This window comes from Bos javanicus, chromosome 14, assembly GCF_032452875.1.
Source record: "Bos javanicus breed banteng chromosome 14, ARS-OSU_banteng_1.0, whole genome shotgun sequence".
Taxonomy (NCBI): Eukaryota; Metazoa; Chordata; class Mammalia; order Artiodactyla; family Bovidae; genus Bos; species Bos javanicus.
The window spans coordinates 66,583,702-66,727,880 of record NC_083881.1 but is presented as its reverse complement, the minus strand read 5'-3'; the positions used below and the strand labels follow the sequence as shown (position 1 = coordinate 66,727,880).

The 144,179-nt window shown below is 40.9% G+C and overlaps 1 protein-coding gene and 1 pseudogene across 3 annotated transcripts; both read left to right on the top strand.

Annotated features, from left to right (window-relative positions):
* The first annotated feature begins 41,079 nt into the window (after positions 1 to 41,079).
* On the top strand, positions 41,080 to 41,530 carry LOC133260690 (small ribosomal subunit protein uS11-like; annotated as a pseudogene).
* A 3,266-nt stretch (positions 41,531 to 44,796) lies between these two features.
* On the top strand, positions 44,797 to 99,388 carry MTDH (metadherin). 3 transcript variants are annotated; one of them, XM_061439302.1, is made up of 13 exons: positions 44,805 to 45,550; positions 60,733 to 60,834; positions 74,418 to 74,502; positions 75,212 to 75,388; positions 76,804 to 76,869; positions 78,401 to 78,637; positions 81,110 to 81,199; positions 83,156 to 83,254; positions 89,398 to 89,522; positions 92,518 to 92,625; positions 94,819 to 94,959; positions 96,813 to 96,969; positions 97,665 to 99,388. In XM_061439302.1, the coding sequence occupies exons 1-13, from the start codon at positions 45,167 to 45,169 to the stop codon at positions 97,733 to 97,735; spliced, it is 1,842 nt and encodes a 613-aa protein (XP_061295286.1). In that variant the 5' UTR covers positions 44,805 to 45,166; the 3' UTR covers positions 97,736 to 99,388. The 3 variants fall into 3 exon arrangements, with proteins under 3 accessions (XP_061295287.1, XP_061295286.1, XP_061295288.1); XM_061439303.1 differs by lacking the exon at positions 81,110 to 81,199 and having other exon boundaries at positions 44,797 to 45,550; XM_061439304.1 differs by lacking the exons at positions 81,110 to 81,199; positions 83,156 to 83,254 and having other exon boundaries at positions 44,806 to 45,550.
* The last annotated feature ends 44,791 nt before the right edge of the window (positions 99,389 to 144,179 follow it).

Sequence of the window (144,179 nt, the reverse complement as noted above, 5' to 3'; positions counted from 1 at the left end):
TATTTTTTTTCAATTTCTTATTTAATAACAAAAAAATACGTGGAGATCTGGAACTATATCTTCCACTCTGGTTTCCAGGAAAACATTTTTTTTCAATTTCTTATTTAATAACAACAACAACAAAAATCACAGTTTTAAAACAAAGTCTACAACATATCTAATAATTTTCCCTTTTACTTTCTTTTAAAATTTGATTCCACCTCTCACCACGCCAGAGCTTGTTCTGAACGTTTCTTTATATCCACCCTTAATTCCAACTTGTTGTCAGGCTCTTCCCCAGCCCTGGTTAGTCCAAAGCTGGGGTCAGCTCTGCTTTCTGCTCCCTCCTGGCTCAGCTGGCTTCCCCACCCCTGCTACAGCCAGCCAGTCCTCCAGGTGCGCTAAAAAGGGTTCCTTCCGTTCTAGTCCTACTTCCTCTTCCTCCCACTGGCCCCAAACCATTTCTTGTTAGAGAAAACTGCATTCTGCTCTTAGGTTCCCTCCAGTCACACTGTTTCTATGGGGCTTTTTTTTTTTTTTTTTTTCTTCTGTTTTTTGTTTGTTTTAAACACCATTTCCCAATTAGTTCCTTTGACCGATAGAGGATGAGATGGTTGGATGGCATCACTGACTCAATGGACATGAGTTTGTGCAAACTCAGGGAGATAGTAAAGGACAGGGAAGCCTGGCGTGCTGCAGTTTATGGGGTAGCAAAGAGTCGGACACGACTGAGCGATTGAACAACAAGATAAAAAGAGGAAGGGCTCTCCTCTTCCACTGGCCACCTTTCCCTCAAAACCCCTTCTTCCTTTTTGTCTGTTCCTCTGTATTCTTTGTCCCAGTGAAGAAACATTCCTCAGCTCCCTCCCCTTGGGTTTTCTCTTTACAACCTTGCCAGCTCCTCCAGAAACAAAGATTAACGTGTCAAAATCCTGACACGCATAGGGAATGTTTTGTTTAGAGAATTAACAGCAAATTAAACTGTTTTTCATGGCATTAGCTTTAACTGCACCCCACTCAAATGCCAACATAAACTTGCTACTGGTTATGGTGTTATCTCAATTAGCTTTTCTACCCATGACCTCATTCTCAATACTAAGAACAAATGAATGGCCTTCAAATAGTAAGCTCTACATTTGCACCTTTAGAAGTAGAAGTCAGTGAATTCTCAGCAAAACTGAAGTTGGCTCCCTCTGCTGATGTTGAGAGTATGACACAGATACTGGTTCTGGCATAAGGCAATCTTTTGCATTGCCTTAGTGATTAAAATGATGGAAGTAACTGTTAGTACAATTTTTTTTAAGTGAAGCAAATTTAATTCATATAAGTGTATATTACAGGCAAGATAATGGTACAATTTTGTAAGGATAAAATAAAGTAAATGAAAATAACTTCTACTTAAAGAATTCACAACTTGACACAACTTTTATAATGTTTAATGAGTTGTTCATATAATTTCATTGATAAAAATCCCAGAATGTAAATCATTAATAATAATAGCTTCTGATTTTATTCTAAATCAACCTTAGAAATTTAGATTTTAAAATAATTAAAATTAGTTTTTATAGTATTTTATGTTTAACTCAAAAATTTCTTTTTAATCAAAACAAAGATCACTCTGAGGATTTATTCATTTATCAAACATTAACTTGGAACTTATGACTAGCATAGTGTGCAGAGCAAAGTCAGGGAGGGGTGGACTACAAACACCGGAGACAGTTTCCACTTGCAAGGAGTTTGTCATCTACTTGGCAAAACACACACTTAAAGTAACTCATGGGAAATTTTTGAGAACAACAAAATAATCAAGTGTAACAATATTTGGAGCTTACTTGTTTTTTAAGACTTTGAGGTGCCAGATAAAGTGCAAGACCCCCAGTTAAAATTTTAATTTTATAAATAACAAAGAATTCTTAGTGTAAACATGTCCCATGTTAAAAGGAAGGGGGAAAAAGTATTCATTATTTATCTGAAATTCACGTTAACTGGGCACCCTGTTTTATTATTTTCTAAATCTGACAACTCTACATTTGAGGTTATGTGGGGAACAGAAAGGATCCTAACAGAGTGGAGGAGGTCAGACAAGCTTCCGGGAGAATGTGAGTTTTAAGCCAACTGCTGATGAAAGCAGTGGATGGAAACAGAAGACATTCCAAGTGTGGAAAGCAAGTGTCCATGGCACTGAAATCGAGATGAGCAAGTAATTCCTGGTTAGGATGGCAACCAGATTAGCTTAGCGGGAGGAAGATTTTCAGGAGGACAAGAGCGCTGAAAACTGCTGATGTAAGTTCAGTTCAATTCAGTTCAGTCGCTCAGTCGTGTCCGACTCTTCGAAACCCCATGAACTGCAGCACGCCAGGCCTCCCTGTCCATCACCAACTCCCAGAGCTCGCTCAAACTCATGTCCATTGAGTCAGTGATGCCATCCAACCATCTCATCCTCTGTCGTCCCCTTCTCCTCCTGTTTCAATCTTTCCCAGCATCAGGGTCTTTTTCAAGGAATCAGTTCTTCACATGAGGTGGCCCAAGTGTCGGAGCTTCAGCTTCAGCATCAGTCCTTCCAATGAATGTTCAGGACTGATTTCCTTTAGGATGGACTGGTTTGATCTCCTTGTAGTCCAAGGGACTCTGAAGAGTCTTCTCCATCACCACAGTTCAAAAGTGTCAATTCTTTGGCACTCAGCTTTCTTTATGGTCCAACTCTCACATCCATACATAACTATGGAAAAACCATAACTTTGACTAAACGGACTTTTATTGGCAAAGTATTGTCTCTGCTTTTTAATATGCTGTCTAGGTTTGTCATTGCTTTTCTTCCAAGGAGCAAGTGTCTTTTAATTCCATTGCTGCAGTCACCATCTGCAGCTATTTTTGAGCCCAAGAAAATAAAGTCTGTCACTGTTTCCATTGTTTCCCAGTCTATTTTCCATGAAGTGATGGGACTGGATACCATGATCTTAGTTTTTTTAGCTGATGTAAGTGATCACACTTAACTTGATTTCTTTCTATGGAGTTGGTTTAAAGGACAATAGTCCTACTTTCCAATCAATTAGACTCTTTTAAAAAATAATTTTTATCTATAAGCCAAAGCCACAGATTTCAATGGCTTAGATGCAGAAGATTTAAATTGTATAGGTGTTTATCGCCACTGGTTATTTACGTGGGCATTGCAATTTGAGTTTTTTTGTTACACGTCTTAAAGACCAAAAAATGTGTTTGAAATGTACAGTATATCCAGTTGAAATATATATTTGTTTGTTTTCTTACTTACTGATTTATTTTCCCAGTGGTTCTAATGACAGGGTCCTGATAGCTGAGTCTTTGCTTGTTGGGGGGAGGGGTCAGGAGTGTTAGAGGGAGGAGGGGGTGAGCTCTGCAGAGTAAAAAGAGCGGGGAGCCTGAATCCTGCGGAGCGCTCCTACTGGGGTAGAGAAAGTATCAAGAAGAGGATACTGAAGGGAATAATGAAACAAACCCTCTTTCTTTCTTCTGCCTTCAAATCTGCATTTCCTATATCTAGCAGCCCTATTTCTAGATGGCTATCATAAGCTCTGGGATCTATTGTTAAGTGAAGAATAGTATGCTAGACATATAGAAGAACACAGTATAAAAATATATGTGCTTATATTTTTAAAATATAAATGATTATATTTTAAAACAACAAAAAGATAATTATAAAATAAAAATAATAATACCTACTATGAGAGAAGTAGGAAATGAGGTAGAAAAGAAAAAAACACAAACTAGACTTCTTTAGATGTGCCTTGTTTAGTAGATTTAACTGAGATCATGTAAATATTTAAATAATTTATACTTAAAGAAAAAGCAGTACTTAACAAAAAATGAAAGGAAACAAAAGAACATAACTGTATATCCAGATGAGGGCATAACCACCAGAGAGGAACTATTCTAAATGATTTAAAAACATGCAATTTGACTGGCATCCCCTGTGGGATACACCCTATGGATAGAAGGGACTGTGAAAAGCAAAAACTAATAAAATCTTAAAGGTTTTGAAGTGTGAACTGTCAGTGTCTGAGCTATTGTGTCTATAACTTGGGAATAAGCAAATGAGTAATTATGTGATGCTCAAATTCTCTCATATCCAGCATTATTGAGAACTGGGATTCTTGGCATAGACAGAAAAAGGAAAATAAATGAATTAGAAGAGATTAAATAAAAATTCTATAGTCATGAATTTGAATATAAAGTATCAGTATGAACAAACGACTCATTTTTTCTTTAAAACAAACACTATATTTCCTAGCTCTGTCTGATGAAAGTTCTAGAAACAAGGACCCAAAAAAGTAGAAATAAGCACCCTAGTTCAGTTGTAGAAGTTCCAGTTGTAGAACTTAAACTATTATGCCCACTAAAAGAAATAAGGGCTCTTTAGAAAGGACTGGGTCTTCCCAGGTGGCTCAGTGGTAAAGAATCCAGTTGCAATGCAGCATTCACAGGAGATGCAGGTTCGATCCTTGTGCCGGAAACATCCCCTGGAGAAGGCATGGCAACCTGCTCCAGTATTCTTGCCTGGAGAATCCCAGAAACAGAGGGGCCTGGCAGGCTACAGTCCATGAGGTCTCAAAGAGTTGGACACAACTGAAGCCACTTAGCATGCATGCAAGTATGCAAAAAGCACTAATTCTAGGGACAGAGAAATAAAAGGTGAGCTTGGAACATCTCGTCAGACAAGGGAGAAGTTGTCAGTGACTACAGAGTCATGTCAATCGGGCTCAGGCATCAATTTGACCAAAGATGGAACCACTGAGCATCAATATGAATAATAATGGAAAAGAATTTAAATATATCAAATATGTTGATTTCATGAGTTTGTAAAGATAGTAATGCAAAATAAAATGTATTGGTCACTGCTGAAGGATACTAGTGAACTGGCTTATTATTCTGAACACTGATAAAGAGAATCAAATGTTTATCCTGACTTTCCTATGTAAACTGTACTACTTTGTAGCCAAATAGTATTCCAACTAAGAAAGGAAGAATGAATGACAGAATTAGAATACCACCAGTCTGAAACTCCAAGTGAATTAATGGATCTAGGCATTAACGATCAATGTCATCCCAAAAAGATAACATTGGTGGATAGAATATATTTAAACCAGATGTCAGGTACCTCCAGATAGAGGGACCATGTGATCTATGAAGGGATCCTGCAGAAAACTCCAATCTGAATCTAACAAAGCTTCAAAAATCTGATTACCACTGAGCCTCCCAGGCTGCTGCTGCTGCTGCTAAGTCGCTTCAGTCGTGTCCGACTCTATGCGACCCCATAGACGGCATCCCACCAGGCTCCGCCATCCCTGGGATTCTCCAGGCAAGAGCACTGGAGTGGGTTGCCATTGCCTTCTCCAATGCATGAAAGTGAAAAGTGAAAGTGAAGCCGCTCAGTCGTGTCCGACTCTTCGCGACCCCATGGACTGCAGCCCACCAGGCTCCTCCATCCATGGGATTTTCCAGGCAAGAGTACTGGAGTGGGGTGCCATGCCCAGGCCGCAATGCAATGAACCGGCCCCTCCCTCTAGCAGACTGGCACCAGCCCAAAGCTCCCTGAGCCCTGCAGAAAGCCATGCAGGAACCCAGGAACTTCCCAGCAAGCTAGGAGCACAATAAGACTTTCAACAAAGAGAAAATAAAAAGAAGAAACAAACAGAGCTAAAGAATACAATAACTGAAATTAAAAATACCCTACAAGGAATCAATAGTAGATTATATAATACAGAGGAAAGGAGCAGCAATCTGGAAGACAGAGTAGTGGAAATCACCCAAGCTGAACAGAAAAAAAAGAAAGGAAAAACAATTTTTAAATAACAAAGATAGCTTGAGACCTGTAAGATAATATCAAATGTACTAACATTCATATTATAGTAGGCCCAGAAGGAAGCAAGAAAGAGACAGAGACGTATGTCAAGAAATAATAGCTGAAAATTCCCTGACCTGGGAAAGAAAATAGACTTTTAAATCCAGGAAGCACAGTCACAAACAAGATGAACCCAACAAGATCCACATCAAGACATGCTGTAATTAAAATGTCAAAACTTAAAGATAACGAGAGAATTTTAAAAGTAGCAACAGAAAAGCAAATAGTTCTGTACAAGGGAATGCCCATAAGACTGTTAACTGACTTTTCAGTAGAAAATTTGCAGGCCAAAACAGAGTAGATGAAAGGAATAAAACCTACAACCAAGAATACTCCATCTGGAAAACTTATCATTCAGATTTGAGGAGGAGATGCAGAGTTTTACAGAAAAGCAAAAGCTAAAAGAGTTCACCACCACTAAGTCAGGTTTATAAGAAATGTTAAAGAGACTTCTCTACACAGAAAAGCCCAGAACTAGAAATAGGAAAGTCATAAAAAGTCACTAGTGGGACATCCCTGGTGGGACTTACCTGGTGGCCCAGTGGTTAAAACTCCACACTCCCAATGCAGGGGGCCCAGGTACAATTCCTGGTCAGGGAACTAGATCCCACATGCCCTAACTGAGAGTCTGCATGCTGCAACTGAGACCCAGCACAGTCAATTAAATAAATACATAAATAAATAATTTTCTAAAAGTCACCGGTAAAGACAAACATGCAGTAAAGGTAGAGGATCAACCACCTAAAAGCTAGAAGGAAGCTTAAAGACAAAGCAGTAAACTCATCCACAGTAAGTAGTCAAGGGATACACAAAAGGATATAAAATATGATGTCACAAAGGGTAAATATGTGTTGGTGGGAGTAAAAAGGTATGGTGGTTAGAATGTATTCAAACTTAATTATCAACTTAAAATATTGATGTGTTTACCTCATGGTAATCACCAACCAAAAACTTATAAACACATCCAGACAGAAAATCAACAGAAAAGTACTAACATTGAACAACACATTAGATCAGATGGACTTAATAGATATATAAAGAACATCCCATGCCAAAATAGCAGCCTGAACTCTTCAAGTATACATGAAACTCTCCAGGATAGATTACATGCTAGGCCACAAAAAAGTCTCAATAAATTTAGTAAGAGTAAAATCATATCAGGCATCTTTTCCAACTTCTGGTATGAAACTAGAAGTCAACTATAAGGGGGAAAAAACTGCAAATAAACAAATACATGAGTCTAAATAATATGTTATAAACAACCCATGGGTCACTGAAGAAATCAAAAAAGAAATCAAAAAGTACCTGGAGACAAAAGAACATGGAAACACAATGATCAATAATCTATGAGATGCAGCAAAAGCAGTTCTAAGAAGGAAGTTTATAGCAATACAAGTCTACCTCAGGAAATAAGAAAAGTCTCAAATAAATAGTTTAACCTTACACCTAAATGAGCTAGAAAAAGAAGAACAAAGAAAACCCAGTTACAAGGAAAGAAATCATAAAAATAAGAGTAGAAATTGATTAAATAAGTACTAAAATAAACACAGAAAAGATGAATGAAACTAAGAGCTGGTTGTTTGAAAAGATAAAATTGATAAATCTTTAGCCATTCTAATCAAGAAGAAAAGATAGAGGACCCATATAACTAAGATCAGAAATAAAAGAGAGGGCTTTCATGATGGCTCAGTGTTAAATAATCTGCCTGCCAATTCAGGAGACGTGAGTTCAGTTCCTGATCTGGGAAGACCCCACATACCATGAACCAACTAAGATCCCACATACCATGAAGCAGCTAAGATCCCACATGCCATGAAGCAACTAAGATCCCACGTACCATGAAGCAACTAAGATCCCACATGCCATGAAGCAGCTAAGATCCCACATGCCATGAAGCAGCTAAGCAATGTGCTTAGTTGCACCACAACTGTAGAGCCTGTGCTCTAGAGCCCAGAAGCTGCAACCGTTGAGCCCATGTGCCACAAACACTGAAGCCTGTGTGCCCTAGAGACTGTGCTCCACAATAGGAGAAGCCACCTCACTGAGAAGCACGCACCTCAACTGGAGACTAGCCCCATTCAATGCAGTGAGAGGAAAGCCTGCACAGCAGCAAAGACCCAGCACAGCCAAAAATAAATAAATAAATACTTAAAAAAAAAGAAATGAAACAAGTTACAACCGACACCACAGAAACACAAAGAATCGTAAGAGATTACTATGAACAATTATACACCAATAAAAATGGACAACCCAAAAGAAATGGGTAAATTCCTAGAAATATACAATCTTCCAAGAATGAATCAGGAATAAATAGAAAATATGAATAGGCCAATTACCAACAATTAAACTGAATCAGTAATTTTTTAAAAATCTAACAAAAATGGAGAAGGAAACGGCAACCCACTCCAGTAATCTTGCCTGGGAAATCCCATGGACAGAGGAACCTGGTGGGCAAAGAGTCAGACACTGAGGGAGGGGCAGGCGCTCGCTAGAGGCCCCAGAGCTTTTGATGGCAGAGCCAGCACTGTGGCTGAGGACTCCTGGCTCCCAGGCCTCTCTCACCAGATAGGAGCGTGGAAAACTAGTCTAAAATACGCCTGAGGGCTTTCCTAGCGGCTCAGTGGTAAAGAATCACCCCCCTGCCAAAGCAGGGGACGTGAGTTCCACCCCTGGTCTGGGAAGGCCACACGTGGCAGAGCAGCTGAGCCCATGCATCACAGCCACTGGGCCAGGGCTCTCGAGCCGGGAGCCGCAGAACTGAGGTCTGTGGGCACCAGATCCCATGCTCCGCAACAAGAGGAGCCACAGCTAGAGAAAAGCCCACGCAGCATGAAGACCGTGCACAACCATAAATAAAATCATTAAAAAACAAAAACAAACAAACAAAAAAAAAATCTAACAAAAAGCCCAGGACCAGATAGTTTCACAGCTGAATTATACAAAACATTTAAGAAGAGTTAACATTTACCCTTCTGAAGATACTCCAAAAAAATTAAAGAAGGAACCCTTCTGAACTCATTAGCCAAGGCCAGCATTACTCTAATACCAAAACCAGACCAAGATACCATACACAAGATACCATACGCATATACCATAGAAATTATAGGTCAATACTGCAGATAAACATAGATGCAAAAATCCTCAGCTAAATATTAGCAAATCAAATTCAGCAATACATTAAAAGGATCATACACCATGATCAAGTGGGATTTATCCCAGAAATGCAAGGTTGATTGAATACACATAAACCAATCAACAGTATACACCACATTAACAAAATAAAGAATAAAATTCATATTATCATCTGAACAGATGCAAAAACTATAAAACCACTAGAAGGAAACATAGGTAGATCATCTTTTAATGTCTTAGCAATGCTTTTTGTGATATGTCTTCTCAGGCAGAGGAAAAAACAAAAAATAATCAAACCACACTACATCAAACTTTTTCACTGTGAAGAAAACTATCAACAAAACAAAAACACAGCTGGAGAAGATATTGCATATTACATATCCAATAAGGGGTTATTATCAAAAATATACAACGAACTCATACAACTCAACATCAAAAAAACAAACAACCTGATTTAAAAATGGGTAGAAGACTAGACATTTTTCCAAAGAGGACAAGCAGATTGCCAACAGGCACACAAAAAGACGTTTAACATCACTCATCATGAGAGAAATGCAAAAATGAAAAACCACAATGAAATATCACCCCACACCTCTCAGAATGTGTATGTGTATGTGCCAAGTCGCTTCAGTCAGTCGCCTCAGTCTGACTCTGTGCCACCCTATGAACTGTAACCCACCAGGTTCCTCTGTCCAAAGGATTCTCCAGGCAAATTACTGGAGTGGGTTGCCATGCCCTCTACAAGGGGATCTTCCCCACCCAGGGACTGAACCCATGTCTCTTATGTCTCCTGCATTGGCAGATGGGTTCTTTACCACTAGTACCACCTGTCAGAATGGCTATTATCAAAAAGACAACTAATAACAAGTGTTGTCAAAGATATAGAGAAAAGGGTGTCTTTGCACACTGTTACTGCTGCTGCTGCTAAGTCGCTGCAGTCGTGTCCGACTCTGTTAATGGGACAGTAAATTAGCGCAGTCATTATGTAAACCAGTATGGAGTTTCCTCAAAAATTAAAAATGAAACTGCCACATGATCCAGCAAATTAAATTCTGGACATTTACTCAAAGCAAACCAAAACATATTCAAAAATATTTGTGCAATCCAACATTTATTGTAACATTGTTTATAATAGCCGTGATATGGAAGCAACCTAAGTATTTGTTAATAAACAGATAAAGATGATTATTACTTTATATAAAGGTATTTTCAATAAAGATAATTACTTTATATATTTGTATATAATAATATGCAATATTATTATTCAGTCATTTAAAAATGAAATCTTGCCATTTGTGACAACATGAAAAGATTAGAGGATATTATGCTAAAAGTGAAATAAGTCAGACAGAGAATGACAAATACCATATGATCTCACTTATATGTGAAATCTAAAAAACAAAAATTTGCAGCAACATGGATGAACCTAGAGATTATCATACTAGCAAAGTAAGTCAAAAAGAGGAAGACAAATATATGAAATCACTTATATATGAAATCAAAATATAATACAAATGACCTTGTTTGCAAACCGGAAACAGACTAATAGACTTAGAAAACAAATTTATGGTTACCAAAATGGAAAGAGGAGGAGAGATAAATTAGGAGTTTCGGATTAGCAGATACAGATTACTATATTAAAACTAGATAAACAACAAGATCCCAATGTATAGCACAGGGAACTGTATCCAATAACCTGCAAAAACCATAATGGAAAAGAATATGAATACATCATATATCATATGTATATATATATAATTGTCATACAGAAACTAATGCAAATTGTAAATCAACTATGTGTTTTTATTGTTTAGTTGCTAAGTTGTGTCCAACTCTTGTCACCCCATGGACTGTAGCCCACCAGCCTCCTCTGGTCATGGGATGTCCCAGGCAAGAATACTGGAGTGGGTTGCCATTTCCTTCTCCAGGGGATATTCCCAACCCAGTAATTGAACCTGCATCTCCTTCATTGGCTGGTGGACTTTTTACCACTAAGCCACCCGGGAAGCCCTTCAATTAAAATTTTTTTAATTAAAAAACTATTATTATACAAAAAATACAAGAAATTTTAATTAAAAACAGACAATAAATACAGAGAACAAACAGGTGGTTTCCACAGGGGAGGAGGTGGGAGTGGGGAGCAATAGGTAAAGGAGATTACAAGGTACAAGCTCTCAGTTATAAAATAAATAAGCCATGGGGATATAGCATATAGCATAAGGAATATGGCCAATAATATTGTAATAACCTTGTTTGTATGGGGACAGATTGCTACCAGACATACCATGGTGATCATTTCATAATGTATGCCAGTGTCAAATCACTACACCTGAAAGTAACATAATAAGGTATATAAACTCTATTTCAATTCAGAAAAAAAAGAAAAAAAAATGGTCTAACAACCAGTTAACAAGAACCATAGGAGAAAAAGGAACAGGCTACACACTATGGGTGAGCAATTAGCAAAGTTCAGATGACCAGTTTCTTCAACAATTAAACTGCAAGGAGAAAAGCAAAGAGAGGATAAAGAAATCTGTGGATTAAAAAGACTTAGAAGACATATCACCAATAATAACATGTAGACCTTAACTGGATCCAGATTCAAACAAGTAAACTGATTTTTTTTAAATTATGATTTCAGATTAGAAATTTGAACAGCGGATTGATAGTTGATGACATTAAAATTCTTAATAATCTTATTAATTCAATGGAGTCAAACCTAAAGGAAATCAGTCCTGAATATTCACTGGAAGGATTGATGCTGAAGCTGAAGCTCCAATACTTTGGCCACCTGATGTGAATAACTGACTCATTGGAAAAGACCCTGATGCTGGGAAAGATTGAAGGCTGGAGGAGAAGGGGACGACAGAGGATGAGGTGGTTGGATGGCATCACCGACTCAATGGACATGAGTTTGAGCAAGCACCGGGAGTTGGTGACGGACAGGGAGGCCTGGTGTGCTGCAGTCCATGAGGTCGCAAGGAGTCGGACACGACTGAGTGACTGAACTGATTAAAAATTTATAGTTATATTAATTTAATCAATATTAATAATAATATTATTACTTTATTTTACACAGAAAATAGATTTTCTATTTTATAAATTTTTCCACTGAACAGAATATGTCAATATTTTATATGCTATCAGAATAATAAATGTTAAATTCCTAAAAGAAAAAACTGTAGCTGCAAATCAAGCCCATCATCACTTTATGAGATTACTGATGACATTTAAAAACATGAGGCTTCTCTTTATCCTTGAGAAACATATATTAAAATATTTAGAAGTAAAAAATACATGATATCTGAAATCTGCTTCAAATGAATGCTAAGGAAAGAAATGGGAAATAAGAAGAAATCATATAAAAATAAATAAATAAAAATTTTAAAAAATAATCATCATTAAAACTTGGAAATGAGTACATGGGGTACATCATACTTTTCTCTCTACTTTTATACATTTCAAATTTTAATGAAACATTTGTAAACTTTATACTACCCACTAATAAACAGCTACCATCTATTGAACACTTCACGTGAATTTTTTCACTTGAAGTTGACAACAGCTTTGTGAGTTAGGTACTATTACCATCATCTTTATTTTAGCGATAAGGAAACTGAGGCTTAGCGAGGGTCATTAACATTTTGAAGGTCCCACAGCCAGAACAGATTCAGTTCACCCTATTAACCACCCTCCTATAGTGGATTTTCTAAAGACTATAATGCTGCTAAGTCGTGTGTCTAGTTCTGCATGAAATGAGAACAGAAGTAGTCCTTGGGGAAAGTAGGCATCTGGGTTTTAATCATTTAAAAAAATTTTAAATCTCCAAAATACATAACAAAAATAATCGGGTAAACAATAGCGTGTCCAACCCACGCCAAAGAGAATGTATCACTACTGTTATTTACAATAAAAAGCCTATTTGAACCAACACATTATCCCTCCCAAAAGTATTACTGAGCCTTTCAGGGAATGAAAAAGCAGGCATAATACTCGCAGACAGGCAAAAGGACATATGGTCCTTAAGGGAATATGAATTTGAATAGAAAAATTTAAACAATGGAGAACGGTCTGCTTCTTAGATCCCCTGATGTATGAAGTTTGGTTCACTTCCAATAGCAATCAGAAGATGCTGGCAGAGGCCCAGCTGGCCCGCTTGTGAGACCATCTGGAAGAAAGAAAAGTGTCAGCCACACACTGGTCAGGCTGACAAGAGCACTGGATTGCTTGTCCATTTTTACATTACCTGTGGAACTACTAGTAAGTTTAAAGAGAAGTGACATCAACTTCAAATCATCACCACTTCAAAATAATTAAAGAGTCTTGTCGAGATATTAAGGGAGGCTTTTCAGAAACAGAAGGAATCAAGCTTAGAATGATTTATTACCAAGTTTAAAAAAATTAGTCTGGAGTTTATCCCTGGTCTAATTTAGAGCCAAAATTACCTTCTTCCCTGAATGTAACTCAAGAAAGTTATCTTTATGATTCTGTTCCTATCTAACCACCCAGACATTATGCCCCTGATTTGAATATATAGCTTTGAGGTTGAAAACTGTTATCTGTCCTCAACATTCTGCTCTGGGAGAAAATAACTTTTTACACTGCAAGAAATCAGCCTAATTCTTTATTCTAAGAAACAAAGATACAATTTTCACAAGGATTTCTCAGACACCAGAGATAAAATACTTGATCATAAAAAGGTGATTTGTAAATCCTGTTCGATTCATGGAAAGAGCGTGTGCGGTATAGATTTCCAATTGTCCTTTCTCCATTGCAAAAGATATACAACCAGGGTTGCTTTATCACAGTTTTACTGAATTCCAAGTCTGTCACATGGTAATAAAAGGTAAAAAATTAAGAGAGTAAATTCAGAATCAATCAGTGTCTAATTCAAATAGTCTTTGTAAAAACCTTAATGAATTCCCTGCTGGTCCAGTGGTGAGGACTCGGCGCCTTCACTGCCTAGGGTGTGCATTCAATTCCTGGTTAGGGAACTAAGATCCCATAAGCCGGGTGGCCTGGCCAGAAACAATAATAATAATAATAATTTTTTAAATAATAAAATAAATTTTAAAACCCACGTAGATTATCTAATAGTGCCCAAAGGGGTTAAAAAAGAAAGAACAGTAAAAACTGAGAAAATATACAGTAGCATGCTGCTGCTGCTGCTAAGTCGCATCCTTCATGTCTGACTCTGTGCAACCCCATAGACGGCAGCCCACCAGGCTCCCCCGTCCCTGGGATTCTCCAGGCAAGAACACTGGAGTGGGTTGCCATTTCCTTTCCAATGCAGGAAAGTGAAAAGTGAAAGTGAAGTCGCTCAGTCGTGTCCGACTCTTAGCGACCCCATGGACTGCAGCCTACCAGGCTCCTCTGTCCATGGGATTTTCCAGGTAAGAGTACTGGAGTGGGGTGCCATCGCCTTTTCCGTACAGTAGCATGCTGCTGCTGCTGCTGCTAAGTCACTTCAGTCGTGTCCAACATGTAGGTAAATTAGGACAACTAAAATTATCATACCATATTTTCTACTTTATCAGTGTTTTCCACCAAAGAGCGAATGTCAATATTTTATATGCAACTGGAGGAATAATAGACATTGAATTGTTATTGTTAAAAAAAAAGAACTATAACAGCAAATCAAGTTCACCATCAGTTCAGTTCAGTGGCTCAGTCATGTCCGACTCTTTTCGACCCCATGAACCGCAGCATGCCAGGCCTCCCTGTCCATCATCAACTCCCAAAGTCCACCCAAACCCATGTCCATCGATGGTTAGATGGTTAGATGGTGGTGCCATCTAACCATCTCATCCTCTGTCATCCCCTTCTCCTCCTGCCCTCAATCTTTCCCAGCATCAGGGTCTTTTCAGATGAGTCAGCTCTTCGCATCAGGTGGCCAAAGTATTGGATTTTCAGCTTCAACATAAGTCCTTCGAATGAACACCCAGGACTGATCTCCTTTAGGATGGACTGGTTGGAGATCCTTGCAGTCCAGGGGACTCTCAAGAGTCTTCTCCAACACCACAGTTCAAAAGCATCAATTCTTCAGTGCTCAGCTATTTTTATAGTCCAACTCTCACATCCATACGTGACCACTGGAAAAACCATAGCTTTGACTAGACGGACCTTTGTTGGTAAAGTAATGTCTTTGCTTTTTAATATGCTGTTTGCTGCTACTGCTAAGTCGCTTCAGTCATGTCCAAATCTGTGCAACCCCAGAGATGGCAGCCCACCAGGCTCCCCTGTCCCTGGGATTCTCCAGGCAAGAACACTGGAGTGGGTTGCCATTTTCTTCTCCAGTGCATGAAAGTGAAGTCGCTCAGTCGTGTCCAACTCTTAGCGACCCCATGGACGGCAGCCCACCAGGCTCCTCCATCCATGGGATTTTCCAGACAAGAGTACCAGAGTGGGGTGCCATTGCCTTCTCTGAATATGCTGTCTAGGTTGGTCATAACTTTCCTTCCAAGGAGTAAGCGTCTTTTAATTTCATGGCTGCAATCACCATCTACAGTGATTTTGGAGCCCAGAAAACTAGTCTGACATTGTTTCCACTGTTTCCCCATCTATTTCCCATGAGGTGATGGGACCAGATGCCATGATCTTTGTTTTCTGAATGTTGAGCTTTAAGTCAACTTTTTCACTCTCCTCTTTCACTTTCATCAAGAGGCTTTTGAGTTCCTCTTCACTTTCTGCCATAAGGGTGGTGTCATCTGCATATCTGAGGTTATCGATATTTCTCCCAGCAATCTTGATTCCAGCTTGTGCTTCCTCCAGCCCAGCATTTCTCATGATGTACTCTGCATATAATTTAAATAAGCAGGGTGACGATATACAGCCTTGACGTACTCCTTTTCCTATTTGGAACCAGTCTGTTGTTCCATGTCCAGTTCTAACTGTTGCTTCCTGACCTGCATACAGGTTTCTCAAGAGGCAGGTCAGGTGATCTGGTATTCCCATCTCTTTCAGAATTTCCCACAGTTTATTGTGATCCACACAGTCAAAGGCTTTGGCATAGTCAATAAAGCAGAAACAGATGTTTTTCTGGAACTCTCTTGCTTTTTCTATGATCCAGCAGATGTTGGCAATTTGATCTCTGGTTCCTCTGCCTTTTCTAAAACCAGCTTGAACATCTGGAAGTTCACAGTTCACGTATTGCTGAAGCCTGGCTTGGATTCACCATTACTCTATGGGATTACTGATAATGTAGGTGCTGTCTTCTTTATTTTCAATTTTTAAAAGCACTTATTTATCATTCACATAACTCTCTTTCATACCATAGGAAATGTGGATTATGTACATTTCATACAGCATGCAGTTATTCATTCATTTCAAAAATACAGCAATAAACTTGACAAGCCACCATATTATATGCCAAGCACTGTGCTAGACCCAGGGAATACAACTATGAATAAGGTGGTCCCTGTCTACCTGAAGCTCTAGGAGAGAGAAACTACTCAATAGACAGTTAGACAGTAATAGACATTAGGAACTCGGAGAAGGCAATGGCACCCCACTCCAGTACTCCTGCCTGGAAAATCCCATGGACAGAGGAGCCTGGTAGCCTGCAGTCCATGGGGTCGCTAGGAGTCAGACCCGACTGAACAACTTCACTTTCACTTTTCACTTTCCTGCATTGGAAAGGAAATGGCAACCCACTCCAGTGTTCTTGCCTGGAGAATCCCAGGGACGGGGGAGCCTGGTGGGCTGCCGTCTCTGGGGTTGCACAGAGTCAGACACGACTGAAGTGACTTAGCAGCAGCAGCAGCAGCAGCAGCAGACATATGGAACTAATGTAATTACAATTCTGATGACTCCCAGAAAGGAAAGTATAGTGTACTTTGAGAGAGTGTAAAAGTGGAACCTAAATGTAAACATTTATTTTATCAGAAAACTCACCAAGATATCTTTGTTGCCTCCCAAATTTTCCAACCTACCTTGCAAGCCTGCAATTAGGCAGAGTCATGAGATTCGTTCTGAGCAGTGGCCTGGGAGGAGAAATATGTCACTTCCAGGAGGAAGTATATGAGACAGTGTCACCTTCCAGCTCTTTCCTCCCCAGCCATGAAGGTCGTGGAGGTCATATGTTGAGATGAAGTTTCACAATATATGAGCAGCCTGGAGTTGCAAATCATGACAGAGAACAAGGTACCCTGAAAATCACCAGTTTCATCAAACTTCCTTTGATAAAGTCATTGTGCAAAGCCATGGAGATTTTGAGGTTCGTTCATTACTACAATAAAACTATTCTTCCTTGGCCATATCCTGATAGAAATTATGCTTTTAAAAAATCAACAAAATAATAAATTAAGCCCTGATTTGTAGCATTTTCAGATTTCGTGGTCTAAATTTCCAAGAAAGAGCCATCCCCAATTTCAAGCTACGAATGTGACATCCAGGTACATGGAGAACAGAGTTGAGTTGAAAAAAGATGCACTAATAGCTCACTGTTATCTAATTCTTCACCATAGGGACCTAAATAAGTAAGCTCTAGAGTATAAATAATGGTATACTGTAGTATAATAAGTAGGAAGCAAGGAACTTCGCATATTTATTATCTTTGTTTTAATATAATTTAGTTATACATAAGTTTTTAATAATTTACTGTGTTTAACAACTTCTCACAAAATTCTTGAAATGTACATTATTTTTCATATTCTTTTCCATTATGGGTTATTACAGTTTGCTGAAGTCCCTTTAGCAGCAGAAAAATCCTTTTATTCAAAAGTTGAAGTTAAATAACTAAAAGTATCTTTAAAAAACACAGTGAAAAAAAATAAATAAATAAAAATAAAAAACACAGTGATGGAAGTGGTACATAGTAGGGATAGGCATGCAGTTTGTCAACAAACAGTAAGAATAATATACAAGATCCTTTCTTAATTCACAACCTGAAGAGAACATGAAGGCTTCTGAAAGGGAGAAGAAAGTCACCCACAAAGAGCTAAAGTTGGAAATCTTCACCAACTTACCTGGACAAACAGATGTTAACGGGGTACCTTGGTCTCTAGAGCTGTGCACCTTAACACCATGACTTGAGGACGCAACATCTGTATGACTTGGGCCTTTATTGTTTTTAACATAATCCATCATAATAAAGGAATTTCAGAAGATCCACAAAACACTAAAAAAACTTACTTGCAGAAATTTTGACAAATTCCCATCCCACTAAGAATTGAGGTGCAGAGCTTTTTATTATTTTTTTCTCACATTACATTGCAATTATCTGTGTATATTTTTGCTTCACAGGAAAATGGATTCTATTTTATTTATGTTTCTATATGTGACATGTAAATATCAGCACAGGGCTTCCCTGGTGGTCCAGTGATTAAGAATCCACCTGTTAGGGGATACAGGTTTGATCCCTGGTCTGGGAAGATTCCACATGCCGTGCAGTAACTAAGCCAGTGCGCCACAACCACTGAGTCCACTTGCCTAGAGCCTGTGCTCTACAAGAGAGGCCACTGCAGCGAGAAGCCCATGCACCGCAGCGAAGGGCAGCCCTTGCTCACCCCAACTAGAGAAAGCCCGCACACCGCAACAAAAACCCAGGACAGCCTAAATTAATACATAAATGAATATTAAAAGGAGAAAAAGGATCAGCACAGAAAAGGGACTAAAAAAGAGGATCAAGGAGTAAGTGGGGAAAAGTATATCGCACGCTTTTTGTTTGAGATCTTCAGACCCTCACTCCAGCTTCACTCCCTTCTCTCTGTAGCCCCAAGGATCATTCATTCTCCTATTCTTCTGTTCGCAGGAATCTATCTCACTGGTAAACAACTCAGGACAAATGTTCAAGAGGCCTCTCTGCCCTCACTTCCTCCAAGCTTTAACACCTGCCCTTCTCTAGACTCGCTGTTTCCCAATCATTGTTTTCTTTAAAACAGCAGCTGTATCCTATTCAGCCATGTGCTGGTAAGTGTATAACAATCAGCTCTCAGGGCTGGGAAGTCAGAGAGAGACCCAGTTTGTAGCATTTACCAATTTCTGGTGTAAACTGATGTAAATACATTCACCATGACTGATTTCTAGCTACCAGTGTGACTTCACTGAACACAGATTTGAGAAGAGACGCACATATAGTCACATATGGATGTGTGTTGGACTATAAAGTAAACTGAGTGCCGAAGAATTGGTACTTTTGAACTATTGTGTTGGAGAAGACTCTTGAGAGTCCCTTGGACTGCAAGGAGAGCCAATCAGTTCATCCTAAAGGAAATCGGTCCTGAATATTCATTGGAAGGACTGATGCTGAAGCTGAAACTCCAATACTTTGGCCACCTGATGCAAAGAACTGACTCATCTGAAAAGACCCTGATGCTGGGAAAGATTGAGGGTGGGAGGAGAAGGGGATGACAGAGGATAAGATGGTTGGATGGCACCACCGACTCAATGGACATGAGTTTGAACAAGCACCAGGAGTTGGTGATAGACAGGGAGACCTGGCGTGCTGCAGTCTGTGGGGTTGCAAAAAGTCAGACAGGACTGAGTGACTGAACTGAACTGTACATACAGTAATATGATCTCACAACCAGCTTCAGCTCCCCACTGATTTACATCTCATCAATCAGTTGTACTTACCAGTATGACCTTGGAGTTGGACAGAGCTGGAGTCTAGACCCAACGCTACCACTGGGTGACTTTGGATACCTTATTTAACCTCTCTAAGCTTCCACGTCTTTATCCATAAACTGGAAATAAAAGCAGCTGCTTTATAGTTCTTGAGTGTTAAAAATGAGATAAAACATGTGGTAAAACACTTAATCACAGTGAGTAGCACTTCATAGGTGCTTAAGAGATATCCGCTACTATCATTATTTTTATTAATCTCCGACCCTTGAAGGGTCACCATTCAGTGTTTCCACGGATCATCAGGACACCACCTTTGTCAGCTGCACAGCCTGCCAGTTGTCACAGGCAACCCCACCCTATCTGACCTACTGTACAAATATTTGCCTAAGCATTAGTATACTAAAATCAAGCTCTATTTTAGTATACCAAGATTTTTCTTTTCAAACTGGTAGGAGGTAGGTCTGAAATATCAAGAATGGAACTGATTTACTTCCATAACAGGAAGAAAGAGATGGAGCCTGCATTTTTCAAGTACCTACTTTGGCTCACAAAGCACTGTGCTAGGGATTTTGTTTGTTCCCTTGTTTAATCCTCACAAAACCCAGGCGATATTAAATCTTTCAATGGATGAGAAGACTTGGACTCAAAGGGATTAAGTAACTTGCCCGAGGTCACACAGCCAGTAGTACAGAGCCAGGGTTCTTCTGGCAGATGCTGAAGCCACTCTTTGTCCCGCACCATGGTATTAACCTCTTCCAGGACACTCAAGTGGTGAGATGACAGGCTAAAGTCCTATGAGAATGCATCAGCTGCCACAGCTAACAAGTACAAATGGATTAGACATGTAAGAGTACATTTAGCCTGCATGTAACAGAAACTCAATTACAGTGTCTTAAAGAAAGGCTCTTTCTCTCATGAAATGAGAAGTCCAAAAGGATGGACTTTATGCATTTATTCAAGGAGATCATCAAGACCTCAGCCTCCTTTAGCTTTCAGCTCAGTTTTCAAAAAGCATGTGGCTTTCTTCTTCACGGTCATATGAGGGCTACCCCATCTCCAGGTAGTACATCTACCTCCCAGAAAGAAAGAAGCAAGAAGACACAAATTTTCCAAGTGTGTTCCTTTTTTTATAAGGAAAATACTTTCCCAGAACCCTCACCTGTGGCCTTCTGTTTACATTTCATTGGCCAGAATTAGATCACGAGGCCACCCCTAGTTGCAAAGGATCCAGGGAATTTTGTCTTTTTAACTGGACACTGTAAGGATCTAACACAGCTGGGTTTCTGTTACAAAGGGCAAAGAAGAGAATGGATATCAGGAAAGAGAACAGACAGCTTCATCTCCAGTGATCCCCAGAGCAACCTTCAGGTTTTCAGGGTTGAAAGGAGAAAGAACAGCAGCATATAGAATCTTTGAGATCATCAGTCTAGTCCAACTTGTTGCCTAATGAAGGAGTTACTTCTATAGCTTCTCTAGTATAGGGTCATCCAGCCTCACAATGTAGTAGACACAGCGTAGTGGTGTCTGGATGCTTGATTATTATATGAGCGAGAATAAGACTTTCAGCCCTAGCAATAAACTGATTACAGAATTATGGTCAACAGTCCAACTAGATAGTAAAGGGGAGTATTAGAGTCAAGATGAGAAAGTGCAGGGGTCAGTGAGTTCCAATCATGCAGTAAAAAGATTTCCATCTTCCTAAATCAGCTGATGAAAAGTTGAAACAAATTCAAAAAGGCTAAAAACGAAAAGATGCCTAAGGGACACATGATGAAAGGCATGGACTGGCCCCCACTGACACAGCAGACAAATCTACTGCAAGAGGAAGTTCAGCATGTCACCCTGTGGCTTGGGTAGAATTATCCTGCTTATGTAGCACCCAGGTTGTGGCCTGATTATTTAAGTCATTATTATACCTAACTCAGTGGTTCTCAAAGTGTGGTCCAGGGCTGTCTGAGACACTTTCAGGAGGATTTAAGGTCAAAACTATCTTTATAATAACACTAATAAGTTATTGCCTTTCCTCTCATTCTCTTATTAGCATTTATTGGTTTGTATTCTTGTGTTAGTCCCTCAGTTGTGTCTGACTCTTTGTGACCCCACAAACTGTAGCCCGTCAGACTTCTCTGTCCATGGGATTCTCCAGGCAAGAACTGGAGTGGATTGCCATTCCCTTCTCCAGAGGATCTTCCCAACCCAGGGATCGAACCCTGGTCTCCTGCATCACAGGCAGATTCTTTACTGTTTGAGCTACAGGGAAGTCCTTATTAGTATACAGTGAAGTTTTCCAGAAGCTACATACCTGTGATATCACTGCAGAAACAGATATGAGAATCCAATTTTCCTTAATTAAGGCAGACACTTAAAAGATTTACAAAAATGTAAAGCAATGTCTTCTCACTATATTTTTCTTCTCACTCTTCTCACTATATTTCTTTGGCATATCCCCATGTAGCATGTGGGATCTTAGTTCCCCAAACAGGAACTGAACACATGTCCCTTGAATTCCAAGTGTGGAGTCTTAACCACTGGACCTCCAAAGAAGTCATTCAAAATTTTTAAGGAATTTTTTGGACTTATCTGGTGGTCCAGTAGTTAAGAATTCGCCTGCCAATGTAGGGGACACAGGTTGGATCCCTGGTCTGAGAAGATTCCACATGCTGCAGGGCAACGAAGCCCATGCCACAAGGAATGAAGCCCGTACACCCTAGAGCCCACGATCTGCAGCAAGAGAAGCCACCACAATGGGAAGCCCGTGCACCACAGCTAGAGCGTCGTCCCTGCTCGCCACAACTGGAGAAAGCCTGTGTGCACCAACAAAGACCCAGCACAGCCGAAAATTCGTATTTTTTAAAATTTGTTTTATGCTTTGAAAAAAATACTTTTTCCCATAAAAACTGCATTATATCCATTAATATGTAATGGGTTTTTTGTTGGTTTTAAGTGAATCTATAACTTTTAAAAATTTCTCATATTTAATGTATTTTATATAGCAATAACCACATAAACAAAATCCCTCTGAGGTTCTCAATAAATTTTAAGAGTATAAAAAGGTCCTGACACCAAAAATTTGAGAACCAAAAAAAAAATAACCAAAAAATTTTGAGAACCACTGAAATAATTTATAATACAGTGGGGGTGTTTGAGAACCAGTAACTGCAGCCCAAAGGAGGGAGTAAATATGCTCAGTGGGTAAGTGATTTGAAAATACTAAGAAGGCATTGAATTTGAATGCCTTGAAATGAATGAATTGGAAAAAAAATGTGAAGTAAACAAACCCATTGTTAATTCTTTTGTGTTACGTTTAGGAATGAGTTTTATAAACATCAAGAAAATCTTGGTGTATTTGCATTTAAGGTCTTTGAAATGTTTAAGAGAATCTGACATATTACAGAAACGGACATATTAGCAGTGTGAGTTACTGAAATTTTCCATCTGTCTTTTTTTACTTATTTTAGAAAGTGTAACAATTTGTTTACATTTATAAACAGTATTTAAACACTTGAGATATACTACATTTAGAAGTCTGTACTTACTCGTTTCAAGCTACTATGACAAAAATAGCATAGACTGGGCAGCTTATAAACAACAGACACTTATTTCTCAAAGATCTGTAGGTCAGGAAGTTCAAGATCAAGGTGCCAGCAAATTAGGTGGTCTGCTGGTTTGTAAATAGCCAACCTTTTGCTGAGTCCTTATAGATGGAAGGGGTAAGGGGACTCTTGGGCCCTGTTTACAAGGGCACTGATCTCATTTATGAGGGTTCTGCCTTCATAACCTAATCACCCTCTAAAAGCCCACCTCCTAATACCTTCACCTCGGGGGTTAGGATTTCAACATATGAATTATTTTGTGGGGGGAGAGGGGTAACAAATATTCAAGCCGTAGCATGCATATTAATTTAATGTATATAGATTTACAAGAGTTGCTTAAATGCTTAGAAAGGTTTTTGTTTGAAACCTAACAACTAAATTGCCCTGCTTTTGTACTATTTGAGATATTCAGATATGCAATAATCGATACCTAGACCACACTTCTTTTTTTCTCATTTTAACAAATCTGCAACCTGAGTGTGACTTCTAAGCAATGTGATAAAGATAGTATTGGCAGTATTTTTCCTTTCATGAAACTACATGAAATAATGGCCCATCTCACAATCGATGGCATCTTAGATTTGATGCTATGGAATTAAACTTGTAATAGTACTTTGAAATGACTCAGGAAACTCAATAAACTAGTTTTATTTAGGAGAATTTAATCTGTTGAATTTGTAAATTAATGGAACATTGACTTAAAAAGCAAGAGAAAGCAATTTTTCTTGACTTTTTACAAAAATTCACAAGACTTATTAATAACAAATGGTTTCAGAAGCTTAAGAAAATCAAAATTTCCCAATTTACATTATTTAAATACAAGCAAATGTGGATAGTACTTTCCTGCATGATAGCAGCCTCGGGTATAAACTGAAAGGATGTCACAGAGTGGAACACAGAAGGTGGGGAAATTTCCCGTTGAGATTTCTTCTCAGTATCCAGTTTAAAATATATTATTCCATATATATGCCTAAACCATTGTAAGCAATTTATCAACACCTTTCTCAGTGCTGAACTTTGAAGTTAATCTATAGGTTAATTGTGATCAGCTTTACACAAATTCATGAACTTTTTTCCACAACAAAAATGTTCAGCAGAAGAAGCCCATCTGCACTGGACAATCTATCATGGTGCTTTCAGAGACAGTATTTTTATCCTAAAAGACTTGCCATTGTAAGCATTGCTGAGACAGAGGAAGTTCATCTTATTAGAGGAAACACTCTGACTCTAACGGTATTACCTGAAAAATCAATAAGTGTGCAAGTGAGAGAACATTGTGTTTAAACCCCTCAACTTGCCCAGGGTGAATGTTATCCACCATTCAAGTGATCAAGCTTGAGTCCTTCTCTGTTCCCTTATCTAATCCAGACCCAAACTTTGGTTCTTCCTTCTATGTAGACTGGAGCCTTTCACATGGTATGAAACTTTGGATCTTCTTTTCACATGTTAGGACTGTATGAAGAGGGCGTTGAGAATGGGGTGGGGCTCATACCTAACCCCTCCCACCTCACTCCCCACCCCCACCCCCTCCCATGCCAATTCTCCCTGCCACAATTATACAGTCCAGCCATTCTTCTTTCCCATGAAATGTGTTCTAAATATGGAAACATTTAGAACTTTAAAATCTAAATATGAAAGGTAGGACTCTCTCTCTTGATTACTGCAGGATTTAATTTAAATAAAAAGCTAGTTTAGGACTTCCTTGGTGGGCCAGTGGTTGAGAATCTGCCTGCCAATGCAGAGGACACAGGTTTGATCTCTGGTCCGGGAAGATTCCACACGCCAAGGGGCAACTAAGCCTATGTGCCACAACTACTGAGGCCAAGCTCTAGAGCCCACAAGTCACAATTACTGAACCTATGCACCTAGAAGGCAATGGCACCCCACTCCAGTACTCTTGCCTGGAAAATCCCATGGACGGAGGAGCCTGGTAGGCTGCAGTCCATGGGGTCACTAGGAGTTGGACACGACTGAGTGACTTCACTTTCACTTTCCACTTTCATGCATTGAAGGAAATGGCAACCCACTCCACTGTTCTTGCCTGGAGAATCCCAGGGACGGGGGAGCCTGGTGGGCTGCCGTCTGTGGGGCTGCACAGAGTCGGACACGACTGAAGCGACTTAGCAGCAGCAGCATGCACCTAGAGTCCACACTCTGCAACAAGAGAAGCCGCCACAATGAGAAGCCCATACGCCACAACCAGAGAGTAGCCCACACTTGCTGCAACTAGAGAAAGCCTGCACGTAGCAATGAAGATCCAGAGAAGCCAAAAAAAAAAATTATTTTTTTTAAACAAGTTAGTTTTGCCTTTTTGAATGTAGTATCTTTTGTCTTCAACAGATTGCTGAAGAACTGTTGCAGGAAGGGGGACCCTTTCCAGGGCTCTTGTCTAACACTCAGAAATGAATTCTCTGAGGAGACACACAAGCTGACAAAGCAAGAGACTTTATCCGGAAGGGGTGCCTGGCGGAGAACAGGAGGGTAAGGGAACCCAGGAGAACTGCTCTGCCACGTGGCTCACAGTCTCGGGTTTTATGGAGATGGAATGAATTTCCAAGTTGTCTCTGGCCAATCATTCTGACTCAGGGTCCCTCCTGGTGGCGCACACTTTGCTCAGCCAAGATGGACGCCAGCGAGAAGGATTCTGGGAAGTGGTAGGACACGTGGTGTCTCCTTTTGACCTTTCCAGAACTCTTTTGGTTGGTGGTGGCTTATTAGTTCTGTGTTCTTTACCAGACCTCCTGTTGTAAAATAACTCATACAAATGGTTACTATGGTGCCTGGCCAGTGAGGGCGGTTTCAGTCAATGTTGCCCCTAACAAAACTACTGCAGAATACGCATGTGGAAATTCTAACTTAAGAATTCTGCAACTGTTTTTCAGTGCCTAATCTCCGGTCTCCTGCTTGAGTACCAGTCCTTCCAATGTCCATCAGATGCCCCTCCTGAGGCCTTCAGAGTAGACCCTGGGACTGCCCACACAGTTTTTCTTAGAATCACCAGCTCAGCCTCTAAGGCCAGCACCAGAAACTCCCAAGGGGGCCTTCACAGCCAATCAGCTGTTCCTTCTGGCTCTGTTTCAGTCTCAAGCTGTGCTCTATTTAAAGGGCTGAAAGTTAAAACCAAGCCAAAGAAATAGCTAGGAGGTGACAACAGCTAAGCCCACGAGGCTTTAAATAGAGTGAGACACAGCATAAGAAGTCTCCCTGGAGTATTCCTTCACAGTAAAAGGGACCTTTCACGGAAGTTGCTCCCCGTACACCACTCATGACTGCACTGGAGCCAAAGGCTGGGTGGCAGGCAGTCCAGTTAAGAAAAAGGTGGGCTAGTAGCACTTCCATTTGACAGGAGACAGATCTCTGTCATTGGAAACTAGGGAAAATACCATTTAGTATGCAGAGAAAAAGACGTTTCACCAAACAAATGGGAGGCATGTATCTATTGGTCAATTATGATTTCATCTTACTCTAGGAATTGTTGAACTTCAGATAAGTGATTCTTCACCACAGGAAACTTTATTAATAGCTCCTAAAGAGTCCTTCAACAGCAGGGCTAGGCAGCTCCTAAATGTGTGAAATAAGGTGGAAAATAAGAGTTGACTGGCAAGTTTTGGCCCCACCTAAAGATATTCAAACTTTAAAATCTTTAAAAACACTGAAGGGTCCTTGACAAAACCAAAATACAGCTGTAAGCAATTCTGGCACACATACACAGGCTTGTCTCCCTGGCTCTCAAGTAAAGAGATTATAAAAAGTCATCAAAGGTTTGGAAACACCCTTTTAAATACGAGGTTAAATTTTAGACAGCATGACTCGCTGATGTGAAAGATGAGGTGATACTCTCCTGCTGTTTCTACTGCCTACACTCTCCCTCACTCCATTTTTCAGTGCTTATAATACATTTCACTTTGCCAGGTTATTAACCATTACCTTGTGTTCTATAATAGTGGTCCTTCTAGTTATTCAGCCTTTGTTCTTTTTAAAAACAGATCCTGTGCCCATTTCTGTTTTTTTTTTTTAAACCAATTTTTAATTCTTGAGCTTCATTCGCTTTCTAGGCTGAATTTCAACATCAAGTGGCTTTTCCTTTGTCTCTTTGTTCGAGGACTCCCAGGTTTTATATTTCTTACACACTAGATTCTAAACACTATTTTCCCCATGTTTTTCATGCTTGAGAAAACCTACTTGCTAACTTTAAACCCAGTTGTTCAACCAGGTCACACTCTCTTTCCCTCAAAAGTTTATATATATTGTGGCGTTGCAACATGTCCTTGGATATTGCTAAGAAGTCTAATGCAAGCCTAGTTTTCATTACAGGTGACTTATTTTTTCTTCCTAAACAGCTAAACATTTATTTTCTTATCCTTGAATGTCGGGCTTCCCTGATAGCTCAGTTGGTAAAGAATCCGCCTACAATGCAGGAGACCTGGGTTCAATTCCTGGGTCAGGAAGATCCCCTGGAGAAGGGATAGGCCACCTTCTCCAGTGTTCTGGCCTGGAGAATTCCATGGACATTCCAAGAGGTCCCAAAGAGCTGGACTCAACGTGAGTCTGAGTGAACTCTGGGAGTTGGTGATGGACAGGGAGGCCTGGCGTGCTGGGATTCATGGGGTCGCAAAGAGTCAGACACGACTGAGCGACTGAACTGAACTGAACTGAAGTGAACTGAACTGAACTGAAGTGACTTTCACTTTCATCCTTGACAGTCAATAAATAGCTTAATATATGTCTTGATGTTCATGATGCTGTATCAATTTTTTCTAGCATACAACGTGCCCTCCTATCTAAGAATTCAGTTTTGTTAATTTCAGAGAAAGTTTATTTCTCAAGTATGTAGCTCCTTTGACTATTCCATCTGGTGTCTGTGTTAGATGGTCTCTGACCTCCATATTGCTTGTCTTTTACATATTTTAATCTTTATCCTTTTTTCTCTGCATTCACAGATTATTGCAAGCATTTCATCCGCATCACTAATTTTATTTTCACTCACTGTCCATCCTATTCCTTGCTCTTCCTAAATTATTTGTTAACTATATTATGGTGCTCTGTGGGGTCTCAGTTTCTTTAGTGCAGAAATTTCTGTGTTCATTTTATTCAGTTCTTTTATTACCTCATTTGAGGGCCTTAGTTTTATAAAATAATAGTATTATGAAGTTCCTCTACACCTTAAAGCACTCCCAGTAAATCTTTTTGTTTGTTTAGAGAGGGTATATTTTTATTTAAAAAACCCATTATCCCCCTTAAAACTTCTGTCTTTTTATACCAGGTTCTGTTCTTTTTCTTCTCTTCATCTTTTCTTCATTCTTTTCGCCTAATGAGTTTCCTGGTTTCCTAATGAGTTACTGGTCATTGCATTCCTTTTCATTTTTCATGGGACGGCTGTGTCCTAAAGTCCTAACTAGTCTGTTCTAAAGCTTGCACCTTATTTAGGACCAATCAGTCTGCCCCGTTTGGAGCTAATTTAATGTGTGGAGCTGCTTTCAATCCAAGTGTCTCTAGCCTGAGGGCACAGTGGGAGATGAGTGAGCATCCGGGTTAGGAGAAGCCTTCTCCTGTGAAGTCCAGTTAAATATCTTGCACCAGTGTCCACCCCATGCATTCATCCACCTCCCCACAGAAACCTGAAAATTCAGATGACATGGAGGCCTTTCTTAAGAGTAAGTAGGGTTGGCTACACTTGAGGCATTTTCCTCTCCTTTTCTCGGAGCCACCTACAAACTCTCTAAGACTGCTTTTGTCCAGTCAGAAGGCATTAATAAAAATTTTCAGGCTTCTCAATACTATTCCCGTGGGTGTGAAAAAAAGACCTACCCCAAAACCTCTCACATTCTCCTTAGCCATCTTTTTTCGAAGCTTATTATGTAAAATTGTTCTCCCTCATTTGGATGCCTTTCATTCGTAAATTGTTGCCTTTTTTCTCACTATTTCTGTTCATCAGATTTGGAGGAAGGTCGTTTAACCTGGATTTACCTTACAATTGCTTCAGATGTCAGTTTACCCTGTTTTCAGACCTTATAAGCTTATGATAATGTGTGAACAGAAAATATCCCGAGAAATATTGCTGATACTTAATTGTTAAAAAATAAAAACTTTTGGTCAGTCTACTTATCGCTCTTGGTCAGATTATTTATATGCTCTAAACATTCTAAGACTGCAACTGTATGATAGCAAAGAAGCACAGACGTCAGTTTCCAAGCCCTGGAGTCCCACAGGCCTGTGTTCAAAATCTCGACTCAGCCACTCAGGGGCTGCGGGATAGTGAGAAAGTTATGAAAAGCCTGTTTATCATCTTAATCTGGTGAGAAAAAGGGGATGATAATAAGAATACCTACTTCATCAATTGCAAGGATTAAATAATTCACATTAAGTGCTTATCACAGTGCCTGGCACTGAACCATCTACTTTGTAAGTTCTATGTAAGGCTTCTCCTTTCCAGAGAAGAAAGGAGATGTAGATATATGATGTAGCCTATACAATAGGAATTTTTTAAATTGAAAGGAACCTTAAAGGTTATCTTATCTAAACCTGTTATAAAAAATGAATTAAGATCATGAGAAATTACATCAGAAATAATATTATACCTATTCCCAAATACCCTGTGGGAGAAGGCTGTGGCACCCCACTCCAGTACTGTTGCCCGGAAAATCCCATGGATGGAGGAGCCTGGTAGGCTGCAGTCCAGGGGTCGCTAAGAGTCAGACACGACTGAGTGACTTCACTTTCACTTTCCACTTTCATGCATTGGAGAAGGAAATGGCAACCCACTCCAGTGTTCTTGCCTGGAGAATCCCAGGGACGGAGAAGCCTGGTAGGCTGCAGTCCATGGGGTTGCACAGAGTCGGACACAACTGAAGCGACTTGGCAGCAAATACCCTGATTCACCTCTTGGTCAATAGATATGAATGTTCTGAAGGTGCATTTCTCATTGTAAACTATTAACTAGGTATCTCGCCCACTAAAAACACAACAAAATCATTTTGGCAAGACCCGTGACAACAATGGAGGAATTCTGGATTTAGGTCCAGTGAACTTTCTATTGATTGACAGCTTATCTTACATTATTAAAGGAACTACCTTTAATCCATGAAGGTTTATAAAAATATTTGCACATAAATAAATGTAGTTTTTTACTTATTTAGTTTGGGTAAAGAGACATATCATTAAAGTTCTATACTATTCACAAGATATAGGTCTGTCATAGAGACATACTAAGCTCATCCAAAGCTTGATCTTGGCCATACCCACTATAAAAGTTTTACCCAAATTCATAATTATCGAAATATATCTTTTTAAAGATTATGGTGTCAAAAATGCAGTGACATAAGTAGCTAAAAGAAACTAGCTGAATGAATCCTTGGAGGAAAAATACTTAATATAGTAAACCTCTAGCATCATAATGTATGGTGTTTCCAGCCCAGACCTTCTAAGCCTAAAAGAGGTCAGAGCAGGATAAGCCCTGGAGAATGTTCCACTGGATGAAACTTGTGTGCCATGCCTACTTTTCTGAGGCACAGTCACCAGTAGTTGTCTTTATACAATGCAGTTCCCAGACCCTGCCCTCCTTAGCTTTGTTGCTATTGTTCAGTTACTAAGTCGTGTCCAACTCTATGCGACCCCATGGACTGCAGCACGCCAGGCTCCTCTGTCTGCCACTATCTCCTGGAGTTTGTTCAAATTTATGTCCACTGAGTCAGTGATACTATCCAACCATCTCACCTTCTGTCGTCCCCTTCTCCTCCTGCCTTCCATCTTTCCCAGCATCTAGGTCTTTTCCAATGAGTTGGCTCTTCACATCAGGCGGCCAAAATACTGGAGCTTCAGCTTCAGCATCAGTCCTTTCAATGAATATTCAGGGTTGATTTCCTTTAGGACTGACTGGTTTGATCTCCTTGAAGCCCAAGACTCTTGAGAGTCCCTTGGACTGCAAGGAGAGTCAATCAGTTCATCCTAAAGGAAATAAGTCTTGAATATTCACTGGAAGGACTGATGCTGAAGCTGAAGCTCCAATACTTAGGCCACCTGATTCGAAGAACTGACTCATCTGAAAAGACCTAGATGCTGGGAAAGATTGAAGGCAGGAGGAGAAGGGGACGACAGAGGGTGAGATGGTGGATGGCATCACCGACTCAACAGACAGGAGTTTGAGCGAGCTCTGGGAGTTGGTGATGGACAGGGAGGCCTGGAATGCTGCAGTTCATGGGGTGTCAGAGAGTTGGACACAATTGAGCAACTGAACAAGTCACCGCCTGCAGTGATTTTGGAGCCCAAGAAAATAAAATCTGTCACTGCTTCCACTTTTTCCCTTTCCATTTGCCACGAAGTGATAGGACCATCAGATGCCATGATCTTAGTTTTTAGAATGCTGAGTTTTAAGCCTGTTTTTTCACTTTCCTTTTTCACCCTCATCAAAAGGCTCTTTAGTTCCTCTTTGCTTTCTACCATTAGAGTGGTATCATCAGCATATCTGAGGCTGTTGTTGGTATTCCTCCCAGCAATCTTTATTTCAGCTTGTGATTCATCCAGCCCAGCATTTGCATGATATACTCTGCATAATTTAGCTTATCACCCTCATAATAGCCAATGGTCATTCAGACTGTATTGTTGCCAAAATACTTATTCAAGCTTCTCTTACCCTCTGAGTGCCAACCAGGTAATGGAATAAACAGGTCAGTTATAACTGGTTATGAGCTAAAGGATTAAATCAGTGGTACAATATCCCACTCCCTTCCCCTCCCAGAAAACATATTCACAGACAATATCTTCACTGCTATGGCTTAACCTAAAGGAATGCCTTCAGTGAAAAAAAAAAAAAAATTCATGCCACAGAAGCCAGAAGGAAGTTATGGCATCTCACAGCTGTCAGAGGTCCCTACGGGCTGTCCTAGACTACTAAATGAAATGTGTCCTGTAAGACTTGGAGGATTCCTCACGGAAGCCCAAGCATACAGCTACTTAGTCCTGGTCTGATATCAAACATCTCAAGCCATTGTGACTCTGGCGCTTCAGGAGATAGCCAATACAGGTCACTTGCGGCATGTGGAATCCAGTTCCCTGGCCAGAGGTTGAACCCCAACTGCACTGGAACTATGGAGTCTTAGCCACTGGGCTATCAGGGAAGACCCAGAAGATGCGTCTTTTCATCCTATTCCTTCTTCTCCCTTCTTAGTGCCTAAAAGTTAGACGTGGCAACATGCAATCTAGGACCATGCTACTGCTACTGCTAAGTCACTTCAGTCTTGTCTGACTCTGTGAGACCCCAGAGACAGCAGCCCAGCAGGCTCCCTGGTCCCTGGGATTCTCCAGGCAAGAACACTGGAGTGGGTTGCCATTTCCTTCTCCAGTGCATGAAAGTGAAAAGTGAAAGTGAAGTTGCTCAGTCGTGTCCGACTCTTAGCGACCCCATGGACTGAAGCCTACCAGGCTCCTCCGCCCATGGGATTTTCCAGGCAAGAGTACTGGAGTGGGGTGCCATTGCCTTCTCCGTAGGACCACACAGATGAGGCTAATATTTTAGGGCCACAGGTTGAATTGCAGGATAGAAGGAGCCTACGTAACAATATTATATGAGAAATTAATTAGACTATTAAATTCTATATGATTCTATATTGTTTAAACACCTGTCTTTGTTAACAGCAGCTTATTCTGTACCCTAACTGAAACACTTGACAATTTTACTTGTTTAACATTATGCTTTTACTTGCTAATTGCTATTTCATTTTCTCTAGCTGTTGCAGAGCACTTCCATCAAGGAACAATAAAATACTCAAAGAAATACACACATTTCTGTACAGAGAGACACGGCAACTTTGCTAAAATGGGTGGGTGTTAAAATCAGGCAATAGCTCAGAATGATCATTTTATCAGCTAATTATAAAAATTCAAGTTTGGGTAAAACAAACCCTATTCTCAAGGTTACACACAGTGCTGTCTACTTGTATAGAATATTAACATTGTCTGTTAAGAGAAAGTGTACCTGAATACTGAACTTGATTCTTTTTGGAACAGTTAGGGCACAAACTGGAAAAAAGCATTCCAGTCATTCAAGATAAATGATTTCCTGTTGCTAAATCCTCTTAGCAGATATAAACAAATTATTCTAAATCTATATCTAACAATCTTTTAAGTTTGTAGTGCGGCGGATGCGACAGACCGCGCAGAAGCGCAGAAGCGTGGCGGAGAGGAGCTACCCCTCGCCCGAGGTCAGGGGCGGCGACCAAGAGCGCCAGGCTGCGCAGCGCAGGAGCGGCCGAGAGGAGCTACCCCGCGCCCGAGGCCAGGGAAGGCGGCCGAGAGGAGCTACCCCACGTCCAAGGAGTGGCAGATTCATGGTAATAAATGAGGATTCATGGCAATAAATTAATCTCTCTCAACTTCTCTTTTGCCACTAATGGAATCATGATCACCATGTCACTCAAAAACAGAAAGTCAATCATCCATGATTCTTCTCTCCCCTTTATCTCACATTCTGTCACATGTCACACTTCATCTCATTTCTACCACCACTGGATTTAGGCACTGGGTACCTCACATCCCAGATCACTGCCAACAGCCTCCACCCCATCTTCCTGTTGAGTCACCATGTTTGTTAATTCATTAGTTAAACAAACGTTTGTATTAATAGTGCCTAGTGCAGTAAGTACCAGGGATGCCACAGTACACAAGTCAGCCCCATGGTGCTTATGTTCTAGTAAGAGATACCAGCAAATCAATTTTATGGTATTTTTGCCTTTAAAGACTCCAAAGAACAATCCCAGATCTTATCCTGTGTCATGGACTGAACTGTGTCCCCTCTAAAATTCCTACAGTGGAACCCTAACCCCCAGTGTGACTACATTTGGAGACACTGCCTTTAAGGAGATAACTGGGGTTAAGTGAAGCTATAAGGGTGGAGTCCTGATCAGACAGGACTAAGGTCCTTCTGAGAAGAAGAAGAAGGAATTCCCTGGCGGAACAGTGTTTAGGCCTCAATGTTCTCACTGCTGGGAGCCCTGGGTTTGATCTCTGGTTGGGGAACTAAGATCCTGCAAGCTGTGCAGTACGGCCAACAAACAAACAAACAAAAGGACAAAGAAGAGGAAGAGACACCAGAGATTTCTCTCTCCCCACACACACGCAGACAAAAGGCCATGTGAAGACACAGCAAGAAGGCAGCTGTCTGCAGCCAAGGAGAGAGGCCTCCACAGAAACAGCCTTGAGGGCACATTAATCTTACACTTTCAGTCACAAGATATATGAGAAAATTAATTTCTGTTGTTTAGGCCATCCAGCCGCTGGTCCTCTGTTACAAGGCAGCCCAAGCTGACTAAGCCGTTACTCTCATTCTCACCAAACAGGCCCTATTCTCTAACTACCAGGCTTCAGCTTCAGGGAAGTAAAATTCTCTACATGCGCTCACAAAATAACTCATCAGGAATAACAGTCATAGCACAGACAAAACTTGCACCATACCCTGAGCAAAAACAAAACAACAAACAAACAAAAACTCATTGAGTCCAAGTGATTCGTCAAACTTAGGATTTATTAGATATAGCTTACTAACTGCCAAGTTTACCTTTCCAGTTACAGTATCAATGCTTTGGTCAGTTTTTGAGTATCTGAGGTTGCTGCTAAGTCACTTCAGTCGTGTCCAACTCTGTGCGACCCCATAGATGGCAGCCCACCAGGCTCCCCCGTCCCTGAGATGCTCCAGGCAAGAACTACTATAGTATCAATTCTTTGGTCAGTTTTTGAGTATCCGAGGTTACTAATTTACATAGAGATTTTGGTCTTTGCCAAAACAGACACCTGTGTCTTTCCTTTCTGCTCAGCCACCAAAATAGCTACTCATTTTTACAAACATTAGGTCTCAAATGAGGTTTGAGGAATTTTTTTTTTTCTCTCATCCAGCAGAGGTGACTCACCACATTTTAAAGAAGTTTTTCCTTTTAGTAATAAAGTTTTCACAAGTTCAAAAATACCTTTGAAAACTTAACAGAAACCTTCGAAGCCACTGGTTATGACATGAATCAGCATATCTTAAAGTTTAGTGGTGGCATTATGCAGCAAAATAGGCCTAAATGAAACAGAATACTTAAGTAAATATTATAACTCTTAGGAAGCATTTCCCAGGGAGGCATTTTAAATTTATACTAAATTTTATATATATATATATACATGAAAATGATTATCCTCTTGTGATAAATTTTTCTATTGGTCAATAATAAGTTTTTTCCAATTTTTGAAAGATGAATAAAACCTTTTAGGAAGAAGGAAGGAAAGAATATTTCAGAAGACAGAAGTTGGGCTCTCTGGGCAGATTCCTGCTATAACCTTGCCATGAGTGAAGCCCAAATGTGTACCATACAAAATAGTTCCCACTGCTTCAGATTTGGGCTTCCCAGGTCGTGCACAGGTAAAGAATCCACCTGCCAAAGCAGGAGACACAGGTTTGATCCCTGGGTCAGGAAGATACCCTGGAGGAGGAAATGGCAACCCACTCCAGTATTCTTGCCTGGAGAATCCCATGGACAGAGGAGCCTGGCAGGTGACAGTCCATGGGGTCACAAAGAGTCAGACATAACTGAGTGACTAAGCACATATATTCACAGAAAATATTCAAACAATTTAGAAGAGTATAAAGAAAAAAGTTTTTTTTAAAAAAAACCTCCAAAACAATCCTACTGCTGTACACTGCTGTACAGATAGAGGGATTGTCTTTCCAGATGCCTCTCAATCCATGTATACACATACACATACTCTAAAATTGTAATGATGTGATACCCATGTTTTTCTGTAACCTGATGTTTTCACTTAAGAGGTAGGCTTCCCATGTCAGTGAATAATTGATATACATAGATATAGGTCATATTCTTTAATGGCTGCATAATATTACTATCCTTATATATGTCACAACACATTCAAACAATCGCTTCCTTTGGTTGCTTCCAATTTTTTGAGATTGTAAACTACAATGTAATGACTATGTGATTCCACTTTTGTGTATTGGTCTGATTATTTCTTGTGGACAATTTCTTAGCAATGGATTCTGCTGAATCAAAAAATCATTTGCCTTTTGAGCTTTGGATTTTTAAAATGTCTATGTTGCCAAACTGCCTTCGGAAAGCTGTGTGCCTATTTACTCTCATCAACACTGTACGAGAATGTCTGTTCCCCCATAGCTCTGCAAACACTGACTTTTGCCCATCTTTTCCAACTTTGACACTATCGTAGATATATTAGTTCTACTGTTGTGTAACAAATTACCACAAACTTGGCAACTTAAAACCCATGCACTAGCTCAAGTTTCTAGATCCTCTAAAGTCTTTTCAAGGCTGCAACCAAGGCATAAGCCAGGGCTGGGGTCTCCTCAGAAGGATCACTTGAGGAAAGACTTGCTTACGAGCTCACTTACATGGTTGTTGGCAGGACTCAGGTCCTTTTTGGTTGTTGGACTGAGGGCCACAGTTTGCAATGGGCTGTTGCCCTCAGTTCCTTGCCACTTGTGCCTCTTCAACACGGCAACCTGCTTCATCAGAGTCATGAAGGGAGAAGGTCGGCTTGCCAGATGGAAATCAGAATCTTTTGTAACTGAATCACAGAAATGACATTCTCTCAATGTTAAGGTAGCTTATTGGTTTTCAGAAGGAAATTACTTAAGGGGATGAGATTACACAAAGTCATAAATACCAGAAGGCAGAAATCACTGGGGACATCTTGGAAAATGCCAACCAGAGTCCACCCTCTGGTCCCCAGTGACTCACATCATTTCTACATGCAAAACACATTCACCCTCTTTTAAGGCCCTCAGTATATTCATCCCATTAGAGCATCTGCTCAGATCCAGGATTTCATCATCTAAATCAGGTCCAGGTACAGATGAAGCTCCTTAGGTGTAGTTTTGTTCATGATATCTCCTGCAGCACAATCTCTTTCAATTTGAGGGAACTGTGAAACTAAACACAAGTTTTCTTCTCCTTAGACATCCACCATACAATGGTGCTACAGCAAAGGAAAATAGGTACAGACATTCCCATTCAAACTGGGGGGAAATTAGAGATACAAAGGCATCAGTTGTCCATAGCAATCCTGAAATACAGCTCAGGAAAGTTGAAAGTTCCTGGATTAGTTTTCAAAGTCTAGAATAATTCTCTGTGAGTCTTAACTCCACCCTCTGGACTCTTAATTTTATGCTCTGAGTCTCCTTTTCTCAAGAAAAGTAGTGCAGTTTGCAACTGAGTAATTTTCTCAGCCTGCCTCTCGCCAGTAAAGTTTTGGAAGTTCCATACCTTCTTCACTACTCTCTTTGTCCCTTGCAGTCCAAAATGGTACTGTTTGTGGGATTTCTTTGGAAGGAATGATGCTAAAGCTGAAACCAGTACTTTGGCCACCTCATGCGAAGAGTTGACTCATTGGAAAAGACTCTGATGCTGGGAGGGATTGGGGGCAGGAGGAGAAGGGGACGGCAGAGGATGAGATGACTGGATGGCATCGCTGACTCGATGGACGTGAGTCTCAGTGAACTCCGGGAATTGGTGATGGACAGGGAGGCCTGGCGTGCTGCGATTCATGGGGTCACAAAGAGTCGGACACGACTGAGCAACTGATCTGATCTGATGTTCTCAAAACTTTTTGAGTCTTCTGCAAATGTCACGTGAATAAGTGTGAAATAATTTCAATGGGTACTATGAAATTTCATGGTGCCATAAATATACACAACATGAGGAGTGACCTGGTCAAGTGCTGGGCACAGCATCTAGGAGAAAATGATGTTTCACTTGAGATAGGAAGAATAAGTGGAAATTAACTAGGAAAAGCAACCAATGAATTTCATGCACAGTGCAAAGGGTTTGTAAGAGTAGAAAGCATCAATGATTAAGAAATGAGTGTGAACAGAGCAAGGAAACTAAGGGGTATCCCCTGCTCTCATCTCTCCCCTGGAGTCCACATCCATGTGTACCTACCTATTTGATAACTTATCTGGATAATTTGTACTCTCAAAATCAATGTGTATAAAACAAAGCTACTAATCTCGAGTTGCCAAACGTAGCTCTTTTCCAATATTCCCCATTTCAATGAATGGCACCACCATCTATCCAATTGGAAGTGAGACACCTAAGAGTCGTTAAGAATTCCTTCTTCAAATCCCTCCACAAAATCTTAAGGACTCTATCACTAGTTACAGAATAGTGCTTACCATAAGCCAAGCTTCCCATGCTCTCTCATGTCCCAAAGCCTTCCCTTTTGCTGGTCCTCATGCTTGGAAACTCCTCTCCACTCTCTTCTCTTCGTAGCAACATCCCATTCATCCTCCTAGACTGATCCTAAATATATAGTATTTGAAAGTGTTCCACTGCTTCAAATGCAGAAATAACCTTTCCCTTTTTGGTGATATCACTTTGTAAATCCTCATCAGACTGTTACAGACTGAGTTCCCCGTGAAGTAGACTTTTAGATGAGCATATAAGGAAGCACTCTTGGAACCAATACCAGGGGAAGGAGAAGGAAACAGGACTGAGGAGGTCGAGAACTGGGCTGAGATACAGTACCAACAATCCTCAGCCAAGCTCAAGGAGTACTGTGGGGCTGGGATGGTCTTTCAAAACTGACCCAGGGTGGGACAAGGCCAAGACTGTGCAGCCCCAGGCTGATGAGTCACTGGATGTAGGTTGCCCCTGAATGGGGACATGACCTTTGCTGAGGAAGTTTTCCTCAGTCATTTCCCCAAAATCTGACACCTAAGAGATGGCCCTTGGTAATACTCCTGTTAGAGTAGGCAGGTGGCTAGGTATGAGCAGAGAAATGAGGGCAGGGGCCAGCTGGCAAGAAACCTTACTTAAATAAACTTTCACTTTACTTTCTTAACCTTTCATCTTCATCTTCGAATTCTCAATGAAGAACCTCAAATTCACTGGCAACATTCCCAGAGTTGGGGGAAAATTCTTTCATTAACGAAGCAGGACCTGGGAGGTACATCACAGCATCCAGTACAATCTTCATGCTCAAATCAGTTTGCTGTAGTGATACTCTCCTGCATTAAAGCCATTTAAGAAAGGGTCCATTGGCCTCACTAGGCTCTGAGATTTTTGAGGACAGATAGCATGCATTCAAACCAAAGAGCTGGAATTCAGTAAACGTCCAGTGAAGAAATGATTGAACAGGGACTTCCCTGGGAGCTCAGTGGTGAAGAGTCCCCCTGCCAATGGAGGAGACACGGGGTTCAATCCCTAGTATGGGAAGATCCCACACGCCATGGAATAACTGAGCCCGTGGGCCCCAACTATCGAGGCTGTGCTCTAGAGCCTGGGAGCAGAAACTACTGAGGCCTGCAAGCCCAGAGCCTGTGCCCCAACAAGTGAAGCCACCACAAAGAGAAGCCTGCGCGCTGCAGCTGGAGAGTAGCCCTCCCTCCCCAAAACTAGGGAAAAGCCTGAGCAGCAATTAAGACCCAGCACAGCCAAATAAATATTTAAAAAAAAAAAACAAACTGAATTAATGATCCAGGGAAACTGATTAACTAAAACCACAGACATCTAACTGATGAGACAGAGTGCCAATTTCTTCCTTTGCACCAGTATTTTTCAATCATTTTTTCATTATCACTCCTGTAAGGGCCTTTTTAGATACGTTCCTATTTAGTTTTAATACCACATATATATTGTATATCTGTGCATGTAGTGTATTGATCTGTACTTTGTACACTAAAAAACATTTTTTAAGCCCCCAAAGCCAACACTGAGAAATCCCCTGTGGGAACAATATTGCTCCACTGAGAATGTATGATTTACACTAGTAAATATAACTTCAAAGAGGATCAGATTACTTAAGTCAGCTCATCTTACAATAAAGATGCCTCATTACAAAATGGCTGTGGCATGCTGAGCATGAAATCAGAGCAAAAGGGGTTAAAAGGCCTAAAGGGATACCCATAGACATGGGCCAGTGTACCATTCCCCACCGGAAGATACATACCCCCACAACAGTATAGCCACAGGAGCCTCCATTATTTTGCCTAGCTCCCGTGCAAACTATAGCTTTTGTCATTTTTGTCAGTTAAATTACAAAGTATCTCAGGTATACAAAAAGTTGAGATAAGGAGCACTCTTGTACCCATAACCTAATTTAAGAGATAAAAACACTATATATTCGTTTGTAACCTACACATAATGTGTGTATGTGTCCAACTCCTTGTGACCCCATGGGCTGTAGCCCGCCAGGCTTGTCTATGGAATTTTCCAGGCAAGAATACTAGAGTGGGTTGCCATTTCCTCCTCCAGGGGATCTTCTGGACCCAGGAATCAAACCTGAGTCTCTGGCATCTCCTGCATTGGCAAGTGGATTCTTTACCAACTGTGGGACCTGGGAAGCTTTACTGAAATGTGAAAGTTTGTCCCCACTCCAAATTCACATGTTGGAGCCCTAACCCCAACATGACTGTTACTTGGAGATAAGGTCTTTAGGGAAGCAATTAAGGTTAAATGAAGTCATAAGGGTGGGGCCCTAATCTGACAGGATTAGTATCTTTATAAGACATCAGAGAGTTCACTGGCTATCTCTCCACCATGTGAGGACACAGCAAGGAAGTGGCCATCTGGAAGCCAGGAAGAAAACCAGTCCCCTAATCTTGGACTTCCAGTCTCCAGAACTGTGAGAAATCTTGTCTAAGCTACCTAGTTTATGGAATTTTGTTTTGGTAGTCTGAGCAAACAAACACAAACAAACTAATCCCAAGAATTAATCACTGGGTATATGGAAAAAAGAGGAGAAACCAAGGGGTCAAGAACAGTTAAGACTGGGTTCTACTACAAACTCAGCCACTCTGATTCTGTGGTACAACCCTTAGCCCTCTGAAGCATCCTTCTCTTATATGAAATGAGAGGTTTTAGGTAGAACTTCTTCAGGTCTCTTAAAACTTCCAAACTAAGCTCTTTCCAGTGATGAGTCTGGAGATGTGCAGAAATGGCACCTTGCAGGGGGAAAGAAAAAGAAGAACAGGCCATCAGCCTTGGCCCTCGGGTGGCTGAAGAAGAAAATGTATTTGGTGTGTGCCACACCTTTGCATCGTTCATCGACACTTTTGTCCGTGTCACCGATCTTTCAGGCAAGGAAACCATCTGCCATGTAAGGTGAAGGCTGAGATGAGTCCTCTCCATACGCTGCCATGTTGGCTGCCTAGGATGTAGCCCAGAGATGCAAGGAGCTGGGCATCACTGCCCTCCACATCAAACTCTGGGTCACAGGAGGAAATAGGACCAAGACTCCTGGACCAGGAGCCCAGTCAGCGCTCAGAGCCCTAGCCCGCTAAGGGATGAAGATTGGGCTGATTGAGAATGTTACCCCCATCCCCTCTGACAGCACCCGCAGGAAGAGGGGTCTCCATGGCAACCATCTGTGAACAGGACTCCTCAAATTGTTGTTTTGTTAATAAATTGCCTTGATGTAAAAACAAAAACAAAGCCTCTCAAACTATAAGTGTTACATGCTGTGGGCTATGGCTCAGGCAATGACCGTGCCAGGATTCTATCCTCATGAAGTTCTTATGGGTATTCACAAAGCTATTTAGTTACAAGCGTATTCATGACAGAATTGCATTTAATGGCAAAAAACAAGAACAGCAACAAAAAAACTTGTAAATAACCTATCCAATAATAAACTATGTTAAATAAACTATATAGTAGAGCCAGATCATAGAATAAGTATTTATTGTGCAAACCTGTTAAAAAAAATTAACATCAAGTATATACCGCTGAGAAACCTTAAAATTATAGATTGGTAAAAACTTTGTTAAAAATACTATCAGTGAACATGGAGCACGCCACTCCTGTATGCAGCTGTTCCTTCCACGTGGGTCACTTTTCAAAAAACTGTTAACTGTTTTATTGAGGTATATTTAACATAAACTACAATATCTAAAGTACACATTTGGTAAGTTTTGACATATATAAACCCATAAAACCCATATGCCCATAAAACGAGAATAATAAAGATAACATATCCATCACTCCCCAACGTTTCCTAGTGCCCCTTTGTAATCACTCCCAGCCACCACTCCTTGCTCACTCGCCTCCCCAAATCACCACTGATTTGCTGTCACTATAGATCAGTTTGCATTTTCTAGTTTTATATAAATGAAATCATACATTACATACTGTTTTTTGCCTGGCTTCTTTCACTCCGTATATTTATGTTGAGATTCACCTATGCTGCTTCATGTATTTATTTCTGAGTGGTATTCCATTGTATGGGTCATTTTGACTCCGAATTAGGAGTCTTCATTCCCAACCCAGTTGTTTCAAGAAGAGAGGTTTCAGCAATGACATCTAACATTTCTTTTAACTTTACCATTTTCAAGGAATTAGGATATTCCAGGCCAGGCTTGATATTATCTCTTTTAGACACCGCTTGCTTTGCTTTGACTCTTTCAAAGCATTGCTTCATTTAAATTTTACCTAAATTTCATTCTGCAGCAAGTTAATAAACCTAACATTGTAGGGCTACTAGTATGTTCCTGGTGAGTTTTATCAGCTGGGTTCTATCAAGTGACATGAATGCTGATGTTATTAAATATGTCACTAAAATGTCACCTTGCGTTTGTCATTAAATGCAAAACAGTAATTAGTGTATGAATCCATTTTTGTTCTTAAATTAAAATACTTTAAAAGATGACACAAAGCTATATGTGAAAAATGATTATATCTGTATTACCATATACAGTAAACATTTTCTTTTTAAGGTCAAAGGAGAATCACACGGAAAAAAAAAAAAAAAGGTGATGGGATTTTACATAATCAGTATTTGCCAGACTGCCAAAGAACAGGGATATCCAGCTACTATTATTGTATAATAGCTTAATTCATAAGCCCTCACGTGTTCACCTAGAATGGGGTTCTTAGGAAAGATACCCTCATGTCTCTGGAACCAAAGCATAAATGTAAAATTGTAAACCTACTTTCATAAATATAAATGCAATTTGGAACCTTTTAGAGATAAAGTAGTTCCAAATACATCTTCCAAGTTTTTGGCCTTGTAATTTACACTGTCTTTAACTACAGTCTTTAATAATAAGTCTGTATAAAGCTTGGCTAGAGTAACAGTTTATTATTTACCAAACTCCCTTTCACTCATTAATCACAATATGCGTTACAACACAGTTGCAAAGTAGGTCAAAATACTCCTAAATACATTTCTGGCATTCGGTACTTATTACTCCCCTTTCTAATCTTTGAGAAAGCCTGCATTTAGTTCACTTAAGACACTTGCTAAAAATGCTAATTATCATTTAACGATAACACATCAAGTTTTCTCATAGGGAAATACAACGTCAAAACCCTAAGGCAGCCGTGAATATCATCTTTGTATTTTTAAGATCTGAAAATTCACTTCTTCCTAATGTTACCCAGATATGGTCAACGCAGCATACAAAAAAGAATTTTTGGAAATTCTCTGTGATCTTTCACAAAAGCTTAAAATAGAACGCAACGAAGGAACTACTTCATCTACATGTAAAACACAATCCAATATGCCTCACATTACTTCTTGTTAAACTGCAATAGGAAAATAATACTGCCCACGTGCCTTCCAACTTTTTTGAGTTCTGGCGAATGACAGGAACGAAAGCCAAGAGCGAAAACCACGAGAAAGCGCCCTTGGTCAGGCAGGCAAACTGTAGACACACAACTTGGAAGTTGAGACAAACCTAACTTATGAACGAAACCTAGGCCCCGAAAGAAGAGTGCCCGGCTTCGGACTCAACTGAGCCCAACTCTGGAAGCGTCTAGCTGGATCCGTGATCCAGTGAGTAGAAGCCGCTTCCACCCCAACACTACTCCCAGAAAAAGAACGGAGAAAAGCAGACAGCTACTAGGGCGACTTGGACCTACACCCCGTGACCTGGTTCCTCAGTCAGTTCAGTCACTCAGTCTTGTCAGACTTTTTGTAACCCCATGGACTGCAGCACGCCAAGCCTCCCTGTCCATCACCAACTCCCGGAGTTTACTCAAACTCATGTCTATTGAGTCGGTGATGCCATCCAACCATCTCATCCTCCGTCGTCCCCTTCTCCTCCTGCCTTCAATCTTTCCCAGCATCAGGGTCTTTTCATATGAGTCAACTCTTCGCATCAGGTGGCTGAAGTATTGGAGTTTCAGCTTCAGCATCAGTCCTTCCAATGAATATTCAGGACTGATCTCCTTTAGGATGGACTGGTTGGCTCTCCTTGCAGTCCAGGGGACTCTGAATCAAGAGTCTTCTCCAACACCACAGTTCAAAAGCATCAATTCTTCGGCGCTCAGCTTTCTTCAGAGTCCAACTTTCACATCCTAGCTCTTCACCCTCTTGCAAGCCACGCTCCCCCACCTCCCCGGCCCGCCGCAGCCCCCAGGCTTCCTCAAGAGCCCCTCCCCTGAACCCATTCAAAGCGCCACGTCTCCTAGCTCCTGGCCAACAGCCATTCCGCAGAGGCTTCCTCCAGTGAACCCCTCCCAACCTCCCGCCCAGATCACCGGTCCCCAGTGCTCGGCTTGCCTCCGGCAAACGCCGAAAAACGTCCCAGCCGACCGCCTCAGCCGCGTACTCCCTCCAACGGCTTCCGCCCCGCCCGGCCTCGCCGCGCCCACGTGACACTCACGCCCCGCCCACCGTCGCCCACGTGACCCGCGGCCCCGCTCCGCCCCCCCCGTCGCCTCCCGCTGCGTGGATCGCGGCCGGAGCCGCCATTGTTCCGCCGAGGGAGGACGGCGGGGGCCCGGCACTGGCGCGGAGACGCCGCTTAGCGGCCGCCACTGGAGACACTCCCTCCCGCCGTCCCCCTCCTTCTGGCGGCGGCGGAGTGAGGCTCTGACGAGGGGGGAGCCGGGGGAGCACCCCCTCGTCCTCTTGGCAGCGGCAGCGGCCGGTCCCCGGCTCCGGCGCGAGGGGCGGCCGCAATGCGCTCGGCCTGAGACGGTCGGGCCCCGGCGCGTCCTCGCTTCCCTCGACTGTTCCACGGCGTCTCAGCGGCCCGGCGTCATCCTGTGAGTCCCCCGGCTCCCCCTGACGGGGAGGGAAGATGGCTACACGGAGCTGGCTGGACGAACTGGCCCAGGAGGCCGAGGACGGCTCGGCCCGGCTGCAGGAAATGCTCTCGGTCGGCCTGGGCTTTTTGCGCACCGAGCTGGGCCTCGACCTGGGGCTGGAGCCGAAGCGGTACCCGGGCTGGGTGATCCTAGTGGGCACGGGCGCGCTCGGGCTGCTGCTGCTCTTCCTGCTCGGCTACGGCTGGGCCGCGGCTTGCGCCGGCGCCCGCAAGAAGCGGAGGAACCCGCCCCGCAAGCGGGAGGAGGCGGCGGCGGCCGCGCCGGCCCCGGCCGCTGACGACCAAGGCGTGCTGAAGAATCTCAGGAGCGAGGAGCAAAAGAAGAAGAACCGGAAGAAATTGCCGGAGAAGCCCAAAGTGAGTAGGGGAGGAGCGGCGGGGTGGTCGGTGGGTGGGGAGCCCCTTACCCCAGTCGAGCGATCGGGAGGCCAAACCCCAGCCGCCCCCGCCGGGAATTCGGCATAGGGGACCGAGGGAGCATAGTCCAGAGCCGGGATGCAGCCTCCCAGGCGGAGGCGGCGATCGGGGGACACGTTTCTTGGGGAATGGTGGAAACTCAGGAAGTATAGGACCTGGTGGGGCAGATCTGTTTGGAGGAAGGAAGTTAGACTGTTTGAGGGGTACGTTTAAGTAAAAGCCGCCCGGAGGTCGAGACAATTTGGGGACCCTTGACCGCCGGAATGACATGCCAAGCCGCTGCACACACACCACCCCCCACCCCGAGGCCTACTTGGGTTAGGCTGCCTGTGTGTGCGGAGGCCGACGGGACCTTAGGGTGGCGTTGGGAAGTTGTGGCAAGACTGCTCCTGGAAGCCCAGAGCCTGCGTGCTCAGGTCCCGCCGAGGTGGGAGGCAGTGGAGGCGATAACGGTGACCTAAAAACTCTGGGGCTTACTCGAGGATTAAAGGTACCCAGGTCTGGACGCGCTTCCATTTTAGTTAGGGCTCTAGAAGGGAAATGGTTGCCCACTCTGCTTCTGGTGCATGTGGCCCCTGGAGGCCGGAACAGGAGCCCGGCAAGACGGAGTCTGTCTTCTAATGTACTTTGGGGTACACGGCCCTCTGAGAGGGCGCCAAGGCAACTTCAGCGGAACGGTGTGGGAGGTTTTGAAATAGGGTAAAAAGGATGACAGAGCAGAATGGTGCCGGGCTGAGAAGAGGGATCAGGCGCCCATTTACCGGACCACGTGTGGAAAGGCAGAGCATCACGACCGTCTTATCGTGCCTTCGCCTTTTATTTCTGCAGCCTTGATTGCCATGTCCCCCATGGTTCTCCCATTAGAACTTTCATGGTTTTATTTTACTTCTTTAAAAATAGCGTATAGTTGACCGGAGTATGGAGGGTGTGCAAAATTGGAAACAACTCCTAACCTATTTTTGTAGCCACTGGTTTTAGCGCCTCACCTTTTCAGCACAATAAGGTTCTGTGAGAAATGCCCTCTGGTTTTCGCTGGACAGTGAGCGGTATGTACGTGAAAGTTAGTCGTGGAAACTAATATAGGAGACAGATTCAAAAGTAATTTTAATATCTTGTGGACTGACATGTGCTGTAGAGGTGTGAACAGTGTAAATGAGGTTTAGAGAGTTGAAGGGATTTGGAGGAATTTAGCAAAGTTATGGAGGAAGTCAGATTTGAATTCAAGCTAAAGTTATGGGAGTATGGTTGGTAACAGTACAAAAGATGACACTGTATTAGAGTTGTGACAAGTCACAATTACTGCATTATTAGGTCTAGATTAGACCTGCTGGTTAACAGGATGCAAGATATGTACAAGAACTAGAAACGGATACAACTTTGTTAGTATGACTACTGCCTTAGGTTAGGAGAAGGGAAAATAGAATTGATTTGGAAGCTGTGTAATAATATTTAAATTTGTGAAGAGTATCAAGGTTTACCAGAAAGTAATGTTATGGTGGAAACCTGGCTCCAAGGTAAAAAAGAAGGTGATCTTGAAAAAACTCGCATTCATTCATAAGCCTAGGACCAGTGTGGATGAAACAGGTTGTGAAAATTTCAAAGCCCTGTTTGCGCCTCTCAAATTTCAGACAGACTTAGGTCAACAGACAGGTGCCCATTCGAAGTGCATCACAATACTTAGATGACCCATCTGAAGAAGGAACACAGACAGGCTCCTGTGGAACTTGTGTGGTGAAAAATACTCCTCAAACTTAGTATTTGTGCTAGGGGGAATGAATAAATAAATCCAGTATTAACTTTGGAGAATAGAGAATGGGAAGGCTGACAGGGTGGTTGAGTGTTAATTGCAAAAGCAAATATGTTTGCCTACCTAACAGTAAAGATGTGTTGGAGAAGTTTATCAACATTTACAAAACTGCTTTCAAAAGTTTTGACCACAACCTAGAGAAAACATTTTACAATACCCCCCCCACACTAGTCTCTTTTTCTTTAATGATATTTGTGACTTATTAAATTAGTTTCACATTTGATTTGCGGGGTGACCCACAGAAAAACACTGCTTTATAGAGTTAAGAAATCCAAGCTTCCATTTAGTTAGTTATTAGTTGGTTAGTATTCATATGCTTCAGCACTTTGCTAAGTTTCTGTTTGGGGAAAAGCAGGATACTGCTTGCAAATTGAAGGCAGTAAAAAAGGAACACCATATTCTTGCGTCTTACAGTGAAAGGGATACAAAAGCAAAAGCTCAGTGTTCCCCAAGGAACTTCTTTTCCAGTTGTGGAAAAAAGATATCAGAAACTTAACAGTGCAACCTTAGTGAGTGCCCAGGTAGCCAGGAAAAACCTTTCATGGAATTTGACTTTGAAATGGGGAGGAAATGGACATTGGGAAAGGCTGAAGAAATAGCAAAGGCTTGAGGGTAGAAGACTTAACTCTGTTGGCCTGGCAGGAACTGGAACTCTGAACTTGAGTGAGGCATTTAGCCTTGCTTCCATTAGCTTATCTTGTTTATAAATGGAAGATCTTACTTGGGGTAAAACACTACAGCACTCCTCAGACTGTCCACCCTGACTACTTGCAGTAGTTACTTGGAATGCTTGTGAAATTGTGTAGATTCCTGAGCCCAACTACAGATGTAAATTCAGTCTGTGGAGCTAGGTCCAGGGAATCTGCTTTTTTAATAAGCTCCCTTGCCTACTTGAAAATCATTGACTGCAGTAGTGCCATAAGATTCAAAGTATAAGAGAGATTTCTAGGTGCAGTCATGTTAATCTTATAATCGATCTTTTATTACTACATCATTCTGATGAACATTTTGGATATACTTAATTCTGATTCAAGTGGATTCAGGAATGTCAACTACAGTTTTTTTGAAAGGACATTCTGAATTTATTTTTGTCCTTTTTAAGTTTTCTCTTAAATCATTCCAGATTTCACAACTCAAATTTTCAGTTTGTTTCTAGTTGCCTGTTTTTATGAATAGAGTAGATGTCATTTAGCTTTTTAAAATCTCTTCATAAGCTTTTTTTTTTTTTTGATTCTTGTATTGGTTTGCTTTTTATCCCCTAATACCTTGCCATAGGTGTTTGTGTTCATTCCCCTGTTAAAAGTGAAGGGGGTGACACTTTTTACTGGACTTATCACTGTTTTCTTACATATGTTTTTCTTGACACCTCGTTCATCATGAGTATTAAGTAGACACTCAGTAAATATTTTTTTCTTGACTTAACCTGTATAGTGATTTAGGTGGATGTAAACAGCAACCCACTCCAGTATTCTTGCCTGGGAAATACCATGGACAGAGGAGCCTGGTGGGCTACAGTCCGTGGGGTCCCAAAGGTTTTTGGACACGACTTGGCAACTGAACAACATCTCAAATAGCTGGTCTTTAGCAGTTACTGCTTTGTGTTTCAGCTGGAAGCAGGTAACCAAGATCATCATCAAAGAAAATTCATTTTTCATAAAGATTTTCCATAGTACCATTGTTAATATCTATAAGCTCAATAAATAGGGTTTTGTTTGCTACTGTATAACCTCGCGTAGTGGTTGGCACTTGATAAGTAGTTATTGAATGTTAATACAGTAAAATGTCCCGCCAATGTATGTATGCAGCTTGCTTCTATTTTTTATGCCTAGAAGACATCCATGTGAGCCACCTTTTTATTTTTACAGTGAAAAATGGCTGTGTTTGCCTCATCTGGTATAAATTTTGTAAGGTCCATCTGTCTACAGCCAGCAAATCATTCTAATAGTAAGCTGTGTCTTTTGTAGTAGTTACTTCTTTTCCAGTTTCACTGCCACTGCCCTACTTTCGGACTTTATTACCTTTTGCTTAGGCGATCCTAACAGCATCCTAACTGGTTTTCCTGCTTCCAGTCCCTTTGTTGCCAATTCTTTCTACCCACTCATGCCAGTTAAATCTTTTTAAGTGTTAGTCACTCAGTCACGTCTGACTCTTGGCGATCCTGTGGACTGTAGCCTACCAGACTCCTCAGTCCATGGGATTCTACAAGCATGAATACTGGAGTGCGCAGCCATTCCCTTCTCCAGGGGTTCTTTCCGACCCAGGGGTCAAACCTGCATCACTTATGTCTCTTGCACTGGCAGGTGAATTCTTCACCGCTAGCACCACCTAGGAAACCCAACTCTAATCATGTGACTTTCGAGTTCACATCCTTTCAGTAATTCCCCAACACTTGTTGAATGAAATTCAGTGGCATGGCTCTCAAGCCTTTTCATAATCTAATCCCATCTTAGATTTTATCTCTCATACGTGGAGAAGGAAATGGCAACCCACTCCAGTATTCTTGCCTGAAAAATTCCATGGACAAAGGAACCTGGCGGGCTACAGTCCCTGGGGTCATAAGAGTCAGCCACAACTGAGCTCATCAGCACATTACCCATAAGACATTACCATTAGCTAGGTATCAGTGTCTCTCTATTCATATTACCTTCTTCTGTTCATATGATTTCTTCTGAAAGGCCCCCTTTTTCTGTATCTCTGCCAATTTCTACCTATCCTTAAATGGCCCAGCTACATTGCTACCTCTGCTATAAAGCTTGTCTCTAGCTCCCCAGATGGAGTTAGTTTCTCTTTCATATACTTATATTGAGAGCTAAAACAGAGCATTGCCTGGAAATGTGCTTGTGGGATGACTCAAATTTTTTCATAACTCTATGCATGTCTAAGAATGACAAGTATTGATTTGGGAGTTAGAAATAACTTTTAGCTAGTAGGTGAATTTGTGGATATGAAATCTCCAAATAATGGCAATCAGTTGTTTGTTTGTATCTATAACTGAACTAATGGGTTTCCCTGGTGTGACTCACTGGTGAAGAATCTGACTACCCATGCAGGAGATGAATGTTCAATCCCTGGGTCGAGAAGATCCCCTGGAGAAGAAGTTGGCAACCTGCTCCAGTGTTCTTGCCTGGAAAACCCCATGGACAGAGGAGCCTGGTGGGCTACAAACCATGGAGTCACGAAAGAGTTGGATGTGACTGACGGACTAAAACAACAGCAATGACTGGACTGTTCCTCCTACCTCCAGAACCTCATGTCTAGATGCATACTTGATTTCTTCAGTAGGAAACCTGATGTTTATCTCAAAAACTTCTAACATCTCCAGCACAGCACTCATAATACCCTGCCTTCTCCCAGTTGTCCCCATTTCTGTAAATGGTAAATGACTCTGCCTTTCCTTCAGTTATTCAGGCCAAAAATCTAAGAATCATTCTTGATTCTTCCCTTTTCCTTATATCTTCATCTTGTTCACCTCATATCTTATCCTTCAGCAAGTGCCATCATTTTTATCTCCAAAATATATATTTAGTCCAGCTACTTTCATTCTGTTTCCACCGTAACTCACTCGCACAGCAGTAGCTTCTGTCGGCTGCCTCCAGTCATTTCTCAACACCCTAGTAACGAGGCTTTTTAAAAGCAAATCGCCATCTTGTCTAAAACCAATATTTTAGTAATTTTTGCATTTAAAATCTAAACTTTTTTCCTGTACAGCTCAGCAGCTGCTTTTCTTTCTAAACAAACTTGACTCAGCTTCCTCTCATTTGCTACCTTCACTTACAGTAATCCTTTGCACTTCCTCAGGCTCTTTCACAACCCAATGCTGCAAACTTGACCCACTGTTCTAATCAGCCTTTAGATCTAACTTTGAAACTCACCCTCCTAGAAAATACTTTCCTAACCACCCTATTTGAAATAGTCACCCCCTTCGGTGTTCTGTCTCAGTCTTTTGTATGTGTTTCCTTTATTATAGTTTGTAAATTGTTTATTAACTTCTCCATTTACTTTTGCTCCGGGTTTTCTTTTCTCTCGTCCAGATTATAAGCGATGCTATCTGATGGCAAACAGTGACTGGCGTATTAGAGCCTTTGGTAGCTATTTGTTAAATTAAATCCTGAATGATCTAAAATGATATCTTACTGTTTAGCTGGATGGTCTAATCTGTTATTGAGATAAATTTGTCTTTTAAGATACTCTCAGTAGGATTATGTCTTTTATACATAGGTAGTGGTTTTGCCATATTATCTCAGGTATTACTAAAGTGACATGTCATCTAGAGGATTTTCTTTTTCCCTTTAAGTTGCTAATGTTTTAAGCCTTGAATACTCATTTAATTTAAAAATCTTGAGTGATAGTAAAACTTGAGTTTTACTATCTTGAGTGATAGTAAAAAAATCCCTGATTTTACCAAAAAAAAAAAAAGAATCTTGAGATTCAGAGAGATCGACTTACTCAAGGTCATAGAGCAAAGGCATTTCAAAGGCAAAACAATATCCTGATTTCTAGCTTTAGAACTCACTGTTATTTCCATTATACCACTCTGGTTTTGATAGCATGTTCCAGGATATTACACTGCATTCAGAGAACAAATCTAATTTTCTCGGTGAGTTATAACTTTATTGCTTTTAAATTTTACTTTTAAAAACCAGAAGTTTTTGCTGAAAATTATAATGACCTTTACAGCAGCTCCAGAGTTTTGGCTTCATTTGTTTGGTCATATGACAGGACTTTTTCATCCTGTCATTTTCTTCTGCCAGAGGCACCGCAGAGAAGACCTTTAATAGTTCTGACAGAAAAGACCTTTAACAGTTGTGTTCATCTCAGATACCAAGAGCAGCAGTAAACTCTCTGAGCTCTTGTTTTTGTTGCACTTCAGCATTATTGGGTAATGTACTACTTTTCAAGGTTGTGAAAGTCTTGAAAGCATTTTAAAATTATTAGGAGTAGTATTCAAATAAAATCAAGAGATCTATGTGAGGAGTTGGTGTTGCTTGACCAGTTTTTTTGTTGTTTGGGTGGAGGGGGATTGGTAGTTAATTTGTATTTGTTTGGTTTCGTTTTTTTGGTCACACCATGCAGCTTGTGGGATCTTAGTTGCCCAACCAGGGATTGAACCTGGGCCCTTGGCAGTGAAAACATGGAGTCCTAACCCCTGGCTTGCCAGAGATTTCCTGACTAGTTTTTTGCTCTGTTTTCTCTCCAACTAGTAGTTTGGAGAGAAACTACTCTCAAATCATCTCAAAACTACTTTCTCAGATCCATTTGAGAAAGAACTACGTGGATATGTGTCCACTGACTGTATCACCTGTAATCCTTATCTCAGTATCCATCTGATATAAAACCTTAAAAACCAATGCTGTATTTAGTGTTTCAAAAATTATCTTTAGCATAACTTGGCCGTTTGATTGGTATTGAGTATCATCTATAACAGTAGTCCTGAACATCCTTGCTCTTTCAGAGTTAACAAAGAGATGTTTTAGAATCCCTGAAGAGGGTTTAGTTTTGTCTAGCTGTTCAGAAGGCACAAGGATCTTTGTGTGCTCCTGTATTCAACTCTGCAGCCCCATGGACTGTAGCCTGCCAGGCTCCTCTGTCCATGGGATTCTCCAAGCAAGAATAGTGAAGTGGTTGCAGTTCTCTTCCAGGGGATCTTCCTGACCCAGGGACAGAACCACATCTCTTGCGTTTCCTGCATTGGTAGGCACATTCTTAACGTCTGCAACACCTGGGAAGCCTGTGCAAGTATCTTTATCCTAAAGGAAATACCTCAGTATATATAGCAAGATTTTTGCAAATTTGATTTTTAGGTCATATTTATAAGATTATTCTCCTAGCTTTTAAGAGTTAAAAATTGAGGTTGAATTTAAAAGCAAGTTGATAAATTACTGTGAGTGAAGTTGTGTACTGTAATGTTTAGCTTATGTAATTGATAGTGCACAGCATTTGACAGAAAGAAGCACACAGTTTGTGTTTTTAAATAAATGACAAGAAATTGTTCTACCTTAAATATGTATCAGCACTCTTCCTAACTAAAACTAAGAAACTGACCAAGACTAAGTCTTGTCCACTGAATGAGATAATGCATGTGATTGGCACATGGCAAATGTTGTTCAGTCGCTCAGTCGTGTCCAACTCTTTGCAACCCCATGGACTGCAGCAGGCCAGGCTTCCCTGTCTATCACCATCTCCCGGAATTTGCTCAAACCCATGTCCATTGAGTCGGTGATGCCATCCAGCCATCTCATCCTCTGTCGTCCCTTCTCCCGCCTTCAATCTTTCCCAGCATCAGGGTCTTTTCCAAGGAGTCAGTTCTTCACATCAGGTGGCCAAAGAATTGGAGCTTTAGCTTTAGCCTCAGTCCTTCCAATGAATATTCAGGATTTATTTCCTTTAGAATTGATTGGTTTGATCTCCTTGCAGTCCAGGGGACTCTCGAGAGTCTTCTCCAACACCACAGTTCAAAAGTATTGATTCTTCTACCCTCGGCCTTCTTTATGGTCCAACTCTCACATCCATACATGACTACTAGAAAAACCATAGCTTTGACTATACAGACTTTGTCGGCAAAGTAATGTCTCTGCTTTTTAATATGCTGTCTAGGTTTGTCATAGCTTTTCTTCCAAGGAGCAAACGTCTTTAAATTTCATGGCTGCAGTCACCATCTGCAGTGATTTTGGAGTCCCCCAAAATAATGTCTGTCACTGTTTCCATTGTTTCCCCATCTATTTGCCATGAAGTGATGGGACATGGCAAATACTTGGAAGTTTCTAGATCTGTCAGCTAAAGATGTTATCTGTGGAATTTCCATGATGTCTTGCTTTTTTTTTAATCATGGACATACTATGTAGACTTGTGCTTCCCAGTATGCAAAGTATAATTTCTTGCTAAGCAAATTGAGACTGCAGCGAAGTAGTAACTTGTCCAGGGTGATAGACCTTGGGGATTCAACCGTGATCTCAGCTTGCTTTCAAAACACATACTGTTCTCCTTTTAGAGGCCAGGGATGGGGAGGTGGGGAGCCAGGGCAGTTTTTTCTGAGCTATACCTGTCTTCCTTTGCTGGGGTCTAAGCTTTGTGAGGACAGGGATTGTGCCACACTTGTCTTGTTTCAAGGCTTTAAGAGCCCTGCTTATTACTCTACTGGGGTCATTTAACGGATACTGAGTGAATGAACACGAGTAAATATTGTGTAATCTTTTTTAGAATACAGACTGTAAGCAGCTTTTTAAGAAAAAAGATAGTACGACATGTCTCTCGAGCAAGCCTGGACTATTTCTAGCCTATGAGAGGCTATATTTATTCATCATTTGTATTCTGTTAACTTCCCAAAAGAATTTGTGTCTGCAGCATTGGGCCCATTGGATACATGTACAGTTTTTTAAGGCTCTTGACCACCAGGACTTAACATTCATTTTGAGCTTGTTAATACGAAAAAAGACTTGAATGCTGGAACATAGGGTGAGGATATGGGCCTTTATAGCTTTGGAGAGGAAAGGATATTGAAGGAAAGAAACTGTTTCTTGAACATGTAAAGTATGTTTTCACATCTTCTCTCATTTACTTTAACAAGAAGCCTATACAAGACAAATTACATATTTTCTTCATATTTACAGATGATGAAGTTGAGGAGTAAGTTAAGGAAAATGTTTAAAATCACAGTGATTATATATAGAAGTTGGACCTTAATCCCAGGTTGTCCACTCCAAACCCCATAGACTTTTCATATTTCACTTTTTTTGGTAGTTAGTAGACTAAGAAGTTTCCAAGAAATTTGAAGTCATGGGTTTTACATTTTGTGACTAAAAATAAAAATTTACATAATTAAGTAAAAATAGGAGTGTAAAATGTTAAACCTTATATATGCTTACTGTCGCTTTAGATTCTTTTTAAAAAATATTTATGTATATAGCTGCATCAGATCTTTGTTGGGTCATGTGGAATCTTTTGTTGCTGAGCATGGACTGTAGTTGTGGCACACATGCTCTCTAGTTACAGCACAAGGACTCAGTTGTTTAGTGGCACATTGGAGCTTAGTTTCCTGACCAGGGATTGAAACCAAGTCCCCTGCATTACAAGACAGATTCTTAACCATTGAACCACCAGGGAAGTCCCAGCTATAGGTTCTTTTGAAATTTAGAATTAGAATTTTAGAAATTTAGAATTTGAAATTTAACAGATACATAAAGGTCACTCAAATGGAGTAGAAGTCTGTTATTAAGCATACCTTCTTATTCTGAACTTTAAGACTCCCAGAGGGCAGATTTCTTTCATATGTCCATGTCCCTGAGGCCCCTAGCCCAGTGCCTTGTACTAAAAAGTACTTAGTGTGTAAAGAATTGTATGAAATTAATAAATTGGAAACTAACATAAAGAACTTTATTTCCTTGAAATCATAGTTATTAAATAAGACCCTTCTCCCCTGCTGTGTGGCCCCCTCCTCCCTTTTATTTTCATGATTGTCAGCTGGGTGTTTTCTTTCTGCATTATCACCCTCCCAAAACACACACACACACATGTTCTTTTGCGAATGTATTTTTAAGAAAGATCTGGGCTGGGAGTTGAGGAAATGTATTAATATTAAGGTTGACATGGCATTGTCTACAAGTTTATCCACATAAGAAATTTTATTTTTCTGTTACTGGTTGATTTTCACCAAATTTGAAGGATATTTTGGAGTGGTCTAATTTAAAGTATAGGTTGCATGCTATATATAAAATTAACTTTGGCCCTAGAGGGAAACACCTCAGAATTTTCCAGAGAATTTTAAACTGGGGCATAGAGAGAAGCTCATGTAATTCTAATCTATAGAAGTGACATTGCATGTATTAAGGCTCCATGACCAGAGAAAATACTTTCATGTAAAACTGAGTGTGGAAGTAATATTGGATTTGAAGTGTTAGTTTGTGATTAGTTCTTTTCATGTGAGCAAATCTACATAATACATTTTTATTTGTTGTTGTTGTTGTTGAGTCGCTAAGTCGAGTCCATCTCTTTTGTGACCCCATGGACTGTAGCCCACCAGGATCCTCTGTCCATGGAATTTCCCAGGCAAGAAGACTGGAGTGGATTGCCATTTACTTCTCCAGGGAATCTTCCTGACCCAGGATCAAACCTGTCTTCTGCATTGGCAGGTGGATTCTTTATCACTGAGCCACTAGTGAAGCCTTCATGCTTCCATTTAGGGATTTACTAATTTAAATGTGGTTAATGCTTTTCTGGATTACTGTGATGGTGTGGTCAGCCACCCAGAGCCAGACATTCTGGAGAGCTAAGTCAAGTGGGCGTTAAGCACTGCTGTTAATAAAGCTAGTGGATGTGACAGAATTCCAGTAGAACCCTAGAGGATGATGCCATCAAGGTGTTGCCTTCAATATGTCAACAAATCTGGAAGACCCAGTAGTGGCTGCAGGACAAGAAAAGGTCAATCCTCATCCCAATTTCAAAGAAGAGTAGTGCTAAAGAATGTGCTAGCTATCAGACAATTACACTCATCTCCCAAACTAGTCAGGTCATGCTTAAAAGCTTGCATACTAGGCTCAGCATTATGCCATCCAAGAACCTCCAGATGTCCAAGCTCGGTTTAGAAAAGGAAGACAAACCAGAGATCTGGTTGCCAACATTTGCTGGATCATAGAGAAAACAAGGGAATTCCAGAAAAACATCTACCTCTTTCAGAAAAACATTGACTACACCAAAGCCTTTGACTGTGTGGATCATAATAAACTGTGAAAAGCTCTTAAAGAGACGGGAATACCAGACCATCTTACTTGTCTCCTGAGAAACCTGTATGTGGGTCAAGAAGCAATGGTTAGAACCCTGTATGGAACAACTGATTGGTCAAGATTGAGAAAGGAGTACCACCCAGCTGTCTGCTGTCACCCTGTTAGTTTAACCTATACGCTGAGCACATCATGAGAAATGCCAGGCTGAATGAGTTACACGCTGGAATCAAGACAGGCGGGAGACACATCAACAACCTCATATATGCAGATGATACCACTCTAATGGCAGAAAGCAAAGAGGAACTAAAGAGCCTCTTGATGAGGGTGAATGAGGTGAGTGAAAGAACCGGCTTAAAACTGTTTATTAAAACTAAGGTCATGGCATTTGACCGCATTACTTCATGGCAAATAGAAGGGGGAAAGGTGGAAGTAGTGACAGATTTCCTTTCCTTGGGCTCTAAAATCACTGTGGATGGTGACTGCAGCCATGAAATCAGAAGATGTTTGCTTCTTGGCAGGAAAGCTATGGCAAACCTAGACAGTGTGTTGAAAAGCAGAGACATTACTCTGCTGACAAAGGTCAATATAGTCAAGGCTATAGTCTTCCCAGTGGTCACGTACAGTTGTGACAGCTGGACCATAAAGAAGACAGAGCGCCAAAGAATTGATGTCCTGTGGTGCTGGCAGAGACTCCTGAGAGTCCTTTGGACAGCAGGAAGATCAAACCAGTCAATCTTATGGGAAATCAACCCTGAATACTCATTGGAAGGACTGATGCTGAATTTGAAATTCCAGTATTTTGGTCATCTGATGTGAATAGCTAATTCATTGGAAAAGTCCCTGATGCTAGCCAAGATTCAGGGCAGAAGAAGGCGTCAGAGACTGAGATGGCTGGATGGCATCACTGATAACATTGGACATAAACTTGGGCAAACTTTGGGAGATGGTGAGGGACAGAGAGGCCTGGCGTGCTGCAGTCCATGGGGTGACAAACACAACTGGGCAGCTGAACGACAACAGTGCTTTTCCAGGACAAGGCCTTCTTGACCAGTGGTAGCAGAATACAAGACCAGATTAGTGCTATTGGTGGTGGGTAGGAGAGGCACAACCACAATAGTGTATCCTTTCTTCCTCCTGTTGACTTTTTCTTTAGGGTCGGAAGCTTTTTATCAGTGTTTCATGATATCAGGCATTTGCAGGAAGTTGTTGATGACTTATGGAGTCCCAATAATTATGAGACCTATATAAAGCCCAAGAGATGGTGGAAAATTGGGAAATCCGCATAGACCAAGGGAACAGCTGCAGTTCTAGCCGCTACACAAGTCGATGTTGCAGAGAAGGAAGGAAAATCAGCAGGGATTGGAGCGTGGGACCACCTTTGGCTTGCTGATCATTGGAAGCCTATGAAATGGAAACTGAGTGTTCCTGATGACTGATTGAGGACTTCTGACTGTTCAAAAGGAGAGATGGTTTCATCTTTGATTTGGGCGGCTCTGTCAACATATTTGCAGTTGTCTCAAAGGAATTTCCTTCAACTTTTTGGTGGTTTTTTAATAGTTTTTAACCACTTAATTTCACCTTTTTACAGTTAGTATATAAATTGTTATTGCTTAGTCCCTAAGTTGTGTCCAGCTCTTTTTGCAACCCCAGGGACTTGTTGCCTGCCAGGCTCCTCTGTCCATGGGATTTCCCAGGCAAGAATACTGGAGTGGATTGCTATTTCCTTCTTCAGGGGATCTTCCCAACCCAGGGATTGAACCTGTCTCCTGCATTGGCAGGTGGGTTCTTTACCACTGCGTCACCAAGGAGGCCCAGTATATAAAATGACTCAGTTTAGTCGTTTACATGAGTAAAATGGAAGTATTTATAAGTGACTATGATAGTTTCCTGAAAGGATTAGTTAAATGAAGTTTCACATATATGAGGCTTGTGAGCTGCCAGGTAAAGAGATGGGGAACTGTGTGGACTTGAAGCTATGAGACTGTTCAGGTGGAGTACAGTTTACATAGAAAGGTGAAGATGACCCCAGAAAACCTGAAAAAATAAGTTTGGCTAGATAGAGGATGGTCTGAAATAAATGGCATGTGAGAATTGACAGGTAAGGTGGTGATACTGGAAAGTATTGATAGAATTAAATAAAAGTGTTGTATTCCTGATGTGGATATGGCTATAAGTCCAAGTCCCTTTCTAGGGTTTCTGACCATTCTTTGTGCACTGTCTCCTCCACCCCACCTCATCCCTGCCCCCCAGTATACATAAACAGAAATGAGAAGGATAGCATTAAAGGAGCAGAGCGGCACAGAAGAAAGAAAGCCAAACCAAGAGTAAGGACACCTGGTTTCAGCATTAGCCGTCTGCCTTTAACAAGTTGCTCAAAACTCAGCAGATTAAATTTGGATTAACTAGGAATTTAATCAAGTAAAAGACAGCTTTTGTTTTGATTTTTCTGCTGTAAATCTTGTCTGTTTTTTCCAACTGCATATCCCTGATAATTTAGCACAAATGTAGGTAATGTCAAATTAGAGGACTTTTGCACGTTCATATTGTTTTCTTGACTATAACTCTGCTATAATAAGTAATTGATGAAAGTTTGTTCTGCAAGAACTGGGAATAAAGCAATTAAAACTAGTATATTGATTATTAACTTACTGTGTTGAATATGAGAATGGGCAAGTGAAAAGAAGTAATAAGATCTAGAAAGAAGAGAGAATACAGATTCCTGGTCCTTTTCTTTAGAGCCCTGAATCTAAGTATATTTCTGGCGATGGGGCTCAGAAATGCTTAATTTAAAAAAAAAAAAATGAGTGATTCTGATTAAAACCTAGGATTGGTGTTCACAGACTTCATTCTACTCATGAAAATCTCTGAGTGCTATCATTTGGTTTTAGAGATGTTGGGAAAGCTGAGATAGCCTTTTTAAATTGTGGCATTGGGTTAGTAAAGCTTCTAAATCCTAGAATAGGATTGTAGGATTTACAGGGGACATTAGAGATTGTCTAATACAAAGACCAGTGAACTATGGCCCATGGACCAATATGGCCCTCCACCTATGTAAAATTCTTCGGCACACAGGCACACTCATTTGTTTATGTGTCATCTCTGGCTGTTTTTGTGCTAGCGGGGTTTTGTGTTGTAACAGAGACTTACACGGCTCATAAAGCCGAAAATATTTTCTGTTTGGCCCTGTACCAGAAACGTTCATGGACTTTTGAATAGATCAGACCTATCATTTGTACAGATGTAGAAATAATACTCAAAGATAATGAAATACTCTGAGTACACAGCCAGTTGGTGGTCAGAATGCAAGTACAATTTAGTTCTTGCTTCCATTCCATTATTTTTTGTTGGAGGTACTGATGCCTAGGTGAAATCAGAATATAAGTTTGTGGTACAAATTTTGCTTATAAGTTCATTCTTTTTTACACTACAAGTTCCTAGAAATGGTAGTCTGACAAGTCTTAGATGACACAGCTGTACAAAAGTCTTTTTAATTTGGGTTGGGGGAAGAATTTGATCATTAATTCTATTTCCTGAGTATAAATCTTTGGTTTGATCTGCCAGGCAATTTGATAACAGAATCCATTTTTGTTGCTCTGCAGCCAAATGGACGGACCATTGAAGTGGCTGAGGAAGAAGTTGTCCGAACTCCTCGAAGTGTAACAGCAAAGCAGCCAATAGAGACAGACAAGAAAAATGAAAAGGTAAGTTTGGGAGCCTATGAAATTATATGCAAGACTCTTAATAAAGAGAGTGACATACAAATGTTACATATATACCACCCCCCCATTTAAGGAAAACTAAAAATGTGAGCTTACCATAGTGGATGGATAAATGGTGAAGGTTTAAGTAAGTTGTGTGTTTTTAAGGAAGGATGTATCACTGTGTGTTTCTAAACATTGCTGGGCCGTTATTAAGCATTCTGCCAAAGACAACTTATTCACGACTTGAACATTTTTTATATGAATAAGGTTCCAGATATGTTACATATTTCTTACAGGAAAACAAAATTGTGTTACCTTTGCTAATAGTGCACATCTGACCTAAAAAGCTTGACAGATTGTCCTATTGTAGTGTTGAAGTAGATTTCTTTTGTGATAGCAGCATAATCATCTGTTTACTAGATACAATTTGACTTTGTTTAACAAGGAAAATGTTCTATACTCAGGTCATTATTAAAAGATTTGGGTGTGCACTGTTAAATTTTCAAATAAGACAGTGTATACCCCATAATGATACATCCCTGGGATTTTATTCATTTTCTAGTTGCCAGTGTTAGAACTGACCCATTTTTATTTGACTTAATTTAGCTTGTAAGTAGGCAAAATGTATAAGAAACTTAACAGTGGTACCTCCTGCTGTGGGCAAGAGACTTCTTACTTAATTCCTTTTGGTATATTAAAAACTGCATACCAGTTTTGCACAACCAGTGACACAACAACAAAAGAGATGAACTTGTGTGCCAGCTTTTGCTCATTTCTTATAATATCAGGGCTCCCATATTAGAAGATGCTGTCTCCTCTAGGCACTCCCTTATTACTACCAAACTTCTTGAAAATTAAAAAAAAAAAACTGCACACACATGCACACCCTTTTTTTTTTTTTTTTAAACCCTGTGCATACATAACTCCTTTTCAGGGGAAAGCAAACAAAAAAGCAGCCACAGGTAGGTAAGTAGTGTCTAGAAACCAAGGTACTGCAGCTCCTGCCCCATAGAATCTTGGTGTGAAGTGGTCGATACAGTTTCTTAATGCTTGTAATTTCAAAGTAACACTGAAGAACTGGTGAGATCAGTTCTGCCCCTGTAATCCAGTGAAATTGGTCTAGGGCCAAGATAACTGCAGGTAGGATAGCTTAAAATGAAGGATGGTTGTGGGAAAGAATTAAATATATGCCTGACTTGTCCTTTGGCAGTAAAATAAATAGAAAATTACTTGTATTAACAAATAAGCATACAGTTTAGGAATTGTGAATTTACAGTGTGAATAATCTATATGTTTAATATAGGTTTATACTTCTTGCATCTAATGTTTCCTTATTCCTGGGCTTTCTCTCTACTAGTGAGCATTTTATACTTAACTCCTGCTTCTACTCCCTGAATTATCCTGAAAAATGTGTAGTTGGAATAATTTATCAGCTACCATTTGTCTCTGATTAATCATATATAGATTGTATGTATATGGATGTAAAACCACAGGATGATTAAAATCATTCTGAAATATCTTATGTTAGAAAATAATTGTAATAGTTGACATTTGTCAAGTATCTATAATGTGACAGGCACTGTGCAAGATGAGGTAAATGTATTTACTCATATAGTGGGAACAACTTACTGAGCGCTCGCTGAGTGTACTTTTAAGACTTTCTAGAATATTTATACATGTTACTTTAATTATCCTTATAAGAACACTAAGGAGGTGGTATTATACCTATCTTGAAAATAAGAAACCTGAGGCTTAAGTTACCTAAGCTGTTACAAGTATAGTCACTTCTAACCCAGATCCATCTTGACTCCAAAGTCTGTGCTTTTTACTGCTTTGTATTATTTCTAATCCTTTTCAAAAACTCCTCCAGGCAAATAGTATTAGCCCCATTTACAGATAAGGGCTCTGAAGTATAGAGGGATTTTGTGACTTCTCTTAATTTCATGTATATTAATAGTTTCTGAACTAGGAATTGAACCCAGCTCATTCTGATGCCAAAGCCCATGCACTTTGTGATCACTTGGCAGAATCACCTCCTTTTAGCCACTGTTGCCTTCTCAGTGCAAGGCTTCTGCCTTCGGTTAGTTGCCTGTTTGATTTGACTTTTTGCTTAATAATAAATGTTACAACCCATGGCTGGTATTTCTTTTTTCCATCTTGCATCTTAAATTTATCCTTTTTAACTTGGTTCAGTCCAGCTCTCTTTTCAGTTAATTTTTTGTGCTGCGTGCTTTTATGTGTTTTAAATATGTGGGTTTTTTTCAGGTTTCTTATTGTCTGTTTTTATAAATAAACATTTTAGATCTATTAAGTACCTTAATATATATTATTATATATATTTGTTTTTGTCTCAGACTGACACCTTAGTCAATTTGAGAAGCACAATTTGCCCATAAAGCAGTTGGACTCTGTGCAGTGATACTGAATACCTTGTCTTGTCACTTGTTTGTTGTTGTTACTTAGTCACTGAGTCACGTCGTGAACCCATGGACTGCAGCCTGCTAGGCTCTCTGTCCATGGCACTTCCCAGCCAAGAATGTTGGAGTGGGTTGACATTTTCTTCTTCGGGGGATCTTCCTGACCCAGGGTTCAAACCTGCATCTCCTGCATTGGCAGGTGTATTCTTTACCACTGAGCCACCAGGGAAGTCCATCAATTGAGTAAGCCTTATAGATAAAACTTTGTCTAAAAAGCAGGTAAGACGAGCTATAGATCTTGAGTATATAAAGCAAGTTAAGCCACCAGGTTTTCATTTGGGTCCGTGCTTGACCCAAAAGTGCTTAAAGGTCAGTGTTTCATTGATGCTGGTCTCTAATAGAATATACATTGGTCCGTTAGCCGGGCTGAATGTATTGTGCTACTAGATGCTGAAAGGGAGTAAAGAAAAATAGAAGATGTACTTACCCTCAGAGAGATTACAGCCTTGTTAAGGAAAGGCAAACGGAAGAGAAGCTATCAGTTGTAAGGCCTTGAGTGCCAGGTATTCAGAGAAGAAGGATTATCCTATTTGGGTAGCCAGAAAAGATTGACTTAATTGCGGGTGGGGATGGTATTTCAGTAAGTAGAAGTGGGGGCCAGTTTTGGCAGAGGAGAGAAACAAGTGAACACAGTCATTGTTCATTTGAAATGAAAGAATATATTTAGACATACTCAAGGGAAAGGCCAGTCAAGTTTGACAGGTCAGGGTGGGGTGGGGTGTTATAAAAACTTAGATATGTTCAGCAATATTTATAATGAACAAATCAGCATTGCATCCATGATTGTAAAGGTCTGAATTAAGATAGAAATATAAAGGTGGTTAGTGAGAAAAACAACAAACGCAAAAATGTATATAACATTTAGTCACCATCAGGTTGTTGAGGACGAAGTCAGTGATTGTCCTACTGAAATATTCATTATAAGTATTAACAGCTTCTTACATTTTGTGATGTACACAATGTACAAAGTATTTCCACATCTCTTAATCCTAACGTACAACTCTGGGGAGGAGGGTATTATCTTTTTTTTTTAATACAGCTAATTGAAAAGAGTTTAATAAATTTCCCAGAATCACAAGGAATGGTCTCAATTTCTCTAAAATAGCAGTTCTCAAAGTGTGGTCCATGGACCCCTGGGCAGAGGTTCCAAGGACCTTTTTTGGGTCCCAGAAGACAAAACTGTTTTCCTAATAATGGAGACATTGTCTTTTTTACTCGAATTCTTGCATTAATGGTCCAAAAGCAACAGTGAGCAAAACTGTTGACTCTGTAGTACAAATAAAGTCAGTGACACCAAACTAATAGTGGTTGAATTCTTTTTTTTTTTTTTTTTTTCTTTCAAGTGGTTGAATTCTTGACAGTAGTCTACTTACAGTGTAAAAAAAACGCTTGTTCCACTTTAAAAGTATCCTTGATGAATCTATAAAAATGATAATTTTATTAAATCTTGACCTCTGAATACATGCCTTTTCATTATTCTGTATGATGAAATGGAAAGTATGCATAAAGTATGCTGTGTGCTGAAAAACAGTGGTTGTTCCTTGTTACTCCATTTTTACCTGAGAGAACAAGAAGTAAACAGGCCATGGTTGTTTAGACTTCGGTATTTGTAGAATTTTCTCAAAAATGGTCAGGACACTTCAAGGAAAACAACTGATAGTATTGTTGAAAAGTGCTTTGTTTCCAAGTAAAAATTAGAAATTTGGAAAATGTCTACTGCCATGAGCTTGACAACATCCCAGTACTTAATGAATTTATGATGAGGTCAGTGGTGATGTTAACATTTTTTTTTTAAGATATTGTGTATAATGGAATGCTTTTTAACCTTTTGAGAGATGTATATGCTCTGCTTAGTATAACTCAGCAAATCAGTATTTTCCAAATGCTCAATGACTGCATGTTCTAAAATTAGACAAGTATAAAAGATTCATTTAAGGTACAAGATCAGTGGGTTTTAATGTAGTATAGAAAGCTCATTGACGAAGTTTCAACTTCAACATTGCAACAGTTTTTAAGAAACTACATTTGACAAGTTTTGGTGTAATATTTTTTCCTTCTTCTATCTAAACTCCTTCGTGACTTCTCATTGTTCTTGTTGTACAATCTTGAACATAATCAAAGGCACTGTAGCTCAAGTCTTTTCCTACTTATCTTCTCTAAGCTCCAGACACATTGGTTTTCATTCTTTTTTGTTAAACAGCTTTATTCTGTGATATAACTTAGCTCTTTCATGTGTACAGTTTTAGTGTATTTACATAGTTGTACAGCTGTGACCACAATCTAATCTTTAAACATTTTCTTCTTCCCAAGAAGAAAACATGTGCCTGTTCAGCAGTTGCTCCCTGTTTTCCCTGTCCTCCCCTTGCAACTACTAATGTTCAATGTACTATCAAGAATATCACAATTACACAACATTGTAAAGCAGTTACACTTCATTTAACCAGTACTTTGCTATTTAACCAGGCTTTACAAATTGCTTTACAAATACATTTTTTTAATGCAAAAAAAAAGTAACACTATTATCTGGAAAACTACTAAAAAACTACTTCCAGTTACATATCTGCATGTACGTAGCTATATTTTTATATGCTTCAATCAAACAACGTATGAAAGTAAATTAACGCCAAAACATAATATGCAAATCCAGGTGTTTTTTTTTAAATGGAGCCAGATGCAAAAGATATTTGCACAATGTAAAACATGACAGTCTTCTCACTAAAATGTTTGTTTTGGAAAATAATTTGTTTATATAGGTACATTTATACAATATATAGTTTATTATACTTTGAAATAAGTTAATTCATATCTAAACTAATTCTTAACTTTATAATGGTAGATATCAATGGATACAACCCACACAAACAAAGGCTCTTCAATATTCTCAACACATTTTAAGAGTATAAAAGATTATCCTATGACCAAGACGTGTGAAGAGTAGTGTTTAGAAGACCAAAGACAAAATTATTCTGAGGCAGCATAGATTTTATACAAGCATAAACTGTAACAGCTCTTAGCAAAATAGAGAAAAACCTGCATGCCCAGGGAACTTACATATATTTGTTTTATCTTCCATAATGCATCTTAGAAACTGTAGTTTCAAACCAGGGATTGTCGAACCAAGACCAACTGGTTATATCAGGTTCTCTGTCTATTGTTGAAAGTTTTATGGGAACACAGACAGACTTACTTATATATTGTCTGTTGCTGCTTTTGCAAAGTTGAGTGAGTGCAAAAGAGGTCTTATAGTTTACAAAGCCTGTCTGATCTCTTTTTTTTTTTCCCTGAACCCCTGTTTTAAACTCTTAATATAGTCTTTTGGGTTCATTAAAATGTCTCGTTATCTGGAGTGCTTTAATATCATCTGATTCTCTAGGTCTTGGACTCTTTGACCTTCCAGGCTCCCTTGTACCACAGTCTATAGCTTTGTGCTTTGGGTTCCACCCAAGGAATTAATTTTCAAGGCCTTCTTTAAGGTTAACCAAAAGAACCCTCATTTCTGTCTTTACACTTTTCAGTCTGAATGCCTAACAAATAGTGGAACTGAGACTAGAACCAGGAGTACTGCCTTAGCACATTGTTTTTCCATGATGCTGTAGTGCTATCTGGCAGGAAGTGGTAGGTGGTTCAAAGGTGAAACAGTGAACTTATTTTTTAAAGTGCTTAGATTGAAGCAAGAATGGATCACCCAAGTGGAATTAGTTTAGGCTATTGTGCAGGATGCATCACAAGCTGGAATCAAGATTGCCAGGAGAAATAGCAGTAACGTCAGATATGCAGATGACACCACCCTAAAGAGCCTCTTAATAAAGGTGAAACCGGAGAGTGAAAAAGCTGGCTTAAAACTCAACATTCAGAAAACTAAGATGGCATCTGGTCCCATCACTTCATGGCAAATAGATGGGGAAACAATGGAAACTGACAGATTTTATTTTCTTGGGCTCCAAGATCACTGCAGACAGTTACTGCAGCCATGAAATTAAAAGCCGCTTGCTCCTTCGAAGAAAAGCAACAACAAACCAAGACAACATATTAAAAAACAGAAACATTACTTTGCCAACAAAGGTCTGTATAATCAAAGCTGTGGTTTTTCCAGTAGTCATGTACGGATGTGAGAGCTGCACAGTAAAAAGGCTGGTTGCTGAAGAATTGATGCTTTCAGACTATGGTGCTGGAGAACACTCCTGAGAGTCTCTTGGACTGCAGGAAGATCAAACCAGTCAATCCTAAAGGAAATCAGTCCTGAATATTCACTGGAAGGACTGATGCTGAAGCTCCAAAACTTTGGCCACCTGATGCAAAGAGTCAAGTCATTGGAAAAGATTCTGATGCTGGGGAAGATGGAAGTGTCAGGAGGAGAAAGGGGCGACAGAGGACTAGATGGGTGGGTAGCATCACTTATTCAATGGGCATGAGTTTAAGCAAACTCCAGGATATAGTGAAGGACAGGGAAGTCTGGTGTGCTGCAGTCCATGGCTTTACAAAGAGTTGGACAACTGAAAGATTGAACAACAAGAAAGAATTGGAAATGTGAGAACCATATCTGGGAAAGAGCTAAGGGCTCCATAAAAGAAGCTCTTAAGAAAGGTTTCTTATAAATTTTTAAGATTATAAGTTGATAACCATGCGGCTCATGCAATGTACCATAACTTATGAGCTAACACCAAATATATTTAAATAATTTAATGGCTTGGTTGGTGAATCAAGTATACAAATAGCTCAGATTTTATTTGAGGGGGCAGTGAAAGTTGGGTAAATAGGGCTATATGTAATTCAGTCTAGTTTTAGGCCCTTTCATTAATAAACCGAACATAAATGGAACACTTCTGTGTACAAAATACAGCATTGTAGGCTCTAGCAATATAATGGTTGGTAAAACAGGATGAAAGTGTTGATAAAAGAGTCACTGTTCTCATGAAGTTTAGTGGGGAAAACAACTAGAAACGAGCAGGTATAAATGCTGTGGAAGAAAATAACCAGGATGAGAAGAGTTAAAGTACACGTTGTGTGCAATTCCCAACACCTGCAACTCTACTCTTCCATTCAAAAAAATGTATCAGGATAGTAGTGAGTAGGGTGATCCTGCGTCTAGTTTAAATCACACCCACTCCCCAAAATGGGGGAAGTCAGTTGCAAGGCTCTACTTTTAAAAAGATTTGTGACATTTTTCATAATCTCATCTTGATTTTGTGTCATCAAGTTGCTAAGTTAAATTAAGAACTGCTAGTTTAGATAGAGTAGAGGAATGGAATTCATATGCCTTTTGGGCCTTTCATTTCATCTTTTGCTGTTTAACCAGGCGTAGCTCGCCTGTATGTTTGAGACAAGTGAGGAAAATAGTGCCAAAATGTTGAGCAATATAAAATTAGGGACTTGCCATATTTGTTTAGGTAGAAAGTAGATGAAATTGATCCTGAAGCAGTCGTTTTCATACTTTTCAAGTGGCATTTGCTAAAACTTTCAAAATAAATTTCACTAACAACTTTTAATTTTGTCAAGTACATTTCTTTTTTTTTTTTTTTTTAACTTTATTTTTGGCTTCACCTCGTGGCGTGCAGGATCTTAGTTCCCTGACCAAGGATTAAATGTGCACCCCCTGCAGTGGAAGCACGGAGTCTTAACCTTAACCACTGGACCACCAGGGAAATCCCATCAAGTACTTTTTTTCTTCCTGATTTTTTAAAATTAATTTTTATTGGAGTATAGTTGCTTTACAATGTTGTGTTAGTTTCTGCTGTATAGCAGAGTGAATCAGTTATATGTATACATGCATCCACTCTTAATTTCCTTCCCCTTAGGTCACCACGAATAGTGGAGTAGGGTTCCCTGCACTGCACAGCAGGTTCTCATTGGTTGATAGTAGTGCATGTATGTCAGTCCCACTCCCCCACCTTGGTAACCATGTTTCTTCCCTACGTCTGTGACTGTTTCTGTTCTGCCAATAAGTTCATCTCTGCCATCTTTCTAGATTCCACCTGTAAATGGTATTGTACCAAGTACAGTTTTAAAACCACTGTCACCATTGCAAAAAAGAAATTTTGATACAATGGAAGCAGAACAAAAATCTCAGAAAAAAGTTATTGCCATGAGTTAATGAAAAACCTCATGTACCAGCCATTAGTCAGCAGACGAAAACACTCTAGTATCCATTTCTAGCCTTTAGAAAATACTCAGAGTTCCTTTTTTGTGTGTGCTGTATTTACTTTATCACTCCTAACGTTGCCAGCAGAGACTTTAGATAATTATAGAGTTGTAAATATTAAGTCAGTTTCCCCAAATGTTAAGAACCAGTTTCCAAGTTAGAGAATAAACTGAATTAAGGGTTACATTCAGAACCTGGCTACTTAACCTTGTGTGTTAATAGCTAATTGCAAAATAAAATATCATTTCACTTAAAATTTGTTCAGTATTCTTATGATAGTTTTGATGCAATACAAATATTAGATTATACTCCCTAAGTTAATCTTTTTAGCATTAACTGGGCACTGTTCTGCCTTTGTTTATACTTTTCAATTCTTTAAAATAGCAATATCTGTTAAGAGAGCAGTTAGCCATTTAAGTAGATTTGCTTTTACTGTCAGGGTGTACCTTTTGCCCCTCTGATAAACAGTAGCATTTATTTGGGTATTGTCTAATATTAGGAATGTCTATGTTAAGATTGAAAGATGAGCTTAGTAATGGAAGTATGTCTGTGTGTTTTATTTGATTCCCAGCTCATATTTAAGTTCTGTGAATTTGAGAGCAGATTATGCGTCGTCTAAGAACTGCTTTAGCATGTGCTTTTAAAGACTGTGCTCTCCAAAAGTATCCACTGGGATGAAGGAAGAAAATATTAGGCTTTCTATTTATACTGCTTTTTTTTTTTTTTTTTTAATTAAGCTTTACTACATCTTTTATATATGGCTAGTCGTTCGCACCTTTATTCGGGATGTTAAAAGTTACTAATTAATTAGGGGACAGGAAAGTGTCAGGGATAAAGCAGATGAGGTGGAACTTGAGCCGAGTTAAGAAAAAATAGTGAACATCATTTTAGGATTTGGCCATCAGTGGGGGAGGATACATGGTAAAGGGTACAAAGAAAGTCATCCTAAAGCACCCAGGCTACTGTACTTTATTTTGAGAGAAAATTCATGGTCAGTAGAGTTTGGGCAAAGAGAGGAGTATTAGAGATGACAGTCCTGTTGGAACCAAATCATTACATGTATGTGAATAAAAGAGTATAAAGTAGAGATTAATTTGTGGAAGGCCTTATATGTCATATAAGAGTTGTAAATATTAAGTCTACCATCTATAAAGGAGGACTTTATAGATGGTAGAAAACAGTATGAATTTTGTAATGGGAATATAAATTAATTGGACTGGTATAAATAATGTTGGGAAGTGAGCAATGGCAGGGAAGCCCTTGAAGAATTTCTCCTAATGTCTCATTTACATGTCTGTTTTTCATATTAGTTTATTATAGTACAGTTTCCACTAGTAGAAAGTTTTATTTAGCTATATATATTGAGCTCCTGAAACAATGTCTGACACATGGTAGGTATTTAATAAATCTTGATTTGCGTGAATACCATTCAAGAGAAGCTACTTTAATAATTCACCCAGCTTGATGGTGAAGCTTACAACAGTGTTGGGGGAGGGGGAACTATGGGTAACAGGCAGAACTTAAGTTCTCAGTTTTCCTTCAACTGTTAGCTGTAGTGGAGCTGATCAGAAGTAAAAGATTCACCTCACTAGGATGGCTGAGTCAATTAGTGTGTGAACCTGTGACTCTAAAGCATTTTATATGTTACTAAGTGCTAACAAAGGTCCATCTAGTCAAGGCTGTGTTTTTCCAGTGGTCGTGTATGGATGTGAGAGTTGGACTGTGAAGAAAGCTGAGCGCCGAAGAATTGGTGCTTTTGAACTGTGGTGTTGGAGAAGACTCTTGAGAGTCCCTTGGTCTGCAAGGAGGTCCAACCAGTCCATTCTAAAGGAGATCAGTCCTGGGTGTTCTTTGGAAGGACTGATGCTAAAGCTGAAACTCCAGTACTTTGGCCACCTCATGCAAAGAGTTGACTCATCGGGAAAAGACTCTGATGCTGTGACTCATTGGAAAAGACTCTGATGCTGGGAGGGATTGGGGGGAGGAGGAGAAGGGGACGACAGAGGATGAGATGGCTGGATGGCATCACCAACTCGATGGACATGGGTTTGGGTGAACTCCGGGAGTTGGTGATGGACAGGGAGGCCTGGCATACTGCAGTTCATGGGGTCGCAAAGAGTCGGACACGACTGAGCGGCTGAACTGAATTGAACTGAAGTCTCATCTGAGTGAGAGGTTACTTTTAAAATGAGGTTAGTTTTAAAGGTAATAGTGAAGTCGAACAAGATGAAAGCCTAAGTCAAGATAATTTTCCTTGCTTTTCTGCAGACCTTGTTTTAATAACAAATCATAATATATTTCAATGTGGATACAATTTCTTTTCTTTTTGTATAACTTCCCTCTGTTAGGGCTTCCCTCGTGGCTCAGCTGGTAAAGAACACCTACAGTGCGGGAGACCTGGGTTCGACCCCTGGGTTGGGAAGATCAAAGTTTATGTATAGTGCTTTGTAGTTAACAGTCTGCTTTCACATCCTATTTAATCCTTAAAAGAACCTTACGTGAAGTTAGTAGATTTTGTCCCATATGACCATTGAGGAAAGGGGTTTAGAGTGATTCAGCCTCAAATCACATAACTAATACTTGATTGAATTTATATTTGGCATTAAATGTAGAGAGGCAGAAAGGAAAGATTTGTGAGGGCAGACTCTGGAGTCAGAACTGGATTTTAGTCTCAAAACTTAATAACCCTATATCTTAGGCAATTTATGTAATCTCTTTATGGCCTCAGTTTCTTTATCCATAGGTTGGGGTACTTACCCTAGTTTTTGTAGATATACACTGTCCAATATGGTAGTCATTTGCCACATATGGCTATTCAACATTCTTTATTTTCATACTATCTTACTAATTTTGTTGTCAGTTGCTAAGTCATGTCTGACTCTTTTGTAATCCCATGGTGAGATTCCCCAGGCAAGAATGGGTTGCCATTCCTTCTCCAGGGGATCTTCCCAACCCGGGGATCTAACCTGTATCTGTTACATTGGCAGGTGGATTCTATTCTGCTAAACCACCAGGGAAGCCCATCTTAATAGTTTTTAATATTGATTACATTTTGAAATGATAGTGTTTTGGATAGTGTGTTGGGTGAAATACAAAAATTAATGTTATATATTTTTTTAATATATGCTGAAATTTTTAAATCATGTTTGTGGTTTGTATTATACTTCTGTTGGACAGTATTCTGCTAGACCAAGAGGTAGCAAACTCTGGACCACACACCCCACCCCCACCCCCCAACCCCCCTGCCAACAAATTCAGCCAGATATGCCTAATTTTTATAAATAGAACTTACTAGAACATGGCCACACCCATTTCATTCTGTGTGGTATGTGACTGCTTTTCATGCTACAGCAGCAGGATTATTTCGTTGCTACATACATATCTATTCGGGCTGCAAGGCCTGAAATATTTAGGGTGTGATCCTTTATAGAAAATATTTGCTGGAAATTCCCTGTCAGTCCAGTGATTAAGACTCTGCACTTTTACTGCTGAGGGCACAGGTTCAGTTCCTGGCTGGAGAACGAAGATCCCACAGGCCACGCAGCCAGAGCAAAAAGAAAACTGTTGCTGACCTTTGCTCTAGATTGTAATTGATAGATGCTTCATGTGCTTAATCGTTGCTTAAGAGTGAATGTGAGAGACAGAAAGTACATCAGTGGTGGGTCAGTGGACCAGAGTGGGAAAGATAGTGGGGAGTGAGTGTTAATGGATGCCAGGTTTCTTTTGGGGGACAGTGAAAAGGTTCTGGAGTTAGATAGCAGTGATAGTTGTGCAACTTCGAAGATACCAGAAACCACTGAGTTGTGCACTTGAAAAGATGGTGTCTCAAATTTTTTTCTTTAAGTGGATATGAGCCTGGTTTGATAGATGTAATAAAGCAGTACATTAAAACATGTTCATGATAATGGGAACATGTAAAGAAACATGCACATCAACTGTGGAGACTATAAGAAAAAATTGTAATCGTTTTTTATATATTCTGATGTCACTTGAAATTATTTGTCAGTAGTTTCTTAATAAGAAAAGCGATTAGCTGTCATTTATTGCTTACTCAAACTGTCATTTACTGCTTACCCTGTTCTTTTTCATTGTAAACTTGATAGTGTACAATAGCACATACATAGCCAATCTCAGTAAATAAACAAGTATAAATTAACAACTATAAATAAAATCTGTGTTTTATGAATAGTAGTTCTCTTCTGAAAACACTTATCATGACTTTGTGAAATTTTTAGCAAGCTTTTGAAAGGAGAAAATATTAGCAGAAGGGAATTGGAAGGCCATTCTAAAAATGTCCGTATCTTGCATGCGTGTAGGTGTTTTTTCTTGAATGAATTACTGTACATGTACCATATTCAAATCTTAGATATTTTAACACTGCTTTGGAACTGACAAAATATTAGCTGCTTTGTGCAATTGACTCATTAATTTGTTATACATAGAATATGCCAGTAATCTGTTTTTCGAAATCAAAAAACCAATAATCAGGACATCATTTTCTTTCTGACCACTCGCAGTAGCCTTTTGTTTTATTGTGCTGAGAACACCATGGCATAGTGCCTTATTTATGATTTAGGGTAGGATAACATGATGTCTAAGACCACAGACTTTGGAGCCGGATAGACCTATTTCCTAATCCGTTAACTTCATGTGACCCAGAGCAGCCTATTTAATATTGAACATCTCTAAATCTTTGTTTTCTCATCTCTAAAATGGGAATAATACTGTCTTCAGTGATTTTTTTTTTTTTTAAGGAATAAAGAATTAAGTGTTAAGTACTTAGCATATAGTAACGACTAAAGAAATGATAACCTCATACTATTATTGCCATGTAATATGTTAAGTTTTTTAATCAAACATTAACTTTTTTTAGTTGTCAGCATCATACATTTCATTATGTATTTTACTGACTTCTACCTTTTCGAAAACATAATGAAATATTAAGTAACATTCTATTTTATTTTCAGTCAAAGAAAAATAAGAAGAAATCAAAGTCAGATGCTAAAGCAGTGCAAAACAGTTCACGCCATGATGGAAAGGAAGTTGATGAAGGTACTTGAGCAAGTGAAAGGACTGTAGAAAAAAAAAGTTTTATTTTTTAACCAAGGTGCATTATATAAAAGCCGCATTTGTTTTGCTTAATCTAGTATTTAGCTCTTCTGTTTAATAACTCGAGATTTTAATGTACACATCAGTGACATTATTAGGAGACACTTTTTCCCCTAAATTATTTAAGGATCTAATAGTTCTATCCTTAAAGGGAACTGCCTTGAAATTTAAGGTCTAGCTCAATATCTTGAGCAATTTAAAAACCATTCATTTTGTCTTTGTTTCCTAGAAGTGTGGCTTGGTTTTTTCCCATTGTTCTTAAATATACCATCCCTAGAAGACTCTGTACAAAATTTTTAAGTAAGCCATTTATTGTCCTCACCTAATAAACCCATAGTATATATAACACTCCCCTACTAGTTCTACCCAGCAAGATAAAAAAAGATACAAGATAACTTACATCAATTTTTTTCTAAACCATAGATGACAGATCTGATCAAAATTACCAGAATAAATAATGGCAATTAGCTGCCAGAAACAGCACAATTAGAATAAATTCATAGGATAAATGTATATAATCAGCACTCTTGGTTTTTAGTTTAATATCTAAATTTATCATATTTCAGGTGCCCCACCCTATTTCCCCCCCAAAATCGCAACCTTTTTGTCTTCCCCCTACTGAATAACACTTTTTTTTCTGGGGCTATGTCAGGAGCCTGGGAAACTAAAATTAGTCACAGAGAGAAACGACAGCAGCGTAAACGTGATAAGGTGCAGTCTGATTCTGGTTCATTGGATTCAACTATCCCTGGGATAGAAAATACCATCACAGTTACCACCGAGCAAGTTACAACTGCATCATTTCCTGTTGGTTCCAAGAAGAATAAAGGTATATTAGTGGAACATAAGAGTGATACATCAAATCCAATTTCTTTTAATCAGATGTACAAAATATCATTATATCGAAATCTGGCTATTTTGAACCGCTTACCTCATTGTGCTGATATACCCTTCTTCGTGAGAGCATTGTGGACCACATATTGGTTTACCTGGTACCAGCAGTGTCACTTGTCACATACTGCCTAATGAATGACCTATTAAATTAAAGTTGCCTTTCTGCCTTGAGTCACATGAGAAAATGATTGCTGCTTTTTTCTCAAGGTAATTGCCTTGACCTAGCTCTCTTAACATCTCCATTTTTTATAGTGGACATTCATTTAATGAAATGACTTGTCACCATTCTGCATGTTGGGTGCTTCCATTCCAAGATGAAACAAGCATGTTCTGGATAGTGTGGGTTCTATCTGAACTTCTTATCACTCCGACTCTTTGAGAATGCTGTAGATGTTTGATAAAGCTAGACTGGAACTGCAAACATTATTGAGCTAATGCTTTTCCCAAGTTTTCAAATGTTCAAACTATCCGATACTGATGGCCTCTTGGTAATTCTTCCATTGCTGTCATTTTTACCCTGGGGACATCAGTCTGCAGTGATGCTGTTCATCTTGCTTCAAAGCAGTGGCTTTCCTGCCTTTACCTTTTCATTAATCGCCAGCACTTCCCCCTTGTCTTCAGACCTGTGTCTTGGCCTTGATAGCTTTTGTTTTTTTGATGCATGGATTGGTGGAATTTATGGCTGCGGCACAGCACTGATCTCTGCTTGCCCGTTCCACTGTCGCCTGATGGCCCTGCTGTGGTATTTGTGTTGCTCGCCCTTTTTCACTGTTTGCTGCATGCCTTCCTTGCTAGCGCAGTCCGGTGTCATGCTGATTTCTTGATACATTATGATCATTATGCTTTTTAGTGTCAGAGAAATATCAGTAGTGTCTTTGTTATAACGTGTGGTCTCACCTCTTGCCATATTTCCTAAATCCTGGTCCAGATATTGGCAAAATTGTTCTTAAGTTGATGTGTTTGCTTCCAGGATTGTTGAAAAGGCAGCTAGCTGGTATTGTTGAGAGGTGGCAAAGTTGAATCCAATTACAGAGCCCAGTTCTCCAATTCCTCCTTTAAAGAATCTTGATAACCATTGTAGAACAGGAGACTCTATATCTACTTGGGCAATTTTCCAGGTCCTTTATTGGCATTTTAGTTGACTAAGAATATGGTAACTAGAGAACTCAATTCCTAAGAACATGTGAAATATGTTGTGAGTAAAACTCTTTTCCAGTATAAGACTTTAGTACTTCAAGGAACAATTTATTATAAATAATTAGTAAAAAATTAATTTGTATGTTACTCCTAATTTTAATGTGCATAATAACCTATTTAGTATTAAACAAATTTTATTTTTATTTCAACCAGGTGATTCTCATCTAAATGTTCAAGTTAGCAACTTTAAGTCTGGAAAAGGAGATTCTACACTTCAGGGTGAGAGAAATTACATGTAACTTAAATTGAAGGCCCATCAAAGTATTAATAGAAACATATATATCTGTCTCTTTCCTCACATGAATGACACTGAAAGGAAAAAAAAAGTCTTAGAAATGATTTTAATTACTAAAGTAACATAATCATAGTTCAGAGATTTTGGAAAATAGATAAACAGAAAAGTCACTTCCACTTCTAACGGTACATTGCTTTATTCTCATTGTTCATCCCTCTCCCTTGTATGAAAAAACATTTTTTTAGTAATAGTTTATATGCAATTTTGATTCTTACTTGTTTAATCCAATAGAGAATTAAACAATTACATTGTTTAATCCAATAGAGAAAAAGATTTCTTTTTTCCCATGGACTTGGGTTTTATATAGGCATATATGGGATAAAAGACTTTTATTCTGTGTATTAAATAAGAAACCTTAATACCTTTAATCTTCTAAACTGCTTCCTGAACAGTATCAAATCTTTCATAATAAATGGACTGTGCTCTAAAATTATACAGTACTTCACAAAAGGAAAATATATTTTATTTATTGATTTATGATAAAGATTGAATTAAGTAGAGAGTGGTATCTGTTACCTAAAAACTGAAGTGTTTGTAGTAAAACAAAAATTCAGAAATGAAGAAGCAACTTCTTATTTCAGACTTGTTCTTAACACTTTCAGCTTCCTTCGTACTCAATCCTGGCTACACATTACAGCCATCTAGGAACCTTAGAAAGCCACACATGTATATAAAAAGAAACATGTACTTATATACACACACCTATGTATATTTATGTGTGTGTGTGTGTATACACAGATACATGCTTTACACATATGTATGGATACCTGCATGTAAATGTGTACACACAAACATACTGATGCCTGGGCTCTACCCCTCGTAATTTTGATTTTGATTGATTTGGGCTGAGGTTCTAATGTCTTCAGTTCAGTCACTGAGTAGTATCCGACTCTTTGTGACCCCATGGACTGCAGCATGTCAGGCTTCCCTGTCCATCACCAACTCCCAGAGCTTACTGAAATTCAAACTCCAGTGTCTACATCTAAGAAATTTTTCATTTGATTTTATGTGTAGCCAGGTTTTAGAATCACTGCCTTAGACATAATATATATGGATAAACATTTAAGGAAAGAGCATGTAACTAAGGGGAAGCCTTTGTGTTTTTAGTGGGTGAGTATTCTGAGTATACCAGAATATTTGTTTTCCTGTTTGCTCTCTTGTACTTTTGAGCAGGTCAGTCTGCTTTTGAAAACATTATTACTGTGTGAATATATATATATATATATATATATATATATAAGTTCAAACCTACTTGTATTTTTTAAAAGTCATCGATGGTGGTCATGTTACTTTTCACATCCTTCCATTTTATCTTTAAAGCTTGATCTGTTTAGAGGACAGTAGGGGGAAAATGAGTGATAGATGTAAGCCAAGCGATTATGGAAATTTGAAAATACTCCAGTTTTAACAAGGAGTCATGTATCCATTTTTAATCTTTGTTTTCTCTTCTTTAAGTTTCTCCAGGATTGAATGAAAACCTCACTATAAATGGAGGAGGCTGGAATGAAAAGTCTATGAAACTCTCCTCACAGATCAGTGCAGGTGAGGAGAAGTGGAACTCTGTTTCACCTGCTCCTGCAGGCAAGAGGAAAACCGAGCCATCTGCTTGGGGTCAAGACACTGGAGATGCTAATGCAAATGGAAAAGACTGGGGAAGGAGTTGGAATGACCGATCAATATTTTCTGGCATTGGTAAGAGCTGTTAGAAAATTTTAAGCTAGTTTAAAATGCTTATCTGGTACATTTAAAATTTTCCAAGAATGAAAAACAGATCCATTGGTAGAAAAATTAGTCAAGCTGTACAGAAAGAAAATGATTAACTCATCTCAGATCCTTCACATGGAGCAAACTGGGAATTAAATAAGTGAATAATAGCATTCATTATTTACTCTTAATGCTTTCATGTGCTTTTATCACGTTTGATTATCAGTGTAGCTAACTAGTATAATTGTGTATTTTTAGTCTTATAATAAGTGTAATGTGTGAGCAGACTTCTAGATTAATTTCAACAGTACTACTATTGAGTTTAAATAAAAGTAATAAATGGAGGTACAGTTTCTAGCATCAATTTTATATACTGTTTTACAGTCTACAAAATGGCTGTTGCTAATTAATTTTTCCCCTAGATTCTAAAGATAAAGACTATTAGAGCCTTATTTCTGTTTAGAGCCTTCAAGTTAAAAGCAACTTAATTTCAGGTTGTGTGTGTGATAGAAAACGGATGCATATTTAATATGAAAAACTGCAAAAAAGAGAAGGAAAAACCTACTCTTAAATCATATCACCCAGTGACGGCCTTTCCTTATGGTCTTCTTTTTTTTTCCTGTGTACAAGTTCAGTATTTTCTTTTTTCCCCCCATAATCCAAATCATGTGTGCATTTTTGTTTTCCTCCTCCCTCACTTAATATTGTACCTCAAACATTTTCTTTACTTTCTGTATTTCATTTAATGATCCTATAATATATTGTGTGAGCATAGCATAGACAATCACTGTTCCTACATTATCAGAGAAATAACTTTTCTTTTTTTAAAAGAAATATAAATGATGTTGTAGTGAATATATTTGTTGGGGGTTACTTCTTTAGGAGAGATTCTTGAAAGTGATTGGATTAAAGGAAATATGAATGTTTGCAATGCTCTACGACATGTTGTCAAAGTATTTTCTAGGAAAGTTCTAATTTATACTGTCAGCATCAGTATGAGTGTCATTTATCATATGTATATTACCAAGGTTGACTATTCTTTTTTTTTAATCTTTTCTAATTTAATAAGAAAAAAATACATAAATTATTTTGATTAACTTTTTTAAACCACTAATGGGGATGAATATTTTTCGCAACTTTCTTGATCATTTCTATTTCTTTCATAAATTGTTTATTCATGTTCTTTGCCCATTTGTGTAATAGCCTCTTGTTTTTTGTGCTTTAATTTGTAATTCCTTGTGCATTAAACATATCTTTTCTGTTATGCTCATTGCAGGTTTATTTTAGTTTGGGGGATTGATAATTACAGAATTTTTAGTGTTTAAGTAGAAAAAACTATTTCTTCCTATGTTATTTGCTTTTCCCATCACTTCCAAGCTTAGAAAAACTCAAGTTGAGCAACATCCCCAAGAAACAAACCTCAGATCATTTGCTAATATTGTTCTTAAGTTTGTTCTCTCTCCCCCTGCAGTGTCCAAAAATTGTGTAGAAATATCAAAATTTGTTTTGTAAAAGACAGTCCCTAAATTCCTAGCCTCATTCCAGCAGTGATAAAAGAATAACTTTCTATGGTATAAAGCATCCTTTCACACTTAATAAAAGAAATGGTCATGTTTAATCAAGTAATCTTTAGAACTATGACCTTTTGAGATATTTGTAATTTACTTGTAAAAGCTATATAGTGTTATCATAATTAGGACATAAATTAGATGGTAGTACTTGCATAATGTTGCTGTAGATAAAAATTAAGCATCAGATTAGAGTTCCTGCCTAGATGGATTTAGGACCTTTATTGAAATTGAAAGGAACTGTATTAAATGAGGGTTGCAGTTAGTTTCTGAGAAGAGGCAGATGTGACTGCCCTCATAGATGTATATGTTCCTAAAAATACTCATATGTAAGTAGGAAATTGCTTTAAAAATGTTGAGAAGATATCATTGTATAGTGGAATGAGCATGTTCCTAGTAACTTGGTACGAATCCCTATTTTTCCACATACTAGCTTTTATGGAGATTAGACTAGTTATTGAACCTTTGTGAACCTCATATTTAAGTAGTTTAAAGGATTGGCTAGAATGAGAGTCAAGTACCAAGTTTCAGTGCCTGATCCAGGCTAGTAGTAGCTTCATTGTGGCGCACAATCAGCTGTGTTGCCATAGTAGAGAAAACATGGACTTGGAAAGTTGGCTCTGGTTCCAGGCTGGCTCAGGTGTTTTCTGTCAGCAAGTCACTTAACTGCTCTGAAACTTTGCCTAGCAGCGTTGCCCTAAGGATTAGAGGTATTTGGTGTCAAGAGCCCAGTACATAACAGACATTCAATAAACAGCCACTATTACTGTACTAGGTGGTTCTGATCTCTCAGGGTATCTTTAAATATTATTATCATAGTTTTAAATCTTTACGTGTCTTTCAAGTTTCATTGCAAATTGAAGGTTCCAAGTGACGTTCTTTATTTTAACAGCTGCTTGGTCTAGTGTGGATAGGGGAATGAATACCTCTGAACAGAATTCTGCTTCTTTTGCATCTCTCACACTTAACTCTGCTGTTTCTGGTATGTGAAAACAGTCTTTCATTTAGTTAACAAAAAATTTTCTGTTTAATTTTAGCACTTGTTCTTTGAAAAAATAATCAGAGTCAAGTACTACTAGCCAAATAAATTATAGATAAACAACATAAAGTAGCAAAGGCCTTGAAACGGAGAGCGGAAGACCTAAACTCTTACTGCTGGTGGCTTAGTTCCTTTTATTGTGTAGATAGGAAGATTCTGTGGCCTAACATAACTGAAAGCATGTTGGCACTCATGCAGACGAATGCAAATATTAATAGAAGGCCTTCCTTCAAAGTCATGACACTTCTGTTACTAGTTTATTCCATTATTACTAACCAAACTACCATCAATCCAGCATTACTTACATAGATATGCCATTTATCAATAATAATTCATGGTCCCAGTGTGCTGATCATGTAGTTCCACAGCGTCTGGAATCACTAGTCTAGAAGAGAGGTCAGCAAACTTTTTCTGTAAAGGGCCCAATAATAAATATTTTAGGCTATGTGGGCCGTTCTGCCTTTGTAGCAGGGAAGCAGCCAGAGGCAATGCATAAACCAGATGAGTGTATCTGGGTGAAATTTTGTTCTCTTTCTTTCAACCATTTAAAAATATAAAAACTGTTCTTGGCTCCTGGGCACCTACCAAAAGGGGGGTGGCTAGATTTGGCTTATGAGTTGCGATTTACCAACCCCCAGTCTTACAGGCTACATTGTAGTTGCAGAGGTACCACTGTAGTTCCAGAGGTACAAGTTAATTTCTTCCTTCATTTGGTGACTTTGTACAACAGGGATGCTGTTCTCTCCATATATTCAGAGAAAGCTGCTAAAGAAATAGCAACAGTGTTACTATAGTCTTTCTAAGCAACTAATGTGCTAATTATATATGAATTTTATAGGGTTGTTCTGGTTGTTTATTTTTAAAATATGTAACCATTTTGAGTTTATGTCAAGCATGTTAGTGGTAAGCTAATCTACAACCAACTGAAAATCTGTGAAGACTTTTATGAAAGGAAGTGATTATGGCTAAGTGTCTTATACAAACATATTCTTAACCCTTTCTTTATATCAGTGGCTCTGAATCCAAAGTGAGTATCAGAGTCACCTAAGAAGGACTCCAAAACACATGCAAATTCTGATGCAGAAGGTCCAGGGTATATGAATCCCTGATGGAGAAGCACTGCTTTACATTTCCATGCTAAAATGAGCTTATGTCAGTAGAGCCAAACATCTTCGAATGTGTATGCCCTGAAAACTGTAAGCAGAATTTTGTGGAAGTCCTGGACAGTAGTCTGACCACACCTTTCATCACACTGCTTACGGGCAGTGTGACTCCCACTCACCACACCTGTTACCCACCTCCCAGAGAAATGAAGACAAAAAATTTAGGAGATAATTTTCTCTTCTCTGTAAGTGCACTTGAACTTAACTTGGTCTCCAAACCGCCGGCACAACTCTCTAAATTCTCTTTGGCTTCTTTCTGCCTCACTTGTCTAAATATCATCTATTTCTTTTGTCTTTTTCCTTAGAAAGTTCTAGCGAACTCAGACATTTTCTAGTTCTCTCCTTCACAGTTCTAAGGATATAGGGATATTCTGAAACATCTAGGATTTTTTTTTTTAATGCTTTATTACTTTTCATTAAGAAAAATAAAATTTTTTTGACTTGAAATTTGGAGATAGCCAATTTGAAGTATATATTATAAAAGATAAAATCTAATGGATCGGTACTAGGGAAAAAATAGATTTCTGGTCAGTGAATTCAATCTAGTGATTATCATGCTTAATCTAAAATTACCCTCAATTCTACTTTATCTTAACTCTTTTTCTAATGTCTGAATTTTTCCTTTTAGGAGAAATGAAAAATAATTAAATCTCCGTGTGCAAAGTATAGAACTATTGTTATGAAACATCATTAGAAATTTCCATTTTTAATTTTATTGCATTCGTTTTCATTTAAGGGTCTACCGCTGAGCCAGTTTCTCAGTCTACCACTTCTGATTATCAGTGGGATGTTAGCCGTAATCAACCCTATATCGATGATGAATGGTCTGGGTTAAGTATGTCCTTTTATTAGTTTACTTTTGTTTTCAGAATTTTCTTTCTAGCACCCTGAATTCATGTTTATGTTTTAATTTTAAATCTAATTTTTCACCTTTTAGGTCATAGCAGTATAACTTAATACCAAATGTGTACTACAAACCGATTATTAAATACCTGTAGAATTAAAAAAAAAGAAAACTAAATTCCGTTTTCATGATTGAGGCAATATTTAAACATGAAGTTTTCTTATAGTTGCACTGTAGTTTTTATAGTTTTTAAAATTGTTTGTTTTAAATAAATGTTCTATTTGTTTCCCTAGTTTTAATATACTAGAGTGAATAGAATATGTAAGAATGGCTTTGAATTTGTGAGGTATGCAGGTTTTTATGTTGGTAGAAAACCATTTTCTTCGTCTAATTTCCAATAGAAGCATAAGAAAGTTAAAGGCAAGAGTCACAAAAAAGAGAAAGGGGAAAAGAATATGATTTTTATGTTCAGAAAGCTCATACCATCTTCATTTTAAAAAAACATTTTTTTCCCCCACAACCTCACGTCTTAGAATTGAAAACCCTCTGAAGACAGGAACTCTGCTTGCCTTTCTTTCTCTCAGTGCTTAGGGCAGTGCGTTACACAGGGGTTCAGCAGCAATGCTGACAATAACGGCAAACACCTGCCTGTGCCGGACACTGATCTAAGCAGTTTGAGTCTTATGTCTATTATTAGTTTGTTTAGTACAGTTCTATTGTAGGTATTATTTCCCCCCCACACTTTCCAGATAAAGAAACTGAAACAAAGAAAAGTTATCTAATTTTCCCCAGCCACACAGTTAAGTTGGAGGAGCAGGTATCAAACTGGTAGTCTGGCTTCAGAGTTTATGCTCGTAACCACTACATGTACAGCCTTGGTGGTGATAGTAATCACGAAGGTAGGTTTGAAACATAGTCTGAAAATTAGTCTTAGACTGGTCTCTGTTAGATTAGTTGAAGCATAATTCTTAGAGGTTGAGGGAGATGAGGTTGGAAAGGTAAATTACGAAGGACCATACTGTGAAAAGCCTTGAGTGTTAGTCGCTCAGTCGTGTCTAACCTGACTCTTTGTGACCCCCATGGACTGTCGCCTGCCAGCTCTTCTGTCCTTAGAACTCTCCAGGCAAGAATACTGGAGTGGGCTCCTGTTTCCTCCTCCAGGGAATCTTCCCCACCCAGGGATCAAACGCAGGTCTCCTGCATTTGTAGGCAGATTGTTTACCGTCTGCTGACGGTAAGGGAGGTAAGGGTCAGAATACTAGTTTAGAAGGTAGATCCTAGTTCTAATCCTGACTTTAAAAAGTAGTAACTCATATGTGTTGAATTTTGTCACTTATCTTGGAATCTAAATTAACTGACCTGTAAAATAGAGCAAATAGTCTCTCATATCTATTTCCATAGAGTGTTACGAGGTTTTAATGAGATATTGAATGAACGTGAAAGTTCTTTGAAAATTATAAAGTATCAGATAAATACAAAGTATTATAAGGATGTGAAAGCAATTTTTAGAGGGGAAAAAAGCCTTACCTGTGTGCTTTGGGAAGAATGAACAGCTATGTGCAAAATAGACTTGAGGAATGATTATAGGACTGATGGGTAGTGATTGTAAGAAAATAGCACTGAGGTGTCGTGGGCAGCTGTTAGATTAAAGCTGTGGTTAAAGCTGAGAAAAACTGAGCAAGCAGGGCTCTAGGCTTCACTGCTTGGACACAATAGCTCTACTATTTTATCCTTAAAAATAAACATATCCATGGGACTCTATTCTTAAAGTAATAAGTGTTAAGAACACTTTCTTTGTTCGTTATGCTGTATTGGCAGTCTTTTAAGTCCTCAGTTCCTCTTTAACTGCATTTTCTCTGAATTATTTTTTGTGCTACCTTCTTTAATGTCACTAATTTTGGTACTCAGTGAATTTAGTCATTCCTTCTAAATTTATAGAATTCATGAAGTATTTGAGATTACGGATCCCACAAAGTATATATATTATTTAACAGTGTGATTTGAGTAATATATTGACCCTCTGGTTTGAGGCATAGATATCATTATCTGGCAGAAAGGCACTGAATTTATCGAAGCACTTGAATATAAAGTTAAGATGCTGGGACTTCCATGGTGATCCAGTGGTTAAGACTCCACAGTCCCACTGCATGGGGCACAGGTTCGATCCCTGGTCAGGAAACTAAGTTCCTGCCTTGCAGCCGAAATAATTTAAAAAATAAAATTAAGATGCTAAAGTACGGAAGATAATGTCTTTTAAAGGCAGCTGTTAATCTGTCAATTATCTTGATCATAAAGGAACAATATCATAACCCCTATAAAAAGTCAGATTTTGAATAGAATTTTGTGTTTGTTGACACATGAGAAAGAATTAATGGCCCCATGGTGAAGAGGTTAAGAGCGTGAGCTTTGAGAACAGACTACCTGAGTTTGAATCTTAGCTACCTTGTTTTTCTGTGTTTCAGTTTCATCATCTGTAAATAATATTTCTTCCCTCACAGACTTAAAGCTCTTAGAACACTGCCTGATACATGGTAAATATTCAGTAAGTGTTGTGGTACTATTGATTGTCTTTTAGGAGCATAGTCGACTCAGTGAGGTTAATTTGTATTATCTAATACAAACACTGGAGAATGTCTTTCTGACATAATTGTTTTGTTTTATTAGAGGTAATGCTGAATTACGTTTTGACCAGAAACAACTGACAGCCATGTTATTACTGAAATAGAAAGGAGAACAGCTGTGATATGCTTAAACCTAAAACATTGTTTCACAAGCAGATTAAATGGAGAAATATTTCCTACCATTTTGAAAAGACAGCTAATACAGTTCTTTGGAAACACTTTAGCAAACTAATGGAAGAATTTTAAGAAGTGAGAAATTATAATTGGAGAGAACTATGCTGTGAATGAAACTATACTACACAATTTCAAGGAAACTGTCTAAGAAGTTTATTACATTAGGCCCATGAACTGTTAAGAATTATGCATTGAGAAGTCACCTGGTGACAATTTTTAGGCTTAAGTGATTGACCTGTTGTTTTAAAGTAGTTTTGTTTGGGTTAGGATTCTGTGCTTTTACTGCCTAGAGCCCAGGTTCGGTCCCTGATCTGGGAACTAAAATCCTACAAATGGGGCAGGGGTAGGAAGCAGTTTCATCTGATCTCCAGTTAATTTAAAAGGTGGTCCAGTAGTTTCCACTGCAGGGGGCACAGGTTCAGTACTTGGTTGGGGAACTAAGATCCCACACGCCTCGACTCACAACGTAGCCGCAAAAAATAGATAAGTATACCAACCTGAAATCAATAAACATGGAAAAATCACCATCAAGCTTTAATAAAGCAAGTAGAAATTTATGTTTCTGTTAATGTTCTGATAGAAGTTGAAGCATGGGCTACAGTTATTCCTCAAGCTTTATGGTTGTCTAAACCTTTAAAAAATAATAATTTTACCAAGTACTTTATTAATTAGATTTTTATCCCTCACCACCCCTGCACCACTACCGTATTTATTAAGAGTTTATGTTTTTCTTGTTTAGTCGCTAAGTTGCGTCTGACTCTTGCAACCCCATGGACCCTCCAGGCCCCTCTGTCCGTGGGATTTCCCAAGCAAGAATACTGGAGTGGATTGCCATTTCCTTCTCCAGGGGGTCTTCCTGACCCAAAGATTGAACCCATCTCCTGTGTTGGCAGGTGGATTCTTTATCACTGAGCCATCGAGGAAGCCCCGTTTGCTTAAACTTTTTTTTTTTTTCTTTTCTTGACAAAGGGTTTTTTCCTGATAAGAGGCCTTAAGAGACTTGGTTTATGAATACCAGTTTTCCAAATGTAGGTTTCTTATTTGTGAGGGTTAAGCAAAATCATTGACAACTTTGACATTGAAATCTCCTAAAAATATTGTTAATAAATGCTTGGTGTAAGGTGAGCAGTTGGTTCCAGACATCTACTAGATCCATTTTTACTTATAAAAATGACTTCTACATTAAGACATAACCAAGTGTATCTTACTGGGAGATTTATAGGATTGTGAGAAATAAATTAATTGTATATGCCTGATAACTTTTAAACTGGCTTTCTATTGTTAAAGTCATCGATAATGTATAAAAGAAGTGGATACCATTTATTAAGCACTTACTGCATTGTCCTGAACTGCTTTGCTACTGCTAAGTCGCTTCAGTCGTGTCCGACTCTGTGCGACCCCATAGACGGCAGCCCACCAGGCTCCCCCGTCCCTGGGATTCTCCAGGCAAGAACACTGGAGTGGGTTGCCATTTCCTTCTCCAATGCATGAAAGTGAAAAGTGAAAGTGAAGTCGCATAGTCGTGTCCGACTGTTCTCGACCCCATGGACTGCAGCCTACCAGGCTCTCCTGTCCATGGGATTTTCCAGGCAAGAGTTCTGGAGTGGGGTGCCATTGCCTTCTCCATGAATTGCTTTACACGTATCTTATATAATCCTTTCAACAATCCTATGAAGTTGGTACATAGCCCATTAAGATTAAGAAATGTGACTCAAATTACATAGTTATTAAGTAGTAGAGCAATATTCAAATATAGGTCTGTTTGACTCTTAAGACACCTTAAAGTCTTAGCCTCTATGCTGTTACTATGTGATACTGGCTCTGGATACCTGCTTGTAGTAGTAAATATAGAAACATAGAAAGGAACTTCCTTTTTTGTAATACATTTCACACTAGTAATCACTTGTCCATGCTTTTCCTGTACTGGACCATAAATTCTTACGTTTTCAGTCTCTCCCCATCCTCCACTGGTTAGTCCCTCTTCTCCCTTTCTGCGCTTCTCATAACAGAATCTGTCACTCTACTTAACCTGTCTGTTGTACTTCATCCCTGAGCAGACTGACTGTGAGCTCCGTGTGGGAAGGCCTCTTGTCATACTCATTTTTATATCTCTGTTACCTGTCTAGCTCAAGTTCTTATACTTAATAAGATGAAATTCCTGTAACTCCATTGTTAAGATGTACCTATTATTAATGTATTCCTTAATCTCTTCCTCATATAATTTGGGATCATGAAGCACAGACAGTTTTGTCTGCCTTTTTTTTTTCTATGAGCATTTTCCCAGATCATTACATATTTTTCTGAAACACAGACTTTTTAAAAGTCTTCATGAAGATGTATCATAGTACTTCCCCTCTAAACAAAAATAATAGAATTCATGTGGAAAAATAAGAATAGTGAAGAAAATAAGAGAAATACAGGCAGATTTTTTTTTCTAGATGTTAAAATGCATACAGAATTACATTGTGTATGCCACTATCCCAGGAATAGATGAATGGAACAGAAATTCCAGAAACAGACTGAAGTATATACGAATTTAATATTTGGGGAAAGTAGCATTTGGCATTAATTGGGCAAAAGTCAGGGTTTTGTTTTTTGGTTTTTTTCCCTAGTAAAGAACAATGTTAGGATGACTTGCTAACCATTTACAGATAAAGCCTAACTTCTGTTATCTTGACAGTTTAAGTAGTCATGGGTGTATACATGGATGTGTATGAAAGTCTAGGTTAAATTTTTTTTCTTTAAAAAATAAAAAAAATTGTTCTTGAGAATAGGGTGATAGAAGCCCTAAAAATGACTCACATATTTGGAAAGATGTAAGTAGCATTGAATAATCTGAAAAAACTGTAAGGTACAGGTTAAGTATTTTTAAAAAGAGGAGAAAAGGAAGAGGTTAAATATTCTGCATGATTTGGTGAACTTGAAGAAGAACCTAATCTTGAAATAGTTCATAAGGAGGGGAAGAGTGTGATTTTGGCACTTCTGTTAAAGACTCATTTTGTACCCTGGGGGGAAGAATCAGAAAACAAAAAAAATGACCAGGTCCTTCTTATAGTTAGACATACACAATGAAAAGAAAGCAAATTCAGGAGACAAAGTTCCTTTGATAAAAAAGGAAGTAGGAAGAATGGAATAAATGGTTAATTAACACGTTTTCTGGAGTTTCTTAGTCATTGCATCTAGTGTTACTGGGGTTTTTCCTAACTCTTAAAATGTGATTGGGAGGAAGAAGAGTAATAGTTTAAAATTACAGCTTAGTTCAACATAAAGAAGTTGGGGTTTTGCATTTGGTTTTTGGCAGAAATGACAGATAACCTGATTCACACTGTTAAATTTTAGATGGTCTGTCTTCTGCTGATCCCAGTTCTGATTGGAATGCGCCAGCAGAAGAGTGGGGGAACTGGGTAGATGAAGAAAGAGCCTCACTTCTGAAGTCCCAGGAACCAATTCCTGATGATCAAAAAGTGAGTAAAAGGATCGGTGGATATGTTTATTTCTCTGTGCATCCGGCTGTATTGGAATTATTAATGTATCCAGGGGTCGAATTGCTTCAGAGAGGCATTCTAATCGTACTAGCTTCAATCATCTTAGGGTCGCATGCCTTCTCTCTATTACTGTTTCTTCTTTCCACAGATTATTGAGGATTCTGTGTGGAAAGCACTATTATATACTGATAAGAAAACAAACGCACAATTCCTGTCCTCTTACTAGAATTATTATATCAGCCTACCAACTCTTGGTGTGTTTAGATAAAAGCAGATTGGTTCTCAGTAAAAAATTAAGGAAAGCTTCATAGCAAGATAAGACTGAGAACATTATGAGAAAGGGACCAAGGAAAGTAACATATTTGATGGGGAGGAACAGTACACATGTGGAATCGACTGGTGGTAGGATCAGTGGTTTATATGTCAGTCTTCCCCTTCTGGGCTTCATTCCTTAAGGAAAGGGACTGTGAAGTTCCTGTTTTTGTAGCTCTAGCAACATGTTTGGTATTCAGTAAATAGATGAAACGAATGATGTACATTGCCACAGTTTTATGGAATTGGTTAAGTAATGAGAACCTAGGACAGCTTTCAAACCGGGGATAACCTGTTCATTGCTCGGGTTAGAAAAACTAGGCTGGATATTGCAGAAAATTGAGAAGAATGATTTTGGAGCCTATTTTGTACTATTTTGATTACATAAATCAGGGCAGGAGATAATAAACTAAGTTGATAACTTTGAAAAAGAATGGAAGTGGTATTTACAAGAGACACTAAGCTACTGTTTGAACTTTTCTGCTAGTTAGTTTTTCTATTAAAAAAAAAAAAGTCAAAGAGAAGATAATAGGGCCATTATTATTCAACAAAGATTAATTGCATCTGCCATGGGTCAGATATTGTGCTAGTAGAGAAACAAAATATAATTACTGCCTTCAAGGAGCCTACACTCCAGGCAGGGAGGAGAGGAAGGAGACCAGCACTCTAGAAGATAATGGTAATGTTATAATATATTAGGTATTCTGAAAGCACTTTGGAGTTTTAGCAAAGGCATCCCAGAGGTAAGAGCATAATGTATAGCAAAGAGGGGTCAGAAATGAGACTGGAGAGAAAAGCAGAGGGAAGATTCCACAAACCCTTGAATACTATGCAAAAAACCTTGGATTTTGTCCTATAAATAATGGGAGAATCTTAAAGTGGTTTGTTTTGTTTTGGGGGATTTTTTTGTTTGTTTTTGTAGGGTGGTGTTGTTTTGGTTTTGGGGGTTTTTTTGCTGCTTTGGTAATGCCTGTAGATAAAGGAATGGAGGCATATGAGAACACCAGTCTAAACATTGTTTTAGTAGACCTGTACAATGGTATACAGAGTAAGGGAGAGGTTTGAAAACAATTAATTGAAGCAAAATCAACAGAACATGGGGGTTAGAATTGATTGGAGAATCATCAAAAATGACTTGAAGAACACTTAGGTACCTGGGATGGTGAAAGTGGTGTTCCCAACAGAGAAAACAGAAGCTAGTTAACTGAGGGGAAAGGTGGTTGGTTCAGTTTGGGATGTGTTAGATGCGGCGTGTTTTGTAGATTTGCCTTAGAAAAGTGGCACACGGGCTTAGCTGTTCAGCGCCATGTGGGATCTTCCCAGACCAAGGATCAAACCCACGTCCCCTGCATTATAAAGTGGATTCTTAACCAGTGGACCACCAGGGAAGCCCAGAATGTCCATTTTTTCATGAGTTAAAAGATGTTAATTTCAGCCTTTTTCCCATGAACAAAAATAGTGTCATACCATACGGAAACACATTTCTCTTACGGCTGGATTATAAATTGGCTGAAAAGCAGACTGACCAGAGTCCTTATGACCTGAATATCCTTCAAAGGATGCATCTTTTCATATGATATTTTCATCATTATGAGCCTGTGGTAGAAACTTCTGTGGAAGTTTCTCCACAGCTAGTAACCGACTTGGACTGAATGTCTCTTAACCAAGATTCTAATGTGCTATTTTTGTCATGCACAGTATTATTTTTAATGACATTCCTTCTCGCATTGTGTTTTGTTTTTTTAATTAAGCCTTTTGAGGTAATTTTAGAGTCACATGTACCTACAAGAAATAATACAGAGAAAAAACACCTGTACCCTTTACCCAAGGGCCCCCAATGATAACATCTTGTAGAACTCTAATAAGACAATATCACAACCAGGACCTTGACACTAATATAGTCAAGATTCAGAACATTTCTAGGGCTTCCCTGGTGGCTCAGTGGTGAGGAATCCACCTGCCAATGCAGGAGACAGGGGTTGCATCCCTGGTCTGGGAGGATCCCATATTCTACAAAACAAGAGAGCCCGAAAACTACAACTACTGAAGCCCACATACCGTAACTTGAGAGCAGCCCCCACCCGCCGCAACTAGAGAAAAGCCCACACAGCAGTGAAGACCCAGCATGGCCCCCAAAATAAATATCAATAAAAAATTTTTAAAGATGCAGAACATTCCTAGTCTCTTTATGAAATACCTGTTTATATCTTTTGCACGTTTTCCAACTGGATTGTTTATTACTGAATTTTGAGTGTTCTTTATATAATCTGGATACAGGTCCTTTGTTGGATATATAATTTACAGATACTTTCTCTTCCTCTGTACCTCGTGGTTGTCTTAACAGGGTCAAATTCAATTTTAATGCAGATAGCTCTGTGTTTAAATAAAATGAATGACCTATGAAATGAACTTTTAAAAACCAAGGTTTGCACAGCTCTAATTATCATGTAGTGAGTATTGAAAGATGTAAGAAAAGGGGGTTTATCATAAACAAATAGAAGAGTGAAGAGTTTTGTTACTTTGTGTGTGATTTAAGTTCAGTTTTATTATTACTAATATGTAGAATTTGGGAGAAAAAGACTAAACCTAATAAATTATTTCCTAAATTCTGAATAAAGAAAACTTCATTGATTCATTTCAGTACTTTTGCTTTTAACATCAGGTTTCAGATGATGATAAAGAAAAGGGAGAGGGAGCTCTTCCAACCGGAAAATCTAAAAAGAAAAAAAAGAAAAAGAAGAAGCAAGGTGAAGATAACGCTCTTGCACAGGTAAAGTATCAAAACAACAGATATCGTTCCTTAAGCACCTACTACTGACTTATGAAAGGATCATTTGTAGATGCTAGGAAAATGCAGAGATATAAAGACAGGATGTGAGACATCAGATTTACTTAGTGTTTGAAAAGTCATAGAATGTTTTAAAGATTTTATATATCATACTGTAATAAAAAGATTGTTGCTCTAAAGAAAATCATATCAAAGATATAAACCAAAAGCAATTGACTAAAATTCTAAATTAGTGCACTTGGGTTTATATGGTGAAATGAAACAGATATTATGGTATTTCACACTTAACAGAAATTCTTTAAGCAGTGGAATTTAGCAGGTTAGAACTTTAATACAGTTATGAAAGCCATGTGCATAACAAGGGGTATCTTGCACTTGACTCTGAGTTTGCTGGCTGTTGCACTTGGTATCCTTTCCTGATATTTTTGGCTTTTAACAGAAACTTTGGTCTTTTCCTATCTGGGAAAGTATTTCTAGATTTTAATATAGATGAAAACAGGTTAATTTCAGGTGTACTAGATTACTAGAAAAATGCATGGCTTTGTTTTTGAAAGCATTATCACTATTACATTGCAGCTTATGGAAATCTTGTTTCTCATCTGTAACTTTGTGGCTAATTGTATTCATTCCTTTAAATGTAAGAGATAGCCAAAATATTTAGAGAACAGGCTACATAGTAATTTTCCTGCTTAATTAAATTGTGAAAATTCCTTTGCTGGAATTCTTTGCTGGTGTTCTTTTTTTCTTATTATTATTGCACTGGGTCTTGGTTGCTTCGCACAAACTGATTGGGGCAGCTGGGGGCTGCTCTTCGTCGTGGTGCCAGCTTCTCACTGGTGGCTTCTTGTAGAGCACATGCTCTGGGCGCACAGGCTCAGTAGTTGTTTGGCACATGGGCTTAGTTGCTCCCTGGCATGTGGAAACCTCCCGGACCAGGGATTTGAACCCGTGTCCCCTTTATTGGCAGATGGATTCTTATCCACTGTACCACCAGGGAAGTCCTGTGTTTTTAAATACAGTGAATAAGTATATAATCACTTAAATATATTTAAGTGTATTTAATTCACTTATATACAGTGAATAAGAGAGTAAGTCAATTTGTATTCATCTCTCTGTTCTGCCATTTACTAGTTTTTTGTTAGGTGTATTTTGCACAAGTTACTTAACTGCATAGGTTGCTTTTGAGAATTAAATGAGATCTGTGAAGTTCTAGCCTATGCATAAGTGATTACATTTTGGATTTTTTTTCTTTCTTACCATTTACAATGATGTCATATTTAATATAGTCTTATTCATAACTTCTTTCACATACCTAAGCATGTAATGTATTTTTAAAAGTCTATAAAGGGCTAAGAATGAAAATGTTTAAACTTGGAAAGAACCTTAGAATTTATCTACACAAATTTTATTTTAAAGTTGAGAAAACTACAGTTTGAGGAAATCAAAAATTTGTCCTTGATATTTTATGACATGCCTAAGCTTTCTACTGTGAAAGCTTAATTTATCTAGAAAATGCATTTATATATATATATTTTGTGCCTTATGCTACCGCTGCTGCTAAGTCGCTTGTCATGTCCAACTCTGTGCTACCCCATAGATGGCAGCCCACCAGGCTCCCCCGTCCCTGGGATTCTCCAGGCAAGAACACTGGAGTGGGTTGCCATTTCCTTCTCCAATGCATGAAAGTGAAGTCACTCAGTCATATCCGGCTCTTAGTGAACCCATGGTCTGCAGCCCACCAGGCTCCTCCATCCATGGGATTTTCCAATAGCATTTCACTTAATGACTTCTTCATGCCTTGAAGAAATCATTAAGTGAAATGCTATTTCTAAAGTCTTAAAATATCAACTAATTCACCATGTAATTTTTCTAAAAGGAAAAAGTACTAGTTTTTTGTTTGATTTAGTAAATTAAATGATTCCCATTCGAGGTTGTGAGTGTGTTGCTTTTTAGTTTACAGAAGATTTAAATCCCTGAAGAAAACAAGAATGATGAACATACCAGAGATTTTTAAAATCTTTTAATAATAATGACTTTTTTATGCTCTTTTAAGCTATTGGGCAGTTTCTGAAATAAAATTATCTTCCTGAGAAGTATCTTCTGGACATTGGTACTATAAACCAAGTATATTTTAATTCATGAAATGATTTATAAATGCACTGCTTTTCTCTGTAGGACACAGAAGAATTAGAAAAAGAGATTAGAGAAGAGCTTCCAGTGAATACCTCTAAAGTCCGTCCAAAACAGGAAAAAGCTTTTTCTTTGAAGACCATAAGCACTAGTGATCCAGCTGATGCACTAATCAAAAATAGCCAGGTAACTTTTTGATATCCAAGAAATAAAATTCTGATGACTGGAGAATTGTATTAATACTAATATTTTATTAAAACACCGTGCTAAACATTTTTAATACACCAAATTGCCCTCATAGCAACCTGAAAAGAAGAGGTACAACCCATCATATGAATGAGGGTAGAGAAGTTGAATAAGTGGCCCAAGTCCTACCGCTGTCAGAAGCAAAACTAGAGAAAGCCACTAGACGGTTTCTTTTTCTTATTAAATATATAGGCATCCAAGGGACAGATACATGGCTTACAGAAAATGTGAGTAGTTGCACTTTCCCAAAAGCTTGCACATAATGTATTATGACTGTGGTCCAGTCTCTAGAATGTAGCATCTTTTTAAATGTAGTGGCAGTATCTTAAAATGTGTGCCATCTATGGAAAATTTTGATATGTCAGAAGGGACCATTTTATAAAAGGCCTAGACCAGTGACACAAAGCCCATAGCGCTTTAAAGTCTGATTTCTAATTTGGCAAGTTGTATCATTTAGAAATACATGAAATATTAATAACTATGAAATTGTGCATGGTTCTCATTCAAAATGTGTATTGAGAATCTCCCACAGTATTTAAAGTTCTGGAGATACAGCAGAGAACAAAGCAGAAAAAAATATCGTGCCTTTATGGTGGCACTTACATATTTAATGAAACAGCTTTAATATTAAGACCGCAGAGGGTCATGTGACATTTTGATAAGTCATTTTCAGAAGTCACCTTGTAAAGGGTATTTGAGTCCTTCTGTGATTTAATATAGAGAAGTGAGAGGATGGAGAGTAGGAAGAGATTTAAAATGAGTACTAAAACTTTGTAATAAATACAGGGAACATTAATAAAACTGAACCAAGCGACATAAATGCAGCTTCAGATACCTGAAATAGAAAGGAGTCCTGGTAGTTACCTAGGCACGCACTTCTTTCTCTTTGTTTCCTTCCTTGTTTTGCTTTTTTGAATTCATGGAGCCTAGAAGAACAAGGGGCAAGAGAAGTGTGACTTACCCTTGTTTCTGTACTCAGAATCGTCGTCACGGATACGGCTTAAGGGTGAGATGATCTCTGACTCATCTGTTCCAGCCTCACTCCACGTACCACAGTTTCTGTCCTTTACCTGCCCTAAACATTCATTAACAGTTCGGCCTCATTCTGGCACATCAGTTAGTTGACCGCTCTGCTCCCAGGTTGGAGAGGAGAGGCGAGACTCAAGTTTGGCCCTGAGCATTTATAAATTTCACTACCAGACTCTCACTAACTCTGAAGATTTGAACCTGAGTTTTACTAGTTGCTTTAATAGATTAGGACTAGTAGCTAGTCTGCTTTATCTGAGGCCATCTTTTTCCTTGGGGAGAAAACTGAAGCTGTTGCTGCTGCTGCTACTTGAGATATCCCTACTTCATGAGAAGGAGAAAAGGAGATGTCACTACTGGTAGTTCAGAAAGTTGCTATTTTTGACTTTACAAGAAAAGCTTTTGAGGAGGTGAGAGTTTGTGGGAAAATGGACAGAACCATTGAATACCAGCACATGAAAAAATCCTGTTATTTGTAATGAAAAAGACAAATGTAAAAGTTAATGAAAACTGAATTATTCACTCCTCTTTGAGATTCAGTAGACATCTTGTAATTTTACACATTTAATCATTTTTATCTCAACCTGTATTTGTGGATATTGTAGTTAAAGATTTATTTGCTTACATGTCACTAGAGGGCAGGCATGAGTTGTAGTACTTCTGCTGTAAATGATTCGTTCTTTGTATTTCAGCTGAGCAGCCTCTTGTTATTACTATGACATTTGATTTTTTTAATGAAAACCTAAGATAATTTTATTTCAAAATAGCCTATCAAGACTCTTCCACCTGCTATTTCTACCGAGCCATCTGTTATTTTATCAAAAAATGATTCTGACAAAAGCTCTTCCCAAGTGCCACCGATGCTACAAGAAACAGATAAATCCAAGTCAAATACTAAGCAAAATAGCGTGCCTCCTTCACAGAGTAAGTAATCCTCACGTTGGTTCTTTTGGTGTTCTCTGTACTGTTTATAGGTGTCACTGTCTTGGAAGTCTAAAGGATTACTGAGTTCAGTTCAGTCGCTCAGTCCTGTCACTCTTTGCGACCCCATGAAAGGACTACTGGAGCAGCCCTTTCCTCCTCTGCAAAGCCTAGATTCCTGGGCACCTTGCAGAGCTCAGTTGTGAGGACCAGGGAGCTAAAGTCACTCAGGCCAGAGTAGGTGGCTAAGGACATACACAAGGGAGCCCTTGGTACCTGCCCCTACTCTCCGGGTCCCTCCCTTTTTCTGTGCACAAGTTCTTGAAGCCGTGCCCCCTCCCCGCCCTTCTTCTCCCTTCAGCTGCCTTTAGTGTCCACTTTGCCCGCTTTCACTCTTGCTACTTAGATTGAGTCTTATAAGTGGTGGGTTTTTAGGTCAAAATGATGAACTATCATCCGTGTGGTTAAACCACATAATACATTGAAATTGAGGAAAAGAGAGGAGGGCAGCCGGAGAATAACCTAAAAACCTGTAACTAGAACTTGAAAATGAGAACGTAAAATTTGAGGCATTAGCAGTGGATTTCAAAGCATGTTTTTATCGACATTGCTTTTGTATTTTTGAAACAGAACAGTATTTACCATCCTCCTGACGTCTCTTTCGCTCTCCCTTTCTTTTTTTTTTTTTTTCCTTTTAGCCAAGTCTGAAACTAGTTGGGAATCTCCCAAACAAATAAAAAAGAAGAAGAAAGCCAGACGGGAAACGTGAATTTTTTTTCTTCCTGAATTGGACATGTGTTTGCAAACACTGTCTTGAAGATTATGCTGTTTATGCAATAATTTGTGAACATGTACAGAGTTTTATATAAATTTAAACCAGTTTTTAAAACAAAACTGTGAACACAACCACCGTAAAAATGGAATCAAAGGAAAGTTAATTTATGAAATTAAGAGGTCAGCAGAACACGCTGCAGTGCTGGAAGACGCTGGGAAGGTCACTCTGATGAGAGCGATCTTAGGGTTATCATCCTGGCTGTACAGCAGTGCCCTGTTTACAACAGCTGTGCCCTGTCTCATCTGCAGCTAAGGAATAAAGGATTCTGATTAGAGAGAAGGCTGCCTGCAAACTAGGAGGCAGCTTCTTGGATCTTATGCACGGAACTGAAACCATTTGAATCTGTTTTATGCTTAAATCAAAGTGCTTTGATCAAATGCATAATCTGCCATATCTTTACATATTTGTTGGTAGCAATTTGTATTAAAGAAATCACAAGTGCAAATAAAAAGTCATTTATTATTTAACTAAACTGTCATGGTTTAGTTTACAATTTTTAAAATGTTCTTAAAACATTCAAAACGCAGTTGACACTTGTATGGCTTATGAAGTTATTTTTTGATAGTCTTACTTTACTTGAATTGTTCAAAGTACAGTATATTTTAAGTTAAGAAAGGTAAACTCTATGTATTTGTTTTATACTTTTAAGGTTCCAGCTCACAAATAATGCTCTTGTGTATGATTTGAAAACTTTCAGGCAAAATCCAACTTACATTTTTTTCCTTTCCCTAGCAATTACTTTTTCCAGCATCAATTCTTCTTCGTTACTAATACTTTTTTGACTTTACAAGTGAAATCTTTCACAAACTAGTTATACAGACAGAACTTTGAGTACATGATGGAGAATGAAAAACTAGAGTCAGACAGCTTTAATTGACATTGTCAAGACCTCCAGTTATCAGGAATACATTTTTTTACTGCCTTAACCTGTAGTGCGTAGAATATGCATCAATTTCTTGAAGGGGATTCGTGTTTTTATAAGAATTTTCATGTAATTATTGCAATCGTGATCAAATAAGGAACGTTTCCTGCTTGAAACTGTATTGATTGAAATGATGTGTGAGACGTTTCACCGTTTTCAGGCACTGTGTAATTCTATTGTAATAAACTGGCAGGTATCTTTGTAACTATAAATAGTGCATGCTCAGCCATGTACACTGTAAATAGCCTTTACCAAACGTGTTTGACAAGGACCATAATTAACATCACTTAGTGAATTGTGATAAAGAAAAAAAGCCATGACTTACTTGATGTGATTGGCTTAATTGTTTTTCTGTGGCGCCAGAATGAAACTGTTTAACAGCTGTAACCAATGGTACTGATCTATCCATCCAGTTCTGTCTCTTCTATTTGATTGTGGTTTGATAGTATTGCATTGTCACACCGGAAAGCTAAAGAAACAGAATGGTTTCAGTTTTGCTGAAGACTGGCCTTATTAATGGACAGCTTTCCTAACAAGCGATTATTAACTTTTATCAGGTGTTAACATCTGTTTCAGGAACACGGCAGTATGTTTACATGTCAGAAGTTTTGTTTAATTCTCTGATATTTCTAAATTGATTTGTTTAAATAAATTCAACAAATGGATAGCATTGGTTTTATTTGCTTCAGTATCGGGATAAATAAGCTAAAGTGCCAGGAGTGAATTTCTTGAAATGACTGTATTAGCTTTATATAGCTGCTTCCTAAAGAGATCCAAGGATTCCTGCGTTGCAGCACTTTGTAAAGGCATCAGCAAAGGAGAATTCAATAGGAAGTCTGTGTAATTTTAGAATGTGCCAAAAGATGCATGCTCAAAAAATTTAATTGAACTCTCTCAACTCTACCTCACCATTTCTTTATCTTAGAATTGTGTTGGCTGTGTCAAATGTCGGACTTCTTATTTCTCCATCTTAGTATCTCTCATTGAACCACCAACGCCAGGTGTTACAAACACCTTCTTTTGAGGGGAGATGGGTGCAGAGACAGAGAAGTGCCCTTCTAAATTGGGGTGGATCCGAGATGGAAATAAATACCCATCCCTTCTCTCTGGCTCAAGAACTAGGGCATGGCTTTTATGTTTCAAGAGATGGCAGCTATGAGTGTTAAAATGACTATCAGTTCATTCTCTTACACATGCATGAGGTGCAGGCTGTTGCACAGTTAAAACATCATTGTTCATCACTCTCCACTTGTTCCATAAATGTTTATGACATGAAAGCAGTTTCTGGCATCTGAACCAGAGGAATTGTTTTCCAGCATCAACTCAAAAGACATTAAAATCCAGGGAGGAGGGGAAGAGAGGAGAATTGTCGTCCTTTGGAGGCTTGGATTAGATGTTCCCCCAGCCACTAGTAGGGACATAAGTGACCCCTTTAAAACTTTTATCAGGCCTGAAGGGGATCCTTGTTCTGATTAATAAACAAAGCCTCCTAGAGAAACTATTTAAATAAAACGCCTTCATCCTGACCTGTCTCCCCATACTTAGTGAAAATCCTTCCTGTCCTGGAGCAGGGAATAATGGGTTAGGACTTCCCCAGACTGGAATCCTACCTCTCTGTACCCTACATTGAGCAAAACAACAGTTGAGAGAGTCCAAAAGACAAGTATTGAAATAAAATGTCACTAATGTAATTGACCGTGTTTCCTTTGCGCATGCATTTTATTGGATGGGGAGTGGGAATAAGTCATCTGAATCTGTTGGTATTATTTCAGAGACTAATCCAGTTTGTACTTGGGTTAAAGATACTGAAGGGCAATATTTAACTACAGAGTTTAGTTTTTCTTAAAAACAATCCTCTTAATATAGTGTGAAATGTCTTTCAAATTTTAGAATTTAGGCTTGAGATGTCTAATAGATGTCTTAAGACTTTCCTATAAACTCATTGCACAAACTGGAATTACCTTCCAACAGACTTAGGGAATGCAAATATGTTATTTGTAAAATGCATTGAGTACTGTAAATAAAACAAGCCATTTTTGTTTTGTTTAAATTGCTCGTTACAATTCTCTTATGGGAGGGGACTGACTGCGCATCCTAAGCTAGTCTAAGAGGCAGTGACTTTTTGATGTTGTTAATGTTTCTAAACTCTAGGTTCTATATGTTTCAAATGTTCTTGATGCTCTGAAGCCATAGGTGCACTTGGAGGTTTTAAGCACTGGAAAAGGCAGAAGTGTTGAGAGTGAAGCATCTCTTGCGCTCTCCCCGTTTGTGACACAGCGTTGTCTGTGGGAAACAGCCCCCATCGTCTTAGCAGTAGACGTAACTCACCAGGGGCAGTGTATCACTCGCATCAACCCTTTGAGACCCAAATTGGCATCATTGTTTTAGAAGTTTATTTCTCTTTCATGTCCGTCCGAGAAAGCAGTCCAGAGCTGCTCTGACCCTCGGCGGGACCAGGCACCCGGGTCCATCCTCCTGTGTTGCTCTTCCACGTTCTCAGCCTGCAGCATCCGTGTCACGCCTGCAGATAGCCGCACCAGTTAGAAACCCCCTCTCAGCATTTCTGCCCCCTTCCTTGAAGAGCTCTTAGCAGGTTATTCACACCACACAGGCTTATCCACGCAATCACTTGATCCTACTAGCTTCAAAGGGGCATGGGAAATACTAAGTCTCTATCCTGGGCTGTCACGGGCCAAATTAACATTCAGGTTTCGTGACTGAGGAAGCAGGAGAGCACGCCATCAGGAACAGCTCGCCGTCTTCTGGCACAGGGTTGGCATATATCGTGTATATTATGCAGCCAAGCATCACTTTCAAGGGCAGGTTAGCTTTTCCCATTGAGCAGAAATTTAAAATCTCTTGGATGCTAACATATGTAATAGATTCTGAAAGAAATTTCTGCCACTCGATGCTTTAAATTCTAAAGACCTAGAGGCTTAAAGAAACTTAATAGCCTGCTATCACACATTCACTGCAAGTATAGATTATAACAATTTGCAGGGAAGTTACCCTGGTGTATAATCTTTTAAAAATTAAAAGGCATTATTACTATTCAAAATAAAAGATTTCTAATCCTAGCATCAAGACAGGTATATGAGGTGCTTGTAAAATGTTTGCTACCTACCTAATAATTAACAATACTGAGGTTCATGAACAGGCTAATCTGAAGAAAAATTTAAGCAGATTCAAGGTCATCCCCATGATAATGGCATTCTTATTTGTATGTGTGCTTTCCTTTTTTATTTATTGTATCAAAGCCTTCAAAATGAATATATGTAACATGTACATAAATTATAAAGCATAATAAAATGAACACCTCTGAAACCACCATTCTGCTTAAGAAATAGAACGTTACCAGTAGGGGGTGTTGGGGGTGAGCGCGATCTTTGGTAACAGGATCAAGCGGCGGGGGTGGGGGGTGTTGGAGGGGGCTTCGGAGGTGTGGATGAAAACAGCTGCTCTCAGATAGCCAGGGTTGGCAAGGTCCTTATCGGTGCCAGAACTGACTAGGGGTCCCAGGTAACACCCGTCACCAGGTCTCGGAAGGCTGTCTGGACAGCCTCACTGGTGCTGCTTCCTAAAGTCGTCCCACCGACGTTTGGTGGGAAATTGTTGGGATGAATGCGCACAGGTACACAGTGAGTCACCGTGCGCGAAGAGTGCCCTCGGAGCTGTGCGATGCACACTTTGCGTGGCAGCCTTTCCACAAGGAAGGATAGCGAGGCTCTTTGCTAGAAGCTGCTCCCCCAGGCTCAGAAGAGCCGTGTGCGTCCTGCTTAGGGCAAGGGCATCTTGAAGTGTGCCGGGGCTACAGACTTTCTGAGACACCACAGGGCTTCGTGGCAGATCAACCGGAGCTCTGAGCTCCTTAAGACACTAGAATTATGAATAATTTCTTTTCTAAACCGTCTTCCATGATTTTAAAATATATTGCTGGGAATAGTTGGAGCTATTCCCACTTCTCATCAAAACTGAAGTGACCACGATAAGGAACAATGGCGGAAAACCTGCCTTAGCACTGAAACTAGGAAAGGGGCATCCAATGCCAGAAACGGAGGCATCTTGTTATCAGCAGTCAAAATCCAGAACATTTTCAAAGGAATTAAACAGATCCAATAGCAGGAAATCTAACCATTTAATCACAAAGCAGAAAAAGTTCATGATCATGATACTAAGCTGAAGTATTCAATCCAACAACTATTCCAAAATTAGATTTTAAAAACTTAAAGTAGGAGAAATACTTATGTCAGATTCATTAAAGTCAAACCAAGGCAGGGTTACTTGCTAGTCAACATTGTCTTACGTGTTAGCAGTTAAGAAAAATTTTAAATTGGTACAACATCAAAGAAGAAAGAAACCATTTTTTCCTGATTGCATACCTAGAAAACCCAAGAGGTTGTAATAAAAAGCTTATGAGCACCAGAAAGAGGATACACTAAAGTGGCTGATAACACAAAAACAGAATATACTAGAGTAAGTACCTACAAAAGGAAATGGAAAACAAAAAAACTACATCACCACTAAAGTTACCAAATATTTAAATGTGGACAATTTTTTGTCCACTTTTTTAAGTTTTAAGTTTTTATTGAATGTGTTAGAGATGTTGCTTCTGTTTTATGTTTTGTTTTTGGCCATAAGGCACATGGGAACTTAGCTTCCTGACCAGGGGTCGAACCTTTTGAAGCCAGGAGTCTTAAATAGACTGCCCTTTTATTTATTTTTTGGCTTCACCCTGCGCTTGCAGGACATTAGTTCTCTGGACATACTCAGGCTCTGGCAGTGAAAGGACCAAGTCCTAACCACTGGACTGCCAGGGAGTTGCCATAACTACCATATCTAGAACTAAATGTTTCAAAAAAGATACAAGGCCAAATGAAAACTAGTCTTTTTGAAGGTCAGAATAACAATCTAACATGAAAAACTGTCCTTTATTTGGAAAGCAAAAATATCAGTATTTCCCAAATATATGTTAAATTCAATTCCAGTTAGACTGCAACTGCAAAGACCATAAAAACAAATAATGTGAAAAAAATGAAGTGAGAAAAAGTAGTGGGTGGCTACAGGAGAGGGCCAGGGGAACCTGCTCATGAGTACCAGTTTTGAGAATAAACTTTAAAATGCCTTGCATCTATCAGGGTTCTCAGCCGTAAAACCCAGTCTCCTCTGGCTAGTTCATGCTGAAAAAGAATCTGGAAGCACAAGAGATGTAGATTCCCTTGCCACCAGGAATAGCGCCTGGCCTCTTTCAAGGGCTACTCAGCAAAAACTGCCCACCCACCAGCTCCTCTGCGGATGCTCAGGACTGACTCCTGACTCCACAGGGGCTGCGTCTGCACCGCTGGAGGCCACGCCACGGGTGTCCACAACTGGCTCTGCCCAGGCCCTCTCTCCCTCCCTCCTCTTACAGCCTTGGGCAAAGGCACACTCCCATCTGTGTGTGCCAAGCAGCAAGGGATACTGCAGAATGAACTTCGGCAATGTGAGGAACTCCAAACATACGAATGTTCAACATTTATTGAGCACTACACCAATGCAATTTAATAAGTTGTCAGTAAGAGGATAGGTTGGAAGAACAGCATGGGGAATCCGGAAATACATTCGTGGTAATTTTGTTTCAGTTTAGGTGGTGTTTAGTTTCAGTGGTAAAAGGTTGATTTCTTTAATAGGTGCCACAGCACAACAAAGAAAAGAAAGCCGGATCACATCGTGCCTTATATATGAAAATAAACCCCAGTTGGATTTAAGACCGAAAAAAAATTTTTTTTAATCTTAAACAACAGTATAGGAAACTACATGTACAACTCAGGAGTGGAGGTGATACTCTTTTTTCTTTTTCTTATAAAGGAAATTTTTTTCCAGTTTCATTAGGAGAATTAACATGTATCACTTTATATGCAAAGATGTTCTTAACAAAGAATTGGAAACCTAAAAGCTATGAAATAGAAGATACACGTATTCAACTGCATACAATTTTTTTTAAACTTTCAAAATGCTTTATTTTGAAATAATTAAAGACTCACAGGAAGTTGCAAAAATAGTCGAGAGCGGTCCGGTGTCCCCTCACCCAATTCCCCCCAGTTGGAATCTCTTACAAAAATAAGAAACTAGGAAAAAAAAAAAAAGAACTATGGAGCACAGAAATGCAAACAGGGACCAGGTGGCAGGAAATCAAGAATCTCTGTAAACAGCAGGAGGACTTGGGCAAACAAAGAAAAGCAGGAACCTCCAGACTGACAGGAAATCACACATTTTGGGTGATAAGATTCCCAGAAGCACACAAAGGTGGGGAAAGGCAGAATCTCCTGCAGCCCAAGGTAACCCCTTGCTCATTATGCTCTCATTACAATAAAATTAGCCTTGCAGATAAGAAGTATCCATCTTGCACTCATTCCATGATACTTCTGATCTAAGCTAAATAAGGGCAAAAATCCGTCCTGAGACCGAGCGCAGCCCTGTGGGGCTCTCAGGCACGGAGGCGCTTTTTTTCCCCCATTTCTGGTAGGCAAGACTCCAGCCCCCATGACCTTCCCTGAATTCCAAAGGCCAGATTCCAGCAGTTGCTGATCACTGGAGGGACAGCCAAGAAACCACCAGAAGCAAGACTAAAGGTCCCGGAGAAGCTCAGCAAGGCTTCCCTGGTGGTTTAGATGGTCAAGAATCTGCCTGCAATGTGGGAGACCTGGGTTCGATCCCTGGGTTGGCAAGATCCCCTGGAGAAGGGAATGGCAACCCACTCTGGTATTCTGGCCTGGAGAGTCCCATGGACAGAGGATCCGGGCAGGCTACAGTCCATGGGATTGCAAAGAGTCAGCCATGACTGAGCGACTAACACACACAAGTTCATCAAGATTAGGAGACAGGGACTTCCCTGGTAAGCCAGTGGTCAGGTAGGACTCTGCCCTTCTAGTACTGGGGGCGTGGGTTCGGTCTTTGGGAAGTTCTGTATGCTGCTGCTTGTTGCTATTTACTCACTAAGTTGTGTCTGACTCTTGACCTTCAAGGACTGTAGCCCACCAGGCTCCTTTCTCCGTGTATGGTGTTTAGCACAGCAACCCACCCCCACCACCAGCTCAAAAAAATATTAGAAGGCCAACAATCCTGCACCCTTGAACCATTGTGATAAAACCTGTCACCAAACTTCCCTGGGTTGGGACACATCATTTTTTGAGGCAGGAGTCTACGGTGTCTGACTTTGCCTGGCAATGTAATAGAGCTATCCTTTCCTACTTCCCCAAAACTCTGCCTCTAAGATTTGACTTGGCACCAGTGTACAGAGAGGCTGAGCTTTCCACATCATTCCCCTTGGGAAGATGGAGCCAGGATGAAAAGCAGGGAATATAGCCCGCAAACCCCTCGTTCCCCAGTGAGTATTCCACTTCATTTGTATGCTCCTCATCACTGGTTTTCCAAAGAAACCCAGGGCACCAGTTCCTCACCTCTCTGCCTGCGCTCCCTCTGATAGACTATTCTTGCTTTAATAAACTCTCACTTTACCTTCTTAACCTCCCTGCTTCATCTCCGAATTTTTTCCAAGACAAGGCAAGAATGTTAAATTCACCAAGAACAGTACAATACGCAAACCAGGAAATAGATCCTGTTGGTGCAGTCAACAGATTTTGTTCAGATTTCACCAGCTTTTCCTTCAGTATGTATACTTGTGCAGTTTATGCAATTTTATTGCATATGGATTCATGTAATCACCACCACGATCCAAATACAGAACTGTTCCTGACCACAAAGGAACTCCCTTGTGCTTCCTATTGTCAGGGGAACACACTCACTGAAACCACCCTCCCTGGCCAGGCACCATGGTAACCATTTGTGAGAGTTATTTTACAACAGGAGGTCCTGGGAAGGAACACAGAACTAATAAGCCACCACCAACCAGAAGAGTTTGGGAAAGGTCAAAAGGAGACACCACCTCCCAGAATCCTCCTCGCTGGCGTCCATCTTGGCTGAGCAACGTGTGGGCCACCAGGAGGGACCCTGAGTCCAAATGATTGGCCAGAGACAACCTGGAAACTCATTCCATCTCCATAAAACCCGAGACTTCGAGCCACATGGCTAATGAGTCCTCCTGGGTTCCCTTACGTTTCTGCTCTCTGCCCAGGTGCCCCTCCCCAGTAAAGTCTTTTGCTTTGTCAGCTCGTGTGTCTCCTCGGACAATTCATTTCCAAGTGTTAGGCAAGAGCCCACTCTCAGGCCCTGAGAGGGGTCCCCCTTCCTGCAACACTGCTGCTGCTGCTGCTAAGTCGCTTCAGTCGTGTCCGACTCTGGGCGACCCCATAGACGGCAGCCCAGCAGGCTTCCCCGTCCCTGGGATTCTCCAAGCAAGAACACTGGAGTGGGTTGCCATTTCCATCTCCAATGCAAAAGTGAAATTGAAAGTGAAGTCGCTCAGTCATGTCCTACCCTTAGCCAAGCAACACTATTTATACTCAAACACTCCCACTCCCACCCTCATCTCTATCGCCTCACAATCACTAATACATTGCTGGTTATCCTGAGAATGTCATATAATTGGAATCATTCAGCATGCCACCTTTGGGGATTGGCCTTTTCATTCAGTATAATGCCTTTGGACCCGTCAAGTCCTGAGGTATCAGGGCGGTCCTCCAGGAATTTTGCTCTCAGCCTGAAGTTACCACCCTCCCTCTGGGTGGGGCCTTAGTTCCTGCAACTCAAAGGTATAGTTTTGTATAGTCTTTGGAGAGAAACCAGGACCCTGCCCCAAGGCCGCACTGTGGTTTCTGGATGGCTCCTCCTCTCCCTCTGCATCTCCTCCCTTCCAGATGAGCGACTGTCAATCTGCCCTTTGGAACTCAGGGAAGGTCTGGGAGGCTAAATAAATGGCCAAGGTTAGTCCAAAAGGGAAAAATCCCAAACAAGGCTGTTTCACAGGCAAAGCCGCACGCAACAGGGAAGGATCTCCTGGTGTCATCACTGCCTGTTACCTCACCACCAGCCAATCAAGAAAATGACACAGCCTGTAGCTCTCACCCCAAATTTTGCCTACAGAAGCTTTCCCCCCAAAATCACTGGGGAGTTCAGGGGTTTTGAACCTGAGCCATCCACTTTCCTTGGTTGGCCCAACAGTAAACCTTTCTCTGCTCCAAACTCTGACATTTGTTTGCTTGGCCTCACTATGTGTCAGGCACACGAACCGATGTTCTATAACAAATTCAAAATGTTTACTCCCCAAAACAGTAACGGCTTCCATGGTACAGGTGGGTATAGCGAAGTTTGAGATGACAAAGGCCCCTTATAACAGATTTTCCTGAAAGCTGCAGGGCCAGACCAAAAAACTGCTCCGAATCCTGGTCTACTCAACAGGCTGCCAAATGTACTGTGTGTGTGCCCCTTCCAGATGGCAAAGACTGTACTCTCAAAACACAAAACGCCCAAGATCAGGCGGAACAATTACATCAGAGGCACAGAGGGAGGGGGACGGGTCAATTAGGAGTTTGGGATTAACAGATCTCCATTTCTATACACGAAATAGATAAACAACCAGGACCTACCTATGCACAGAAGACATACTTGATACCTTGTAAGAATCTATTGGGCTTCCCTTGTAGCTCACTCGGTAAAGAATCTGCCTGCAGTGCAGGAGACCTGGGTTCCATCCCTGGGTTGGGGAGATCGCCTGGAAGGCAATGGCAACCCACTCCAGTATCATTGCCTGAAAAATCTCATGGACCGAGGAGCCTGGTGAGCTGCAGTCCATGGGGTCGCAAAGAGTCAAGCACGACTGAGCAACTAACACTTAAGAATCTATAATGGAGAAGAATCTGAAAAAGAATATATACATTTATAACTGAATCACTTTGCAGTATGCCTGAAAGTAACACAACGTAAATGAGCTAGAATTTTTTTTTTTTTTTAATTTAAAAAATATTGTAGGATTTCCCTGGTGGCTTAGTGGTAAAGAGTCCACCCGCCAATGCAGGAGACATGAGTTTGATCCCTGGTCTGGGAAGATCCCACAAGCCGTGGAGCAGCTGAGCCTGTACACCACAATTGTTGAGTCTGTGCTCTAGAGCCTGGGAGCTGCAACTGCTGAGTCCACCTGCCGCAGCTACTGAAGCCTGAGAGCCTCAGAGCCTGGGCTCTGCAACAGGAGAAGCCCAAGCTCCACAGCTAGAGAAAAGCCTGCACAGCAACAGCAATGAAAACCCAGCACCGCCAAAATTAAGTAATCGAGTAATTAAAAAATCAGTTTAAAGGCCCAGAAGGAGAACGGCAAATTCCTCCTAGAAGGATTTTTGTTCCTTTAAGGTCAGAGTTTTGCAAAGTTGTTTCATCAACCAGCCTTCCCTAATGAGATACTAAAACACCAGTTTTGAAATGTCAAAAAGAGCCCCATCGTGGCCATTTTTAGGGTACAATTTCCCTCGTTCCCTACTGTGTGTGTGATTATGTATGTGTAAAAGTCACCCAGTTGTGTCCAACTCTTTGTGACCCCATGGACTATACATACAGTCCATGGAATTCTCCAAGCCAGAATACTGGAGTGGGTAGCCTTTCCCTTCTCCAGGGGATCTTCCCAACCTAGGGATCGAACCCAGGTCTCCCGCATTGCAGGTGGATTCTTTACCAGCTGAGCCACAAGGGAAGTACCCTATTAAATATCTGCAAGTATAAATTATACACCTGGCTGTGGTATTAGTTGGAGGTTGGCTTTCTGATGCCCCTTGTCAGGAAAGACGTTTGGCTGGCTTCCTACCTAATCACCCAGTCCAGACCCATCTGTCTTTCAGCTAAGCAAATCCCAATGTCTTTCCACTGGGGGCACTTTTCCCTGGTGTCCTTTAATACAGGTATCTCCAGTATCTTTCATAAACCCTCCTCAGTGTATTTCAAGTGGGGAATCAGGTATTTTTTAATCCATCACTGAATAAAACTTGTCCGCTTGTAATTGGGAGAGCCAAGACCCAGAAACGACTCACCCAAATTTGTCTGGACCCAGCAAGGAGGTGGGAGGACATAATTGACCCTTGCAGGTGTTGAGGCAGGAGATAAATGGGCTCCAGGCTAGACATTTATAGCCAGTCATTTATAGTTTACACATCCAGATAGAAATAACAACAGGAACAGGACAAATTGCTGGACTTTGCCTCTGGTGGAGACTTTAAGATAATAGTAATAGCAAGGGCAGAGAGGAGCTGAGCTCTGCCCAGATAAGAGATAAACAGAGCACATATTACTCACGCTTGAGGTCAAGAAGAACTTCCCAACTACCCATGTGCAGAAAGGCTCCTCAGGGGTCAGAAAGGGAGGAGGCACTACCCCATAATATGTGATGTCAACCTAATAACAGGCCTCTTCGCTGGAAATCGATCTTGGCTAAGAAGAGATGTGCACGCACACAGGGATATGTGCTCACACAGGGAAGGATCTGAGATAAACCAAACGCAGAATCAAAACCAGGCAGAGCAAGATGATTGGCCAAGAGGGAACCCAAAGCAATGCCCCATAAAACCAATTTAAACTACCACAAGGGTGTGACTCTGAGTCCACCCGTGTGTCTGTTCACACATACTCCTAATAAACATGTTACTTGTTTCACTCCTTCCTGACTCCCTGCTTTTTGTTTTGTGTATTTTATTTTATTTATTTTTTGGTTACACTGGGCCTTCGTTGCCGCAAGCAAGCTTTCTCTAGCTGCAGTGAGCAAGGGCTACTCTTCGTTGCAGTGCGTGGCCTTCTCACTGCGGAGGCTTCTCTGGTTGTGGAGCACAGGTCCGGGCACACAGGCACGGGTTGCAGCACGCAGGCTCAGTAACCGTGCACGCAGGCTCTGGTAGCTACGGCACAGTGGTCGTAGTTGCTCCCAGAGTGTGGAATCTTCCCAGACCAGGGATCAAACCTGTGTCCCCCACATTTGGCAGGTGGGTTCTTATCCACTGTGCCACCGGGGAAGTCTCTTTCCATCTCTTTGTGGAAAGTTATTTCTATAAAGCTGACCGGCCAGGACCTTGTCATTAACCACTGGCCATGTGGTCTAGGGTTAGGATTCAGCATTCTCACTGCTGCAGCCTGACTTCAGTCTCTGGCTGGGAACCGAAATCCTGCTTGAAGCTGCTGCAGGCCAAGGAGACCTGAAATCAGTACTAAGGCTCCAGATCCTCGTCGGGTTCAGGTAAAGGAGAGACGTCTACTCTGGGTTCCTTCATGATCGCCAAAACCTTTGACTGAGAGGAAATCCACGCGAGGTAAAGGTTGTGAGTTGTTTTATTCTAGGAACTTCCTGAGGACTATGGCCTAGAGGACAGCCACTCAGTTAGCTCTGAAGAACTGCTCCCAGGAAGTAAAGGAGAAGTTACAATATATAGGAACTTTGTTGCAAAAGCATGTAGTCAAAAATGTAAAGATTAAGTGCTGATTACAATGGACTTGGGTTTGGGTGGACTCCTGGAGTTAGTGATGGACAGGGAGGCATGGCGTGCTGCAGTCCATGGGGTCGCAAAGGGTTGGACACGACTGAGCGACTGAACCGACCTGAACTTATAGAAATGAACTTATAGAAATGGAATGGCATGAAACATCGCCCCTGCCCCCACTATCCAAATACTAAAGAGAATATGGATGAATTCCAATATAATGTGGACGAATAAAAAGGCTTGTTTGCCTCAAAAGTCGGGTATAATGAAAAACCATTGATAAAAACTCTATTATAAAAATAACAACACTCGTGGCAAATCAAGAGACTCAATAAGCAATGTAGAAAGGCAAATGACAAATTCAGTGCTGACCAATGATACAGAAAATGGAACAGGATCCTCTGGAGCAGGATCTTTCTGATATGATGCTAGCTGATTATCACTGTAATTAGAGTAACCATCTTCCCCTGGAGTAGCTTAAACTAACACACATAATTATATCACACTGTCCATGCTGAGCATTTTAAATAAATTACAAATAGCATCACACGAGCAAATCCAGAAACTCAAAACATTTATAAGTAAGATTTTTAAGATATGAAGTATAAAGAGTTGTTTTGAGAATTGCAGGATGGGACCAAGACAAAGGCACTTAGCCTTGTCATAAAGGAGGCACGTTGTGTGTCCTTTCAGGCAGGACACAGAGAGAATGGCTGAAGATGCACCCTGACAGGGACTCAAAACTCAAAAACAGGGCAATCCTACTGCTTTGCAGGGCTTTAGTGCAAACTCAGAGCATCGGGAATTCTCTTTAAAACCCTAAGTGGCAGCGAGACATTACAGAGCAGCACTTGGAGAAGACAACGGTGCTGAGGAGATACTGAGAGCATCTCTGACCCCAGGCAAGTAACTTGGCTGCTGATCCACGACCAATCCCCTGCCCTCTTGGCCCCCGATGCCTACCATTGCCTCCCACGGGGCAGATTCAACATGTGAAGGAGGAATCTGAAACCATCACAGATGGCGATTATTACCAGAACACGGGGCCTTCTCAACCCCCACCCTATCCACTTGAAACCGTGCAACTCGGATGGGACGTGAACCCATAGGCCAGAACTTGAACCTGGCCAGAACCCGGAATGGGGCTCGAACCCACTTTTAACTGAGGTCAAACACCCGGTCTCAGGACTTAATGAAACTCATGTTCTTGATGTCTCATCACAGAAAGAATTCAGCAAGAGACAAACAGATAAGAAGTAGATTCATTTAGAGAGAACTAGACCCCGCAGACAGGGTGGGCCATCTCAGAAGGTGAGAGGTTCCCATACAGTGTGATTAGTTTATAGTTCGGTCTTGTCCAACTCTTTGCAACCCCATGGACTGCAGCACACCAGGCTTCCCTGTCCATCACCAACTCCCAGAGCTTGCTCAAACTCATGTCCATCAAGTCGGTGATGCCATTCAACCAACTTATCCTCTGTTGTCCCTTTCTCCTCCTGCTCTCAATCTTTCCCAGCATCAGGGTCTTTTCAAATAAATCAGTTCTTCGCATCAGGTGGCCAAAGGATTAGAGCTTCAGTTTCACCATCAGTCCTTCCAATGAATATTCAGGACTGATCTCCTTTAGGGTGGACTGGTTGGATCTCCTTGCAGTCCAAGGGACTCTCAAGAGTCTTCTCCAACACCACAGTTCAGAAGCACCAATTTCTCGGTGCTCAGCATTTTTTATAGTCCAACATTCACATCCATACATGACTACTGGTAAAATGATAGCTTTGACTAGATAGACCTTTGTCGGCAAAGTAATGTCTCTGCTTTTTAATATGCTGTCTAGGTTGGTCATAGTTTTTCTCCCCAAGGAGTAAACATCTTTCCATTTCATTGCAGTCACCATCTGTAGTGATTTTGGACCCAGGAAAATAAAGTCTGTCACTGTTTCCATTGTTTCCCCATCTATTTGCCATGAAGACTGTATGCCATGATCTTAGTTTTTTGAATGTTGAGTTTTAAGCCAGCTTTTTCATGTTCCTCTTTCACTTTCATCAAGAGGCTCTTTAGTTCTTCTTTGCCTTCTTCCATAAGGATGGTGTCATCTGCATATCTGACGTTATTGATACGTCTGTGGTTAATTTCAGATGTTCAAGCTGGATTTAGAAAAGGCAGAGGAACCAGAGATCAAATTGCCAACATCTGCTGGATCATTGAAAAAGCAAGAGAGTTCCAGAAAAACATCTATTTCTGCTTTATTGACTACGCCAAAGCCTTTGACTGTATGGATCACAACAAACTGTGGAAAATTCTGAAAGAGAGGGGAATACCAGACCACCTGACCTGCCTCCTGAGAAATCTATGCAGGTCAAGAAGCAGCAGTTAGAACTGGACATGGAACAACAGACTGGTTCCAAATCAGGAAAGAAGTACGTCAAGTCTGTATATTGTCACCCTGCTTATTTAACTTATATAAAGAGTACATCATGAGAAATGCTGGGCTGGATGAAGCACAAACTGGAATCAAGATTACCGGGAGAAATATCAATAACCTCAGTATGCAGATGACACCACCATTATGGCAGAAAGCTAAGAAGAACTAAACAGCCTCTTGATGAAAATGAAAGAGGAGAGTGAAGAAGTTGGCTTAAAACTCAACATTCAGAAAACTAAGATCATGGCATCTGGTACCATCACTTCATGGGAAATAGATGGGGAACAGTGGAAACAGTGACAGACTATTTTCTGGGGCTCCAAAATCACTGCAGATAGTGACTGCAGCCATGAAATTAAAAGACGCTTCCTCCTTGGAAGAAAAGTTATGACCAACCTAGACAGCATATTAAAAAGCAGAGACATTGCTTTGCCAACAAAGATCCATCTAGTCAAAGCTATGGTTTTTCCAGTAGTCATGTGTGGAAGTGAGAATTGGACCATAAAGAAAGTTGAGCGCCAAAGAATTCATACTTTTAAACTTTGGTGTCGGAGAAGACTCTTGAGAGTCCCTTGGACTGCAAGGAGATCAAACCAGTCCATCCTAAAAGAAATCAGTCCTGAATGTTCATTGGAAGGACTGATGTTGAAGCTGACACTCCAGTACTTTGGCCACCTGATGCGAAGAACTGATTTATTTGAAAAGACCCTGATGCTGGGAAAGATTGAGGGCAGGAGGAGAAGGGGATGACAGAGGATGAGATGGTTGGATGGCATCGCCGACTCAATGGATATGAGTTTGAGTAAACTCCAGGAGTTGGTGATGGACAGAGAGGCCTGGCGTGCTGCATTCCATGGGGTCACAAAGAGTCGGACACGACTGAATGAGAACTGACTGCGGTAAATTTATAAGGGCTGGAAAATTTCTTAGGTTAATGAGTGGGAGGGTTATGTCAACTATTTGGGGGAAAGCACAGGGATTTCCAGGAATTGAGCCACCTCAAAATTGAGAATTTTGACCGCTTATGGTCAGCCTCAGAACACATGCTACCCATGGATGTGCTGTTTAGCATATGCTAATACATTACAATGAACATATAATGAGGCTCAAGGTCCACTGGAAGTCAGATCTTCTGCCATCTTGAATCTAGTTAGTTATAACTGGTTTTTGTCATGCCTATAGCTCTGCCATTCTTTTTAAGATTGTGTCCTATCCCTTTCTGCCCTGTTTCACCCTGACTGCCATTTTTCCAAGAAGAAAGAACTAGAAAAATGGTTCTAGGCTGGGCCCCCAGAAGCTACCAGTGGAGTGTCAAGAGGACATTGCCTATAATATAAAATGCCTTAGACATTAGGCACTGCTTTAACCTGGGAGACTGGGAACAGTCCAGATACCCATCAGGAGGTGTTGGTTGAATAACTTACATTACATGCAGAGATGGCATTCTAGCAAGGATGGCATTCTATGTGGCTGCATCCTGTGTGGAAAAGAATAAGGAAATCTCTGTCTCCTAATGTCTCATGATCACTGGGTGATCAAAAACTGAAAGGTGCTGTTCTTCACACTCCTGAATTTTCCATTCCTTCAGACGCTCCACAAGTCTGATTCCAAGCTACCTTTTAACTTCACGCCCACTGCTTCCCTGCACATACCCCTTCCTGACTCTTCTTTACCTGCTCCACCTGGAATACCCTTCCCTTGGGACTTCCCTGGTGGCCCAGTGACTAAGATTTCACACTTTCAATGCAGGGGCCCTGAGTTCGATCCCTGGTCAGGGAGCTAAATGCCACATGCAAGTAACGGTTCGCAGGCTGCAACTACAGACCCCACACGCCACACCCGATATCAAAGATCCCAGGCGCCACAACTAAGCGCAGTCACATACGCGCATACATGCGTATATACATTTTAATAAATTTGTAAGTAAATAAAAAATAGAATATCCTTCCCCAGCTACCTATAGTTGAATTCCAACCAAGCACAGCCCTATAGAAACTTCTCAATGGAAGAAATGTCCTGTATTCGTACTGCCAAATACGGAAGCCTATAGCCATATGGTTCATTGAAAGCCCTTAAAATATGGCAAGTGAAACTGACAGATGAAATTTATAATTCAATTTATTATATTGTATTTCCTTCTGAAGAGCCATATAGACAATCACTTCAAGATCAGTTTAAGTTTCTTGGAATCCTCTCCTGATCTCCTCAGTCCTTATTTATTCATAACTTTTACACACAAATACAGACACACACGCACACACACACACACACACACACACACATATACACACACAGGTTGCCTCCTGTTTTCTGCATGGCCCTGGCCTGCATCTGTAGTTGGATCCATTACACTCCATGTCACTGTTGCCCTGTCTTCCTCTACAGGCTCCTACATTTTCTGAGACCTTTTCTGTCCATCACGTTTCTGGGCCCCTATGATGCCATGCATACAGTTAGGAATTGGAGAGCCATTTGCTAGACGATTTTGAAGTGTGACAAGAATCGTTAACATCTCAACATAGAAACTGCTTATGTGCAAATCTGTAGTCTGGACCTGCAGCAGTATAGAGCCCAGTTCTGAGCTTAAGGAATATGAAAGGAGATTAAATGCTCATTTTTAGAATTTATTGAGAATTTACCTAGGTTACTTTCACTTTATGTGCTGCTCTTACCCTCGTGTTGACTTACAGAAGTTACTGACACCAAATTGCTTCCTCAGTAACACAAGTGATGTGTATCTTTCCTTAGGCCTACAGTTCTATTTTGCAATGTACGCCATTCCTCAGTAGGAACTGATGCAAACGTTTTGTGCTATGTAATAGTCTTTTGAATTGAAAGAATTGCTTGCTCTGCAATATTTTCAATTTCATAAGCAAAGCATTTAATTCAATTAAGCTTTTTTTTTTTTTAAGATAATGGTAGATTCATGTGCAGCTGTAAGAAATAACATTAAAAAAATTAAAAAAAGAAATAATATAGATCCCTTCACCAGTTTCCCTCAAAGGTATATCTTGCAAAACTCTAGTACAATGTGGCAAACAGGAAATTGACATTGGTATCCTCCACTACTTTATTCAGATTTCCTCAGTTTTAGGTGTCCTTCTGTGTGTGCATTTAACATTATGCAATTTAACCACTCAGAGATTCGTGTGAAAGTGAAAGTCACTCAGTCTTGTCCAACTGTTTGTGACCCCATAGACTGTGGCCTGCCAGGCTGCTCTGTCCATGGAATTCTCCAGGCCAGAATATTGGAGTGGGTAGACTTTACCTTCTACAGGGGATATTCCCAACCCAGGAATCGAACCCAGGTCTCCCACGTTGCAGGCGGATTCTTTAACAGCTGAGCCACTAGGGAGGTCCAAGAACACTGGATCGGGTAGCCTATCCCTCTCCAGCAAATCTTCCCGACCCAGGGAACAGAACTGAGGTCCCCTGCATTGCAGGGGGATTCTTTACCAACTGAGCTATTAAGGAACCCCCGGAGATTCGTGTAATCAGCACCAATTAAGCTACACAACAGCCCCATCTCACAAGTTTCCCCTTCTACCATCACACACACTTTGCCAAGCCCCACCCCTGTCCCTGACCCATGGCAACACATACTCTGATCCTTATCTCTATGATTTTGTCATCTCAAGAAAGTAATATAAATGGAATCATACTGCAAATACCTTTGGGATTGGCTTTTTCACTCAACATAATTCCCTTCTGATCCACCCAAACTATTGTATCAATAGTTTCCTTCTGTTGCTGTTGTATAGCATCACATGGCATGTATGTACACAGTTTATTTAACCATCCATCTGCTGGATTTGGATTGTTTCTAGATTTGCACTATTATGAACAAAGCTGTGGTGAACATTAGCGTACATATTTTAGTGTGACACAAGTTTCTGTCCATCTATGATAAATGCTCAGGAGTGAAATTATTGTTTTGTCTGATGATTGCTTGTTTAATTTTGTTAGAAACTGCTGAACTATTTTCCAGAGTGGCCATATAACATTCCCCCAAAACAAAGCTTTTAAAATAAGAGCCATTTTGAAAATAAATTCAAATCCTGTTAAACAGCAGGTACTTTAGTAGACCCAGGTAAATTCTGGTCTCCGAAATAGATCCTGCTGCTGCATAACAGACCAGAAAATGCACTTGGGGATGGTTGATTTGGTTTGTTATCAATCACCTAGAGCTTGATCATGTCAGAAATAACTGAACTGAATAGAAAGTTCTGAATAGTTATCTCCTCTGCACCTGAGCAGTGAAGAATTGATGCTTTTGAACTGTGGTGTTGGAGAAGACTCTTGAGAGTCCCTTGGACTGCAAGGAGATCCAACCAGTCCATCCTAAAGGAAATCAGTCCTGAATATTCATTGGAAGGACTGATTTTGAAGCTGAAACTCCAATACTTTGGCCCCCTGATGTGAAGAACTGATTCATTTGAAAAGACCCTGATGCTGGGAAAGATTGAAGGTGGGAGGAGAAGGGGACAACAGAGGAAAAGATGGTTGGATAGCATCACCAACTGGATGAACATGAGTTTGAGCAAGCTCCGGGAGATGGTGATGAACCGAGAGGCCTGGTGTGCTACAGTCCATGGGGTCGCAAAGAGTCGGACACAACTGAGTGACTGAACTGCCTGACTGAAGCATTCATTTTACAAAATATTTTCTGCTAGTCACAAGGATCTGACGTTATCATGAAGGGATTTAGTGCTTTCCTAGATATTCCCTTGTAGCTCACTCGGTAAAGAATCTGCCTGCAGTGCAGGAGACCTGGGTTTGATCCCTGGGTTGGGAAGATCCCCTGGAGAAGGGAATGGCAACCCACTCCAGTATCACTGCCTGGAAAATCTCATGGACAGAGGAGCCTGGTGAGTGCAGTCCATGGGGTCGCAAAGAATCGGGCATGACTGAGCGACTAACACACTTATCACTAGATATGAAAAGATGCAAGGATTGGTCTTATGAAATCTGTTCCTGAAAGTATCCTACTATCTAAAGACCTGTCCCACAGACTCCCTGGAGCACAGAAGGCCTCACTCCACCCTGAACTCCCTCAGGGTTCGTTGAAGGCCCACAGCTGCCGCAGCACAGGCTTCGGTCTCCACAGAGGAGACGGCAAACGCCCTTGTTGTTCAGTCCCTGGCAATGCTCTTGAGAGTCACTAGTTGTGTCCGACTCTCTATGACCCCGTGGACTATACAGTCCATGGAATTCTCCAGGCCAGAATACTGAAGTGGGTAGCCTTTCCCTTCTCCAGGGGATCTTCCCAACCCAGGAATCGAACCCAGGTCTCCCACATTGCAGGCTGATTCTTTACCAGCTGAGCCACAAGGGAAGCCTGATTGGCAAGTGCCAATTTACAGCTGACAGGACAAAGGGCTGGAGAATATTACAAGTCAGATACCTTGCAGTCGTCAACAATATAAACAGTGATCAGTTCAGGGTAAAAGCCCTTCTTGGAAAGTGTATACATGGGCTGTATTTTATCATCATAAATTTAAATATTTTATTTGCCAGAAGCTTTCTCTCTGAGAGCTTGAACTCTAATGATTAAACATTATATAGCTTTTGACATCGATGCTGTGTAAGGCAGTATACATCTAGCCATAATGTAGATATGGAATCCAAAATGTTTCATTACTTAAATCACATTAAAAAAACCAAGATCATGGCATCTGGTCCGATCACTTTATGGCAAATAGATGGGGAAAAAATGGAAACCGTGGTAGATTTTATTTTCTTGGGTTCCAAAATCACTGTGGATGGTGACTGCACCATGAAATTAAAAGACACTTGCTCCTTGGAAGAAAAGCTAGCATATTAAAAAGCAGAAAGAAAAAAAAAAAAGCAGAGACATCACTTTGCTGACAAAGTCCATATAGTCAAAACTAGGGTTTTTCCAATAGTCATGTACAGATGTGAGATTTGGACCATAAAGAAGCTTGCTGTTGCTGCTGCTGCTGCTAAGTCACTTCAGATATGTCTGACTCTGTGCGACCCCATAGACGGCAGCCCACCAGGCTCCCCCATCCCTGGGAGTGCATCCCAGGCTCCCCCATCCCCAACCCACTGGAGTGGGTTGCCATTTACTTCTCCAATAAAGAAGCCTGAGCACCAAAAAATTAATGCTTTTGAACTGTGGTGCTGAGTTTTGAGAGTCCCTCAGATAGCGAAGAGATCAAACCAGCCAATTCTAAAGGAGATCAAGCCTGAATATTCATTGGAACGACTGATGTTGAAGCTCAAGCTCTAATACTCTGATCACCTGATGCAAAGAACTGACTCATTTGAAAAGACCCTGATGCTGGGAAAGATTGAAGGCAGGAGGACAAGGGGACGACAGAGGAGGAGGTGGTTGGATGGCATCACCGACTCGATGGACATGAGCTTGAACAAATTGTGGGAGATAGTGGAGGGCAGGGAAGCCTGGCATGCTGCATGGTCGCAAAGGGTTAGAGATAACAGTGACTGAACAACAAATCACATGAAATATAAAGTGTTTTTGTAAAATAATGAAAAATACTATTTTTTCAGCCAGTCTATACTGTCTCACAAGGCATCAAAAGAAAGATGAAGGAACTGTATCGTATCTGGGCAAACCTTGGTCTGCCTAGGTTTGGGATTAGCATCACTGGCGGTTCTTTTCCAGCCTTCCCCACAAGACGGAAACAACCCCCTTTCACTGTTCCCTCTCTCCACGTGAGAGAGGGGCTGGGCAGAGGATGGAAGCAATCTAACTAGATCTCCGTTCCTTTTATCTCAGGGTTTCTCAGGTCTGGGATTTCCCTGTTTGTTTGTTGTAGGAAATTGTGTTTACGCACTGCATGTTTGTAGAAGGAAATTGAATTTTCTACCCTTTAACCCACTCTGTGTGCCTTCACCAATCTCTTTAAAATTGACTTGACTGGTAGAAAAACTGTGCAGATCTTTTTGGAATTAGGAAATATGCACCAGATTTCCTCCACGTACCAATTTTGAAACATGGGAAAATTAAGAGTGATTTTAACAGAAAGGTTTGTGAAACACAATTTAGAGTTTTAACTTAACAACACATCACGCATTTGAGTATTACCCCAACAAAGCACTATCAGTAAAATACACTCGCTGATGGTGGGATGGATTATGAATTGATTCCATGTACATGGCATCTTGCACCCAGTCACAGCTATCATATATGGAACGTCTTTTCTGTAGTAGGCGCTCTATGCTTCTTATCTCATGAATGTGCTAAGTCACCTCAGTCTCGTCTGACTCTCTGTGACTCAATGGACTATAGCCCACCAGGATCCTCTGTTCGTGGGATTCTCCAGGCAAGAATCCTGGAGTGGGCTACAATGTCCTCCTCCAAGGGATCTTCCCAACCCAGGGATTGAACACGCGTCTCTTATGTCTCCTACATCTTTACCATTAGCGCCACACGGAAGCCCCATTTGTTATCTCAGATGCTCACAAAAGCTAACTTAAGGAACTTAGAGTGTGTGCTCAGTCACTCAGTCGTGTCCAACTTTTTGAGACCCCCATGGACTGTAACCTGCCAGGCTCCTCTGTCCATGGAATTTTCTAAGCAAGAATACTAGAGTAGGTTGCCATTTCCTTCTCCAGGGGATCTTCACGACTCAGGAATCAGACCTGCAACTCCTGCATTGGTAGGCAGATTCTTTACCACCGTGCCACCCAGGAAGCCCAAAAGAAATTTAAAGGAACAGTCCCAAATTCCTGAGGCATTGTGCAGTTACGAAGGTTCAAGGAAGAGAACCAGCATCTCAGTCATCTTGCTAAATCGGTATCTCCCACGTCACTGATGTGTGAACACTGTCTGAAAGTTACTAGTTGAGATTCAAATTTTGTTTCAGAGTCAAAGTTGAGGAATTCCTGTATACTGTCTCCTCCCTTAGGAGTCTGTCTTTCATATCAGCATATTCAAGTTTCAGAAAAACCCTACGTTTAAACAAGACTCTGTTTGCAATACAGGGGGATCTGGGTTTGATCCCTGGTCAGGAAACTAGGTCCTACATGCCGCAACTAAGAGTTCGGGGGCTGCAACCCAGTGCAGTCAAACAAAAAAAAAATTTTAAGTGTATAACTCTGTTTCACTGAGTAGCTCACAAATATGTTTGAACTTGAAATTCTTTTTTTTTTAAGGAATGCCTGTCTCATCTTGGAAACTTACTGTGACTGATGTTGAGTTGACTTTTACTGAAGAAGTGACTACTGAACCCTACAGCTGAGGACCAAGGAGCATTAAGTACCATGTGTTCTAAAGAGAACTGCCATCACCATGGCACCATCCTGCTCTCCACCCTTTCATGGTGTCAGTCCCCACCCCCACCCAAGAAGACTAGGGAGGGGAGTTAGGACGAGTCACAAGAGTAGAACGCTGTTGTTTCAGAGCGGGCTTGCCCTGCCGTCTCTGTGAGGTGGACGGAGCGGGTCCCTCACCACCACTCCGACCAAATGAAGAGGGGTTCCCAGAGAAATTCTTCTGAAGATTTGACTCCCTGTGCTGCACATTGGACGTCATTGGCACAGACAAGTCAATGATGGCAGAGAAGACTGCTCATCAGAGCTCTCCAGAGAAACAGAACCAGCAAAGTGTGTGTGTGTGTGTGTAATAGTGAGGGTGGGCCATATCCAATCAGTTGACAGCCTTAAGGATCATCATACATGTATGTGAATATATATATATATATATATAATTTGTGTAAAAAATTAAGACTACATTTTTAGAGATGGGTTTAGGTTTACAGCAAAATTGAACAGAACATCCAGAGATTTCCCATACACTCCTGCCTCCCCACTCCATGGGCTTCCCTGATGGCTCAGCTGGTAAAGAATCTGCCTTTAATGCAGGAGACCTGTGTCTGATCCCTGGGTTGGGAAGATCCCTGGAGAAGGGAATGACTACATATTCCAGTATTCTGGCCTGAGGAATCCCATGAATGTTATAGTCCAAGGGGTTGCAAAGAGTCGGACACGACTGAGCAACTTTCACTTTCCCCGCTCCACATGCACATACAGACTCGTCCATTATCAACATCTTCCTCCAGAGTGACACATTTGCTGGGGGGGAGGACAAGGGATGCCTCTTTATTACCCAAAGTCCATAGTTTCCCTTGGGGTTCACTCTGCTATTATATATTATATGGGTTTGGAGACATGGCAAACCCTTATGGAATCATACAGAGTATTCTCACTGCCTTAAAAATCCTCTGTGCTCTGCCTAGTCATCCCTCAGCTGCAAACTCTGGCAACTACTGATCTTTTTTTACTGTCCCTGTAGTTTTGCCTTTTCCAGACATCACAGAGTTAGAATCATACGGTAGGTAGCCTTTTCTGATTGTCTTCTTTCAATTAATAATAAACAGAAGTTCCTCCATATCTCTTCATGGCTCCACACCTCATTTCTGAGAAAGAGATTTATTTTAAAGAACTGGCTCATGCGATTGTGGAAAGTGGCAAGTCTGAAATTGGCAGGGCAGGCTGACAATCGTGCAGAAGTCAACGCTGCCGTCTGGACAGTCAAAGACAGTCTACAAGCAGAGTTCTTCTTGTGGAGACCTCAGTCTTAGCTCTTAGGACCTTCAAATGATTGCATGAAGCCCTTCCACATTATGGAAGGTAATTTGCTTTACTCATACTGGACTGATTTTGGAGGGGAGCTGAGCAGCATATGGGACTTTAGTTCTCAGGGCTCAAACCTTAGCACCCTGTACTGGAAGCATGAAGTCTTAACCACTGGACCACCAGGGAAGCCCCGAAGTGCTGTGATTTCAATGTTAATCACATCTAAAAGTTGCCTTCACAGCAACATCTAGACTTGTGTTTGACCAAATAACTGGCATCATGACCTAACCAAGGTGAGGCTTAAAATGAACCATCACAACCCCTGGGAGAGGATTAAGCAATCAGAAAAAAAAAAAAAACACAAAACTCAGAACCTGAGTTAGGGTACCATCTAGCTACCCTAACACATTGGAGAAACTGGAGTAGAGAAGAGGAGGGAATCCCCAAGATAGATCACAAGCTCCTTCCTCCACTGCAGTTGGGAAAGAAAAGACAAGACAGCACAGAGCAGTTCCATCTGCCTCCACATCCCTGAGCCATAGACCTGGTGAGTACTTGGAGGCAGGGAGAGGAAGTGGGGGGAACAAAGGGTAAAGTCTAACAGGAGCTATAAACAGGACTGGACTATTGTTACTAGAAGTGACTGGAAAGTGATGAAATCTTCTAGAAATGTTTCTACGGAACAGGAAAGAAAGATTCAACAGAAAATGGATGAAGGAAGGTGTGAATGGAACAAAAGAAATAATTTTGTGTTTAGACCCTACTGCTGTGACACTCGTTAATAGAAATGATGGTATCCGACTTCCCCGCTGGCCCAGTGGATAAGAATCTGTCTGCCAATGCAGGGGACATGGGTTTGATCCCTAGTCCAGGAAGATTCCACGTGCAGAGGAGCAGCTAAGCCCATGTGCCACAACTACTGAGCCCACACACTCTAGAGTACGCTCCACAGCCAGAGAAGCCACCACAGTGAGGAGCCCGCCCGCTGCAGCTAGAGTAACCCCTGCACACTGCAACGAGAGAAAGCTCACACAGCAACAGAGAGCCAGCACAGCCAAAAGCAGATGAATAGTATATATATTTTTCAATGGTGGTATCTTGTTTTTGAGACTCAGTTTCATGTTTATACCCCATTTACATTGACACCACTAGACTAGTAATACATTGGCTAAGAGACTCCCAAGTTGGGACACATGCTTTAATTCACTTTTGTCACCATTACCATAAGAAAGGTAAGTGAGCAGAAAAAAAAACTTTTTTAATATATATATATGATTAAAAATTAAAATACATTCTTTTTATGGCTGAGTAATATTCCATTGTATATATGTACCACAACTTCTTTATCCATTCATCTAGGACATCTAGGTTGCTTTCGTGTCCTAGCTATTGTAAATAATGCTTCAGTGAACACTGGGATACGTGTGTCTTTTTCAATTATGGTTTTATCCAGGTATATGCCCAGTAGAGGGATCATTAGGTCATATGGAGGTTCAAGAGGGAGGGGACATATGTATATCTATGGCTGATTCATGTTGATATATGGCAGAAATCAACACAATACTATAAAGCAATTATCCTCCAATTAAAAATAAATATTTTTCAAAATAGAAAAATGTTCCTTTTATTTCAATAACTAGTGGGAGGTAAATTTGTTTTCTCAGACATCAGGCTTAGGAAAAATGTCTTTGAAGAATCTGTACAGAGACGTGATGGTGGCTGGGGGTTTCATGCACACGAGACCTTAGACTTGAGGCCATGGAACCAGGAGAGAAAATACTGTGGGATGTTGTGGGGCTCCACTCACTCTAAAATCCTATTCTGTATAAATTTCTACAATATCCAAAGTCCAAAGGAAAACAGTACAGGGTGTTACAAAGATACATCCCAAGAAAGAGAATTAGAATTTATAATCCAGCCCTTATTATCCATCCAACTGCTCATTTCTTTAGGGCTATAAAACTTAAAAGGAAAGAATGACCGAGTAACATTTTAAAGAGGAAATTGGGATGATAATGAGGACATTTAAAATCGCCCACTTTGTCCTTCTTGTTTCAATCAGTGGCTCGATTGAGATTTATTGAATACTTACTGTAAAAAGCATAGAATTAAAGTCTGAAGGAAAGAGGAAGGTGAGCCCAGCAATGCTTAGATCTGCTGCCAGGAATTTATTCTAAACATAGTACTGAATAAACAGCCACGTCTGTTTAGCTCACTGCTGTATCTCTGGCATCTAGAACTAGTAATTAGCCTGATTTAGGTGCTTGAATTTTTTTTCAATGACTAGATAAATAAAGGGATCCATGTCAAAAGTGTTGCCCACATTATTCAGAAGGTGTGCCTAAGCTGATGATGCAGACAGGAGTCGCCTCTCTTTCTAACTCAACAGTCAACTGCCACACTTGCCTTTTGCAGGGCTAAGCACCTCAATGTTCTAGGCACTGTGTTAGGGGTGAGGATACCTCAGTCAACAAGGAACCCTCTCAAATCAATCCCTCACTTACAACTTGCCCTTAAAGAGACAGCACGCAAGTAAGCAGGTAACAGAGGGACAAGTGGATAACAGCCAGCAAAGGAGGACCGTACAGGGCCAGGAGAGCACACCTTACCGTGAGGCAACCCGGATTTACTGGGGAGAGTACTGCCCCTCCTCGCCTCCTCAGGAGACGGTTGTGGGGAGCAAACTACTTTGTGCCCTGCAGTGTTATGTAGGCCAAGGACGCCTGCTTGAAGGTATTTGACTTACTCTGTGATTTTGTTAGGAGAAACACTGACTGAATCTACCCGCCCTGGCCAGGCACCATAGTAACCATTTGCACCAATTACTTTAGGACAGGAGGTCCTAGAAAGGAACATGGAACTAACAAGCCACCACCAACTGGAAGAACTGGGGGAGGTTAAAAGGAGATGCTGCTGGGGCCAGTGTGAGGAAAGCAGGAGAGACTCCATCTTGAAGCCTGTCATCCATCTTAAAGACAGGATGTGAACTGGGCCTGAACCCTGCCCAAGAGTGAGGAAACCGTTGCTAAGGAAAACCAGGTCTCCTGGAGACTTCCCTCCCTACAGATGACAAACGGAGATTGTAGCTGAAGTCAGGCTGCCCCTGTCAGATTAACCATGGAGACATACCCCCTTGACGTATAATCATTATTCCCCACCTTTTAACCTTAATTGTTTGTTCTCCTAGCAGAGGAGAGTGAAAAAGTTGGCTTAAAGCTCAACATTCAGGAAACAAAGATCATGGCATCTGGTCCCATCACTTCATGGGAAATAGATGGGGAAACAGTGGAAACAGTGTCAGACTTTAATTTTTTGGGCTCCAAAATCACTGCAGATGGTGACTGCAGCCATGAAATTAAAAAACACTTACTCCTTGGAAGGAAAGTTAGGACCAACCTAGATAGCATATTCAAAAGCAGAGACATTACTTTGCCAACAAAGGTTCGTCTAGTCAAGGCTATGGTTTTTCCTGTGGTCATGTATGGATGTGAGAGTTGGACTGTGAAGAAGGCTGAGCACTGAAGAATTGATGCTTTTGAACTGTGGTGTTGGAGAAGACTCTTGAGAGTCCCTTGGACTGCAAGGATATCCAACCAGTCCATTCTGAAGGAGATCAGCCCTGGGATTTCTTTGGAAGGAACTGATGCTAAAGCTGAAACTCCAGTACTTTGGCCACCTCATGCAAACAGTTGACTCATTGGAAAAGACTCTGATGCTGGGAAGGATTGGGGGCAGGAGGAGAAGGGGACGACAGAGGATGAGATGGCTGGATGGCATCACCGACTTGGTGGATGTGAGTTTGAGTGAACTCCGGGAGTTGGTGATGGACAGGGAGGCCTGGCGTGCTGCAATTCATGGGGTCGCAAAGAGTCAGACATGACTGAGCGACTGAACTGAACTGAACTGAACACCTACTTGTAAAACTCAATCATATACAATAAAGAGGTTGCTAACATGTAACCGGTCATGTAGTGGGGGGTATAAAACTCAGCCTCTCAGAAACATCAGGGTCCTTGTTGGGAACTCCCCTTGGACCCGCTGGTATAATAAACTACACTCCACTGTCTTGAGTGTCCTCCCAGGTATGTTTTCTGACTCTGGATTCCACAACAATGCCAGTCCTTATGTCCTACCAACCTCCCAGACTCCTCCTCACTGGCATCCATCTTGGCTGAGAGAAAAAAACTAAGATCATGGCATCTGGTCCCATCACTTGACTGCAAATAGATGAAGAAACAATGGAAACAGTGACAGACTTTATTTTCTTGGGCTCCAAAATCACTGCAGATGGTGACTGCAGCCATGAAATTAAAAGACACTTGCTCCTTGGAAGAAAAGCTATGACAAACCTAGACAGTGTATTAAAAAGCAGAGACATAAAGTAATGTAGCCAACAAAGGTTCATCTAGTCAAAGTTATGTTTTTTTCAGTAGTCATGTATGGATGGGAAGTTGGACCATAAAAAAGGCTGAGGGCAGAAGAATTGATGCCTTTGAACTGTGGTGTTGTTGGAGAAGACTCTTGAGAGTCCCCTGGACTGCAAGGAGATCCAACCAGTCCATCCTAAAGGAAATCAGTCCTGAATATTCACTGGAAAGACAGATGCTGAAGCTGGAACTCCAACATTCTGGCCACCTGATACGAAGAATTGGCTCATTGGAAAAGACTCTGATTCTGGGAAAGATTGAAGGCAGGAGGAGAAGGGGACGACTGAGAATGAGATGGTTGGATGGCATCACTGACTCAATGGCCATGAGTTTGAGTGAACTCTGGGAGTTGGTGATAGACCTGTTGTGCAGTCCATGGGGTCACAAAGAGTCGGACAGGACTGAGTGACTGAACTGAACTGACCTGAAGTGACCTGGGGCTCAGTTGAAAGTTAGCCAGGTGGCTACGTTGTAGAAAGACATAAGGAACAGAGCTCATACTTGCAAGTACCTAACTAAAATAAATAAATAAAGAGAAAATAAATCTCACCCTAAATATTGAAGAGACTCTTTAATGGGTATGCAGTTAGAATTTGCATTGCAGGCAGATTCTTTACTGACTGAGCTATGAGGGAAGCCCACTTTAGGTAGTACAGTAATATCAAATCTTGTTTTAATCACCTAAATGTCTATTTTACCTATTCCCTTCTAAATAACCATCCAAATAATTTTTTAAAATTCATTGTGGTAACTCTTTTTTTAAAAAGAAAAAAAATTTTTACCTCATTAAAATAATAGCTATGCATTATGAACAATTGCAAAGGAGAAGGAAATGGCAACCCACTCGTTTTCTTGCCTGAAGGATTCCATGGGACAGAGGAGTCTGGGGGGTCGTGGAGAGTCACACGGCTGAAGTGACTTAGCATACCATAAAGCAAAAGTCAAATAAACCTAAGAGCTTATTTGAATGGGAAAAACTGGTTTAGGAAGCTTCACTGAAGCCTTCTCAATGGGCCTTACAGATGCTAAAAAGAGCAATTAAGAATATCAACAAAAAAATTGGAAGAAAAGAAAAGAGGTTTAGCTATTATTTCCCACCAGATTCCCTGGAGCACAGAGTCCTTTCTCCAGCCTGAACTCCCTCAGGGGTTGTTGAAGGTCAACAGCGCAGGGTTCTCCAGAGGTACAGGGCAGATGCCTTTGTAGCTGTCGCTGTCGATGCTCTTGGTGAGTGCCAATTTGTTGCTGACAAGTTATCTGGGGCCAGTCCGGCTAAGGGCCTGACTTCCTCGTCTCTACCCAACTCTGGGGATCCCAGAGCCTTTTATATAAAAGTAGGTAAAATAGGGAACAAAAAGCAAAGGCCTTCTAAACTCTCCCCTAAGACCAAAGCTTGTTGATTGGGTCCTTATGAAAGCTAAAGATACAAAATCTGTTGGAATCTAGATTAAGGTATATAAATTGGTATATTTAAATGGGCTTTATGTAAGGTCACGACCGTTCTTTTTTACTTACATTTTGGGATAAGCACCCCCTGGTGGCTTAGCTGGTAAAGAATCCGCCAGCAATGTGGGAGACCTGGGTTCGATCCCTGGTTTGGGAAGATCCCCTGGAGAAGGGAAAGGCTATCCATTCCAGTATTCTGGCCTGGGGAAACAAAGAGTCGGACACAACTGAGCGACTTTCACTTTCACTGGGATAAACAAGGCATACAGATTGCCACTAAGGAAATATTAACTAAACGTACCCAGGAAACCAACAGTCACCTGATTCATACAAAATAAGTAAAATGGAAACTTCACATGTAAGAGTTAATAAATACAAAAAATTATGATTTTTGCCTTGGTTTAATTTATAAACTCAGAAAATCTGTACGTGCTAAATGCCACATACAAACCTTTAAAGATGTGACAAATTAAAACTCTAAAGTTAGAAAACAGAACTTTGTAAATGCATTTCAGTTTGATAAAAATCTTGCCACTGGCTTTAGTTACTTTAGGTGATAAAACCATTCTTTGAAAAACTGAACAACTTCCTTTGTCTTGCAAATGTATAAATCAGAATGTGAATACAGACCACAAGGACCTAGCCTAAGCCCAGTTAAGAAGGCAAGACCTGAAAGCCCAAGAAAAAAGAAAGAGGCAGTTTTAAATCAACTGCTTAAAAGGTTCCCACAGCCAAACTTTATAGATGGTAAGCCTTAATCATCTGAGCAAGCAACTTTAAGGTATTCCAACGGTTTGTCAGCTAGTAAGTTTATATTAATATTGTAATACCTAGTTCATATCTAAGCTTTTAATAAAGACATGAGATCTCTAGCCTGTTTATGTCTGTGTACACATTATACATATGAGATATCTCTAATTCTAAAAGGTATTTTTAGAATTGGAGTTACAAAGAGCTCTATTTAATTTTAATAAAAAGCGATTACATTTAAAGAAAACTGGTCAAGATGACTTTCAGGTTCATGTGAACTGGGAAATATTCAATATTAAGTTGATCAGTTCAGTTCAGTTCAGTCGCTCAGTAGTGTCCAACTCTTTGTGACCCCATGGACTGCAGCACACCAGGCCTCCCTGTCCATCACCAACTCCTGGAGTTGACTCAAACTCATGTCCATTGAGTCCGTGATGCCATCAACCATCTCATCCACTATTGTCCCCTTCTCCTCCTGCCTTCAATCTTTCCCAGCATCAGGGTCTTTTCAAATGAGTCAGTTCTTCGCATCAGGTGGCCAAAGTACTGGAGTTTCAGCTTCAGCATCAGTCCTTCCAAAGAACATTCAGGACTAATTTCCTTTAATATGGACTGGTTGGATCTCTTTGCAGTCCAAGGGACTTTCAAGAGTCTTCTCCAACACCATTGATACCTGATATCAATGTTTAAGTTTGTTGATACAAATTAATATATATGTCATTAAGAGTCACAAAATTAAGTATAATACTTTATTGTACTTAGCTTTAATAAATAAGACCTTACTAATCTTTTGCAAGAGAATCTCTGGACATGAAAATTCAAGATAAATGTAAATTTGATAAAAACTTTGGGATAAAACTTTAATCATATTTTAGAAATGTCTAATTAATATGATTTTCCAGATGTTTGATAACTTAAAATTCTAAAGCTCTGCCAATTTAAGTTGTGATAGAAGTTTATTTATTTAAAAGATACTGATGTTGATTACTAAAAAAAAAAATTAAAAGTATTTGAGAATATTATTGAAAATGTTTGGTATCACCTGAGATGTTCTCTATAAGAAAGCAAATGTTTTTAGAAATTATCACTGGTATGTATTACACCGTTCTACTGAATGCTAATATAAAGGTCAGTTCTTAGTTGCTTAGGGAAAGTAAGATGTGTGTTTTCAGTAAAGAAGTTATGAGAAATGGAATTCCATTTTATGAAGGGAAAAGAAAGGAGCTCTGACTTACAGTGGCTGTCTCAAGATGGGAGAACAAAGTAATGGGTACAGAAAATGATAAGGGTTGTGGAAAGTAGACCCTGAAAAAAGAGTTTTGTGCATGGTTAGGACAGACTAAGTCAAAAGTAAATGTAATTAAGTTTACCTTTCAGTTCAGTTCAGTTCAGTCGCTCGGTCGTGTCCGACTCTTTGCAACCCAGTGAATCATAGGATGCCAGGCCTCCCTGTCCATCACCAACTCCCAGAGTTCACCCAGACTCACGTCCATCGAGTCAGTGATGCCATCCAGCCACCTCATTCTCTGTCGTCCCCTTCTCCTCCTGCCTCCAATCCCTCCCAGCATCAGGGTCTTTTCCAATGAGTCAACTCTTCACATGAGGTGATGAATTTAAAAGTAAGCTGGTACAAAACTTGAATTTGGTTTTTCTCTCCGTTAAGAGGACACACTCTCTTCAGATGTTGAACTGCCTTTGTTAATAGATTTAAGTTTAAAGAAAATGTGAAGTCACTCAGTCGTGTCTGACTCTTTGAGACCCCATGGACTATAACCCACCAGGTTCCTCTGTCCATTGGATTCTCCAGGTAAGAATACTGGAGTGGGTTGCCATTTCCTTCTCCAGGGGATCTTCTCGACCCGGGGATCGTACCAGAGTCTCCCGCATTGCAGGCAGAAGGGAAAGGTTTAAGTTTACTTACCTCTTAAATGTACGCTGCATGTAAGTTATATGCAGAGTAGATGATGAGAAACGCTGGGCTGGATGAAGCACAAACGGGAATCAAGATTGCTGGGAGAAATATCAATAACCTTGAAGGAGGAAACAGAACAGGCTCCATCTTAAAAGCAGGACTCCATCTTGGGCCGGACTGTGGATTTTGAGCTATATGCCCAGTATCTATGAAAACAACATACCAACTGGAAAACCAGGCCCCCAGGATGGAAAAGCCCCAGTGCTCGTACTTAGGCGACTTCTCTGTTGCCTAAAAGAATGCCCTAATTATCTGTATAACCGAATAGAATAATAAATTCTATTACATTTATTGGGGTTGACCACAGGCTTATTGATAACTGTCCACTGTTAACTGCCTAGGCTTAAGGCATACGAATCACGGGTGAACTTTGTTTGTATCTTTCTTTTCCTTTGTTCAGACTAGTTTCAGAGAATTTGGGGAGGTGGGTTTGAACACGTACACTTAGAGTATATAAGGTTTTCACAAAAACTGGCCGGGGTCCTTGGCTAAGAAGAGACTCTGCCTTGGGCCGGAGGGTGTAATAAACTGCACTCCACTATCTGCATCATCCTTCTGAGTGAGTTTGTTTCCCGGAACGCGTGGCTACAACACTATCAGTTCTGCCTGTTGGGAGGTGGTGTGAGGTGGCAGAGGTGAAGCTTCAATTGTCTGGGTCCTGTGATTGTGATGAAGGTCCCCCTGGATGATGGTATATCCTGCCGCAAAGGGTGGGGATTTTTGAGAGCTGCCATCAATGAACCCGTATGTGGTGTCTGCGTCTAGGATGGGCTGATCTGTTAAATGTTGGAAGGGGTTTTGGGTAAGATCTACTGTTAGGCTGCAACTATGTAGGAGGGGGTCTATTGTAGAGGACATGGGTAATAAGCTGGCGGGGTTAAGGGGAGAGCAGGGAGAGAATGAGAGTTGAGAGTCGAGGAGAAAGGCATGTAGGACCTGTACCCTGGGAGGGGGAAGGGAGAGGAAAGCCCGATGTGATAGTGAGTCTCGGGAGGTGTGTGGAGAGCAGACTGTTAAAGGGGCAGGCCCAGAGAGTTTATTTGTTTTAGGTTCAAGGGCTGCGATAGCAGCCATGGCCTGTACGCAGGGAGGCCACCCTGGTCACCATGTCAAGCTGTTTTGATAGATAGGCTATGGGAGCCCAGGTGTCTCCGGCCCGCTGGCATAGAAGTTCCAGGGCCTGTCCTTGGTTGGAGTGTGCAAAGAGAAAGAATGGTCTGGTGTGATCTGGCAGGTGGAAAGTTGGCAGTCGGAGGAGGCTCTGGGTGAGCTGGCGAAGAGGACTGGCCAGCGAGGGTTAGGGTTAGGGTCAGCGAGGAGGGGTTAAAGAGGGGCTCACCTAGACATCCTTTAGTTGCCTCATAGAGCGGCTTTACAAGGAGGGAGAATTTAGGGATCCAGATACAGAAAAAGTTGAGGAGGCGGAGGATACACAGGAGCTCCCTTTTCGTTTTTGGAAGTGGACAGTTAATCAAGGCCTGTATGCTATCTGGGGGAATAGTTCTTTGTTGGTGAGATATGGAGAGCCCCAGGTAGATGATGTTTGTACTACCTGGGCCGTGGATCGGGACACTCGATAACCCCAGGATCCCAGGGCCCCAAGGAGTTTGGCAGTATGTTGGAGGCAGAGTTTTCAGGTTGGGCTACAAAAGAGGAGGTCATCTACATATTGGAGGAGATAACTTGGGGCTAGGCCGAGTGTCTGTAGGTCCTTTTGTGAAGCCTGTCCAAAAAAGTGGGGGCTGTCTCTGAACCCTTGGGGGAGAACTGTCCATGTTAGTTGTTGGGAAACGTCAGTCTTGGGGTCTTGCCAGGTAAAGGTGAAAAGGGGTTGGGAGAGGGGGATGGAGGGAGATGGTGAAAAAGGTGTCTTTGAGATCTAATACCGTGAGGTGGGTTGCAGTCGGGGGTGTGGTGGACAGCAGAGTGTAAGGGTTAGGGACTACTGGGAATGTCGGTGTGATGGTCTCATTGATTTTTTGCAGATCCTGGACCAGGCTCCAAGAGTTTGGTCCCTTGCTTACTGCCAGAATAGGGGTGTCGTGTGGTGAATGGGTAGGAATTAAGATGGAGGCTTGAAGAAGATGGTCTATGATAGGCTTAAGTCCCTTGTGGGCCTCCAGGGTGAGAGAGTACTGTTGCTGTGTGATTATAGTCCAGGGGTCTTTTAGGGTAATGTGGACAGGGGGATGATGCTCGGCTATGGATGAGTGATCAGTGTCCCAGAACTGGGGGACTAAGGTGGGTAGATCCAAGGGAAGGTCAGGGGTGAGGGATAGGGTGGTCCAGGTGCCATCTGCATGCAGAATATAGAGACTGTATCAAGGGGTGTTATGGTAATAAATACCCCCAATTTGGATAACAAATCTCTCCCTAGGAGTGCCTTTGGGCACTGAGGCATTATGAGAAATGAGTGTATGAGGGTCAATTTTCCAAACTGACAGAGTAACGGAGGGCTGACTTTTGGCCTTAAGGGAACTCCAGAGACCCCCTTGATTGTGAGTTCTGAGTCTTGAGTTGGGCCAGAGTAGGAAGTTAAGAGAGAGAAAGTGGCTCCAGTGTCTACTATCAGTTCAGTTCAGTCACTCAGTCGTGTCCGACTCTTTGCGACCCCATGAATCACAGCACGCCAGGCCTCCCTGTCCATCACCAACTCTTGGAGTCCACCCAAACCCATGTCCATTGTGTCGGTGATGCCATCCAACCGTCTCATCCTCTGTCATCCCCTTCTCCTCCTGCCCTCAATCTTTCCCAGCATCAGGGTCTTTTCAAATGAGTCAGCTCTCCATATCAGGTGGCCAAAGTATTGGAGCTTCAGCTTCAACATCACTCCCTCCAATGAACACCCAGGACTGATCTTTAGGATGGACTGGTTGGATCTCCTTGCAGTCCAAGAACTCTCAAGAGTCTTCTCCAACACCACAGTTCAAAAGCATCAATTCTTCAGCACTCAGCTTTCTTTATAGCCCAACTCTCTCACATCCATACATGTCTACTATAAAGGACATCTTTTCCCCGGCCACAACCCCGTCTACCCTAAGTTCTGAACTCATGTCTGGGACATGGGCCGGGGGCCTGGAACCCGGGCCGTGTCATTGGAACAACTCTCGTAGGATTGGGCTGGGGTTCTGGGGAGAAGTGAGGATCTCCCCAGGGGCACCAGGGCGTCCCTGTGGACATTCCACTCTCCAGGTCTGGGAGGCGGGGACCTCCCCGCAGGTGCCAGGGTGTCCCTGGGGACAGTCCATCTTCCAGTGTCCCCATTGACCGCAGGTTGGGCACGCTTTTGTGGGGGGCTGTGGGTTCAGGCATGCCTTTGCCCAGTGTCTGGCTGCATCGGAAGCAGGGTCTGGGGAGGGGGTGGGGGGGAGGGTCTTAAGGCCCAGTCTGGGATGACTTGGGCTGGGCTGATCTCGTCCCTTAATTGCTGCCACCAAAAAGGCATATTTAGCTTTTCTCTCACAGTCTTTTTCTCTCTTAGCCGCCTCCTCTCTATTATTGAACACCTTGAAGGCTACTTCTAGAAGGTCTCTTTGGGGGTGTCTCAGGGCCCTTCTCTAGTTGTCGAAGCTTGCGTCTGACGTCAGGGGTGGACTGGCTGATGAACTGAACACGAAGGTAGTAACCCAGCAGAGGTGGTGATATCTAGGCTGGTATATTTCTGGACTGCCTCTGTGAGACGTGCCAAGAATAAGGCTGGATTTTCGTCCGCCCCTTGGGTGATTTCCCTGACTTTATCATAACTGACATGGATATGAATATTTTTCTGCATTCCTTCTGCTGCTGCTGCTGCTGCTAAGTCGCTTCAGTCGTGTCCGACTCTGTGTGACCCCATAGATGGCAGCCCACCAGGCTCCCCCGTCCCTGGGATTCTCCAGGCAAGAACACTGGAATGGGTTGCCATTTCCTTCTCCAATGCATGAAAGTGAAAAGTGAAAGTGAAGTTGCTCAGTCGTGTCCGACTCCTAGTGACACCATGGACTGCAGCCCACCAGGCTCCTCAGTTCATGGGATTTTCCAGGCAAGAGTTCTGGAGTGGGGTGCCATTGCCTTCTCTGGCATTCCTTCTAGAAGGCAGGTAATCACATGATTGAGTCTCCTGATACCTGGGTCACTGGGCTGGGACGTTCAGTGGGGATCTAATTGAGGTACCGCCTCATCAGCAACTGGGCTATCCGGGCCTTGGTTATGTAAGGGATCGGCATGGGCCTTCGCTGCTTGCCAGATACAATCTTTTCCATCTAGGGTGAGAGTGGCATTTAGGATATAATATACGTCACTCCATGTGAGGTTACAGGCCTGGGAGAGTTTCAGGAATTCTTTTCTGTATCTGGTAGGATTTTCAGAAAGTGATCCTAACTTTTCTTCTATCTGGCTCATGCCTGACAATGAAAATGGCACGTGGACTCGGATGGGGCCCTCTGGTCCTACCACTTCTCTCAGAGGAAACCTGTGTTGGGGATGTGACCATGTGGCAGGGGGGAGGGAAGGGGGTGCGGGGAGCTGCCCGTGAGAACGGGGTCCTTCATCTAAAGGACACAGCCCTGGGAGCTGCCTCAGTCCTTGAGGGTTTGCTTGCAAACATAGCTCTCTGTCCCGCCACCCCAGAGATTAGGCGATTATTTACTGCAGACACCTGGAGTTCTGGACAAACTTCTCACGCACAAGGAAATGTTATCTGGTGTAAGAAATAATAACAGGGTGCCATTCCCATGCTCTCAAGATTTCTTGTTACTTTTTGTAAGATGTATAGGTCAACCAAGAAAAATGTTAACTGTCTTGTTTTTCTCTTGCTCTCCTGTATAAATATAAGATGCTGAATAAAGTCGTGGTCAGACCACTTCCCTTTGTGGAGACGTGTCTGATCCTCTCGACCCCATCTTTGCTGTAGTATTCTTTCTCAGCCGCGTCGTGCACATTCTCGGGACCTGATCGACTTTGCCGGCTGGCTCCGGCAAGGGGGGAGTTGGGGAGATGGGGTAGCGGGCTTGAGGGGGAGTCAGGAGAGGTTTTGGAGTAGGTGAGTTGGATGAGGGAAAAGGAGAGGGTTAGCAGTGTGGCTGGTAGGGAGGGGGCTCATCCACGGGGTCTAACTCCAGGGGTGCGGAAGGTCACCGTCGGTGGTTAGTTGAAGATAAAGAGCCCTTTTGCTTGGGAGGCAAGGTGCACAGAAGGACCTTGTGGGTGGAGCAGGCATTGCATAGGGAGGGCCTGCTCTGAAGGGCCCAAAAGGCTTGGGCATATGGGACCTCCGACCCTTTGCCATTCCGCTTAAGGAAGTCAGTGAGATTTTGAAGCATGGTAAAGAAAAAGTTGGCTTAAAGCTCAACATTCAGAAAACGAAGATCATGGCATCCGGTCCCATCACTTCATGGGAAATAGATGGGGAAACAGTGGAAACAGTGGCAGACTTTATTTTTCTGGGCTCCAAGATCACTGCAGATGGTGACTGCAGCCATGAAATTAAAAGACGCTTACTCCTTGGAAGGAAAGTTAGGACCAACCTAGATAGCATATTCAAAAGCAGAGACATTACTTTGCCAACAAAGGTTCGTCTAGTCAAGGCTATGGTTTTTCCTGTGGTCATGTATGGATGTGAGAGTTGGACTGTGAAGAAGGCTGAGCACTGAAGAATTGATGCTTTTGAACTGTGGTGTTGGAGAAGACTCTTGAGAGTCCCTTGGACTGCAAGGATATCCAACCAGTCCATTCTGAAGGAGATCAGCCCTGGGATTTCTTTGGAAGGAATGATGCTAAAGCTGAAACTCCAGTACTTGGAGAAGGCAATGGCACCCCACTCCACTATTCTTGCCTGGAAAATCCCAGGGACGGAGGAGCCTGGTGGGCTGCAGTCCATGGGGTCGCTGGGAGTCGGACATGACTGAGCGACTTCACTTTCACTTTTCACTTTCATGCACTGGAGAAGGAAATGGCAACCCACTCCAGTGTTCTTGCCTGGAGAATCCCAGGGACGGAGGAGTCTGGTGGGCTGCCGTCTATGGGGTCGCACAGAGTTGGACACAACTGAAGCGACTTAGCAGCAGCAGCCAGTACTTTGGCCACCTCATGTGAAGAGTTGACTCATTGGAAGATGCTGGGAGGGATTGGGGGCAGGAGGAGAAGGGGACGATAGAGGATGAGATGGCTGGATGGCATCACTGACTCGATGGACGTGAGTCTGGGTGAACTCCGGGAGTTGGTGATGGACAGGGAGGCCTGGAGTGCTTCGATTCATGGGGTTGCAAACAGTCGGACACGACTGAGCGACTGAACTGAACTGAACTGAACTGAAAGTCAAATGTGCCGAATTCAGGCCAGCGGTCTTGATTGTCCAATCGGTATTGAGGCCAGATCTGTATACAGAGTTGTTTTAAGCAGTTAGCTTTGAGTTCAGTGAGTAAGAGCAGTTAGAGATTTTTGAGAACACAGGACAGGGGGGAATCTTTTGGGACAGACTGGCCAGACCCCATAATTGAAAAGCAAGCAGAGGCTCCTATTGGGAGTTCGAGTCGTCACCTGTAGTCACAATAGGAGTTATGAGAAGAGAGCTCTGTGTCAAAGTGGAACGTCCCCCACCATCGCTTACAGAGTGGCCTTAGGCCGGGGTCCCTGGGACCCAGAGAGGACTGGGTTCTAGGGCGCCTCTAGAACACCGTCGGGATCTTACCTTAATCTAGGGGTCGGCCTGAGTGGAGTGTTGCATGTAGAGCGGTCGAATGGCAAGTTCCCTGTACCGGAGGTCCTCAGAGAGAGAGAGAGAAAGGGGGTAGAGCCGAGGCCTGGGGGTACGTAAAGCACCAATAAAAGCCTTAGGACAAGGCTTGCAACGCTCACCAAGGCACTGGGCGTCCCCAGGGGGAACTTAAGAGCCCTGGCAGAAAGGGAGCTCGGCGGGTGTTCAGGCTCCCAGATTCCAGGAAAAGGGAAAACAACGAAAGGGAGAGAGAGAGATGAGTGCTTCGCCCTCTCCCGGTTTCGGCACCAAGAATGTACGGTATAGTTCCGGCCGAGGCAGAAAAGAAGGAGAGAGGACCTCAACCTAGGCAGGTTACCTTTATTCAAGCAAGGAGCGGCGGCGGTCAGCCTAACGACCAGGCTGAGCGCCAGAGGGATCAAGGAGGCTTCATATTTAAAGGGAGGTTTGTGGAAGCGATAAGGGAAACGGTAGTCAGGTGGAACGTTTTAGGTAATCTTTAGTTGAGATGGCATTTGAACACGGGGTGGGAGGTTTTGGGCAGGGGGTGGTAAGTCCCCTGGGCAGGGGTGATAAGTCCTGGGCAGATGTAGAGGGTGGGAGGTTTCTGGGCAGGGGGTGATAAGTCCCAGGTAGATACAACTGGCCTGGAGCATTAGGGCGGGATTTAGAGTTCGGTTTTGTTTTCCCCAAATTTATATGATTCAGCAAAGGCCTTTGAGACTGTTGTTTTCTTTTCTAGGCCCAAGGACTCCTTCAGCAACCAGGCTATTAGTCTACTAAATTCTGAGGTCTCAATGATGAGAAAAGCCATCTTACAATATTGTATGGTCCGTGATATTCTTAGAGCATCTCAAGGGGGTACCTTTGCTATAATTCAATATTGTGAATATTGTTATATACCAGATGAATCCTCTAATGGGTAATGTTTTAGGAACATGGTTTGGTTCTGAAAGCTCATGGCTTAAATCCCTATTTGTAACTTTAATCATGTTATTAGCTGTATTATTTACAATCTGTTTATTTTATAATAATGTTGTCTTTTGTATTACATAATGTATAACCAGGCCTCCAGCCAAATTAATGATAAGTAAACATCTTAAAGAAATAGATGACATTTATAATGTAGAATAATTGGTGTTTTTTTTTTTTTATAATGTAGAATAATTGTAATAGTATGGTTCTAGGTATGGGAAGAGGCAACAAGGGAAATATCTCCTGGATCCTATTAGGTTAGAAGATGGAGGATTCAGATCATCTTTTATTATTTATCAATGGGCCTAATCCAGAAATTAAGACCTGGAGCAATTTATCAATAAAGGCCTTCACTTGATCTGGGATGAGTCTCAGGAGCCATGGGACCAAAAAAAGAAAAAAAGGTCATGAACTGTCTCCCAAATATGGTCAAATTTATTGCCATGGGGAGGTAATATTAATTAATTAATTAATTAATACCATGGGGAGAGAAAATATCTCCTGCCATGTTAATCAACACGAAATGTCACAGCCATCAGTGATTTCTGATGTGAATAGGAGTTCCCATCCAGTGGATGCTGCCACCCCCAACAGCGACCGCAGAGGAGCTGGAGGAATGCAAGAAGCAAGGCGAACAATGAAACAGGAATGGCCCCAGATAGCTGAGGTGCATATGAAAGGAATGAATTTAGTAAGCCCAGAGGCGTGCGTCTTCCCATACCTAGAATGCTAAATTCATTAACTCCATACCTGATCTTTTCTGTTCAGACTGCCTGACCCCTTTGTTGCAAACTTATATATAGCCTGAATCCAGCCTACCCACCCCACCCCCCAACACCCCCACCAGCCTCCTTGGAGCAGTTTCTTGGAGCTATTGAGAGCAGTCTCCCAGGCTCGAAGTCCTAAATATTCCCGCTAAATAAAATAACTCTCTACTTTCAGTTTAGACCAGTTCAGTCACTCAGTCATGTCCACCTCTTTGCAACCCCATGGACTGCAGCATGCCAGGCTTCCCTGTCCTTCACCAGCTCCCAGAGCTTACTCAAACTCCTGTCCATTGTCTTGGCGATGCCATCCAACCGTCTCATCCTCTGTCGTCCCCTTCTCCTCCTACCTTCAATCTTTCCCAGCATCAGGGTCTTTTCCAATGAGTCAGTTCTTCATGTCAGGTTGCCAAAGTATTGGAGTTTCAGCTTCTGCATTAGTCCTCCCAATGAATATTCAGGCCTGGTTTCCTTTTCAGATTGACTGGTTTGATCTCAGCAGTCCAAGGGACACTCAAGAGTCTTCTCCAACACCACAGTTGAAAATCTTCAATTTTTCAGCGCTCAGCTTTTTTATAGTCCAACTCTCCCATCCATGCATGACTACTGGAAAAACCATAGCTTTGACCAGACGGACCTTTGTCGGCAAAGTAATGTCTCTGCTTTTTTTTTATTTCTCTGCTTTTTAATATGCTATCGCCAAGATTGGTCATAGCTTTTCTTCCAGGGAGCAAGCGTCTTTTAATTTCATGGTTACGGTCACTATCTGCAGTGATTTTGGAGCCCCCCAAAATAAAGTCTCTCACCGTTTCCATTGTTTCCCTATCTATTTGCCATGAAGTGATGGGACCGGATGCCACGATCTTAGTTTTTCTCAGGTTGTGACTATATTTTTTAGTTGACACCTGTTAAGCCACAGTAGACAGGCCTCTCCGATGAGTAGCCAAAAATCCTCCTAAGGATAAAGGCACTTAACTCACGTAGGGTAAATCAGAGAAGACTGGACTGAGGAGGTAACATCAAAAGCAAGACATTGGCAGACAAATCAAAGAGGTGGGGAAGAGGGTTCAGTTAGGGGTCCAGTGTGAGTGAAGCAGGCCTGGGGAGGAGAGGTGGGCCTCGTGCAGGGGCTACAGAAGCCAGTGTGTGGCTGAGCTCACAGTGCAGCTCACTGGAGCCAGGAGAGCGGGGTGGGGGTGAGGGTAGTGATGAGCGAGGAAGCCAGGGAGACAGCAGGGCAGAACCATTAGGACCTCGGATGCCTGGTTAAGGGGCTTAGCTTTAATGCTTCTAGGAGGCCATCAAAGGTTTCCAGCATGGAAGTGACAGGGCCAGATTTGCTGATCTTTCTAGTTGTTGTGTGGAAAACAGGTCAAGGGGGAAACTAGCAGAATGCAAGGAAACCAGCTAGGAGGCTGCTCAGGGGAACCAAGCCATCCCTGTTTGCCCGGGACTTTCCCAATTTTATTTTTATTTTTTAATTATTTCATTTTTGGCTGCATCACATCATAGTTGTGGGCACGCAGACTCTTCACTGCAGCCTGTGGGGTTCTCTCTAGTTGTGGTGCTCAGTAGGTCCGTGGCATGTGGGATCTTAGTTGCCCCACCAGGGATCGAACCTGCGTCCTCTGCATTGGGAGGCAGATTCTTAACCCGTGGACCACTGGGGAAGTCCCATGAATTTTCCCAGTTTTAACCTTGGGAGTTTGGCATTCCAGGAAACTCCCTTTCCACCCCTACATGGGGTCAACAGGGACAGCTGGTCACCCCAAGGCTGCTGCATGACCCCAGGAGAGAACTATGAGGGGGAGGCTTCAGGTTACCGCAGAATGAGGCGAACACCACCTGTCTGCTCTTAGTCAGACAGAACTGCTGCACTCAGAAATCACACCGCACTCAGCCATCAAAAAGCACAAAATAATGCCATGTGCAGCAGCCTGGACGGATTTAGAGATTATCATACTAAGTGAAGTAAGTCAGAAAGACAAATACCATATGACATCATTTACATATGGAATCTAAAAAATGAAACAAATGAATTTGTTTACCAAACAGACTCATATAGAAACAAACTTACGGTTACTAAAGGGGAGGTGGGGAATAAATCAGCTTAGAAATAATAGATACACACTAGTATATATAAAATGGATAAAAAAAAGTCCTACTGTAAAACACAGGTGACCATATTCGATATCTTGCAATAACCTATAATGGAAAATAACTAAATCACTTTGTTGTACACCTGAAATTAATATAACATTGTATATCATCTATACTTCAATTAAAGAAACACACACACGCTAGAGAACGCTTTGTGAGCAGAAGACTGGGTATAGCTTCTACAAGGCCACCAAACTCCAAGAGGAACAAATCACAGCCGTCAAGGGGTAAAGCAATTCCTTTTCTCAAAGAATAACATTTTGCTCTAGACGCAAGCAATCTTATTCTGAGTCTCTTACTCTTGCCTTCTTGTTACAGTTATCCTCATTTGATGGTCATCCTCCTTCAACCTGTTCACAGCCAGGACACTGAGAGCTGAATGAAGCAGAGGAATTCTGACCTCCTGGTCTCACACCACAATAAGGGAACATCTTATAAATAAGATCAACATGGATACCCAGGCTTCCAAACACTTAGGAATTCTGTATGACTTCAGCGGTTGTCTCTCCAGCTCTCATCTCATTTTGTAACCCTCCCCTTGACATGTCTGGACTTCTTGAGGAAAGTCATATCAAGATAACAGTGGTTAATTACTATTTGTATCACAAGCTTTATGCATTCCCTGAAATCCAAAAGAAAAGTAATTGCAATAATTGACCTGAGAATTATAGCATAAGGGAAAAATGGCATAAGATCACAGAATCAAGAAGGTTTCGCTATGAGAGCAAAATGTTTTATAGGGAGAATAATGCAGTGCTGTCATGTAACCAAGTATATTACTCATAGTGCAGAAGAAATGTTTGAAATAAGATAGGATAAGACTTTAAGATAAACTATTTTGGAATTGTGTTTACAGAAATGGAATAAATAATGTTATTTATTTACTATTTATTTATTTTGGCTGTGCTGGGTTTATTCTATCATTGCTGTACAGGCTTTATTCTAGTTGCAGGGAGCAAGGGCCTCTCTCTAGTCGTGCTCAGGCTTCTCATTACAGTGATTTCTCTTGTTGTGGGGCACAGGCTCTAGGGTGTGCGGGCTTCAGTAGTTACGACCCGTGGGCTCAGTAGTTGCGGTTCCCAGGCTCTAGTTGCTCCTCTGCAAGGTGGGATCAAACCCATGTCTCCTTCATCGGCAGGTGAATTCTTAGCACTGAGCCACCAGGGGAAGCCCCTGATACTTCAGTGTTCATTGTCTCAGCAACACCTAACCAACAGAGCTCTTCCAAGTGTTAGCATTTGAAATCACAGAGTGAAATGCATGAACCACCAAATTATTCATCTAAAATCTACTCTGCTCCACTGGCAGACATTTCTAAAAAATTGTGGAGGAGAGGTGGTCAGAGAAGAAAGAAAGTGGAGGCTTCTATGGTGGGTGTTTAATGGGCAGGGCCTAGGAAAAACTATACATCACTTCCACCCACATTTCATGGCCCAAACTCAGGCATAAACCTCACTTAGCTATGATTTTACTATGAGGAAACCTGGATAATACGGTCTACACATCTGTGCAGAGGGAAAGGACTGGGTTTGGTGAATTCCTCTCCATCTCATCCAGTAGAACACATGCTACACGCTCAGTAACTATTGAATGTTCAATGTCTGAAATTTCAGAACCAAGTGCTACAGCTGGAATTTCAGCTTCCTCCACTCTCCCACTCTCCCTCCTACATGCCCCACCCCACTTTGCTTCTCCATTTACCTGCCTGTAATGACTGAAGGCGGGAGGAAAAGGGGACAACAGAAGGTGAGATGGCTGGATGGCATCATCGACTCAATGGACATGAGTCTGAGTAGCCTCCAGGAGTTGGTGATGGACAGGGAGGCCTGGCGTGCTGTAGTCCGTGGGGTCGCAAAGAGTCAGACACGACTGAATGACTGAACTGAACTGATACCACCC

Coding starts and splice junctions, on each gene's coding strand:
- MTDH (XM_061439302.1), top strand. CDS start 45,167: ATGGCTACACGGAGCTGGCTGGACGAACTGGCCCAGGAGGCCGAGGAC. Junction 75,389..76,803: donor TGGTTCCAAGAAGAATAAAG/GTATATTAGTGG, acceptor TATTTCAACCAG/GTGATTCTCATCTAAATGTT. Junction 89,523..92,517: donor CAATTCCTGATGATCAAAAA/GTGAGTAAAAGG, acceptor TTTTAACATCAG/GTTTCAGATGATGATAAAGA.